General features: G+C 40.9%; 7 protein-coding genes across 11 annotated transcripts; 5 read left to right on the top strand and 2 right to left on the bottom strand.

The window, feature by feature from the left end:
* Positions 1–3,923: 3,923 nt before the first annotated feature.
* gne (glucosamine (UDP-N-acetyl)-2-epimerase/N-acetylmannosamine kinase) lies at positions 3,924–35,804 on the top strand. 3 transcript variants are annotated; one of them, XM_034238579.1, is made up of 14 exons: positions 3,924–4,086; positions 16,814–16,885; positions 18,371–18,519; positions 18,706–18,952; positions 19,246–19,453; positions 19,547–19,699; positions 19,842–20,054; positions 25,475–25,562; positions 26,015–26,225; positions 26,581–26,710; positions 26,819–27,040; positions 33,625–33,807; positions 34,095–34,211; positions 34,363–35,804. In XM_034238579.1, the coding sequence occupies exons 2-14, from the start codon at positions 16,832–16,834 to the stop codon at positions 34,596–34,598; spliced, it is 2,211 nt and encodes a 736-aa protein (XP_034094470.1). In that variant the 5' UTR covers positions 3,924–4,086; positions 16,814–16,831; the 3' UTR covers positions 34,599–35,804. The 3 variants fall into 3 exon arrangements, with proteins under 3 accessions (XP_034094470.1, XP_034094468.1, XP_034094469.1); XM_034238577.1 differs by lacking the exon at positions 3,924–4,086 and adding an exon at positions 10,471–10,632; XM_034238578.1 differs by lacking the exon at positions 3,924–4,086 and adding an exon at positions 16,124–16,709.
* A 2,245-nt stretch (positions 35,805–38,049) lies between these two features.
* Positions 38,050–49,717, top strand: clta (clathrin, light chain A). Of its 3 annotated transcripts, XM_034238571.1 has the most exons (7): positions 38,050–38,301; positions 38,913–38,941; positions 39,502–39,619; positions 43,473–43,584; positions 44,896–44,949; positions 47,077–47,112; positions 48,616–49,717. In XM_034238571.1, exons 1-7 carry the CDS (start codon positions 38,124–38,126, stop codon positions 48,785–48,787), a joined length of 699 nt encoding a protein of 232 aa, XP_034094462.1. In that variant the 5' UTR covers positions 38,050–38,123; the 3' UTR covers positions 48,788–49,717. The 3 variants fall into 3 exon arrangements, with proteins under 3 accessions (XP_034094462.1, XP_034094463.1, XP_034094464.1); XM_034238572.1 differs by lacking the exon at positions 47,077–47,112; XM_034238573.1 differs by lacking the exons at positions 44,896–44,949; positions 47,077–47,112.
* An 18,373-nt stretch (positions 49,718–68,090) lies between these two features.
* Positions 68,091–81,427, top strand: nansa (N-acetylneuraminic acid synthase a). Its single transcript, XM_034238553.1, has 6 exons — positions 68,091–68,347; positions 74,921–75,136; positions 75,220–75,319; positions 75,586–75,740; positions 78,338–78,604; positions 80,561–81,427. The coding sequence occupies exons 1-6, from the start codon at positions 68,216–68,218 to the stop codon at positions 80,768–80,770; spliced, it is 1,080 nt and encodes a 359-aa protein (XP_034094444.1). The 5' UTR covers positions 68,091–68,215; the 3' UTR covers positions 80,771–81,427.
* Positions 81,428–93,131: 11,704 nt separating this feature from the next.
* On the top strand, positions 93,132–103,933 carry slc24a2 (solute carrier family 24 member 2). The gene is made up of 9 exons (XM_034238582.1): positions 93,132–94,052; positions 100,133–100,168; positions 100,353–100,470; positions 100,827–100,910; positions 101,297–101,379; positions 101,467–101,601; positions 102,161–102,250; positions 102,983–103,149; positions 103,258–103,933. Exons 1-9 carry the CDS (start codon positions 93,132–93,134, stop codon positions 103,505–103,507), a joined length of 1,884 nt encoding a protein of 627 aa, XP_034094473.1. The 3' UTR covers positions 103,508–103,933.
* A 3,128-nt stretch (positions 103,934–107,061) lies between these two features.
* Positions 107,062–110,593, top strand: xpa (xeroderma pigmentosum, complementation group A). The gene is made up of 5 exons (XM_034238585.1): positions 107,062–107,468; positions 107,565–107,670; positions 108,255–108,420; positions 110,112–110,229; positions 110,336–110,593. Exons 1-5 carry the CDS (start codon positions 107,186–107,188, stop codon positions 110,488–110,490), a joined length of 828 nt encoding a protein of 275 aa, XP_034094476.1. The 5' UTR covers positions 107,062–107,185; the 3' UTR covers positions 110,491–110,593.
* Positions 110,594–111,713: 1,120 nt separating this feature from the next.
* Positions 111,714–112,546, bottom strand: LOC117561291 (NAD(P)(+)--arginine ADP-ribosyltransferase 2-like). Its single transcript, XM_034238588.1, is given in 3 exon segments — positions 111,714–111,786; positions 111,788–111,841; positions 111,843–112,546. Coding segments are annotated over 3 exon segments (831 nt in total).
* A 782-nt stretch (positions 112,547–113,328) lies between these two features.
* On the bottom strand, positions 113,329–116,645 carry kpna7 (karyopherin alpha 7 (importin alpha 8)). The gene is made up of 12 exons (XM_034238583.1): positions 116,542–116,645; positions 116,344–116,466; positions 116,181–116,266; positions 115,809–115,977; positions 115,546–115,645; positions 115,150–115,232; positions 114,939–115,025; positions 114,627–114,803; positions 114,183–114,416; positions 113,875–114,057; positions 113,643–113,789; positions 113,329–113,470 (listed from the first exon to the last, which is right to left on the bottom strand). Exons 1-12 carry the CDS (start codon positions 116,605–116,607, stop codon positions 113,384–113,386), a joined length of 1,542 nt encoding a protein of 513 aa, XP_034094474.1. The 5' UTR covers positions 116,608–116,645; the 3' UTR covers positions 113,329–113,383.
* Between the last annotated feature and the right edge of the window lie 5,251 nt (positions 116,646–121,896).

Raw genomic sequence — 121,896 nt, 5'->3', positions numbered from 1 at the left:
AAAAACAGTAACTTCATAATTTTGATTGTTTGCTGCTCATTTAATAACTATTAATTTGACTAGTTAATTTGCTCTTGTGCATTGGGAATACTATAGAAGACCATTGTCTCTGTGTTAACTGATTATTTTGTTGAATTTCTCATTAAAAAAGAAAAGAAAAAAACAAGACTGTGTGAAATACAATGTTTCCTTGTATTGGCAAGCTTATTCAGTGAGTCCTTATGGTTTCATCAATAATGCAGCAGAACAGTGTTAGGAAGTGGTGAGTGTGGTGACCAAAGGTGGGGCGGGAGTTGTGCAGTCTGTAGGGGATTGGGCTTTGGACCGAAGGGTCGCCGGTTCACGTCCCCGATCGGACAAAAAAAAGGGAGTGTGGACTGGTACTGGAGAGGGGCCAGTTCACCTCCTGGGCCACTGCCGAAGTGCCCTTGAGCAAGGCACCGTTAGGTGCTGACTTGGACCGGCTAGACTGGCTGCCTCCGCTCTGACCTCTCAACTGCATGTGCATGTGTAACTGTGTGTGTATTTGTATGTGCATGTTCTAAAAAGTGTGTACTGTATGACCTGTATAAAAATGCATGTGTGTGTACGACAGAGTGGAAACTGAATGTCCCCCTCGGGGGATAAATAAAGGTCCATCTTCTTCTTCTTCTTCAAAGAAAGAGTAGGGGGTATTCCATATGAAGGAGGGCACATAAATCTGATGATTTGTGTTTGGATGGGACTTTCGTTATCTGCTACTGTTTGTTTGCTGTTGTCGTTGTGTGCTTTATCCAAGCAGGACAATCCTGTGCTCTCTTATGGCTGTCTTACACACAACTGCAGTGATAAGCTGCTCTCTGCACCACAAACTTAAACAAAAACTACAACTGTGGATTCTACATGAGGCTGCAACAATTAGGTGTGTGTTGCATGTGTAAGAGAGGGAGAGAGGGGGAGTGGAAACAAGAAAAAAAGAGTTGCCTTGTGGGTAATCTGCATCACATGAGCAGTAGGGAGGGGTGATGGGTGCTGTTGCAGTATTTATTTTTACTTAGTAACACTTAGGTATAATAAATGGAGGAAAAACGTTTGTATTTGATTTGATCTTTGACATTTTTAAGATTGTCAAGAACAGTTATGATATTTCCAGAAATGATTTGTTAACACATAAGGACTGATGTTACTTCCAAGCTGATGATTTTGTGTTTAATCATTCTGTAATAGTAATTTGTCAACCTTCACTCCTTGCTTTGCTGTCACTTTATTTTAGATATATATATATATATTTTTTTTTTTAAATACAGCTAATTCAATATCAGAGGACCTTCAGCATATAATGAGATTGACATTCAACACACTCAGGATACAAAAAGTAACATTTTATGTGTAGCTATTGCATTTATTCAAGAAGAAAGAAAAGTCACCAAGACATCCTTAAGATATACAGACTTTAAAAAAGATGTTATTTCCTGAAGGGCAGCCTTGAGTCTGCTTCTGGACAACGTCAAAACCACATTACTTATAGCAACAAGTCCAACAGTGTGAACAAATGAGATCTGTGTACACCATGTAACCCATTTCCAAACCCTCTTTATTATTTGCCCTACTTTTCCTCCTTCCATCATTATTACTGCAGATGGTGTTCCTTATTGAATCGAGATGTATACATATTGGCTAATATGGAACTATGGTAATGGAAGGGGAAGAAAAAGTGCATTTGAGTCTCTGTGCACGTCCTACTGCGACACACACACACACACACACACACACACACACACACACACACACACACACACACACACACACACACACACACACAAATCACTTCTTCACTTTGACTCATCCCCCAGGCCACCCCCCTTACCCCATCTCAACCTCCACACACACACCCAACAATCAATCAGGGCTGCTATCTGCTGCTCCCATCTCTATTTCATTCTTTCTGCCTTTCCATTTGGCTCTTAATCCTCCTAAACTTGTCTCATTCTTTCTTAACTTTTCTTTTTTCCTGGGCGAATCCCACCAATCTCCCTTTCAGAGATTCTCCAAACCACCATGATGCCGTCAGATCTTATGCAACCGCAGCCATGGTTGTGGGGGGAACAGCCCTGCAATGCAGCACAGTTTAAATAGCTGCAGCCGGGGCTGCAACTGAGACAAGATGCTGCCACTTCCACCACGTCTGTGTGGTATACTGCTCTGCACTGGTGCTGCTGTGAAACACACTTTTTGACCATTGATTTGTGAGTGTTTATCTTTGCATGCTGGCTTAATGCCCCAACAGAGAGATGTGTGTTTTAAGTGCTTCTTTGACCCCTTAAGAGTCAATCGGTGTAACCTGGAAGACTTGTTTTTTGACATTCATATCATCATATCATATATACATACATCAGACCATACGGACATGGCTTACAATACAGTAAAAAGAAAAATGGTTAACTCCTCACTTGTGGTTATACATAATGTTCCTTTTTTACTGCCTCAACTATCAGAATATGCAAATCTGTCCTCAACCAATTTGTGTATGAAGTCTATGTCTATATATGCATTTCAGTGTTGCCAGGTGTGCATTGCATGTTGTTGCCAGGTTTCCTGAAAAAGCTGGGTGCGTGTGTCTAGCAGAGAAAAGCTTGCCAAAATAAAGCAAAACCACTTTTGTCCAAGGTTCAAGAACATAAATTAATAACTCAATAACATGGAAGCAGTTACTTCATTTCATATTTTTTAAACTCATAAGAATGTTTTATTTAAAAAAATCTGAATCTGTAACATATCAGAATCAGAAACAGGTTTATTACCAGGTAGGTTGACACGTACGAGGAATTTGACTTGATGTCGTGGTGCATACGTAAAAGTAAAACAAAAATGTAAAACACAGATAGAGAACTAGAAAAATATAAAAAATATAGTAGAACATATAACAGTGTTTACATAGAAATGGAATGGAATAAAAAGGAATCAAATATGGAATAACAATCGGCAGTATTACAAACATCTAAATAAGTATATGGCACAATTGAGTAAATTACATTATTATTATGTGCATCTCAAATATAGCAGGGTATAAATATATAAAATGTAAATACACAAAATAAATACACATACTTTAATATACTTACTTTAGTAACGCTAGGTTACCAAGTATTAGGAACATAAACGTGGCATGTTATTGGTGTTTAGATATGAAGTTCAAAATATATGTTGCATGCATTTTACATATTTCTAAATCAACTTGGGTTTAGCCTCATTACCTCTCAGCAAACCTAGGTTTAGTTTGTATTTCAGAAATAATGTCGACTGGGAGGAATAATTGCTAATTAATCATTTTGTACCCCAGGCACTATCAGTAAATCCAGCCTTGCCTAGCAGCAGAATGTATTGAATGTATATGTTATAATGCTCTAAATTACTTCTTGGCTGGCATAAGGCAGTGATGGAATGTAAATGTGAGTAGGCTCAAGTAAGTAGTACTTGTACTATACTTGAGTATTTCCCTGTGTTGGTACTTTCTTTGTACTTCTACTTCACTTAATTTCAGAGGGAAATGTTGCACTTTTACTGCTTTTCATTTATAAGACACTTGTATTTACTTTTTACATAAATTAAAGATGGGGTAGGTAAGTTTGAGAAACCGGCTCGAGATACACTTTTTGTTATATCCCATGGAATGCTCTTAACATCCCGATAGCAATGAATATCTGAAGTGCTTTGACAAAAACTCCATAAAAAAGCTGTAGTACTGTTTTTAACACAACCTTTCGTATTCCGTATTTTCCAAAAAATATGCTCCATATTGACGAATTACAACGTCAAAAAAAACTCTTATATGTATTTTCTAATGACACATAATATATATATACATACATATATATAATATACGTTTCCATTGGTTTTATTATGAAGGTCCGAACCACACACTTCCGGTTTCATCCTCGCGGTCCGCCCGTATTTGATGATGCTACCCTCCAGTACCTGTTTCCAGATGCTCCGATAAAGTTGGCTAGTAACCGCTGGAAACGATAAGCAGAAGGAAAAGAGAAGACATAAGCATCACGGAGCGGGGTTTCTACATGACATGAAGACAGGGTCCCTGAATAGTTCAAGGTAATTGTCATAATGTGGGAAACCACAGCACTGTGTGAACGGAGGGAGAGGCGTGATAACTTCTGCTAACTGTGAGGTTAGCAGCTAACGTCACTGCTACACCACTTTCAGACAGTATCTGAGGATGTGTTGGACAACGTTCATCAACTGTTGTTGATCCAACACTGCATTGACGTTGATGGTGTCAACAATGGTTTTGTTGTTTGCTGGTCTTGTTTACAGGCTAACGCTGCCTAGCATAAGTTTGTAGCTAAAGTCAGATGCATGGATGTATTGTATAATAAGATGCAGTAACATACGGCAAAGACAAAAAGGCGGAGCGACGTAAAGTTTGCCCCCGTAGGCTACATTCTTTACATGACAAGCAAATTGTTTCGCAATGCATTGTGGCTTTCCACTGGCGACGCGGGACTTAATTAACATTTTAAACTTTATGCGCATTATGGAGAGATTCACCCGGAAACTCTATAGTAATTTGGCAAACGTGTCGTAAAGAAAAAAGGTCAGGAAGTTTGGGGTTTTTCATAGCCGCAGGGACTAAAAATCAGCCCTGGAATCTCACCCAGCCCATCATAGCAATTAGAATATCTTGGAAAAGTTGATTTAATTTAAGTATTTCTATTCAAAAAGTGAATTATTTTAAATATTCATGATTAAAACCCAAATTCAGTTTCTCAGAAAATTAGAATGTTACACAAGACCAATTTAATAAAGGATTTTAAATCCAGAAATGCTGGCCTTCTGAGAAGTATGTTCATATTTCTGCTCTCAGTACTTGGTTGGGCCTCCTTTTGCACGAAATACTGCATCCATACGGCGTGTTGTGGAGGCGATCAGCCTGTGGCACTGCTGAGGTGTGATAGAAGCCCAGGGTGATTCTCTATGGGGTTCAGGTCAGGCGAGTTTGCTGGCCAATGAAGCACACTATTTCCATGGTCATTCAACCAGGTTTTGGTACTTTTGGCAGTTTGGGGCAGGTGCAAAGTCCGGCTGGAAAATGAAATCAGCACCTCCATAAAGCTTTTCAGAAGAAGCAGGCATGAAGTGCTCTAAAATATCCTGGTAGATGGCTGCGTTCCCTTTGGACTTGATAAAACACAGTGCTACAACACCAGCAGATGACATGGCAAATGAAATGCAACATTTACTTTAATCTGACAAGAGGATTTTGGACCACTGAGCAACACACCAGTTCCTCTCCTCCTTAGCCCATAGACCATGGGTCGGCAACAGGCGGCCCGCGGGCCATTGTTGGCCCGCCAGCAATAATATTTGGCCCGTAATTTTGAGAATCAAAAATAAAATATTATTTACATTTTATTTTTTTTACAACATAGGACCGACACATCAGGGTTTCCGTTATCCGCCGATCGATCGGCCGCCGGTCATTATCGGCCGCCGGTCATTATCGGCCGATATTCACTCTTAATAGTTTGATCGGTGCTCTCTATAAAGGCCGATCAGGAGAGCTGGATCTGATCGATATGGACATAAACGCGAGTGAAGTGTAACCGGACCGAGAGAGAGATCAGATCAGCTGCTGAGTCTGATGGAGACACGCACCTGAAGCCCCGCCCACTGTTTAGCGAGCTGCATGAGAAACTGACGGGCTGTCAGGAGAGAGAGGGAGGGAGAGGGGAAAAGAGAGCATCCGTTTCTCCCGTGTTATTATTCAAAGTTAATGTAAACTTTTGAATAATGTACTTCATCTACTACAAGTAGTTTGTTTGAATGTAATAATTATGTTGTTTGTTGTTTGTGGAATCATTTATTGAAAAATGAATCTGAATTTGTTGATCTGTAACGATTATAAACTGAAGCAATATAAAAATGAGCCCCATTAACTGAGTTTTAAACATCAGCATATCCGGTCCTAGTCCGGTGATTACCTGCTAACGGAAACTCTGCTACACAATTCGTATTATTATTGTTGAAACATGACCGGTAAGTTTCAAATTTGTCCTGTAAAATAAATTATGTCCCGACATATCCGCTTACATTCATAATGTCAGCGGAGGGAGGGGAAGCGACGCTGTGGAAGAGCAGAGTGGAGGGAGAGCTGTCATCTTCCCTTTACAAGCTTCAAACATGTATTTATCGGGTGATTTTGGAAATAAAAATGTCATATTCTGAAAGCCAAGACTTTGTTTATTTAAAATCAAACAAAACACCCGATCCCCGAAAAACTATTTTTTTACGCAAATCCACGTTTATTTTGAAATGAGCCGTTGCGACTTTCGACTGATTTCGATAGAGCGGGTCACATATGGCAAATGTGTGGTTGGGGGGAACCAGGTCAATTAAAGTACTTATTTAACTATTAAATACATTGAGTTTGAGTAAAATACTTGGTTACTGATTAATTTAGGTTATAATATATTAAATTGCAAAGCAAAACTGCTGTAATTGATTTATTTTTCAAAACACCTTTGCAGGTGTTTTGAGATAGCTGATTAGAGTCTACAATACTGAACTTTTTTCAATATTCTGAGAGACTGAATTTTTTTTTTTTCTGCTAGCAGTAAGCCGTAATCATCAAAATTAAAACAAATAAACACTTGAAATAATTCACTTTGTGTGAAATTAATCTATATAATATGAGTTTCACTTTTAAATAGAATTACTGAAATTAATAAACTTTTCCACGATATTCAAATGTATTGAGATGTATATTGCTTATTGAGAAATAAAGGCATGCAGATGGTGCAGTCTGTAAGTAACAATTAGTTACTCTTTGTAGGCTTATCTGTATTGGTCGATGCCAGTGTGCAGCTCTGGAAGGACTGATCGTAACTGTAACTGTTGGAGGGCCATTTACTCAGCCAATACAAGTATTATGGTCAAGAGTCTTTTATTAACATTGGTATGATGAATACGTTAGTCCTAGGGCTTTATAGTGCTCATATCAGAGTTCCCGTTAGCCGGTAATTACCGGACTATGACCGGTAAAATATGCTGAAGACCGGCAAATCTAAATCTCTCCGGTCAAAGTGTCCGGTCAAAATAATTTCACCTTAGCGCAATACCGCATCAGTTGCGCAACTTGCGCCACTTATGTGACAGACAAGAATAGTCAATTCTAATGTCTAACACTTAATGTGGAGAAAGAGATGTCCTGTATGGGTTGATTGTGCGTTGATCTGTTGTTAATGCCTCGGGGTTCCGGTGGGCATGTAAACAAATGCATAATGCTGCGCTATAATTTGTGGCCTCACCCGGTTGCATAGCGACGCTTATTGTTTAGGTGTCTTTTAATAAGCAGGTAGTCCTATCATTAGCTAGAACTAGCTAGATCTGATCGATATGGACATAAACGCGAATAAAGTCTAATCTGACGGGAGAGAGAGATCAGCTGCTGCTGACGAGTCGACACGCAGCTCTGCATGATCACCTGCAGCGGTGAGCGGACAAAACACACACTTCAGGTTAGAATATCACACGTAGCTATTTTAATTACCTCTCAAACTACCGTAACTAGTTATAGATATGTTTAGTTTTACTGTTGGGTCACTCATTACTGATCCGCGAGCTGCATGATACTGACGGGCTGTCAGGAGAGAGAGGGAGAGAGCGCTCCGTTTATTATTCCTGTGTTATTTGAAGTTACTGTACACTTTTGAATAGTTAATTAATCTACTATAATTAGTTTGTTTAATATCGAATCATATCAATTAGTTTTAAAGCTCAATAAATAACAAAGAAGACCTTTGACCGGCACTTTTCAAATTTTGTCCGGAAGATTTCAACTTTAACGGACATGTTACCGGCGAAAAAATATTCTAACGGGAACTCTAGCTCATATAACAATCCAAGTGCACATATAACAATCCAAGTGCACATATAACAATCCAAGTGCTCAAACAAAGTTCATGTACTAATGAACAATGTGCATTCAAAGGAGAATAAGTAGTAACACACCTCCATTCATCTTTATATGAGAAAACACTGTATAATGCACACTGGAGCATCACACAAACAGGGACTGTTGCGGAGGGGGGCTGAGATGCATGAATACTGCAAGGTTAAAATCCAAACTGTAAAAATAGTAGATGTTTTAAACTCAAGGCAATCCAACATCTTTTCTTCAGACCTATTCATTGCATATTCACACAACCATTGTCCTAGATCCATAAAAGGCAAATGTGTCTTACCTTTGCTGTTTTCTGATCAAAAGTTGTGTTCAATGCAAGCGGCAAACTCTGGGGCAGAGCCGGGAAGCCCATAAGGAAGTGCCACAAACTGCAGTCCATCTATTGGCCGATAGGGGATGGCTGCAGAAAGGAGCAATTTCCATAGACCCCCATGTTAAAATGCCCAACTTTACAGCAGAAATAAACATGTTTCTACCCCTGGATGCAATAAAAGATATTCTGGATATAGTTAGATTCCACCTTCATGACAATGGATTGGGGAGTGAATTTTTTTATAACGCACCCCTTTGAGTTATATTAGGTCTTAACGTTTTTGCATAAATTAGGGCGTGGTCACCTTGAGTGACAGGTCTCTGCAGTGACTGCTGCTTCTAGCTTTCTGTCCCTCTGCTAGCTCCGTTAGCTCAGTAAGCTCCAGGATGCTACAGAGGCTCAGCTGTGAGGCTGATCTGGGGAATACAACTTGAACTCGGACGTGTTTGTTGTGTTGGTGCCTGGTGGAGTATTCTTCACTTAAATATCGGACTTATCTTATGCCGCCTCGACTCCGCCTCTTTGGCCTTATTTGGATCAGGCTGGAGGAGGCGGGAGTTAGGCTCTGACGTCACTGTCGAGACGGCAGCGGCCGACTCCGCCTACTAAGGGCTTCTCAGCAACTCTGCAGAAACCGTGACGTCGCGGACACAACGTCCATTTATATATACAGTCTATGGTTCAATGGCATTAAAACGCATAATAATGCTGCTGAAGGTTAATCCAATGTCTCTGTGTCGCTTTGAAATTATCACTGATAATCCATCATAACATTTTTGTCAAAAACTGAGTTTTCATATAGAGTTCATTGAGCTGTAACTCAGCTTCCAGTTTTGGGCATGCTGGCTGCGCATCACTCTCTTCACCAATGGTAATGTTTAGATGGATTTAGGAACTTCCCCTCGATTCTATTGGCTTTAACGGTTCAAAACAGGTGTCAATCACCAAAATCGACCGATGATTGATTGATTGATTGATTGAAAAGTTTATTAACAGCTTGTATATTGGGTACAGTACAGTACAGCTCAAAACATACAATTGTTAAGGGGATGCAGACCAGAGAAAGACTTTCGTCTTGTTTACATCAGGGTCCCCCATTTCCAATTCATCATATCATTTAAGACATATTTGACATACAGATGGCTTATTTACAATTTACATTTTAGATTTCGTTCAAATACATCCTAACCAGACATTTAAGACATACCAAGTCTACAGATATACAGTTAGTAACAGAGTCTAAAATGCGAGTATATACATAGATGGGGGGGGGGGGAAGCTGTCCATTGAACGACAGGTTGAGATTTGTACCATTACCGGGGCCAGTTTTGCAATGCTCTCCCCCGAAGGTGCTCTTTAAGAGAGGTTTTGAAGGTAAGTATAGTTTTACTTTCCTTTACAGTTGTGGGAAGAGCGTTCCACCTTGATGTGGCATAATGGGTTCCAGAGATATCGCAAATACACCCAAATTACCTTCTTCTTCCAATCTTGATACAGGGTACTTATTATATGTTATAGTTTAGATTCCTACAGCTTTTTGGCTACTATCCCATCATTCAAGGGTGGTTTTCACTATAAGTAATGTATTTCTTTTGGACGGACACTATGATTTACATTTTTTGTTCAATCTGAATTTACTTTAGAATAAAAAAATCTATATTGATTCTGACTCACAGGTTTAGAATTGCTTTGAGAAAAAAGATTATTAATTTACCCCTTTTTAGAAGTGAAGATATAGTCATTGTTCTGGGAATGTCATTTTCGAGCCTGAGACCTGAAAAACAGGCTCGGGGCTTAAATGGTCAATCATTGAATTCAGGTATCTCATTGAGTCGTGTAAGGCACACCTCCACTTGACTCTGGAGCAGTGGAAATGTGTTCTGTGGAGTGAAGAATCACGCTTCTCTATCTGGCAAGTCTGGGTTTGACAAATGCACATAAACACTCCCCAGAAGAATGGAAGCTGTTATATTATAATATATTTATATATGTATATATATATACGTTTATATATATATATATAAATGTAATATTGTCTTTGAATGGTATGTTGGATATCTGGCAGGATGCCATATGTTCATTCTTCTCTCTATTCAACCAATCACAAGCTTTTCAGCCAGATCTGGAGCAGCCCCTCCCCCAGCTGTATGGCTGTGCCACCCTATCCCTCTCTCCTCCTCTCTTCCTCTTGCTTGCTGGCTCGCATATGCACTCCAATTTATTTCCTCGTGCGTCTGAGCTAAAGGGAGAACAAAAAGATAGAGGGATTTGAAGAGGAGCCGGATGTATTATTAGCTGAGAATTGTCAGAGGCATACCATACTATGGAAAAGCAACTGATTTCTTTTTGCCAAAACCCACATGTAAGTGCTCTCATATTTTCTCTATTAACCTTCCCAGTCTTCCTTCCTGTATCATTGTCCATCCTTACCTCTATATTTTATTTCTGTGTATAATGTCTGTCTTGCTGTCTCTGTTTCTGTGCCATTATTGCCTTTGCTCTCTGCATGCGTCCCTGCCCCCGTACCGTAACATTGGCTGCTGATGCTGTCTTGTGATGCTTGAATAGAAGTCACCGGTGTGCTACATAAGAGTCAGAGTAAAGCATAGTATTTAGTCCCAGAGTTTTTTTTTCACACACCAAGTAAAGGTGCTTTTGTTACATTGAAAACGTCACAGTTATACTGAAATAGCCTGTGTTTAAGGTGGCATTCTTACATTTGCAATTGAAGGTGTGGTAACCTAACAGATCTTAACCTTTTGACCCTTATTTCTGAGGGTTCATGTCTGCTTATTACTGGGATTATTAGCAGAACTAGACAATATTACTTGACAACATAACATTTGCATTCAACCAAGACTATCAAGAAAAGTAATGAGCTCACAGAAGTAAAACTTAAGAGCAGTGTGTTCTTTAAGGCATTAATAGAACATCATCAGAAACACCAGCACTGAATATCTTTTCTAATGACTGACTGGAAGAAGAAAAAAGACTAGGTATATAATATGTATTGTCTATTGTGGTCGGGCTGTAGCTGAGTTAAGTTGTACAATGAGATTTTATGTAAACGAACGTATACTGGTAAATGCTCCTCAACAAAGGACAATGTTTTGTTAGAAAAGGTTTAGAGGGATCCAGAGAGAAGGTTGAACAAAAAAACAAGGACATTTAATATATAGATTGTCCAGTTTTGAAAAGAGAGCTATGTGCACTGCCAGCTCACCTGCAAATCACCAAAACCATACTGGGCTCCACGGTAGCTAATATTTTGTTTTAAGTAATTTTTCAGTTTATGAGCAGCATGCCACTAAAAACCAGGATGTCTGCTTGTGATGTGCCACTGATTGCTTGCTAGCTTTTCTGGGTACATTCTGCGTTTGTTCTCTGGGTCAAATTCAATTTTTACACCATTTCAGTAAGTGATTGAGTGAGTGATTTCACCTGTGCATAATGCAAAACATCGTTAAACTGCCAGTGCAATCATTTTAATTATAACACAGCAAGTAATGCCTACTGTTGGGGAAACATTTTCCAAGGTCCATAACTTTTACCTAGTTTATCAATTCAAACTGTCCTGACTGAGCACACGCACCTGTAACCTTGGCTGCTGTGCTCTCATACATCATTCACACCAACGGTGTTTCAGGGCCGGTTCGGAGCTGGAGCTTGAAAAGCACCGGGTTTTCCTCTTCACACCGCAGCGGAGCAGCCTCTTATCTCCGGAATCCGGTTCGTTTCAAGCACCAAAAAATTGTCCGGCCAGAGCAAAAGCACCACATAAGTCACGCTTACGTCGAGGGGAAGGGGCGGGATCAACTCCTGAACAACAACAAAAAGCCGGCGTTGTATCCAGTTTGTACACAACAATGGAGAAACTTAACAAGCAGCAGTGGTCCACTGAAGAGATCAGCTACCTACTGGGAATCTGGTCTTCCGAAGAGGTACAGAGGAAGCTGGAGCACAATCAGCCATTGTTATTGTTGTCGGTGTCAGCTGTGAGGGGTTTCCGCACGGTTTGACTTTATGAAGCAGGCACGTAAACAGTTACCTCATGACGCAAACGATGACGCAATGACGCAGCACCAGTCGGACTCTGGGCAATGTGAAAAGAGCCGGAGCTAAACCGAAGAACCGGTTCTGAACATGAAAAGCTCTAGCACGGCCTTGAACCAGAGTTGCGTTGGTGTGAATGAGGTATCAGTGTTTTGTCTCCCTGTTCCTGCCTGTTGGCGTCAGCTGATAGAGGTGTTATGGTTAGGGATGCACGATAATTATCGGTCCGATATTAGGAATTATGACGTCATCCCGATAAACCCGATACAAGTATTAATAGCCCCGATAATATACAATATATTTTTTGGGTAAAAAAAAAGAAAAAAATACTGCGGTGTGGGTGGATTGGGATGAGGGGCGCTTGTTTTTCACTCGGCTCCTCCCGTTTTGCCAGTACTGTGGTATTAGTGGTTTAGGAAGAGGGGAGTTCTTCACAAATCCAGCGCTCCCTAACTCATGCCTGGCTGTGACGTAAATGGTGTGCGGCCGTGAAGCCAGGACAGTAAACAAACATGTCGTCGGTGGTATGGGCGTTGGAGCTATGTGCAACTCAAGGCATATGCTCGAACCGGAGCTGCCTGGACGCTGCAATCATGTTACGCACTATCCGTGCTGAGTGTGCTGACTTTTCGTACAATGTCCCACTGTCTGGCTTCCTGCATAAAGTCAAGTGCTCGGCGCAGTTGCGGCGAAATGTCGCTCCTCTGTTTTCATTTAAACAGCTCCTTATATCCGTTAACGCAGCTAGCTAGCACCAGATGCTAACAACAACAATGCACGTAAGGTCTCTCTCTCGCTCGCTCGGGCCACACATACACACACCCTCCCGGTCCTCCCAACAGTCAGTCGGTGCCTGCCGGTGAGCGTGGAAGTGTGGTCTGCCACAAGCGGGCGGCAGGAGCGGGGCTGTCAGCATCAGCTTGTAGATGGTATTTTAAACTCGATACGCTCTGAAACTACGGGGCGGCCAAGGAATTTTTTTCATTTATTATAGGTATCGGTCTTGAGAAGCATGAAGTTATCGGTATCGGTATCGGTTTCAAAAAACCAATATCGTGCATCCCTAGTTATGGTTCTATCTTGTTATGCACAATGTTGATTATTCTCTCTGAACTAGCTAAATACATGCGTCTGGGGTAGAGTTCTTGAGATTTGACGTGGCAACTCTACCGTGAAGTCAGAACCTCTGGCTCTTGGACTTGTGATGTGAATTCTCCGGCCGAAGCTCCTAATAAACCATCAGTGTTTGACATCAAAGCTCCAGCTCACCCTGTGTCTCCTTCCTGAGTCGGTGACTCCCACTGCATTGCTACAGTTTCCCTTTCACCTACTAGTGCAGGGGTGGCCAACCAGTCAGAGGTTAAGAGCCACATGTTTTCTATGTTACTGCAAGGAGCCACATCAAACACACAGTCACTGATACCGCTTGTTTCAGTTTTTTGTTTTCTGGAGACAAGATTTCAACCACGTCACTGATTCATTTTTGTGGCATTGGGATATATTTTTAAAATCCTCTGGAGCAGAGAGAAGAGCTGTGGATTATTGTTATTGATTAATGCATCAGTGTTTCTTAGGGTCAAAAACACTAAACCCACAAATTAAAATGAAAGCGTTTAGTTTATTTAATAAAAGAGCACATGTTCAATGTGAAAAGTGACAGTAGTTATAGATTATTTGCAATTTGATGCTATATATATTTTTAAAAAGTATATATATAACACCTTGAATTTCAGGGGGGGCGCGGGGCTCCGTTGGCGGCTCGCAGTGCCCCTCCAAGACAATGGTAGGGGAAACACTGAATAGTGTTTAATCAACAATAGGTTTCCCCCCCTCAAAGGTGATTGGTTCACTGCATTGCAGGTATTATTGTGATTGGCTGTTGGGCCACATCAAAATGAGACGCGCTGTCATCCTCTCATACTGACACCTGACACCACACATACACACGTAGGGAGAGCCGGGACAAGGGTAACACGGGACCAAAGTAACGGAGCGATTTTATCCGAGCCCAAACAACTTTGACCGGCCAAATTACGTCAGAATGATGGGCATTCAATACTTAACAGACCTACTAAATATCAGGTGTAACTGTCAGTGTTGTCACGATACCAACATTTTGGTTTCGATACCAAGTCAAGAATTGCGATTCCGATTATTTTTCTTAAAAAACGGGAAACAGTCTTAAAATGTAATTATTGTGCTTTATATCACACCAGAATCATAACCATAACACAAACTTTTAAACAATGAGAACAGTAAATACAATAAATGACAAGAATTCGTATTAAATACAATTAATACATTTCTTACAGACAGGCCTCGTGGTGTCCGTAGGCTTGCCCTCACTGTCAGAGATATAGCTAAAATACTTCCAAATGTAGCTTCTGGCATATTTGTTGTCAACAAGCCGAGGCGCAGCGGCAGTTGCACTCCCACTTGCAGCCATGCTTCTCGTTTTCTCACATGCTCTGGCAGCTAGCGCGTGCACGAGAGAGGGGAGGGATTTAAGCGTGCTTGAGAGGGGAGGGTGCAGGCACGGCTGCAGTGCAGGGAGTGGAAGCAGAGCGCTGAACACACACGGCTCTTATTAAAACAGCGCTTTCTCACCGGAGTACTTTTCCCCGTCATTCTTAAAGTACCGATACTAATGAAACGGAGGAATCGTAACGATTTTAACGACAGGGTATCGCGGTATACATTTCAAGTATCGGTACACCGTGCAACACTAGTCAGGAGTCAGTGTCTCTCCCCCAAACTCACACATATACAATTCGATATGAACTGAAGAGCCGCATGAAACTAGGCAAAGAGCCGCATGCGGCTCGAGAGCCGCGGGTTGGCCACCCCTGTACTAGTGCTTTGTGGGGAGTTTGCAGTACATTCTTTTGACGAAGGAAATAATTAAACATGTTTATTTAGGCTCAGAATTACACATATTGTGTTTTGGTGACAGTCACTAAGTGTAAACTAGTGTTTCAAAGAAAATTCCACAGCTCTTTGAGCAATTAATGTACTTCAGCTGACTAGCCAAATGAGTAGTAAGGATCTGTAAAATGAAGTTAGTAGTGTACTTTCTAACCTGAAGGATGTTGGTTTGGTAGCACCACCAAGAGGTAACACAAGAAATACTTTATGTTCAAACATGTACAAGGAGAAGGAGGCATTAGCCAAAGAGCAAGAGTAGTGGTAGTGCTCCAGGGAGAAGCTTTAAACTTGAAAAACACTGGGTTACTGTGTTGTGACCTTTTGAGGTTGACACGGAGTGCTTAACTATGTCATGTTATGTATGGGTGCATTCTTTAACAGCTGCACTCACATGACATATAGGGTCCTTTTTAAACAGAGGCCTTTTTTTATTTACAGAATTCCGATGTTCTTTGCTCTTCTTTGATAAAGGGCTTTATTATATTTAAACATAATTGTTATTCTTTCTTTTTGAGTGCCCTAATTTCTAAATGTCGACAAAATTGAGAGCATCAGGGTTTTGTGGTAATCAACGGATCAAGCACTGGAAAACATGGTGGGATTTAACATTTGTGCCACAGTGGGAACCCTGTATTACATTTTTGTATATATATACTTTATTTGCTTGTTCTGATGTCAATGACCCCTCCATTCCTATTCCCAGAAGTCCAAAGGAGTAAAAAGCAGCTCTGCCAGTGGTTAAATCTAACCTCCGGAGTTGGTCAATTCCAAGCACTCAATCTGCTTTGGAATTTGAGGTCCCTGTGATTCTTCATATTGGCTTGAATGTATTCAGTAACTCTGTATATTTCCTTTAACATGAAGATTGGTTTTGATTAAATTCAAGATTGAGATTTTAAATGCCGAATGGAGAAACTGTCATAATGCATTCTCACAATGTCAGTTTTTTCCAATATCGTGCAGCCCTAGTTCAAACTGTTGACGGCTATGAAAAGAGAAGAAATAACAATATTATTTTGACATGTCATAGTAAGAAAAACACAATTGTAAATAAGTGAAAATAAATCCAACCATTGTATATAATCAGTAAAAACTGTTTTAAAAAAGTGTGCTGAGAAAAAGGTCTATTAAAAGTCTGTGGCTGAAACCAAACTGTCCTTTCAGTTTTGTGTCATATGGGTAACATTATCAGCTAAAATCGTAATCATACCAAAGATTGTTGTAGGTCTACTCAGTGAAACAAGTTGTTAAGATGACGAGGTATTGTAGGCTTCTTGTCGACATAGTCCTGCCCTTTGTGTGTGACCTTCATCTTGACACCCAAAGCACTGTCCCACAGCATGTTTCCCATCTCTAGAAAAAATGTGTCAGCATGTGTTATGTGCGGAAAAAGGGAAACATCTTTAGTGTAGTTTTGTTGTGTTTTCCATGCTACAGCATCTCAATATTCGGAAGGCCCAAGTGAGTATAACCTGTGGGTGGGTTTGTGTTGAAAATAATGGATTTTATTTTGCTTTACAAACTCATTACTGGATCTGACTCCCCCTTTTGTCTTTGTTTTCTAGGAAATATACTATCTGACAATGCAAAGGTGCAGAGAAACGATGGAGAGGAAAAACACAGCAGAAATGAATCAGGTATGGGTTTGTGTCTTTGGCTCCATGTGAAAATGAGAGTTTATTTATAACTAGTGGTGCACGATAATTATCGGCCCCATAATTATCGATCCGATATTAGAAATTATGACGTCATCCCGATAAACCCGATAACAGTATTAATAGCCCCGATAATATACAATATATTTTTTGGGCAAAAAAAAAGAAAAAATACTGCGGTGTGGGTGGATTGGGATGAGGGGCGCTTGTTTTTCACTCGGCTCCTCCCGTTTTGCCAGTACTGTGGTATTAGTGGTTTAGGAAGAGGGGAGTTTTTCACAAATCCAGCGCTCCCTAACTCATGCCTGGCTGTGACGTAAATGGTGTGCGGCCGTGAAGCCAGGACAGTAAACATGTCGTCGGTAGTATGGGACTATTTCAAAGTTTCAGAGTTAGATAGTTCGCTTGCTATTTGTATTAACAAATGCAATGCAGAAGTTCCACGAGGAGGGAAAAAGGCAACGAGCTATAATACTTCCAACCTGATTAGTCACCTGAAACATCGCCATCGCTACGATGGTGTGTTACAAGCGTACGAAGACGCCTGCGCTGCTAAACTAGCAGCGAATCCAAAGCCAGCTGCAAAGGCACCGGGGCTTTTACCTATCGACGAGGCTGTAATAAATACTGTAATACTGTAATAAATATGGTCACTTTGAAGAGTCAAAACTGTTCTTGGCTTTGTTTTGTTCATAGTAGTAATGCTCATGTCATTTGCTCACTACTAGTCTTTTTTTTACCACCAGGTGTGCAAAAACTACAGGTGCATTTAATATATATATATATATATTATTATTATCGGTTATCGGTATCGGTCTTGAGAAGCAGGAAGTTATCGGTATCGGTATCGATTTCAAAAACCCAATATCGTGCATCCCTATTTATAACATTATCCATCACTATACAAAGCCATTATACATACTATTAGAAAAATCTCACTCATCACCGGCTCGCGTTTCAAAACAGGATACATGTATTTATCATCCTTGAGACAACAAGAATGGAAGCAGTCATCACATACAGAGCATATGGTACAACCAGTTCCTGAACAGTGTCCTTCACATACAAGAGAGGGTGTTACACAGTTACAAGATGCAGGAATACCGGTTCAAAGCAGTATACAATGTTTTGTTTAGATTAACTAAGGCCCGGGTCCGAAATGATCATGCTTGTCATATGCCGATCTCCATAGAGGCTGAATCATCATGTTAATCGTTGTCATATACTGTAGCTATCATATGCCTGAAAGAGTGTGTCCTGATGATATCATGTGCACCTCTGTCACTGAAAGAGTACATTTAGTATTTTCCCAACACATAAACATACTAATAATATTCCTACACTTGCAGAACCCAATAGTGAAATAGTTATTTTGTAGTCATTTGTATTTGAATAATTAAACATTTATTGTAGAGGGAGGGGTTTGTTTCTATTCAAAACAACTAATGCCATGTGTGTGTTGTGTAGTGTAAGAGGAAGGTGAGGGTGTGCGTAGCAACATGCAACAGAGCGGACTACTCCAAGCTGGCCCCCATCATGTTTGGGATCAAAAACAACCCTGAGGAGTTTGAACTGGAGGTTGTAGTCCTGGGCTCTCATCTCATCGATGATTACGGGTATGACAAACTGCCACAATGGCTTCCTACTAAATATGTTTACTGTTGACGTCCGGAAGCAGAAAAAGTGTGTATATTCCTTTAATGGAATGCAGTAGCCAACATAACAGTCCATAATATCCCACATGTCTTGTGATTTACTCAGGTATTTCCTTAATTTGTCCTTCCCTATCTCCCGCTCCGCAGAAACACTTTCCGTATGATCGAGCAGGACGACTTTGACATCGGCTCCAAGCTCCACACCATAGTGAGAGGAGAGGATGAGGCAGCCATGGTGGAGAGTGTCGGGCTGGCACTTGTGAAGCTCCCCGATGTGCTACAGAGGCTGAGCCCTGACATCCTGGTCATCCATGGCGACCGCTTTGACGCGCTGGCCCTTGCAACCGCTGCGGCGCTGATGAACATTAGGATACTTCACGTGGAGGGAGGAGAGGTGAGGAGGCAGGGCTTCGAGAAAATAAAAGAGAAGTTTAACTTTAAATAATCTAGTAATGTATATTATTTTTGTTGCACTAGACACAGTCCTTTTATAATTCAGTAATACTCTTTGTTACCTATCTAAAAGTACAGAATACAACCATAGATTCATAGAACTAATTAAATCAATCACTTTTTGCTTTGTTTACAATCTTTTATCCCATGTTTTTATGACATTTGTGTGTGCAAAGCTGTATTAATTGTTCCCAAATGACAAACTACATCTCTGTCTTCCCTTTGTTTGCCTAGGTGAGTGGTACAATTGATGACTCAATCCGTCACGCCATCACTAAACTGGCCCATTACCACGCCTGCTGCACACGCAGGGCAGAGCAGCACCTCATTGCCATGTGTGAGGACCACTCTCGCATCCTGCTGGCTGGCTGCCCTTCCTACGATAAGCTGCTGTCAAATAATCACAGAGACGACTACATGGATATCATCAGGAGCTGGCTCGGTACGTGGGGATACGGTCATGGGAAGGAAATATAATAATTGACATTTAGAGTATGTTTGAATGTCATGTGTGGGGTGTTAATTCATTTTGCAGGGGACAAGGTGCAGGAGTCAGACTACATAGTGGCTCTGCAGCACCCGGTTACCACTGACATCCAGAACTCTATTAAGATCTACGGGCTGATGCTGGACGCCCTGATATCGTTCAACAAAAAGACCCTCATCCTCTTCCCTAACATTGATGCCGGTTAGTTCCACCCACTTGTTATTTTATGTTTTCTTCTATTTGTGACTGTATTATGAAATGATTCAAGCGTGCTTGGATTGGAGATTGTTTCCCTCTTTCAAATGTTATTAAATAAATGACTCGCATCTTTCTGTGTAAACAGGAAGTAAGGAGATGGTGCGTGTGATGCGAAAGAAGGGCATTGAGCAGCACCCTAACTTCAAGGCGGTGAAGCACATTCCCTTCGACCATTTCATCCAGTTGGTGAGCCACGCCGGCTGCATGATCGGGAACAGCAGCTGCGGGGTACGAGAGGCAGGGGCCTTCGGCACGCCGGTCATTAACCTGGGATCAAGGCAAACTGGCAGAGAAACAGGTATGCATAACAAAAAACAAGATCATAGTTAGCTGCTGAAACTGCCATGACTATGGTCCTGATTTGCTCTCTGACAGAGGAAGGTCAAGGTTGCGGTCGAATTGTCAGTTTAGCTTAGGAACCTTCCTAACAGAGGGAAATGACCCAGAAGTACCTCAGTGGCAGCCATGATAAGAGCCGTTCAAATTCTCTAGATGATAGGAAAGGAGGTTTGAAACTTCTTACTTATAACCTCCTTTAGCTTAGGAAACACTGGACCTTCCTTTACGAAAGGAAAGGAGAACATGCTGTCCCACAATACCATGCGGCCGCAACATTTACCGTAACACAACATTCGGCCATTCACGGAAACAACCGATTATGACCGAGAAACACGTATCATGAAAGTTACGGTGCTTATTAAGAAATATGAATGTTACTTTTTTATTGAAATGATCAAATAAAGTCTCAGTCTGAGCTGTGTGTGATTAGATCACTAGTGAAGCATTGCAGAACTGAAAAAAACATTATACATTTAGTTGAAATCCATTTTGAAGCAAAATGTGTTAATAATTATTATAAGTTATTGTTGTTCTGAATAAGATAAAGATAAGATAAGAGATAAAGCTTTATTGTCTCCCTTAGGAGAAATTTGTTTTGGGCATCGAGATAATACACATAAAACATTCAGGTCAATCAGTCATAGATACAGAACAGAGATCACATATCACATGGCAAAGAAACAAACAAGAAACATACAGGTACAGCACTTTCCCTATTGCACATATCCCTATTGCACATACATAATCAAATATTGCACTTTCCCTATTGCATTCATACATAATCAAATATTGCACTTTCCCTATTGCATTCATACATAATCAAATATTGCACTTTTCCCTATTGTATTCATACACAAATCAATATTGCACTTTCCCTATTGCACCTATGCATAGTGTCCGTCAAATTGCACATATCCCTATTGTGTCCATACCTATTTACACATAATGCACTTCCCCTATTTAACCTTCTCGATTGCACAAACTACACTGTAAACATTGCACCTCCCAACAACTCCTAACACAGCATAATCACAATTGTTTCTGACTGTTCAGCAGCTTGATTGACAGCGGAACAAAGGAAAACTTATACCTGTTCAATCTATAGTTTGGTAATCTATACCTTCTGCACTCGCGAGGGCAGCAACTCAAACTCTCTATACAGGATGTGTTTGGGGTCGCATGTGATTTTACGGCCTTGCTTTCTCACCATCTCCTCAAATATCTCCTGAAGAGAGGATGGTGGAAGCATGCCAATTATTTTTCCAGCCCTTTTTATAAAGCTCTGGAGTTGTGATTTAGATTTAACTGACAAGTTACCAAACTATGTTGTGATGCCATAACGAATAATAGACTCAATTGCTGCCCTGTAGAACATTAACATGATGCATGTATCCACTCCATGAACCCTGAGCCTATGTAGAAAATGCAGGCGCTGGCTTATCTTTGAGCATACCTGATCCACCTGATGGGCCCAGCCTAACTGAGCATCAAAATAAATCCCCAAATATTTAAAACGTGAAACCTGCTCAACTCCCTCCCTGTTGATAAGGACGGGGCTGTGATCACCTACTGACTTGGGGTCAAAGATCATTTCCTTTGTTTTTTTAACATTTAACACCAGGTTGTGCGCCTCACACCACTTCACAACCTCTTCAATCTCAAGTTTATAAATAGAAATGTCTGAGTCTCTAGTCAGTAGACTAAGTATGGCTGTGTCATCAGAAAACTTTATAATGTGGTTGTGTGTGTGCTGACTCCTACACTCATTACATTACATTACATTGCATTTAGCTGACGCTTTTATCCAAAGCGACTTACAATAAGTACATTCGACCAGGAAGACACAACCTTGAAGAAAACAGAATCATATAAATACATCAGGTTTCATAGAGCCAAACATTTCAAGTGCTACTCAACTGGCTTTAGATAAGCCAGTCCTTTATTAGTATAAAAGTGCTTTGTTAGCAGTTATTTGTTAGTAATTCTATTGCTCGAAGTGGAGTCGAAAGAGATGAGTTTTCAGTCTGCGCCGGAAGGTGTGTAAGCTATCTGCTGTCCTGATGTCAATGGGGAGCTCATTCCACCATTTTGGAGCCAGGATAGCAAACCCACGTGTTTTGCCGATGGGAACTTGGGTCCCCCTCGCAGCGAGGGTGCAGCGAGTCGTTTGGCTGATGCAGAGCGTAGTGCACGCGCTGGGGTGTACGGTTTAACCATGTCCTGGATGTAGGAAGGGCCAGATCCATTCGCAGCATGGTATGCAAGTACCAGTGTCATTTGTGTAGAGCAGGGGTGCCCAACCTTTTTTGAACCGAGAGCTACTTTTAAAGTTGCCAGTCTGCTGAGATCTACCAGTCCAAATAGAGAGGCGTAGCCATTACTGACAGCCTACTACCAGGTAAATGCACACTTCTACTTGTATAAAACTGACCTTTGTACGATTAATACCTCATAAAATACTGCAGATCCTTTATCTTACCTCGGCTCTTTCTAATCTAAACACATACAAATATTTAACTGAAGTTACACAACAGTGTTGTTGATACAGAGTTGGAGTTTATTAACACGTCACACTACAGTGGGTAATGTATTCAAGAAACATTGAACAGTGCTGCCACATATGACACAGGGAAAAAAGGAAATACTCTGAACCCTTTCTTTGCCATTATATAAAAATAGTGTTGCTACAAAAGTATAAATGAGGCTTACTAATAAGACAACTCAGATCTGAAGCTACACAGGAATCTGCTGCCAAAGTGCAATAAAAAAGACACAATTAATAGAATCAAACCCATTTTTTGTTGCATTTTAGTAGAGTATAAAAATAAATGCCTTTAAAATAGGATGCAAGCAACACTAGTTTCTTAACCTGAATTGATAATACACTATAATCAATTTAAGTTTGCATTCTTATACCATTTTGTACAATAATTATAATGAATGAGTTCAAACAAACTAAAACTTACAGCTGATTAATAACGGTATCTAACTTGAGTTTTTATTATATCAAAAACCTGTTGAAATGCTTCTGTTATTTTTACTGTCCCCCAAAAGCGCGTCGGCAGCGTCTAGGAAAGCTTCTTTCACAACTTCGGCGTCTTTGAAAGACTTCATGTGTTTCTCAAGAACGTGACTGACACGATAAGATGCTATGGTAGCAGCCTTGCTCTTGTTGTTGGGCCTGGTGAAAATGGACTGCTGTGCATTTAGCTGTCCTTTCAGGCCCCTCCCCTTTTGGAGCGTAGGGCAGAATTAGGAGGGAATTCCGTCTCGTAGCGTTTGTGCACTGTTTTGAAATGCCGCTCCAAAATTACCCTTCTTCGATAAAGCCATGCTCGCATTGCAGATGAGACAGATGGACTTTGAATTGGAATAGATACAAAAATAATCATCCTCCCACTCGGAGTGAAAATTATATATTTTGGGCTTTTTTTGCTTCTGCCATAATTGCGGTCTTGTGTGTGTGCGGACTGTCACTCCTGTTGACACGGACAACATCAGCGAAATAGTGCCCACTGCCCAACAGCCACGCCCAGACACATGGGGTCACGCCGGCCAATCACAAAGCTTTGATGCGTTCAAGTGCATTATCCTGGCACAGGAAGATTATGTTATAGGACATTAACAATAAAACAGAATATTGTTGTTCTATTTTTAGACACATCTCACGATCGACTGGGAATCTCCCCGCGATCGACCGGTCGATCGCGATCGACTGGTTGGGCACCCCTGGTGTAGAGTTTGAAGAGAAGAGGAGAGCTAACGCAGCCTTGTGGTGCCCCTGTGCTTATGACCTGTGTGTCAGAGAGGGTCGAGTTTACTTTCACCTGCTGCTGTCTTTCAGTTAGGAAGGAGTGATACCATCTGATTAAAGGTGGGGTAGGTAAGTTTGAGAAACCGGCTCGAGATACACTTTTTGTTATATTCCATGGAATGCTCTTAACATCCCGATAGCAATGAATATCTGAAGTGTTTTGACAAAAAATCCATAAAAAACGTCATCTGTGGAAGCCGTAGTACTGTAAAAAGCACGACCAATCATCTGAGCCGGCCCGGCTAAAATAACTGGATGGCCTACCTGCCTGTCAGACTTCCATCTGTGCACAAACTTATCTCGTGCCCTCATTGGTCATGTGCACGTTCGTGTGTGTTGGAGGAGGGGCTCTGTAAGGAAGTGGCAGATTTTCTCCGGTTGTGTATTTTCAAATTCTAGCGCACTCGAGCTGGTTTCTCCAAAATCACCTACCCCACCTTTAAGTAAGGGTTCACATCCATCTGTTTGAGCTTTTTTAACATAATTTGGGGAAGAATAGTATTAAAAGCTGAGCTAAAGTCCATGAACATTAATCTAGCATAAGCTAAAGGATTTTCCAGGTGTTTTAGAATAAAGTGAGTTGTAGAGGTCAGAGCATCATCTGTACCTCTACCGTCGCTATACGCAAACTGGTAGGGGTCCAAGAGGTGTTGCATAATCCGTTCTAGTGACTTCATAACTATTGAGGTCAAAGCCACTGGTCTGAAGTCGTTGTTGTCATGTGGGCATGTTTTTTTTGCAACTGGTATGATGACAGCTTTCTTCCATATTTGAGGGATGCTTCCCGAGTCAGCAGAGAGCTGGAATAATGGACTCCAGGCAGGGGTGAGCTCATCTGCAAACGTTTTCAGCAGGAGTGCCGAAATACCGTCTGGCCCACTGGCCTTCTTAGTATGCAGTTGTTTGAAAACCCTGGCCATAGCACTATCATCAATTATTATTCTTCTATTGTGTATTGGGTCACAGGTTAAAGAGGTTGACAAGTTATTACATGCATCAATGTTAGAAGCAGAATTAATATCAAAACGTTTGTAGAAGTTCTTGCCGGAGTTCAGATTTGTAATTTCTTTAACAGAGTCCCACAGTTCTTTCCAGTTCTTGGTTGAGAAAGCCTCTCGGACACTCAGACTATGTTGCTCTCAGGCTTCTTTAAGTGTCCCCTTTAGTTCTCTTTGAGCTGATCTCAGTTGTATTGCATCGTTCTTTTGAAAAGCGATATTTCTTCGTCGGATACACTGTTTAATATCCGATGAGATGTAGTCTTTATTGTTTGGATAGATCCTAATGGTCTTTTTTGGCACAACAGTATCGACACAAAAATGAATGTAGTCTGTGATGTCTCAGCGATGGTATCGGTGTCATTGTCCTGGTAGAATACAGGAAGCAGCCACTTAGCTTTTCTTTATGCTCATCAAAATGTAGAAAATGTAGAAAATATAAGAAGGTTGTAGCAGTTGTGGAAGAGAAACATGCTGCTCAAGTATTATCAGTGACCCAAATAAAAGCACTATTGGATCTGCCTCAGCTCTTTACAACTCTGTTGATGACAATTCACTCTCCCATAGGTGAGAATGTTCTTCATGTCAGAGATGCCGACACTCAAGATAAGATCTACCATGCTTTGGAGCTGCAGTTTGGAAAGAGATACCCCTGGTAGGACCAATGTCTATATGTCTGTCTCACTAGGTCTTTGTCTCCTTTTTAACATTTTGCTGGATACTCTAAAGGGCAACTACATCAAACTAACATTTAAAGTTGGAGTAACAACCATTTTTCATCCCACTCCTGTCAGACTGTTTTAATGTATATCTTTTTTTATTTACTTAGCACCGACACAACGATCCAAAAATCACCTGTCTTGCAGATGTTCCTAATTAGCCCACTTTCTCTAACCAACACACAGGGTCAATTTGGGTCATATGAGAGTAAACTGTGCAAACTACGCCATGCTGACAGAAAGAAAGTGTCTACTTCAACATTAATAACTGTGGAATAACCATTTCACTGTGTTTACACTTTTCAGGTCATAAAATGTGACTTTTCTTTTACCGCAGCTGTTATAAGTAGAAAGATATGAACACAGGTGCATTTCTGTTTCCCATCAGCTCCAAGATTTACGGTGATGGCAATGCAGTTCCTCGTATTCTCAAGTTTTTACGGACCATTGACTTAAATGAGCCCCTCCAGAAGACTTTCTGTTTTCCTTCGGTGAAAGAATGCATTTCCCAGGACATCGATCACATCCTGGAGACCCAGAGCGCTCTGGCTGTAGACCTGGGTGGGACCAACCTCAGGGTGGCCATCGTCGGGATGAGGGTAAGCTGCAAGTCAACCTTTAACATAGCATTTTCTACATTTTGATGAGTTTAAATTATTTATCATGATGGTAGGTGTCACTGCTCATGGAGATACTGTATGTGTCTCTCTGGCCTTATGGAGGTCTTTTCAAAATTATGTTAAAAAAACAGTTATGATCCAAAATAAAAACATGAAACCTAAAAAGGTAGAATATGTTGCTACGGTATATAATATTTATACACACTAATTCTTACAGATGCTGGGTCCTTACTGTGATTCAATTTTACCTTATTTTTTCTATCTGCTATAAAGCCTGCTCTTCTTCGTTCATCTTTTTGCATCACAACTCTTTCCCTCCCCCCTCTCTGTTCAGGGTAAGATTGTAAAGAAGTACACTCAGCCCAATCCAAAGACCTTCGAGGCCAGGATGCAGCTCATGTTGAAGATGTGTGCAGATGCCACGCGGGATGCCGTCAGCTTAAACTGTAGAATACTCGGTGTTGGTATGGAAAAAACGCTCACTCACATTCAGAAATGAAAATCTGCTTGGATGCTGACAAAAACATTATAGAACCATCATTAAATTCTCTTATAAACGTTTTACATTTTAGGAGTGTCCACTGGCGGGCGTGTAAACCCACAAGAAGGCGTGGTGCTGCACTCCACAAAGCTGATCCAGGAGTGGTCCTCAGTCGACCTGAGGACACCGCTCTCTGACGCCCTGCACCTGCCTGTGTGGGTGGACAATGACGGCAACTGTGCTGCGTTGGCGGAGAAGAAATTTGGTCACGGAAAGGGTGTGGAGAACTTCGTCACCGTCATCACAGGAACAGGTCAGGATGTTTTCATTTGTTCCAACGTCTGGTGATTCATATCAGTTCATACGGGGTAAGTATAAATAACCATGTTCATTGAAATTATTAGTTATCATTTCATATATATTTTTTAAAATAACAACTGTATTTTGGAAGAAAGGGGCATTATCAGTTTCTAAATGTTCCTGCAGTTGACATCATTTTTTAATTAAATTAAATCATTGTACATTTTCACATTGCATCAAATTGCAAATTCAAAATGTAGCTTTATTTGAATGGTATGCTGTAGAATATGAAAAAGTAGAAATGCAACTAGATATTGTGGCAATATATATTTTTGCTATACTATATGCTTATACTGGACAAAGTAACTAGGTAAACACTGAAATATTCAGAAATATAAAGACATTCAGACAAAGTCATTTAAAAACAGTCATTAAAAAGAAAAGATAATAAAAGAAACATTAAAAGAAAAAATAAATTAACTTTTTGTACATGAAAAGTACATGAATTTCTTTAAGGTTTCTCCGAACATGAGCTGTGTATGCTTGTATGGCACATACAGTACGTCCCGAGCAGCATACACAGAGAAAACCAGCCAGGACAAAGTCCCCAGACACTGATTCCCTGGGGTTACTAGCCCCAAATGTTCATTAACCAAAAACGAAACACAACCGCTCAGTTTCAATTAAAAGCAGCGAAAAGTCTTCAGCCTGGATTTAAAAGTAGTTGCAGCGGAACTGCGGGTTTCTGGGAGTTTGTTCCAGATATTTGGAGCATAATAACTGAACGCTGCTTTACCATGTTTAGTTCTGACTCTGGGGACAGAAAGCTGAAGAAAAAAGCTTTTGAAAACCAGGATGAGTCTGCTAGGAGAGACATACAGATATTATAAGACAAATACAGTTAGACAAGTATAGCTATAAGGAGAAGTTGGAGGCAGCTCTGGCCTCTGGTAATCCCAGAGAAGCATGGCAGGGAATTAAAAACATGACGAATGCTCCACATAAGGGCAGGGGAAAACCGTCTCCTGTCTTGATCAGTGGTGAGGGAAGGGAGACGGCAAATCATTTGAACACCTTCTTCTGCCGGTTTGAGAGTAGCAACAGTATAGAGGCTGACACTGTCATTCCCCTCCATCCTCCCCCCCTCCCCTCTAGTATGACTATTGAGAAGTCAGAAGTAGAGCTGTACCCGAATATTCGTTCGTTGGAGTACTATTCGGGTTTCAATTTCGTTATTCGGATATTCGTTTTGTTTGCTTTTTCCCCGTTTTTTTCTTCCAAATTGAATTTATTGAAATATCCAATATCAACGTAAGAGCTTGTGCCTCTTCGGGGGGTGCTAACACTAAACCATAAACGTTATCGTTTACTTTCTCCGTCTTTATATGTAGATATATTACTTTTCTCCGTTAATGTCCGTCACGTTGTTTCCAATGCAACAACAACTTCCTGTCAACTGCGCTAACTCTCCTTCAAAATAAAAGCATGACCATAAATAGGAAACCAAGCCAAATTACACTTAAGACATATACAACTGAAAGTAACAAACACAATGCGATATCCTTTTCAATTTCAAAGAACACAAATTGGGTTACATTAACAATAACTATAAAACAACAATACTGTAGAATAATAAAAATGAATGCCGTGAATACACCGAAATACACGTGTTGAAGCGGTTCGCTGCTGATTACTACTGTCTTATCCTCTCTTTTGTTTATTTTATATACCAACTCCTGCATTAGCACTTTTCCCAATAGGCACTTTATTAAGTATGCAGATGATACGGCCCTGGTCAGCCTCCTATTTGATGAGGAAGAGGAGCATGGGCCTGTCCTTCACTTCTTTATTAACTGGTGTGAGAAGTCAAACCTGCTTCTAAACACCTCAAAAACAAAAGAGATGGAAATTGATTTTAGAATAGCACAATTGCCCAACCCTACTCTTTTAAATAGCGAGCCCATTCAATGTGATACTGAGTACAAATATCTTGGTGTCGTGCTTGACCACAAGCTCAGATGGGATGTTTGGTCTGAGAAGATAAATGCCAAGTCTCAACAAAGAATGTTTTTTTTTACGTAAATGATTGTCTTTTAATGTCGGCAACAGAATGGTTAAGATGTTTTATCATGCTTTTATTGAAAGTGTGCTCTCCTTCGGTATTATATGCTGGTTCAGCAAAGCCACTGAGGCACAGAAAAAGTCAGTCAGGAGGGCCATAACATTGTCCAGTAAATTGACAGGAATCTCATTTGCTAATATAGAATGCTTATACAAGGACAGAGTTTTAAAATTGGCACACAATATTGTGAGTGACCTGAGGCACCCACTTGCCTCTTATTTTTGAACTGTTGCCATCCGGGCGTAGATATCGTGCCCCTCTGTTAAAAAAGAACAGATCTAGGCTGTCTTTCGTCCAACAAGCCATCAAACTCCTGACTCAATGATGGCTAGGACACACTGTTTACCCAGCTGGTCTGGCCCTGTCCCCCCTATTTCGCAAATGAGGGCCTATAGGCCCCTTGTTATGTCTGCCGATATCTGGTTTTCTTATGTCTGTTTGTTTTAATCTGTGTCTATGTTGTTGTCAGTGACGTATTGTCTTATCTTTTGCCTTTGTGATGTGCTGCAACCCATTTTCCCCTCGGGGTCAAATAAACGAATACTACTAGGACTTGGTGCCAACCCTCTGTATCTCCTTCATCTGCTCATCAAACTCCAGGGGGGTGGGCGAGGGTGAAAGGGTGAGCGGAGAGTAGAGACAGCTGGGGTGTGAAGGAAGAGTATCCTCAAAGGTGTTGACAGGGGGGGGTGAATGGCGTTGGACACTCCTGCATTTGTGTCATAGGTCTCCCATAATCAAAACATTCCTCAGGCGGGTGCAGTGATACTTCTTCAAGGTTTTCTGTGCGATGTGTTGTGTCTTTCTCTTGTTTTGATTGCTCTTGCCGCTTGTCCTTGGCAGAGGGAACATATTGATGATGCAGGCAGTTGAATATGTTAGAGATAAACAATTTCACTCCTGACTTGTTCAGGCAAATTCCATCTGCCTTAAAAAGATGTCTGCGGTCCCAGAAAAAGTTCAAATTGTCAATAAAATGAACAGAATGGTCAGTACAGACAGTGGTATTCAGTGCAAACAATCTGCTGAATCTCTCCACTCCTCCTCTGACTGGTGGTAGAGGGCCACTGATGAACACCTCTGCATTTAGAGAGCTGGCAGTTTCCAACAGACATTTAAAGTCTTCTTTCAGCACTTCTGACTGTTGTTTCACAACATCATTTGTTCCAATGTGTAGTACCACATTCTTCACAGTCGGATGTTCAGCCCCAATATGCAGAATCTTCTCAGCCAAGTCAGAGACCATATCCTTGGGAAAACAGAGTACTTTGGTGTTGTTCTTACTACACAGACCTTTTACATCTCTTACAGCAGAGTCACCCACAATCAGAGTTTCAGGCCCAGTCGTTAGCTTTCCCTCTAGCCTTTTACTTTTGGAGTAGCTATTGGTCCTTACCCTGCTGTGTGAAGAGGACAGGTTATCCAGGTCATCTGAAAGAGATCTCTGGTTCTGGGTCAGCGGAGCGTATCTGTTCTGGATTGGCACACTTAGTGGTTTAGGACAGTGTTTCTCAAACTTTTTCATACCAAGGACCACTTAACCAATAAAAAAACACTCGCGGACCACCTAACTCCACAAATGTCCCAAAACACATCGTTTTTTACAAATCGCCTGAAAATTGTACAAACAAGTGGCAACATGTGTGATGAAGGTGCTTATCTGGGCTATATCATGCAATCGAAAGTAAAACTTAAGCTCGTTCCATTGCGGAGATATTCCCGCGAGACTGCGAAAAACTTAAATAAATGTATTTATTTCAAATGTGAAATGTTACCAATATACTCACGGACCACTAGGGGGCGCTCACGGACCACACTTTGAGAAGCACTGGTTTAGGAGAATTGTTTGTAGTTCTCCGTTTAGCAGCTGTCCACGACTGTTTCCTAGTAGGAACAGGGGTTGAAGAGGCGCTCTTCCTGGGTGATAACAATGCAGGCCAGCCGGCACTGGGCTCTGCCTGTTATTCATTCTCCCAAATCCCATGGAAATTATTTACTCTTAGGTTTTGCACCCAGAGAGTTCCAGGGAGGACTACCACTTGTAGATGTATTGCCCGGTACACAGCCCCCCTGTTCCTTGGAATCCTTGTAGCTGCTAACTAGCTGTAAGTTAGCATGCCCTTTTCCATTCTTTTGCAGCACTGGTAAAGTGGTGTCATTCCAACTTACACTCTAAAAACGAATTCAGGCGACCTTTCACCTCCACTTAATTAAATGCATGGTTGCAAGATAAAAATGTGAGTTAATTGATTTAGATAAACATTTTAAGTTGCAAACATTAATTTATAAGTTGTGTTGACGTAATAATGTTGGTAATTACATCAACTTAATATTGTGTGTAATTTGAACTCTGATTTATGCGTTAATTGACTTCAAACTAAATTCAAGTTGTAGTAAGTAATGCAATTGGCTTGATAACTTAATTGTTCGACACCTTGAGTTAAGGCCTGGACAAGTTCCCACAGTTAAGACAAATAGAAATATGCAAAGGACATTTTAAGGTGAGTGTCATCTTTTGTCATTCAAATACAGTAGATGGCCTTGTTGTTGCACTGTATAGGCAAATTGCTGTGTCCCCATTTCCCATGGTAATATGGCTAATGTGTTTATTTATTATTTGTGGGGCAATTTAAATGTGTTATTTATCTTTTTTCTCAAGATTTAAATTAAGCTCAGCGCAAGTTCTTTCAGGAAGTGTGAAGCTGACCGTTGAGCGGCCCAGACCAAGCAAGGAGGCAGAGGCAGAACGTCCAAAAATATAACCCGACGTGGGCATTTATTAAAATCATGTGCACAAAGTTCACAGCCTCAATCCTGCTGTTCTCCTTGCACACATCCTGCAGCCACAAGGATCTCACACACCTTACCAGCCTCCAAAACAGACAGGGCAACAGACCCTAAATACACCCACTCTAATCAGCACAACAAGACACAGGTGAGGGGGGAGGAGACAACACAGGACACCAGGTGCACACAATCATCAGCCACAGACATCAACTGTACTGTGCAATCACGCTAATAAAGTGCAATATTACCCGGCCTGAAGCCGTCAGTCCATAGTGAAGAAGTTACCTTCGTCACAGGAAGACTGGGTGTATATACATTCACTCCGCAGCTGCATATAATCAGCTCATCACAGGCGTTCTCTTTAACCTATTACATTTCACCTCATTCTCCAGCAGCCAATCAACGTGCTGCAGCCAAACTATAAAATGGTTCTCCTCTCTCCTGCAGTCAGCTGTGATTTCAGGTGTTCATGCACCTTATCATATGGCATGTGTCAATAAATGTTCAAACTAAATGAATTCTCTCCTGATTGAAACATCATGTGTTGAAATAAACAACTGCAGTTCAAAATAAAAAGTGAATTGCCTAATATTTTTGTTGTGGAATCAATTAATTTCTTTCTTTAAAGGCAAAAACATGAAAAAGCTAAGAAAAAAAACTATTGAAAACAATATATTTGGAGCAACTTAATTTATAAATGGTTGTCAACTTAAAAACGTGTGTTCACAATGATGGTAATTAAGTACATACAATTTAAGATTACATTTAAATCACACGGTAAAACAAGTTGGAACAACTTAATCTTTTGAGTAATCAACTTAAAAACTTGTGTTTATGCTACCAATTATTAAGTAAGTGGTAATTAAAAACACCTCTGATTCTAGAGGAAAAGCCTTCTCCCCTAACTCAAATAACTTTGTTGCTTTAAGACAATTTCATTAGAAGTTGTCTTAACTCAATAAACATCGATGCAAACTGTTGCGTTAATTTTCTTTGTTGAGCCAAGGCATTTGTTTTTAGAGTGTAGTCCATTCACTTCCACGTTAACTTCCAACCGTTGCATTTTCATTTCCAACACTGCCATCTTCTGTAGAAGTTTGTGGAAGTCATCTGTAGAGAACGAAGGCATTTTGCTGCTAACTAGCTAAATAGCATGCAGTACCAGGCTTTAGCTGTTGCTAGGCCACGCTACTGTAGGAGTGAGGTCATCGTAAAAATATTGAAATATGGCTGAAACCCTTCATCTATTTACGAAGAATAACTGTCCCAGTGATAGGTTAATGTCCAGGAGCCACTGCTCGAAGTTATCAGAAAAGAAAGATAGGAAAATCAGCATGAAAAAGTAAGCAGAGGCAAGAGCAAGCAGAAAAAGCGTCTGCACTGTAAGAAGCAGGAAGAATGGAATCAATAATTCACCATTTTTGATTAGGGAATTTGCCAACTGTAGCAAAAGAGTTACGGAACATTTGTCCAACATAAAATAGATCTATCAAGGCATGTATTGTTCTTAAGTTGAGTGCCTAAGTCATAATAAACAAGGAACTTGCTACTAAATGTGATGTGACATTATCAAAACTGTGCGCCCGGTACATGAAGCAAATTGTGATCATTAAAGGCGTATTTTAAAATACTGATGAGCTTATTGCATTCTGCTACCAAGGGAGTAAATATATTGTCCGTGTGTGTAGGTATTGGTGGAGGCATCATCCAAAACAACGAGCTGATTCACGGCACTACCTTCTGCGCTGCCGAGCTGGGCCACATCATAGTTTCATTAGAGGGACCAGAGTGTTCCTGTGGCAGTAGAGGATGCATCGAGGCCTACGCGTCGGGCAACGCTCTGCAGAGAGAGGCCAAAAGGCTACATGACGGTGAGTGTTTGTTTTTGTCCATGTATAGCTTTAAGAAATGTGCCGGGACTCCATACTGCCCAGTAGAGTAGCTGAGAAACCTGTTTCCTGTAAACCTGAAAGGACAGCTCACCAATACAAATTGCATGTAGTCATAAATATTAGTTGCTTGAAGGAATTCAAGTCATTTTTTGAATTTGTCTAAGATACATGATGCTGCAATCTAGGATCCGAAGTATTTGTTAAGTTAATAAAATGTAATAAGTTTACATGCATACATATGACCTGTGTGTTGGTGTGTCTCTCAGAGGACCTGCTGAAGGTGGAGGGGCTGAATATAAAGCAAGCGGAGCCGATCACTGCTATCCACCTCATCAATGCAGCCAGACTGGGGAATAACAGCGCTGACGCTGTTCTGAACAAAGGTCAGAGCACAAACCAGCAATATACAGGAATTTCAAATGCTTTACATTGTTGAGTAAACGTAAATCACTCACTTATATATCACATTTAATAAAAGCTGCTATTAAAACAAAAGACAAATCTAATTTCTATCTGTCTTCCTCCCGTCTCCAGCCTCCACAGCTTTAGGCATGGGCATCGTGAACATCCTCCACATAGTGAACCCCACGCTGGTGATTCTATCTGGAGTTTTGGCCTCTTACTACCTTGCCCCGGTGCAGCGCATCATTTCCGAGAGAGCGCTCCAATCTGCCCAGAACATCAAGGTCCTCACATCAGAGCTGGAGGAACCTGCTTTACTTGGAGCAGCTAGCATGGTGTTAGACTATACGACCAGGAGATTACTTTGAAGGATATGGTCCTAATTTACCAAGGATCGCAACCAACAGGAGGACTGCAAAACTGAAAGAAATTCATGAACTGCCTTGATGAAGTTTTGCCTGCAAAAATAGAAATTCTCGAGCCTGTGAAAAAAATAACTTCACAATCAGCCTAGATGTTGGCCAAATCAGTCTTGATACGTCATGTGTTAAGTACATCTATTGCACGAACCAGAAACTCCTTTTGTATCTACATAGGCAAGGTTAAATGAAGGGGCTTTTCTTTTTAGCAATCAAGCATCAGCTTTTTGGTAAACAGCAAAGTCATCTTCAATACAGAATTACCCATTCTGGGAAAGACTTGTACTGTGAAGTGGGTAGATGGAAAAGTCTATCATTATAGAAAGCGTGTATCAGATGTGTCCAAAATATTGCTGAAACATTCTCCTGCAGCTTCCTCTCAATTCTCCTTGATTGCTTGCCATCTCACGTTTTTTATAAATCGGTTGGAGTTTTCACTTTAAATATGATCGGTATTTAAGAGAAGGGTTGTAGTCAAGTTGATGTTACATTTCCATGTTTTATTACATATTATCATTTTGGGGAAATCAAGTATTTAAAGATGGTGGTTGAAGGCTTACAGGTTAAGAAATGGTTAATGAAAAATTGGTTGGAATACTGTAATAAACTGTTAGGTATCAACTGCTATAAAAGCTGCTACAGAATGATATTTCCTGAATCAGGTGAAGTTTTATATACTTTTCATGATCACTGACCTAATGAAGATTTTCACAGATTTTGAAGTTTTCCATGCCTTTTAGAAGATAATATATTTTATTGCAAAAATGTTTGCGTTTGTATGTTATAACATATGTGTTGTGCATTACATGCTGATTTAAATGTATTTGTGATTTTCTTTGAGTTAATGCCCTAACAAAAGTACTATTTAATTTTACATTTTTAAGTAAAGTATCATTTAAAATAATGACAAGACTAGATTTATGATGTATGGGCAATAATAATAATACATTTTATTTATATAGCGCTTTTCCTGGTTCTCAAAGCACTTTGCAAGCAAGTAAAGAAAAATAACAATGAATATGATTATCTGGTGGGCCAGTAAAGCAGTTGATGCTAAAAAACAGTGCTTTACCTTTTAAAAGTTACTTAAACATTGCTCAATGTTCTATCATATGAGGCTCCAGGATATAAACTTAACACAAAAAGTAAGGACATTTGTGTTTGATTATTTCTTTGTTGTAACAATGCTTCTTGGCAATGAATCTTATATCAATCAATCAATCAATGTTTATTTATATAGCCCAATATCACAAATGTTACATTTGTCTCAGTGGACTTCACAGTTTGTACAGAATATCAGTATGACAATACGACACCCTCTGTCCTTAGACCCTCACATCGGACAAGGAAAAATCTCCGGAGAAAACCCACAGTTTAAAGGGGAAAAATGGGAGAAACCTCAGGGAGAGCAACAGAGGAGGGATCCCTCTCCCAGGACGGACAGATGTGCAATAGATGCCGTGTGTAAATTGAAAATATAATACATTTGCAACATAGGTAGTCCAAATGTTTGGAAATGCATGTGTGTATAATAATAAGATGAAACCACGAGGATGTCAACAATCCTGTTGGAGCCATCAGGGAAGTAGTATGATGAGTCAGGCAGGACCGCAGAGACAGGTTCAGCCACAACTTGAAATCCAGGACTCAGGATCCAGGACTCAGGATTATACCGTTGGAAAGCCTGTTAAGTTACCTTTCAAATGGTGCCACATTTATGACAAACAAACATTTGTGGGATGAGCAGCAGAGCCGAGTATGTAGGGTGTGCCCATGACAAATCTGACAAATCTCCTCTGCCAATGCCAACAGCTTTCTTCTGCTGTTGCTTTTAACTTTTGTTTTGAGCTTCTGGTACTCACAGGTGCTCGCTGATTGTCAGTCCCACATCTCAACAGTCTGGGACCAAACTCCATCCTCCAAGATGACAACGCTCACCCCCACAGAGCGAGGATTATCAGAGACTTCCTCCAGAATTTGGGAGAGGATGGAATGGCCTCCCTGCAGTCCTGACCTCAACCCCATTGAACACTTGTGGAATCAGTTTGGGCGTGCTGTCCAGAGTGAACACAATGTTTCAAGGTCCTAACTACGCCCCTGCTGGTGACCAGCATGAGGAGGAGAGGCTGTTGTGGCTGTGTTTGGTTCTTCCACATGCTACTGAGGCTGCTTGTTAAATGAATACATTGTTAATAAAATGTCTTTGTTTCATCAGACTTCAATCATCCAATCCACCAAACGCAACTAAAAAAAAGCTGTTTGGCATTGGCAGAGGAGATTGGTCACATTTTTCATGGGTGCAACCCACATACTCAGCTCTGCTGCTCATCCCACAAATGCATGTTCTCACAAATATGGTACCATTTGAAAGGTAAGGAAACAGGCTTTCCAACGGTATATTTGCCAAGAAGCATTTTAGCAACAAGGAAATCATCTACCAAACACAAATCTCCTTACTTTTTGTGTTAAGTTTATAAACTGACTGAAATAGCCAGTCGCACAAATACTGTAAATTGGTCTTTTTCATAGGAACAGTTGCCAGTGGCCATACAGTCAACTCATGGTGTCCTCACCCATTCTAATCCTACTGAGTGCCAACAGGTGCATTTAAATTGTCCCGACTGCTATTATAGTCAAGTTCCAGGTTTCATGGCCCCTTTGAATTAAGGAACAACCAGATGCATCTTTATGTTCCTTAGTGTAACAGACAACAACACAGGTTTTCTGATTGGAGATAGGCTATACTTTCTAGTTTTTAATTGTGGTAAATTATAGATTAGACATGTTAACAATAAATCCCAGTGTTGGAGTCACGCTGAAATGTTCCTGTTTATAAAAGCAATACATTCTCTTCCACATACCCTGGGTCAGGTGAGTGCCTGCTTGTCACCTGAGCCCTTTGAGACTGTCAGAGTTGTTAATTATTAACATCATGACATTGTGCTACTCAGGCTGAACACGACACATGTTACCAGATCACCATGTGTTATAGCAGTGACAAAGAGAAGACCATCAAATGTTGCAAAAGGTTCTATGGTCTAATAGGACCAAATAATTCAAAAGCACGCTTGGGTCTGCAATAAATCAAGAAGATCAGGGGACTCCGCCGTTCTTTCAGATCAGAGCCTTTTAAATATATATATTTATATTTTAGCAAGACACAATATGACGTTAGATATGGGGGTTTCTCGCTTAATCTCTGACAGCGGATTTTTCTCACAGCACTGACAGCACATAGCAGGTCATGGGACCCGTATGCAGGAGCGTATAACGATGTGATTGGTTCCCTTTTGAAGCAGCTGTAATATGATTGGTGTTCTGTTTAGTCAGTCACTCATTCTGCTTTGTGATTGGTTATATTCCGTTTCCGCTTCTCCTTTTTTTTTTATTGTCGTCCTTCTTCCCGTTGAGGTAATCGGTTCTAGTCAACTGCTACACCTGCTCATTCCGTTATTAATCCTCCCTACTCACAACATGGATGATTTTGACATGCTGAACGCGCCCGCCGCTGGAAACGGAGTGGGCTCGGATGAGGACCCCGCTGCCGCTTTCTTGGCCCAACAGGAGAGCGAAATCGCGGGGATTGAAAACGACGAAGGCTTCAGCATCCTGGATAGCGGAGAGGTGCCCTCCTCGCTGGGAGACTCCAGCGGTGGGTGGCTGCTGTGGTCGAGCAGAGGCAGTTTAATGTTAACAATGTCTGTCTAGTTAGCTTTAACATTAGGGTGTTAGCTATAACTCCCGTTATGTAGTCCTAATTGGACGCTGAAACGGATCCCAGTTTGCTAATGTTAGCTTAGCTATATTAGCTTATTAAGTGTACCTAGCGTTTTCATGAACCTCAACGCTTAAACTCGGAATATATATATATATAATGTTTGTTACGTGCAATTTAAGAATTTCTGAAAATCAAGGAAGTTGTCTGATAAAACCAGTAACTACTGTTATAGGGCGTGTCATTCATTGCTTCATATCCCAATAACCAGTTCACCTTACAGCCTTAAGAGCAAATTGATGGAGCTGGCCGACCTTTGGCCTCCATGACTGCCTTGTTCCAGTAGCAGTTGATCAGAAGTGCTAACCTATAATGAGTATGAGTATAATGTGTGTTTGCAAATCACGAGGATCCAGCTAGAGTCAAGCCAGCTAGCCAAGGTTGTCATTGTAGATTTGTGGTTGTGTTGTTCGGAAATATATTTAATAATGTCTGGATTTGTTGTATGCCGTTCATTTCTTACAACTATTTTACATTATTTTTTGCAGATGGTGCTGTCAACGGAGATCTTCATGGGGTAATACTTTTTTCACAATTTCACAATCAAATTGTAACATTTCCCAAGTCTCCTCTCATAAGGTTTGTTCATGTGTTTTGTGTTTGCATAAGGAGAGTTTGACATCGTATTCATGCTCACCAAGTACACACTACTTTTCCCAAATCAAACATTTCTTTGTGCATCAATTATTATTATTATACAACTAAAATGTATTTAATTTTTTTGTATGCAAGTGGTGAAAAATACTTATTTCCTTTGAGTAATGATAGTTCAGTGCTGACCGCAGAGGTTTAAATATCTGGACGATTCACTCCAACTTCCCTTTCCTGTGCTGTCATTGCAAATTGCTGCCTTTTGCATTGTCAGGACTTCCTTTTGGCACTGACTCTGATAAAACTCAAAGTTGAGCAATGAGCTTTTTTTATTCCCCACAAACTGTAACTTGCAAATTAAAAGCAGGACCAGAACTTCCAGATGATAGGGAAACAAGATGAATCATTTTTCAGATTTCTATATTTGACCTTAGTAAAACATCTTCAAACTGTATCTCTGCATATCATCAACCCCCTTGTTCTCAGGAAAGCAACGGTCCATCCGATGCCTACGCAGCGATCTCCAGTGCTGACCGGCTGCAGGCTGAACCTGAAAGTCTTCGCAAGTGGAGAGAGGAGCAAAGCGAGCGCCTGCAGTTGCTCGGTAAGCATTTACCAGAGTGTTTTTATCAGGGAACAGGATGGTCTACTGCTGTCTACACTGAACAAAATGGGGGGGTAAGATTTACTCTGGAAAATCTAGGTAAAGACGTGCAAGTCAATTTAACAGCGTATATTTCAAGTAGCATTTACTTACAGTTAAGAAGTGTTTGTTACTAAAGGCAATCAAGTCAACTTTACTGTCAAATTTCAGTTTTTGTAAATACATTTTACTTACTATTGCATAGTAGATTTGATTTAAGATTAAATATGCATCTTATTACAAATCTCCAGTAAAAATGTTTGTTTTTTAGGTTGTTTTTACTTGCTATTCTTTACTATTTTATTTCATAAATCTGCAGGTAGGTAATATTTAAATGTAATTTATTCTACCTGTAACATCAAATGCAATTTATATTCAATAAAACAGTTTTACACTAAGACTATACAACATATATATAGTAGACACTTTTAAACAACACATTTATTTTTGTTCTGTTGTCGGCTATAAGCCATGATTAAGCTCCACTTTACAATGATTTTAACAAATACTGCACATCAGTTAAACTTAACAAAGCAGGCACAGAAACACATTGATATACTGTCACTCAGAGGTTGAATAAGTAGCAGACCCTTTACTGAAGTATAAATATTAATACCACACTGTAAGAATACTCTTACAAGTGAAATTCCGGTAATGAAAATGTTACTTAAGTAAAACTATAATTAGCTAAATTCTGTTTGAGTCTTACACGTAAAAGCACCCTATAGTAAAAAATCAAGAACAAGTACCTCAAAATCCCACAACTAGCTTAGTTGCTAAGCTGAAATACTTACGTTAGCTAACGTGCGTTTGATATCAACATTAAGCTGACAAGCTAACAGGCATGTACAGAGTTGATTAAGTACATACATATACTTACATGCAGCGTTTTCGCCAGGGGGGCGTCTTGCCGTCATTTGACGCCCTTATTCAGCTCGGGACGCCCTGAACTTGAGCCGAGGGCGTCCAAAATATTAATAATTCGAGAGAAGATCGAGAGTTTTTATCGCTTGAAATAACGAAAAGGACGAGGACATCCCTCTGTTGGAGGGGCAAAGGAGTAGGGTTGGGTATCGTTCGAATTTCCACGATTCCGGTTCTTAACGGTTCTCAATTCCGATTCTTTGAGGGGCAGGGTAAAAAAATGATACATGCTTCTTCCACCAAAAAAATTACATTTATTCGAGAAACTTTTACACAGGTTAGTTTACAGTAATATTCACATTAATCAGTCTGTTTATATTCACTGCTATGTAACTGTAACCTGAGAACCACTGAAGCTACAACAGTGCAACAGTCCAACTTTTAAAGAACAGTTCTTGTTGAGAAAAACAAGCATATCTGCCTTCTCAGGCATACCTGGAAGACATTTTTGAACATTTTAAAGTAAAATGCTTAAATCTGGTGCACTTGAAGCAGAATTACTAGAGACTAGATCTAGGGGGTACAACTCTAAACACCCATATGAAAAAGATCGGTTTACATTTTAATAATTAAATAAGTATGTGAACATAACCAATAACCTACCATAGCCAATAACAAATACATGTAACGTATTTTATTTTTGTTGTTCATTCATATCTTATTTTATTTATGCATATTTTTGTATCTCTCCAGTTTCAAACGATATGTCTGGTTTACTGTCCTATAGTATACATTGGAATGATTTCAAACCTGTTTTATCCCAATAATTATAAAGGAGTGCCTTGGAAATATGTGTTTACATGAATTGTGATCAAAACGTTTGAGACCCACTGAGATAACTTAGACTAAAGTGAACTATCTAAACACTCAGAGTCCTTGACCTCACTCATTTACCTCGCCTCAGTCTTACTGGAGATGACTCTCCTCCACATCATTGAAGAAACATCTTCTTCTTCCGTTAGAGCAGCTAGCACCAGATGCTAATAACAACAGCTCCCTCCCTTTCTCCCTCGCTCACTCGCACTTTGGCTGTGAGCTGCGGGTGCCAGATAAGCCAACATCCCCCATTTTCATCACTTACAGTGCCCATCGTACAGGGCAAATGAAAAGTGTAACCGGGATGAAAAGGGGATTACATTTACTTAATTATGAATGTTGTTACATCAAGGCCGAAAATTAGGATGAGCACCAACGGTCAAAACGTTTTTTTTTCCTCCCAGAGCTGTCAGCGCAGCGCCGCCACAGATCTGGCGCCCTAGGCGAACATCTATAACGCCAGTGCGACAGGCCGGCCCTGGTCTCAGGTTATGCTGTAGGAAGAGTAGGTACAACGTTACATTTCCCGCCCCGCCGCAGTCATACATTAGGCTACGGAGAGCGGCGGAACTGAAATTCACATTTCTAAATGATGCCGTTGGAATCTAAATGTTGGAACCGGTTCCGAACCGGTTCTCGGTACCCAACCCTACAAAGGAGTCTGGTGGGATTCTTTTCGGAGTATTGAAGATCGTTTCCCCGACATCGGCGGTGCCTGCTACAGGACAAGACAGAACGTGCGCGATTTGGATGCGATGAGCGGTGCTAGTGGAGCACGCGCGTGAGCGGCGAGCACCAGAGCCTCGCAGCGGCGAAACTGAGGCTCCGTGGTAAACTGTGGTAATATGAAGAGCCGTTTGGGAGCCGAAACAGCCGGCGCTTTAAGAGAGCCGAGCCAAATGATCCGGCTCTCTAACGTAACAAGACAGTATCTATAAGGGACGGCTCAAGTCAAAATTCAAGCACCACCCCCCCCTCCACCCCCGCTCTCGGGGTGGACGCCCTCTCAGCCCTGATCTGGCGGAAACACTGCTTAAATGATTCCAAATCCACGAGTATTCACGTTAGACGAGGGTCCATGCTCTCTTCAACTGGAACAGTCTGCTTTTGTTCAAATGTATGTACCGTGCTCCTCTGACCGGGTTCGTCGCCCACCTTTACGCACATTTCTTCATTGCCCAGGTACATTTTTTTTTTTTAGCTTTTCAGTTTGTAGGTCAACCCATTACTTTAGTTAACATTTATTAGGTGCTATCATTTAAATGTACTTATCAAAATGAAGATACAAAATGACTGGCAAATTCAAGTAACACATTAAATAAAAGGGGAGATTTTGAGTAAAAGAAAATGATTAGTAATTTCTTGTAGAATTTTTTAAAGGGGACCTATCATGCGGCGGACCCACAGCACAATCAGAAACGTTGCTATCAGAAACAATGCCCGACTGTTTTGGACGTAATATGGTCGGTGTTAACACTCAGAGCTAACCTGTACTGGAGAGAGCATGTGTGTGAAGAAGCAGGAGATAAAAAGGAATTCACCTTGTGGTATAACCGGCAAGAGAGAAAGCCTTTGAGCTCCATGCTGTTTCAGAAAGAATCCTTGATCTAATAATCCTTGCGTTTCATCACCGCAGCATTTTAGACAGTATCTGCCAGGTCCCGCATGAGCCGGCATAAGCTCCACCCCCTCTTATTTTTTTCATTGAGACACAGGGTCTCATTCTCAAGAGAGGCCTGTTTATACCCAGAATCAGCACTTTTGTAACCGGAAGAGAAATAGAGGGATATGAGGCATGGCTAGAATGGGTGATCGGTTTGGTTTTTTGTCCAAAACAATTCATAGACATGTTTTTTATATTTTTTTTATATAACTGAAACCTATGCTATTGCCTTAAAATAGCATGATAGGTGACCTTTAACATATAATCAAAGTAATCACAATCAAGACATTATGATCTCCAAGCAAAGTGCTAAACATTCAAACCTAGCAGTTTGGGCTGTGTGTAAAATTATAATCATTCTTGACACTCTACTTTTTTATTGACCCTCTCCTCACTGTTTTCCCTCCCCAGATGAAAACTCTATCAAGCAGGAGTCTGAGTGGAAGGAAAAAGCCAAGGTGGAGCTGGAGGAGTGGCACGCCAGGCAGGACGAGCAGCTGGAGAAAACCAAAACCAATAACAGGTACTGTTGAGCAGGGGCTCATCTTACCATGAATAGAAAGTGATATGGGGAATCCGCAAAATATTTTTCATAAAAATGATACTTCCTAAACAAGAGCAGCAATCTTGGATTCCGGCATTAAGACAAACACTAAGGGTTGGCTCAAGAGATGGGTCAACCTTAGCCTAGGGGTTCCAGAAAGACAATGGGCTTTTGTTCCAGTACGCAATGTTTCTAACCTTAGCTAGCCAGAACCCTTTAGGTATCAGCTTGTTTTTTCCTCCTATTCATGGGAAATAATGTGAAGGCAAGCCTTCTTCCTTGGAGGGATGTTGAGATGATGCAGTATATGAGGAAATACAACTTCCATAATGGTGTAGCATTTCGTGAGTTGACCCCACAACAAATTATCTTTACATTGGTCTTACCCCATGTGAGAGAGGGTCCTCGGGGCTGCTTTACACCACTGGGGGAATGGCTTCCTGATATTTTGGTGAAGCACGGTGTTTCAAAAGAAGAATCCAATAACTGTTTTGTGCAAAAGAAAATCATCAGACTATCTTGACGGATTTAGTACCTCATCTTTTTGCAGTTAAATGAATTACGTTTCTGTCTCAGATTCTCCTCTGCTGTAATTTAGCTGGGTTACCCCATTAATAATAAACTGCTGGCAGACATGGCTCCCCACTCATCTATTAACCGTACGTCTGGGGGAAAAGTTTTACTCTTTTTCATATGGACCGTCTTTGTCTAAGAATTAGGACTGCTAACAAAAACATCTTCATTCATCTATTTCTTCTTTTCCAAACTAATCACTTGGTTTACTTTTCAATGTATAGAACATATTTGACCATTTATACAATTTCAGCCAAAATAAAATCCAGAAGTTTTACATATTTTTTAAAATCAGTAATGAGTACATTTGTCCTTTTTCAAAGCAGCTGTAGCTAGTAACTATTTTAGCACATCCTGATGATGACTTGCATAAGCTATACAGTCTTGAGGATTAAGTTAATTGCCTCAGAAGGTGGAATAGTTATAATTTGATAGTATTACTCTCTAACTTCTGGGATTACTTCGATGTTCAGAGCTGACCGTGTTTGGAGGATCACCAGAGATGTATAATTAAAGATTTCAGGTATCGGACACAATCGGCTGCAGGACTCTCTGAGCCTTTGAGACCCTCTGACACTGAGACCTTTATGACATGCCTCAGGTGATATTGTGTGGTAACCGATAATGCTTGTGTTTCCATCCTCTTCTCCCTTTTATCGCTGTCTCTCTTCTCTCCTACCTTCTTGCTGCTCTGTCGTTTGGCGGATGTTTGTCCAGGGTTCTGGATGAAGACTTCTACAAGCAGCCCTTCTCTGAGCTCATTGGTTATGTGTATGTTGCTCCAACTAACATCCTTCCTTTACATCCTTTTTGCTTTTGTCCCCCTCCATTTTCATCGACTCCCAGCATCCTACCACTAAAATCATATCATTAATTAGGCAATTACTTACTTCCCTTTGTGTTGCCTTGGTTTAGTTCCATCTTTTAGTTTTAACTACTTCGAATTGTTACACCTGTCATGTAGCTTTTTTTTCTCTTTCTCATGTGCAGTAATAATTTCCACCCGAAATGTCTGCATGTCATTTGTGAGCAGATGCCTGTCAGATTTCAGTAGAGAAAGACTGCATGCCAATACACGCACTGCTACGCAACTTACTAACATCCATGAACATCAAATGAATTATTTCACAACTGCTTTTAATCCATTAGTCACTTCCATACTGTCTTCCTCCTCCATTTCAGAAAAAAACATTTAGCAAAAACATGAATCTCCAACGATTAAAACATGCTTACATTAATTGTATTTACTCGTAATAGAGAGTGCCTTGTGTTGTACTTAATATCTTTTTTTAATTAAACTTCAATATATTATTCAGTGGGATCCATATAGATTAGTTTGAAGCAATTGTGCGTTTATAATTGGACTTCTTCTACAAGTCAAACTTTTTAAGTCCCCAATTTCCTGTATTCCTAGCCTTAGCTACTCACTTATGTAAAAGCTAGTGCTATGTGCAGAATAGGAAAGTGCCAAACTGCGTTAAGGTCAAGTTGTATGTCTTTCCTTGGACTTTTAGCTAATTTATAGTTTTTTTTTTTATATTCTCCTCTTCCCAAAATACAGGTTTGCTTCCATCATTTCCACTATCTTCAACCTCAAAGTCTCAATAACACCACTAATCAATTCCGGCAACACAACTGCTTCAAACTGACCTGTATTCATGCGTTTGAATGCTAGCTGCTCTGTAGCTGCTGATGTCCGACATGATGAGATGCTAATTTGCCAGACGAGCTATCCAATATGCTGAGCTGTGCAGCCTTTGGTTTTGCTATCAATTCATGTTGGAGTGCACATTGGCCTGCCTTGTGGAGTACGCGTTTCTTTCGCCTATCATTGGTACTATCAGCTTTGATTTCCAATGTAGAGGAGAGACTAACCTGTAGCAGCATAGCAGTCAGTTCATCCTATTTTCTTATCAAATTTGGGATACGGCCACCATGATTGAATGATGAAAGGATTATGTTTTGGTAGAGGTCAAAGTCACTGACTGTAAAACACGTTTTTGTCCATAACTCTAAAGGATAAAATTAGGAAGTTCTGACATTTTTTATACACGATGGTTGTAAACTACAACTAGGCCGGTCGGCATTAGTTAAGAAATGCAAAGCTGAAAGTTAGTTAGTGCATAAAAAATAGGTTAACATTCAATTATTTTTGGTTTATTGTTGTGCCAGGCTTATTTCCTTTATTAAATGTCCACGTATTTAAAACGTAATATCGACGTACACATCCTCAAGTTTTTTTTACTGCCCAGGGTCAAATGCATTTGTCTTGGAAATTTCATTTCAAACCTTTATTCAACCAGATTGGTCCCTTGAGATCATAGATCTCTTTTTCAAGGGAGACCTGCAGAAGTGAAATGAAGAATTTCCTTTGCTTGTTTTCATAGTTAGTAGTGTTTTAATGATCACAAATCAATGCAGTTTTTGCAGCATATTCTGATCTCATCTGTACAGGACACTGAATCCCACCACTTCCTCCTTCTTCATCTTGTTGGTGTGAGACCATGAGAGGGACTCCAGGGGCCTCCTGTATAGGCATACAGTTGGAAAAAATGGTCTTGAATGAATACCAGAGATTGTATGTACAAATATTATATCGAACAGAGCCTTATAAATGAGACCCCAGGCTATAATGTCCTTCGCTGCCTAACTGAGAGAAAAGTTGTGAGGCACAAATGTATTTCATTCTCACCAAAACCAAAGGTTGCACATTTGGTACATTCCAACAATTTTGAAACACAGAAATCACAAAAGAGAGTTGTCGCTTTTGCACGCTTGCTTTTCACATCTGCATTGAACTCATTTTTGCTGTCTTTCATTTCATCCCCTCTCTCTCTCTTCTATATTCTGACTTGTGAAACTGTTTCTCCTTGTTTTCTTTTCCTATGCACCTTAAAGCACACACATTAACCATCCTTGCTACCGCCTAGACCAGTTAAGTAAAAATATGAAACCCCACAACCTTCAAATACTTTATATTTTCTCAGAGGGGATAGATGCAGTCCTGTATGTGTGTGTTAGAAATGTGTATGTTGCACAAATACCCCGTTTGCTTTCCCAGCGGTTAGATCCACTGCCTAGTTAGAGGTTTGTTATAATGTCCCTTCTGTGATGTTGTGGCCCTTTTTAGTCCCCTTTGTGTATTTGTAATTGGTTGTGACGGTGATTGTTCATTGGCTTCTCATCCCCATTTTGCTTTGTGTATTGTGTGTAGTTAGATGTTAGTGCTTGCAGGTTGGGTGGGGGATATACAGAAGTATTACGGCAGTGGAAAATGACAGTTTTTATGGGTTGGTGGTTTGGGATGATTGTTACATTTGTTTAGCCCTAATCTGTGGCTTGCATCTCCAAATGTCTTGTAAAAGTGGCACTGATCCATTTTCAGTTTTTGTCTTTTACTTATTTTTTTCACTCTTGTGTTTTAATTTCAAGCTCTGGAGTTTATAATGGTTTTTATGTTTATTTGAAAGATGGTTAAAAGCATCAAACTTTTACAAAAAGACAGTAATTGATTTGTTCCACAATTAGACACATGCAAAGTAAACGCATTCTTTGCCACACCTCCAAATAACCTGCTTTTGAGGCGCAGTGCATGGCTAAAGCCCAGCAGTGCTTTTAGTTCTTTTGGACTTGGTTAAAAAGTAAATCACTTGCCATTATCGTTCATTCCTAATCAAGGACCAGCATAAAGATGAGCTTACATCCTTATACCTGGGTCTTTCTGAGGAAACAAGTTTATTGTAAATATGAATGCACAAGGCAAGTTAGCGTACAGGTTTGGGAAACTCCACTCCCACAGTTCTTCCAGGAACTGCATTTTTAACCAACCAAAGATACTAATCAGACCTTACAATTACTTTTGGTAAGTTTGTTTTCTTTGGATTTTCCATCAGTGTTTTAAATGTACTTCCCTTAACTGTTGTGTTGAGTTAAAACTAAAACTGGTGATTATACTGTTATGTGTAAGCAGTGTTGAGGGCATGTGACGGGTAATGAAAGTGTTTTAGCTTGTTCCTCTTTGTGTAACAGAAAACAAATAGATGTAAATGTATGTGTTGTGATTGGACTGTCCTGCCCTGAGGTAGACTCTGCTGAACCATCACCGTCTCACTGAGCCATAAAACGAGATTGCTTTTGCTCAATTGATTTTAGGAGTGTTTCTAAAATCTTGATGCGAAACGTACATTTAAACTTTAAAGGTGAAATATCATGAAAAGCACATTTTCAATGCTCACTAACCAACAAACGGTCACCTTTTTTTTTTAAATCCCAAAAATGTAATGCTAGAAGCCTGGGTGAGTTTCCTTCCTGAACTCGTGTGTGTCAGTGATCAGCAGAGGACTTCCTAAGAGCCGTATGTGTACTTTTGGTGTATTCAACTTCTTCCTCCACTGATTGTTTTCTATTCCATCTCCTTTTTCTTCTTCCCTGGTGCAGGGCGGCTGAGGAGGCCATGATTTCAGATCTGGATGAGAATAACCCCGGCACAGAGTGGGAGCGGGTGGCTCGCCTCTGCGACTTCAACCCCAAGTCCAGCAAGCAGGCCAAAGACGTGTCCCGCATGCGCTCCGTCCTCATCTCCCTGAAGCAATCCCCGCTGGTCCGCTAGGCAGCCGATCGACTCGGGACGTCATTCCATATCATCCTCTATTATCACCACACACCCACCAACCCAACGACCACAATCTCTATTCTGAAGAGAAGGTGAACTCAGCATATGTTTGCCATGGACAGCTCTCTTCCCCCCTGGAAGTATAGCCAGTGGTCCTATCTACACCTAGCACATTTTCTCCATGGTTTTACCCGTGTGAACCTCCTCCACAGACCGCGTATTCCTCTTCCTTGTTGTTTCACACACAGAGATTAAAGCCTGTTGGTCTGTGGTCTGATGTAACACTGAGTTGGGACACTAAAAGGGAAGTCTTGATGTTTGGGCCTACAGCTACACTACAACACACTACAATCGGACCCCAAACATTATTAATATCATTCCCATGATGCTGTGCTCTTATCGCTTTACCTGTCATTCTCTTGAATCCCTCTGACCTACCAGGGTTGATTGATGTTCAATGGTTGTATTCATCCCAATGTTTCCCATTCTTATTTTTCTTCATCGTATATTTAAGGACCAAACTCTTAAAACAAAACTCCAAATACAGTGTGTGTACTTTCAACAGTGTGTCGAGCTTGCTTGTGGCATATTTATGTTAGATTTCCAATCTATGCATTTCCTTTTGAAAAGCCTCTCCCTTCCCAAGTCAGGAACTCCACAAAGTCCAGCCATTGATTGATTGGAAAGTTTATTAACAGCTTGTATATTGGGTACAGTACAGCTCAAATAAATACGGTGTGTGTGTCTCTCAAAAGTGGGTATGTATGTACTCTGTGTGTACATATACAGAAGGCAAAATATATACAGTATATAAAACATTTATGTCACTGAAGTTTGACAGTTGTTATAAAGAGAATTAGATATTAGCCAGCTGTTGTTTAACCATCGGGTGCATTGTCCATTTGATTTCAATATCAGTAAAAAGTGGTCATTCTTCAACTGGATGTATTATTGCAACACATCCTCACTCCCAGGTCGGCCTATGTTGACGTTATGTCAAGTCCCATGTCGGCTTTTTCCAACGTCAGGGGGGGGCCCTTAGCGTCCATTTTCAACGCAAGGGGGGGGGGGGGGGGGCCTTAGCGTCCATTTTCAGCTTTCCGGGATGTCCATATGCTCATGGAAGCACGGCATTCGTTTGTGTCGGCTGCCCTTAAAGGCAATGTGAGCGTCCATTCTCATTGGATAACGGAGAATTGTACACCCGGAAGTAAGTATTCCCCTTACTGTCGATTGATTTTACAGTGATATCTGCACTACTCATCGACTAAAAAACACCAGATTATCCTTGTTAATTACACAACATTGATTGGTTTAAATTGTGTGCAATGCTTTTGTATTTTTCCCCTTCGATTCGGAGAAACAAATATGTTTTCGGAGTAAAGGATGGCAGAAGACACTACACTACCCAGAATCTCCAGCTATCGTTTGGACTACACCATGTGCTCTGTTTGACGTCACGTGATCTTCAAATTTCTCCCTGCAGAAAAAAAAAACATGGCCGAACTTCGTTTTATTCTCGATGGAAAATGCCTATTTTAAAGTTAGTTTGGCCATTAAAATGCGTTTTGATGTCATTTGATGCGAGAAATATGAGTTGTTATTTCAGATTATGTGTGCAGTGGATGTACATGATCTTTAGTTTGCTAGTTATTACGAAGATTACTTCAGGAAATTGCGTCCATAACGTTTTCATTGTTACCAAGGTGGTTGCTAAGGACGCTGCTATCGATATTATTTCTGTTATGTTGTGTAACTGTTTAATGGTGTTATCTTTATTGCTACCCCCTTCCCCGTCAATGTATAGTGTTGGTCCACAGCGCAAACATATTAGTTTAACAAAATCCGCATCTAAAGATAGCCTACGTTATTTTCCCCTGTGCAATTCCAGTCTCACATCTCACAGCACATCGTCATTAACAAATAACGGAAACAGACCGAAAACATTTAAAAAAAATACAATAATACTTTATTCCGAGTGTGCTTGCTTTTCTCTTTGGAAGTCATCACATAACGGCATTGTAATACACGGTTCGGCTGCATTAAATATTACATATCTGCCGTAGTTCTGTATTTATAGAGCCCTGATGAGAAGACTTCTAGACAAACATGAGGAACTGAAAACGTGACGTGGATCATAAATATATCAGCCATTAAACAACATCTTACATTTCTTTTCACACAATACGTCTCCTTGCAGTATCAACACTAATTCGGCTGACTTTTATATTTGATCCAATTGGTAGATAGGCTGTATTTACACCATAAAGGTGCACAGCTGGTATAAAGGGACACCTAGTGGTTAAAGCATGTTATTGAATTTCATTGTTTTTATTATTAGATATTAATAGGATCCCTATAAAGTATATTAATTACTCGTTATTCTCTACTAATAGTTAATTAAAGACTGTATATAATGACTATTTTGCACATCCCTTTCAAGATTTTCTAAGGTTTATTGACATATCATATAGGCCTACACAACTATGGTGTAGTTATGCATTGAATGAAAAACTTGGGTCGCAGGTTCCTCAATAGTGCATTACAAGACATCTATCAATATTTGTGCGTACCTCCAGCAATGTTAACTATGTTGAAGCAATTATTTTAACTGATATTATACATAATGTATTATACTCTTATAAGATGTATGTAGATATTTCATCTCCGACCTTGTCAGGTATTGAACAATCAATAAATAAAGAACACAGAATTGTTGAATATAAAACACAGAATTTGTGTGATTATACTAAATGATTTACAAATAAACACCACTGCATATTTAACTGTTACACATGCTGATGTAACGCAAATGTTCCAACTTGAGATCAATAAAGTATATCTTATCTTAAGCTGATCGATGGCTACTGCCATATTTGCAAAATGTGCCTCTGAACCTTAACAAGTGCATGTTTCAGGCTTATCAATTAATGTAATGTAATGTAATGCTATCAATTAACAACAGGGGTCACAAACATAAGACCAGCTGTTAAATAAAGCTCTTCTGACCTTAGCTGGCATGTGTGTATATATATATATTAATGCTGCCCATTATGGGCACAAGCAATTTTCACCCATTTATTAATTATATGTTTTAAATGTGAGTGTTGCCTATCCCCTAAACCTCCAGGGATGTACAGTTTAATACTGGCAACTTCTTATTATGGGAAATACGAAAACGTCTTTTAAAACTACAACTCCCAGTAGAGACGTGCCATAGATACAGAACATGTTGCGAAACAGAATAGCCAGCATTTGTAGTTCTGGGGACGGGGTGGGGGAGGGGGGACGCGGTGGACCCGTTCAAATCCAGTTTTGGACAGTCTGCCGTGATTCCATCCCATTTCAAGTGCTGTTCGAGGCTCGGCGTAACCCTCGGAGCACACTCTCCAATCACAGAGCTTGAGGACTATCACGGGGTTTGTCAAACAGAGCACATGGTGTAGTCCAAACGATAGCTGGGGATTCTGGGTAGTGTAGTGTCTTCTGCCATCCTTTACTCCGAAAAAACATTTGTTTCTCCGAATCGAAGGGGAAAAATACAAAAGCATTGCACACAATTTAAACCAATCAATGTTGTGTAATTAACAAGGATAATCTGGTGTTTTTTAGTCGATGAGTAGTGCAGATATCACTGTAAAATCAATCGACAGTAAGGGGAATACTTACTTCCGGGTGTACAATTCTCCGTTATCCAATGAGAATGGACGCTCACATTGCCTTTAAGGGCAGCCGACACAAACGAATGCGTGCTTCCATGAGCGTCCATAGAAGCATATGGACATCCCGGAAAGCTGAAAATGGACGCTAAGGGCCCCCCTTGCGTTGAAAATGGACGCTAAGGCCCCCCCCCTTGCGTTGGAAAAAGCCGACAGGGGACTTGACATAACGTCAACATAGGCCGACCTGGGAGTGAGGATGTGTTGATTATTGTTATTCTGACGACTTAAATTATAGGTATCACAGTGCTTGTGGATCCTGTAAATATTAAAGTAAACATACTTTGGCCTGTGGGAGTACTTTAATAGATAAATGATTGTACCACAGGGAGTGAACTGAAGCCAACAGGATCATTTACAATAAGTGAGTATGAGGCCCTTTCTCACTTCTCTTATTTTTCATTTCCTCGCTCCTCGGTCTCGGTCTCACCGGAAGTTGATTTGTCTGCGCCATCTTGAGTAGCGTCCCAATGGCCCGGACCGAGGAGCTATAATCGAGGAACCACCAGACCATCCTCCGATGAAATCCTCAGACACTCGCCCCGCCCCCTTACTGTGTATTGCTCACTGATTGGACGATGCAGTGATCTGATGCTTCTTGACATGAGAGCAGTTCCCAGCGGAGTGAAGAAAATACATGAACCTCACGGGAGTCACTCCTCAGTTTATACCGTGTTTTGTTTCAATTAATGTATAATTTAGTTACAAATATGTGATATATCTGAACAACAAAGTGGTCAAAAATAATTTTTCATTTTTTGGAAACATTTTCATGATCGCTTTTTTCGTTTTACATTTTCATTTATTGTCATTTCCATTCAGTCAGTCATTAAATGCTATTTAGAACGTTAATTTGCTACATATCCAAACAAACAAAATGTGCAATCCAATGAATATTAATCTAACTGGGTTTTGATAGATAATCTCTTTTTCTTCTCTCAATTATTTTATTTCTATTGTGCACTCTAATCAATATTAATCCAACTAATGTTCGTTTATACATTTTAAGAATGGCGTTTATCTTTTTTGAGAATGAGTTCTTATTTGATTTTATTTATTTGGGTCTACAACAGATGATACAAATGTTTGTGTCAGTAAATGTGTAGGCGGGGGTGTTTGTGAAAATAACGGGGACAGAGCTGCTGTCAGACGATCAGCTGTGCGGCGTCATCACAAACGGACGTCGCTTCACGTGACGCTCCGGAGGAAAGGACGTCCCATTGCTCTTAAAACTCATTTCCCTGCTTCTCGTGGTTTCCTTGCGTCTCTCCATGCTTCCCTGGTGGGAGGGACTAGACGCAGGGAAACGACGCAAAGAATTAATTTAACCGAAGTGAGAAGGACCCTGAGTTAAGTATGGTATCAGGTTTGTAGCATTAAGATCAAGCAACACTTTGCTACATATGGGCTTCTCGTATTAAGTATCAGATTCAAGCTCTCTTCCTATTCATTTCCAATTCCATCTAAAAATAAATGTTGAATTAATGGCACAGTTAATTTGTTTTTTTCTATATGGAGCCCTTTTGATAGTTACCTTTATATTTGTCATTTCCTAAAACATTTATTTTCCTCATAAACTGTGGATCATTGAGACAGCGTGGTCTCCAGAGGTCTTATTCCTTTTTCCCACTTCCTCAAAATTCCGTGTGTGTAAAAAGACGATCCACAAGCAGAAATGTGAGATCCACGAGCAGAGATTTGAGATCCGCAAGCGCATTTTTGGTCGACAAATACAAAATGGATTCACAAATGCCGGATCGAAAGTTGTAAATGTTAAAGAGATATTCACAGATATTTTTTTTATTTGTGAAAATATTTAGCGTATTTGCAGATCCGTTTTACACTTGCACATTTATTTGTGAGTTTGCAAATCTTTTAAATGCATTTGTGGATGGTGTTTTACATTTACAAATCACATATTTACACACAAATTATTTTTATGTTCACACAAATAATTATGAGACAAGCCTCTTAAGCGCCTGCTGCTTCCCCTCCTCTCTCCTCGGTTCCCCTCCTCAGTCCTCCGCTCGCATCTCCTGTGGGCGGCACCAAGTCTCGAGGATAGGAGTCGAGGATAGGAGTCGAGGAGGGGAAATTTGAGTATTGAGAAACCTCTATGGACGGTAGGTTTTCCTACAAAGTTAACTCAGCCTCCATTGATTTTCATATCAAATTAGCGTGTTAATAAAATAAACTATCATGGCATATACTTGCATATCTAAACAGAATCATGAAAGCCTGTTGGTAGAGTCAGGCACACGAGTCCGTTTGAGTGTGTGCGCCGGTGTCTGAACGCTCACTCACTGCTAGCTATGTAGCTCCAACCCAGTCTCATGGCATTTCGTGTTCACCAACACGATTTTTAATCTATTGATTCGTGTTCACCAACACGATTTCCCCCTTTTTTTTCGTGTTGCACAGCATGATTTTAAAAGCAATGTATTTCTACTGCCTGCAGCACTTCTTTTTCTCCGGTCGGGTCGTGGAAGACCGGAAGCTGCGTGGTTCATAAAAACATGTTCTTACTCAATATCAAGCCACAATTATTGCTTTTATTTTAAATCGTATAATTTCGGACTTTTTTTTCCATCTGTGAGGAAAATAAATGGGGCTCAGAGCCTCAGAATACTGAAATCTGTATTTTTAAATATTTTTTCCTTCTAATTTGTTATTCTTTTCAAAATAACACACTGTTATTTACTCACCAATAACACACAATTATCCTTGCTTTTATTTATTGGTTTAATTCCATAATCTCGGGCTTTTTTGGCGTCCGTCAGGAACTGAATTTCAAAATAAAAATAACCGGAAACAGACGTAGGCATTTCGAGCGATTACCCAAGATCCTCAGCTATGGTTTAAGCTCGTTTATTGGATGTTTTAGCCGCAATGCATGCTGGGATTTGGTGTTTATATGATATGAAATCCGGAAAACATTTAAAAAGAATAAAATAATACTTAATTCCGAGTGTTCCTGCTTTTCTCTTTGAAAGTCATCACATAACGGCATTGTAATACACGGTTCGGCGGCATTACATATTACAGATCTGCCTTAGTTCTTTATTTATAGAGCCCTGATGAGAAGACCTTTGGAAAAACTGGAAGAAATGCAAAAGAGAAAAACGAATTAACCTTTATTTAAACATTAAATAATACTTTAGATTAAGGTCTTCTTTTAAATAAGAAAAACACTTTGGGGGTATCTATCTACAGATAAATATTAAACCTGACAAAGTACTTAACATAATTGCTTTCCTGCAATGTTAACTATGTTGAAGCACTTATTTTAACTGATATTATACATATGAATTATACTCTTATGTATGTAGATAGTATAAGAAATGTGCAGAATATGACAGTTTAATGGTGGAGGTATACACACATATTGATAGATGTCTTGTAATGCACTGTTGAGGAACCTGTGACCTAAGATTTTCATTCATTGCATACACTGTAGTTGTGTATATGATTATGTCAATAAACCTTTGAAAATCTTGAAATCTTGAAAGGGATGTGCAAAATAGACATAATATACAGTCTTTAATTAACTCTTAGTAGAGAATAACGAGTAATGAATATACTTTATTACTCGTTTCCATTCATGTCAATTAAAGATAAATGTTTAGTCTTCTCAAGCACCAACTATCAAATATCTCTCCTGATTGTTGGCACTTGACAATCACCTTACCTGAATTTTACCGTAACTAAAGTCTGATTTAAGGGTTGTTTATATTTCACATCATTAATCAGAATCTGCAAAGTAACTCAAATAAGTGTAGTGGAGTAAAAATACCAGGTTAACCTCTGAATTGTAGTGGAGTAGAATTACAAAGTAACAATGAGCTGCGTGGGTATATATTAATGCTGCGCATTATGGACACAAGCGATTTTCACCCATTTATTAATTATATGTTTTACATTTGATAACACCAATGTGTTTAATACTGGCAACTTATAATTGTGGGAAAAACGAAAACGTTTAGTAGAGATGTCCCATAGAACATTTTGCGAAACACAATAGCCAGCGTGTAGTTCTGGGGGGGCGTTCGATTCCAGTTTTGGATAGTCTGGCGTGGTTTTGTTCCATTTCAAACAGCTGTTTGACGCTCGTTGTAACCTTGGCACACTGCCACTCCAACATCCAATCCCAGAGTTTGAAGATTAATCACGGGGACTGTAGTCCTAAACGATAGCTGGGGATTATGGGTAGTGTAGTGTATTCGGCCATCTTAAACTCAGAAATGTTGACAATCGCAATGATGCTCGAAATGTCCCTTACAGGCCTACGTCTGTTTCCGGTTATTTTTATTTTGAAATTCAGTTCCTGACGGACGCCAAAAAAGCCCGAGATTATGGAATTAAACCATAGACTGTATATATAAATGGACGTAGGGTCCGTGACGTCACCCATAGGATTCTGCAGTTGCCGTGAAGCCCTTAGTAGGCGGAGTCGGCCACTGCGGCCAAATAAGGGCAAAGAGGCGGGACCTGCTGCCACCGAGCTGAAAGTTCCAGAGCTAGCTGAAGCTACCAAGCTAAGCTAACATGCTCCCCATCTGCACGCTGCCGTCGCATTTTACGTTTCTAAGGTAAGGCAATGTCCAAATGTAGATTTGAAAATCACAATTACCAGCTCTGAAGATCTGTTGGCATCCTGCCGACAACGCCAAATTGTAAAGGAAACTTCTGTGTAGCTATGCAGTGGGAGTCACCGACTCAGGAAGGAGACACGGTAGGAGCAGTAGCTTTGATGTCAAAACACTGATGATTTATTGGAGTTTCGGCCGGAGCATTCACATCACAAATCACAGCAGTCCCGGTGAGACTGCACGGGTGGGTTGCCACGTCAATTCTAAAGAACTCTACCTCAGACCCATGTATTTAACTAGTTCTGAGAGCATCATCAAACTGCTGCATAACAAGATAAAATCATAACACCTCTATCAGCTGACGTCAACAGGCAGGAACATAGAATCATAACACCTCTATCAGCTGACGCCAACAGGCAGGAACAGGGAGACAGAACACTGAGAGCACAGCAGCCAAGGTTACAAGGTGCGTGTGCTCAGTCAGGACAGTTTGAACTGATAAACTGGGTCAAATTTATGGGCCTTGGAAAATATGTCCACAACAGTTATCACATCAACTGCTCTGCTTGACGAGCTAGCAGGAATGGAAGCTAACGCTACCAGTGTTCCCACTAAAGGGTCCGTGTGGCAACACAATACGAGAGGTGAATTATGTCCAATAACGTGTCACCACACCAGCCCCCCCAGAATTCATGTGTAAACAAAATCCGTATGGCGGGGAGGAACAATCCGCCTGCCCCCACGAGACCTGCGCACAGGAGTCGGTACAGCGACCTCTGCCCGTGCGGCCCCTGACAGAGGAGGGACCGGAACAACAGGTCCACACTCCCTGACAGGAATCAAAGCCGGGGGTCGGCCCCGTCTCGGCGGCCGAGCCAGCACCACCGGCCGGTCCACGTCCAAGTTAGCAGCCTTCACCCGGTCAACCGAGACGTGCTCAGCCTTACCGCCCATGTCGACCACCAGGTGTTTTTCACCGTGTTCCAAAACCCGGAAAGGTCCATCGTAAGGGGGCTGCAGGGGGCCTCTGTGTGCGTCGTGACGAATGAAGACGTGCCCAGCCGAGCGTAGCTCCGCTGGAACTTGAGACCCTGGCGCACTGTGCTGAGTAGTCGGGACTGGAGCGAAAGCCTCCGCCGTGTCACGCAGAAAAACTCGCTGGGCCGTGGCAGACCAGGGAGCTGATGCATTTGGGAGGAAATCCCCCGGAACTCTCAGTGGCTGACTGTAGACCATCTCTGCTGTAGAACACTGTAGATCTTCCTTAGGTGCGGTCCTCAGGCCCAGCATCACCCAGGGCAGCTTGTCGACCCAGTTACCGTCCGTAAGGCCGGCCTTGAGGGCCGCCTTGAGGGCCGCCTTCATGGAGCGATGAAAGCGCTCGCAGAGGCCGTTAGCCTGAGGGTGGTAAACGGTAGTCCTGTGCAGCTTAACCCCCAAACCGCCTGCCACAGCGTTCCAGAGCTCGGACGTGAACTGAGAGCCCCTGTCTGAAGAAATGTCTGACGGGGTGCCAAAACGACACACCCACGTTGCAATGAAGGCCCGGGCAACGTCTGCGGCTGATGTCGAAACGAGCGGAACCGCCTCCGGCCAACGGGTCGTTCTGTCCACCATGGTGAGGAGGTAGGAAAACCCCTGAGAGGAAGGCAACGGACCAACCAGGTTAATGTTGACGTGATCAAACCTCCTCTCAGGCGCCAGGAAACGCTCCAACGGGGCCTTCGTGTGGCGGTGCACCTTAGCGCGTTGACAAGCCACGCACTCCCTGGCCCAAGTCCTCACGTCCCTTTTCAGTCCTTGCCAAACGAACTTCGCCGCTACCAAACGTACTGAAGGTTTAACGCCGGGGTGTGACAGGCCGTGCACAGCCTCGAACACAGGACGCATCCAGCTGGCAGGGACGACAGGCCGCGCCAGGCCCGTAGAGACGTCACACAGGAGAGTAATGCCCGCGTCGCCGAACACCACGTCCTCCAAGCGCAGCCCCGCGCCCTCCACCTTCAGAGCCTGGAAGCCGGGATCTGTGACCTGGTCCGCCGCCATGCGAGTATAGTCCAGGCCCAACTAGACGGCACCGATGACGACCCTGGAGAGGCAATCAGCAACTAGGTTCGACTTGCCAGCCACATGCTTAATGTCCGTAGGGAACTCCGATATGTAGGACAGCTGCCGCTGCTGAGGTGCCGACCAAGGCTCCGCCACTTTTGACATGGCAAAGGTGAGCGGCTTGTGGTCGACTAACGCCGTAAATTCACGGCCTTCCAGCATGAAACGGAAGTGCCGCACGGCCAAATAAAGTCCGAGGAGCTCCCGGTCAAAGGCGCTGTATTTGCGTTCTCTAGGCGTCAGCTGGCGGCTGAAAAAGGCGAGCGGCTGCCAAGCGCCCTCCATCCACTGCTCGTGCACTGCGCCGACCGCGAAGTCCGACGCGTCCGTGGTGATGGAGATGGGAGCCGTAGATGATGGGTGTGCCAGCAAAGCCGCCTGAGCCAATGCGGTCTTGACCTCAGCAAAAGCGCCGTCCGCCTCTGCTGTCCAGTCGATCTCCTGGACGGGGGTCTTGCCTTTCAACGCTTCATACAGCGGCCGCATGATGTGTGCGGCCCGGGCGATGAAACGGTGGTAGAAAGTCACCATCCCCAGAAACTCACGGAGCGACCGGGCTGTGAGCGGGCGAAGTAAAGCCGCAACAGCCTCCACCTTCGCTGGCAGAGGTGTCGCACCGCCCTTGGTGACGCGGTGCCCCAGGAAATCGATGTCAGACACCCCGAACTGGCACTTTGCAGGATTGATGATTAATCCGTGTTCGTTGAGCCGCGTGAAAAGTGCTCGGAGGTGGGACAGGTGCTCCTGCACTGAAGCGCTGGCGACGAGTATGTCGTCGAGGTAGACAAACACAAACGGCAGGTCCCGCAGCACCGAATCCATCAGGCGCTGGAACGTCATTCTTGAGTCCAAAAGGCATCCGCAGGAACTCAAAAAGTCCAAAAGTCGTTATCACTGCTGTCTTGGGAATGTCCAGGGGGTGCATGGGCACCTGGTGGTATCCACGCACCAGGTCCACCTTGGAAAACACCCCCGTACCGGCCAGATGCGCCGAAAAGTCCTGAATGTGCGGCACCGGATAGCGGTCAGGCGTAGTGGCGTCGTTGAGTCGGCGGTAATCCCCGCACGGGCGGAATCCGCCGTTCGGTTTGGGAACGACGTGCAGGGGGGAAGCCCAAGGACTGTCGGAGCGGCGGACAATGCCCAGGCGCTCCATGGTTGCGAACTCCGCCCTCGCTACAGCCAGCTTAGAAGGGTTCAACCGCCGGGCCCTGGTGTAGACAGGAGGCCCCCCGGTAGTGACGTGGTGTTCCCCGCCATGCTTAGTGGTAAGCGCAGAGAAGGTGGGTAGCGACAGGTCTGGAAACTCGGCCAAGAGTCTGAGAAACGTGTCTGCCCCTGACAGCGAGCCTGACAGCCCGTCGTATGGTGCGCTGCTAAGTGTGCACACGAGGGAGGAAAATGTTAAGGCATCAACCAAACGCCTATTCTTAACGTCGACTAAGAGTCCATGAGCACACAAAAAATCCGCTCCGAGGAGGGGAAAATAAATGTCCGCTGTCACGAAATCACAGCTGAAACGCTGTCCTCCGATGCACAGACACATAGGCCTCACGCCGTACGTGCGAATGGGACCGCCGTTAGCCGTCATCAATCGCGGTCCGTGCCCCCCACGGGCGACGTCTTCACTCGACGCTAGAACTACGCTCCGTTGAGCGCCCGTGTCACACAGAAACAGGCTCCCCGAAACGCTGTCGCTGACGAAGAGGAGCCTGCACATGCCGCCGACGCTCAGAGCCACTACTGAGCGCCGGCCCCTCCGTTTCCCGGGGGTTTGTAGCTGCACGGAGCGATGCATCTCTTCGCCCTTGTCCCGAAACGTGCGTGGTAAACGCACTCTCCGGCGTCTCCACGCCGGCTCGCCACAGCCGTGTCCGGCCTCCGCCACGCTTTCTTGACTGCAGGTGGGCCGCTGAGCGTCGCGGCTAACGTATCTGCACCGGGCTGTTGTGTAGCCAGGAAAAAACGATCCGCTTCCTCAGCCAAAGCACGGGGCTCCATGACAGGCGTGTTGGCCAGCGCCGTCTGTACCCGGGGAGGCAAGTGACGCAGGAAAATCTCCGTGAATAAAATCCGGGGATCTTCCCCCCCTAGCAGATTTAGCATTTTCTCCATTAGCTGGGATGGCTTGCTGTCCCCTAAGCCTTGAATGTCAAGTATCTGGCGGGCCCTCTCCTTAGCAGATAAGCTAAATATCTTAAGGAGAAGGGCCTTAATCGCCTCATATTTGTCATGATGTGGGGGGCTGCGATGAATCCCACCAACCTGGACGACGCAGAGCTGCCCAGCGCTGCTACCACATGGTAGTATTTCAGGTCCCCGTCACGGACCTGTCGGCAGGCGAAGTGCGCCTCCACATGTGCGAACCATGCCTCCGCGGCGTGCTCCCAGAATTCCGGCAGCTTTACGAACACATCGCGTTCAGCCATGCTCGTTAATTTCCCGGAAACTTTCTCGGAAAAGTCAAGGTCACCAGTGTAGTGCCAGGAAAAGGGAGTCGGAGGCGGTGTATTAAGAACAGAGTTCCAATCTTTATTAGCCATTAATAACAGAGAGGTTATCACATCAACTGCTCTGCTTGACGAGCTAGCAGGAATGGAAGCTAACGCTACTGGTGTTCCCACTAAAGGGTCCGTGTGGCAACACAATACGAGAGGTGAATTATGTCCAATAACGTGTCACCACAATAGCCAATTTAAATTAACCTTAGATGCATACAGTTCTACCTACATAATAAAATATCTCTAAGTTACAAGGATGTAACCTTATTTTATCAACCTCAAACATAAGCCGTTTGTTCAACAGTATTATCCCACTTAACACTTGTCTATTTCGTTTTAACCTTTATATATAGGCCTACAGTCTAGTATTTTAACTTGGAGGCTACGATTACAATCGTTAGCACCGATGTAGCTACCACTAGCTTACATGCTAACCCAAGCCTTACCATTCATTACGTAGCTGATTAAAATCATTAACACATAAATAAAGCACTCGAATTTCACTTACCGCAAAACCGCATTCATGCACCGTCTGTTTTAACCGCAGAGCGAGTCACAATAGTCCGATATATAAGCATGAAGAACAAACAACCACGGCCGGCTACAAGTTGTGTTTCCTGGATGAGCTGAGCAGGCAGAGTCCCTGTAGCTAGCTTCACGGAGCAGCTAGCAGAGAGACAAGAAGCTAACAGCGGCAGACACTTGACAGAGCCGTCACTCAATGTGACCACGCCCTAATTTATGCACAAACTTTAAGACCTAATATAAATAAAAGGGTCGCGTTAGAAAACAATTCACTCACAGATCCATAATCATGAAGGTGGAATCTAACTATATCGATAATAAAAATGTATGGAGCCAGGGGTAGAAACATGTTTTTTTCTGCTGTAAAGTTGGGCATTTTAACATGGGGGTCTATGGAAATTGCTCCTTTCTGCAGCCATCGCCTATCGGCCAATATATGAACTGCAGTGTGTGGCACTTCCGTATTGGCTTCCCGGCTCTACCCCACAGTTTGCCGCTTTAAACCAATAAATAAAAGCAAGGATAATTGTGTGTTATTGGTGAGTAAATAACAGTGTGTTATTTTGAAAAGAATAACAAATTAGAAGGAAAAAAAGATTTAAAAAATACAGATTTCAGTATCCTGAGGCCCCATTTATTTTCCTCACAGACGGCAACAAAAGTCAGAAATTATACGATTTAAAATAAAAGCAATAATTGTGGCTTGATATTGAGTAAGAACATGTTTTTGTGAACCACACAGCTTCCGGTCTTCCACGACCCGACCGGAGAAAAATAAGTGCTGCAGGTGTCAGCATAGATATATATAAACACTAGATGGCTCATGGGAGATTTTCCAGTGTAGCTAACCGGCCGCCATCTTGCTACAGTCAACAGCTACTCTGGTACGCGTTATGGTAGCTGTTGTAAGGTGAGTGACCTGCACAAAAATACTCTTAAATCGCTGAAATCTTGACTGATTTACAAACGGTTTTGTTTATTATAAACGTTATTAGCATGGCTATGATACAGGATGCTTGGACATGTTGAAATTGCAGCTTTTCTTTGTGTATGTGGTTGTATTTATTAGCTGGCTAATAACAAGAGGCTGTGAGTGAGACCTAGTATTACAAAGTTGACCCAGCAACTTTACACCAGTGGGAGAGGCAGAACTGCTCTTTCTTTTCAACATAACTTAAGTTACACATGATTTCTTCCAAGTGGTTTGGCTTGTTAAAAACATCTTGCATTATGATACAGGAATTTGCTGGCTTTGTGTTTACAGAAGTACCTGACTTTTGTGCAGCCTACGGATGCTCCAATCGCCGCTGTCTGCAAACAAGAACCTGTGGGATCACCACATATGTTTATGTTTGCTCAGTCTAATAAACCCATAACATGGTTGTGAAAGAATACCAAAGCTGAGGCTGGACGATGATTGATTGTTGGTGTGCCATGTGTCACCGTGTGTCTTATTGGTTTTGTGTTATACTGTATTTTATTGTGTGCAGCTGGTCCTTATCTCCAAGACACATTTAAAACAAATAACCTTGAACCTTGAAGCCCCATCTCTACCCACCTGCTCCTGCTTCCTACATCCCCTCCACACCACACCAAGTTGTTCTTCTTAATAATAATAATACATTTATGTTGGGGGGCCGCCTTTCATAACACCCAAGGACACCTTACAGGGGCATAGGGGCAATATAGGGAACAATTTAAACAGTGGATTTTGTGATGTATCAGCCGGGGCGAGACAAGACCAACCACAAATGGACTACAGAAGGACACAAAAGGACACATGGTACAGTTTATATTATTCGTGGTCTTTTTTCAATAACATATTTCAAAGGTTCTGGATTTGTTTACAAATCTAGAAACTAAATACAAAACTAGGATGATATGAAGATCTCATGTCAAAAATAATTGTGATAAATTAGACAGAACTGGCCTGTCTGAGCACATTTTATGTTGGTTTGGTTCTTCTGATAAAGATGTGAATATCTAAATAATATACCAACATATGCTATTATCATTAGTTGTGTCCCTGTTCTTCAAGCTAAGGCATTGCTAAATTAACAACTCTTGGCTTACAGAGTGGTAACATGAGACCGATTTTTATATATAAAATATAAATGTATTTTAATTTTATAATTTATTTATAATTTATTTTAAATATTAACAATATAATAAAATAAATGGAAATATATACACCGGCAAATATTTAATATAAATACCTTGTGTGTATGTGTATAGCTATTGCTTTATCTGATTAATGTTATTTTCATATGAAAGTCCATGATTATAAGTATGCAGTATCATAACTACATCTTTGATGTTTATAAAAAACAAAACCGTTTAAAAATTGGTTGAAAATTGAGCAAGCTGTGGTTATTTAAATAGTAAACCATAATGTTATGAATGAGAGAACTGCCTGTAGCAAGATGGCGGCCAAGTGGCAACGTCGGTCTCCATTGGCCAGCAGCGCGGGTGAGTCATCTAGTGTTTATATATATATCTATGGTCAGTGTCAGTACCAGTGTCAGTACCAGATATGTTCGGGCTACCAGATATGTTCGGGTGTATTTCCGTCGCATCCGTCATCCGTCATGTTCGTCATATTTTACGGCAACTCAAGAGGGCCATCACGGTCAAATTCCGAACATTTAAACATAGCCGACACTTCATTCTTTACTTTGTCCGTTATTATATGTAGAAGATTATACTTTTTCTCCGTCATGTTGTTTCCTTAGCAACAACTTCAAACAGGCATAGCCTACACTTCATTCTTTACTTTGTCCGTTATTATATGTAGAAGATATTCATTTTTTCTCCGTCATGTTGTTTCCATAGCAACAACTTCAAACAATAACAACTAACCGCTAGCCGCAAAGCTAGCTTTACAGCCACTGCTCCGTTTTCGGAGACTTTGCACACGTTTTTCACAAACATTTTCACACGTTAGGAGTACTTCCACTAGCTTCGTCTTGATCTCTAGATGTGATTTGATGTGTCGTGTGTCCCCCAACTCCTCTCCAAAGTTCAGATATTTAATAAAATACTCAGGGGAGTTTCCTGAATTTTCATGCCCAAAGCCAAGCACTAAGCCCTGGGTAAATTAAGAGGCTGATCTCGGGCACTTTTGTCCACTTTCCCTGGTGGTCGAAACTCAAGCCAGACATCCCTGGAATCGTCTCAGAGAGTAGATGATCAGTGGGGCCTTGTTTTTACTGAATGATGTGTTTTTTTATGATGAATTCAAATATGAGCTTATTTTTAGGATTTTCGGAGACTTTGCACACGTTTTCACAAACATTTTCACGCTAGGAGTATGTGACTACTTCCATTCGCTTCGCCTTGATCTGTAGATGTGATTTGATGTGTCGTGTGTCTCCCAACTCCTCTCCAAAGTTCAGATACTATATAAAAATACTAAAAGGTAAATAAAACATTAAACATAATGACAAAATAACAACCTGAAATATATGTATTCTATCTACACATTTCGTAATTATCTAATCTAGTGGCCTTATGAAAGTGTTGGCTAAATTAACGCAGAATATATATATTTTTTAATTGTAAATAATTAGAAACATTATTTATGTGCACAAGTACATGGGACCCCACCATAGCACCCCACACATAACAAGCTGTCCCGAGTTCCTCCGGCTGCAGTTCCGCAGACGGCCGGTGTGTGGCAGCAGAGCGCTGGGAGCAGAGGGAGGTGAGTATATGACGGATGTGACGGAAGACGGATGCGACAGAAATACACCCGAACATATCTGGTACTGACACAGGCACGAAACACATTACCAGTAGAAATACATTGCTTTTAAAATCGTGCTGTGCAACACGAAAAAAAGGGGGAAATCGTGTTGGTGAACACGAATCAATAGATTAAAAATCGTTTTGGTGAACATGAAATGCCATGAGACTGGGTTGGTAGCTCACTGTGAGGCTACTTAGCTTGCATTAGGCTTGTTTGAGACGCGTTGCGGCTCGCCTCGAAAGTAGACGAGAATAGCCGATCGCAGCCGGGGGAGGTCTCAAAAAGCTCGCCTGAAGTCGGACAGCTCGGAGTCCATGCTCGGAGTCGGCTTCGTCTTCTTCTTCTTCTCTCGGTTTTTTGGCGGATTGCAAACAACTTTAAGGTGCATACCGCCACCTCCGGAGTCGGCTTGACTCGGTTTGCATTTATAAAGAATGCACACATGTCGTTGAATCGTTAATGTCAGATATGTACTAAGTAAATACATTTGTTCCTGCTCAAGATTAGATTCAACTTTATTGTTATTGCACATATTACAGGTACTGAGACAACGAAATGCAGTTTAGCTTCTAACCAGGTGCAACAAGCAGTAAAGTGAAAAGTAATGTACACAATCTACAGAATAACATATAGAATGAATTGAATGATGATAAATATTGTGGAACAATGATGAAAAATGTGAATGGAAGTGGCGACGTAAAACTGACACAAAACAACAACAACATTTTGCCAGCCAATTGGAGAGTTTCATCACCAGCACGTGGTAAAAACCACCAATGAGCGCTCAGCTCGAGATACCAGCGAGCCGTTTCCCATCAAGCATTTCGCTTCCGCAGCCCGTGGAGAGCAACTGCGCCAACTCGCCTCGCCTCGCTCTCAAGGCTGCGGGCGTCTTTGTCCCGCGAAATTTCAAAGTCTCATGTGGGCGGGCCTCCAGAGCAAGTCGGACAAAATGACTAACCATCATGCAACGCACTAGCAAGACGTTGATCGCAACTGCGCAGGTCTGCGCAGGTCTTGCTTGTCTCAAACAAGCCTATTGTTATGGATCTAAAGGTAGCAAAAGCTAACTTTCATAGCACAACTTTACTTCTCACTTAACACAATAAAGAAACAGACCGTAGCCTATAGTACAGCACAAACAACACAAATGATCAATACTTACATATATTTTCACTTGTAATAATTGAAATGCTGGTTCTTCTGGAGGTGTTGTTGCTGCCTGAACTGTACAATCACTGGAGGACTGGGCTGTCACTCAAAAACTGATTAGCCAATGGAGAGGCACCCCTGAAAGTCCCACCCACCTGGGAGGTTTGTGTCAGAATCTCAAACAAAAAGTGAAGGAGCGCAAATGAGAAGAGCTGCAGCGAGAGCAAAAGTCTGATCATTGACAAAGAAGAAACAAGAACTTCAAACAAAAAGATATGTTAAAACAAAGAAAAATACTTATAGTTTACATGATTACACAAATGATTTGTTTGCAACTTATAGTTGTATTTTTGAAATGTATTTTATTTTGCTTGACTCAGTTTTTTTCCCTTTAAACTCATAGTTTTGCTTTATTCTCAGAAAGTGTTGCTTTATCTTTATGATACAAAACTAATCCCATAGCTTTGCCGCGCACAGAGAAAAGTGTCATGTATTTTACGTCATGTGATCGGCTCTCCCGATCGGCATTTATAGAGAGCACCGATCAATCGGCAGCTGTGAATATCGGCTGATATCGATCGGAGCATCCCTAATTATTATTAGTATACTGACAGGTATCAGATCTTGCTGTGTAAAATAATCTTCCTGTTAGGTGTCGCTTCTGATGTCTGTGTGGTCTACAGTGAATTAAGCGAATTTGTTCATGACAGCCACAGTTGATCAGAATAAAAGGTTCCCATACAATTCCATATTTGAGGCAACAGTCTAAGGTTGATCGTTTTTGTAGCTTTAAAGTGTTTATTCATTTAGCAATTGCCCATAGGCTGAAATGGCATACAAGGTTTTCTAAATGACTTCATTTTCTTTCTCCTTCAACTCCTTTTTAAATATATGCATAAATGAACGCTTTTACTTTGAAAGATAATCCGGCTGCTCCACAATGCGGAAATCCTCCCACATCCGGGTGGTGCAGCGCTTTAATAGCTCCGGTCCCAGGCAGCAACCGCCTAACTCTCATCCTGCTCTCCACTAGACTACTACGCTACTTTCACTTGTTTAGTTTTTACCTCTTTGTGGTCAAAATGCCTTTAAAGTTCGAGCTGTGTCCCGGTAGAATGATCGGAGGAAGTAACCCTTGCTTCATCATTGCTGAGATTGGACAAAACCACCAGGGAGACATTGAGATCGCCAAGAAAATGATAAAAATGGCAAAGGTATGACTATTGAAATGTGTCACTAAATTCTGAACATGCATACTTTATTCAGGTGTTATTATCGTATTGATTGATTGATTGAAAAGTTTATTAACAGCTTGTATATTGGGTACAGTACAGTACAGCTCAAAACATACAATTGTTAAGGGGATGCAGACCAGAGAAAGACTTTCGTCTTGTTTACATCAGGGTCCCCCATTTCCAATTCATCATATCATTTAAGACATATAAGCAGGGGTGCACATAACTTTTTTGCCCTGGTTCTAAAAGGAGCACCTGGAGATGTTGCTTGGTGCTCATCCTTAAAATGAAATAAACCGTAACTTTTGAGGGGGTCTTGACTTTATTTGCCAGACACACAGCACTGAACACACATGCAGAGGTGAACACAAAACACACATGCAGAGGTGAACACAAGACAACATTAGCACGACCAGTAATCCTACAAGCTGTCATCACTACCCTCCTGACTGTTCTCCTCACTGTCTTCCTCTCAGACATGGTAGCTGATGATGTAGGCCTACTTCTTTCTCTCTGGTTGAGTCTGCGATTAGCTGCTTGCATCCACAAGTCAACAGCTGGTTTTGGGTCGAAAGTCTCTGTTGTCATCTTAGACAAGTGGATGTAATCAAATAAGTATGTGAACATAACCAATAACCTACCATAGCCAATAACAACTTAATGTAACTTATTTTATTTGTGTTGTTCATTCATATCTTATTTTACCTTAACATTTATTTATTTATGCTTTTTTTTTTATCTCTCCAGTTTTAAAGGATATTTTTGGTTTACTGTCCTATAGTATACATTGGAATGATTTCAAACCTGTTTATCCCAATAATTATAAAGGAGTGCCTTGAAAATATGTGTTTACATAAATTGTGATCAAAACGTTTGAGACCCACTGAGACAACTTAGACTAAAGTGAACTATCTAAACACTCAGAGTCCTTTACCTCACTGAGCTGTAGTATCAGCCTCTCAGTCTGACTGGAGATGACTCTCCCTCCACATTATTGTAGAAACATCTTCTTCTTATATCCGTTAGAGCAGCTAGCACCAGATTCTAATAACAACAGCGCCGGAACCGGTGCACCCTCCCTCGCTCCCACACTCACTCGCATTTTGGATGTGAGCTGCGGGCACCAGATAAGCCAACATCCCCCATTTTCATCACTTACAGCGCCCATCGTACAGGGCAAATGAAACGTGTAACCGGGGTGAAAAGGGTGTTACATTTACTTAATTATGAATATTGTTACATCAAGGCCGAAAATTAGGATGAGCCCCAACAGTCAAAAAAGTTGTTTTCCCTCCCAGAACTGCCAGCGCAGCGCCTCCACAGATCTGGCGCCCGAGGCGAACATCTATAGCGCCAGTGCTACGGGCCGGCCCTGAGTTCATATGCAACTCGCAAATATCTTTCTCTCTCTCCTCTCTCCTCTCTCTCTTTTCTCTTCTCTCTTCTCTCTCTCCCTCTTCCTCTCGCTCTCTCTCTCTCTCTCCTCTCATCTCTCTCTCTCTCTCCTCTCTCTCTCTCTCTCTCTCTCTCTCTCTCTCTCTCGTCTCTCTCTCTCTCTCTCTCTCTCTCTCAATGTTGGTGCGCAAATGCGCCTTTTTTCAAATGACCCGGTGCTCTTTTTTTGGCGGAGGTGCGCATGCGCACCTGCGCACCAGTTATGTGCAGCCCTGCATATAAGACATATTTGACATACAGATGGCTTATTTACAATTTACATACAGGTGGTTTTTTACATACAGATTGCTTATTTACAATTTTCATTTTAGATTTCGTTCTAATACATCCTACCCGGACATTTAAGACATACCAAGTCTACAGATATACAGTTAGTAACAGAGTCTAAAATGCGAGTATATACATAGATGGGGGGGGAAGCTGTCCATTGTACACAGGTTGAGATTTGTACCATTACCGGGGCCAGTTTTGCAATGCTCTCCCCCGAAGGTGCTCTTTAAGAGAGGTTTTGAAGGTAAGTATAGTTTTACTTTCCTTTACAGTTGTGGGAAGAGCGTTCCACCTTGATGTGGCATAATTGCGAAACGTGTATTCCCCCTTTTTTGTGCCAAATCTGGGTTTCACATGATTTGTGGAGCTCCCTCTGGTGTTATGATTATGGTATTCCTTGACCTTTGGGAAGAATTTTGACATGTACATGGGTACCATAGAGGTGTAGTGGATCTTGTAGACCAGGCCCATTGCAAGTAGCTGTACTCTGTCGTCTACTCTAAGCCATCCTAGGTTGTCAAAGTGGGCAGAGGTGAGGTGGGTTCTAGATGAAAGGTCAAGCAGTAGTCTGACCAGTTTATTTTGCGATGTTTGAAGTTTTATTTTTAGCGCCTTGGACGTGCTATGGTACCATGACGTGCAAGCATAGTCATAGTACCCTTGAATGAGTGCTCCTGCCAGAGTTTTCAGGGTGTTTTTGTTTACCAGAGAAGAGATCCGGTATAGGAATCGAGTTCTTTGATTGACTTTTTTTATTACATTGGATGCCATTTTGTCACAGGAGAGGTTTGCCTCAAGAATAGATCCTAGGTATGTAATTTCCTTCTTACTTGTGACAATAATGTCACCCACTGCAACTGAGAAGTCGTCGGATTTGCTGAGATTATGTTTCGAACCGAAGAGAATGGACTCTATTTTACCCTGGTGTAATGATAATTTATTATCGGCGAGCCAGGTGCAGATTCTGCCGAGCTCGGAGCTGAGGGTTTTTTTCAACCTGCAATCTGCTCCTGTCAGAGACCGGCAGGGCTGAGTCGTCCGCGAACAGGAACAAGTTGCAGTCACATGCTGATGACATGTCGTTTGCATAAATTAGGAACAGTAACGGACCTAATATGCTTCCTTGTGGAACACCACAGCTCACTGGGAGGGGGGGGACAGAGTACCGTTTACCTCCACCATCTGTTCTCTCCCCTCCAGGTAGGATTGCATCCAGCTCACCGATAGTTTATCAAAACCAATTGCTTTTAGCTTGTCAATCAGAATGGGGTGATTGACAGTGTCGAAAGCCTTTTGTAGGTCCAGCATCACCATGCCGCAGTACTTGCCCTCGTCCACCTCTTGTTTGATGTGGTCGCTCAAATAAAGAAGGCATGTGTCAGTGGAGTGGGATGTTCTAAAGCCAGATTGAAATTCATAGATTAGTTTCTTTTCCGCGAGGTACTTTTCGACCTGTTCATATACTATTTTTTCCATAACTTTTGAGATGGAGGTAAGTATAGAAACAGGGCGGTAGTTGCCTGGGTCCAATTTACTTCCCTTTTTGTGCAGGGGGGTTACTCTTGCAATTTTGAAGTCTTTGGGTACTTTTCCCTGTTTTATGGAGAGGTTAATTATGTGAGCTATGACTGGTGAGATGGCGGTTGCTGTGTCTCTGAGGAATTTGGAGGGGATATTGTCGTGGCCAGTGGCCTTGTTAGGTTGGAGGGCGCTCAGTTTAATGAGTACCTCTGCTGTTGTTACCCTTGCTAGACTGAAATCATCTTTGCGTACCCCTAGGTTTTTGTAGTAGGTCATGATGTGATCTACTTCAAAAAGCCCTGAGTGGGAGGGTAATTTATTTACAAGAGTTGTGGCTATGTTTGTGAAAATTTTTTTCAAGTACTTGGCCACATCCAGTTTGTCTGTGATGAGCCTGTTATCTGTCTTTATGTTTAAGTTCGAAAATCTCGTTTTAAGTTTTTTACTGCAGCCAAGCTGGTTATTGAGTAATTTCCAAAGTTCACGGGGTTTATTTTTGTTTTCCTCAGTTTTGACATTGATGAAACTCTTTTTGGCAGTTTTGATCATGGAGCTTACGTCATTTCTTAGTCTGTTTCTTTCAATTTTTAGTTCAGTCACGTAGGCCTGGAGTTCACTGCTCGTGCTTTTGGAAAGCATTGACTGACTTTTATGAAACTCAGAGCATTTTTTGTCTCTGGTTTTCATGACGGTCAGTATGCCGGAGTGCATCCACGGCTCAGCGCGATTTAAAAAAAAATCCTGAACAGCCAGGAAACACGCATTTACCAACAGCACTTAGGATGCTAAGCTTTTGGTCGTCACGACTTCCTGGTCTGAATTTTTACTTTGAATTGAATATTTACTTAGTCAGTAGGCCTACGTGTATTAAGATTGTAAAACTTGTATTAATAGTTCATATGAAATGTAGCAATTGATGGACTAGTGTACAAGTATCTCCAAAAGGGTGTTTGTAGAAAGACATAGTGTAATTGTAGAATGTTGAAATGACAGGTTTGTCAATGGGGTTTGGCTTGACTTTTTATTGGCTGTCACTTTAAGGAGTCATGGTAGAAGCCGTCATTTATTCATTATTTCCTTAAAATAACTACGTATTTTTCAGCGAAGTGCAGTCAGGGGAGGCAGAGCCTCACCTGTCATACTCCAATGTAACGGAAAAACAACTAAAGAAAAACTAAATAGTAATAATAATAAAATGTCTCCACTGATCTGTGTTGTAAATGTGATTTATGTATGATTCCAATCGCTTTTTATAGTCAAAATCAGCTAATTTGCCGAGCTCCGCTACAACTACGGGTAGCGATGAGAAGTGAGGCAAGGACGAGCTCTGCCTCTCGTAAGCCCACAGTAACTGGCTGGAGCGCGGGCACTAATTTAACGCGGGCACTTATTTTGTGAGCGCGCTCAAGCCAGTTACTGTGGGGTAAGGTGAGGCACAGATGAGATCTGCCTCACTTCAGAATGCGTCACCCCACAGAAACTGGCTGAAAAACGGGCCCTAAGCGCATGCCTGTTACCATCTCACTGTAGGTCACCAATGTAATGTTTGTAGATCCCTTTATTACATTTATCCTCGCCATCCATAGTCTCTAAATAACTTATTTCACGTACAGTGGCGGCCGGCCCATAGGGGCGCTAGTGGCGCCGCCCCACCTCTTCCCACATGAAAAATAAAATAAAAATTATTTTTTATTTTAGGTAAATAGGTATTATATAATTGGTATCAGTAAAATGTATAATCTACAATAAAATATCGTTTAAAATTGTGTTACGATGTCTAAAGTTACTGATAAGTCACATGTTTCCTGCCTGGCCTTGCCCGTGTATCATACCCTCTCTCGTCGTCTGGGCGCTAAGAGAGGAGCCCTCAACAAGTGCAGCAGCAGCCACTAGCAGCTGACTATGCAGCCAAAACATCATTTCAGCCAATCAGCATCGTCAAATCTGATGGTCACAGGGCGCCTACATCAGCGCCCGGTGCAGTCTGTGAGTTGTTTGGACTCGTGTCCAAGGAGACAAAACAGGAAGCTGTCATTCACTCTGGAAGCTATCATTAGCAGCTAATGAAAACTCCGTTTTTGACATAAAAATGTAATTATGGATTATCAATACTTTTTTCAAAATGACAGACACATTGGATTAACCTATGGATTAACCTTCAACCGCGTTTTTCTCGTTTTTGATCAGAATAACAGCAAAAGATGAGCATATCTCCGTGTTTTGCTACCTAAAGCTACGTTGTGTGATGTCTGTATTTGCTTCCCCTGTCGCGAGTTCTGATCGCTCAGTGATGACACTTATAGTTCTAGATAGAATCTGTTTGTGCATATCCGATAAGTATATCGATTGATTTATACCTAGAGTGTGTTAGCTTTTTTTTCGCTCAGGGCTCATTTAGACGCTTCTTGTGAGACTTGTGTTTTGTTTCGGTAAACATGGTTCATATCATCAGTTAGCTGAGTTTCTTCCTGTTAAATGAGCAGGACACATGAATAGTTTATTACATTTTAAGAAGCCCTGAGACACAGTTTCGTGAGAAAAAAACCGGGGGGAAAAAACCCCTTAACAGGTTAAATGGGAATTAAATCATTTTAAGTAATTTTGAGTGTTCCCAAAGCCCCGGTGTTCTGCAGTTTGTGTGGGCCTACTGTAATGTTGCACAGTTTATGCTGTAGAAACTATAGATAAGGAGGACTTTTACAAAAAAGTAATAGAGATTGTTGTCCAGAAGGATAGCATGGACTTCATCTTCAAGTCAAGGTAAGACCACAATTGTAATGAAAATGGGATCTTACTAAGAAAGAACAATCCAATATTTAGATTTCGGGTATCCTTTTGTTGAACGGTCTGTTTAAAATGAATCGAAGCATCAGACTAAAAAAGCTTTTGAAAATAACCGAATATTTCGATTAAGTTCAAAATATAATATTTGTAAATCTGACTCTGAAAGAGTCAGTGCCTCACCAGCCATGAACCTCACCGCACGTCACTGGTATTTGTACACCACTGACAGAGGAAATAGAGACACGGTTGTGAGTTATTGTGTTGAGTTCATAAGCTTTTCTTTATTTCTTGCAAATTTTTTTATTAAGAAACAGTTCCTTTTCAACTCTAGGAAACCTATTTGTTCATTATTAATATATTGGGATTTGTATTCAACTTTGATGTAAATTGGAATACTATGCTTTATTTTAGAAAGACACATTACCATCATTTTTGCATGTTTGTCTCGTTGTTACACCAGCAATTGATTAAATAATGAATTACAAGTGTATTAATTGAACACGATTGTATCAACCTTCACAGGACTGTGGTGCTGATTGTGCCAAATTCCAGAAGAGTGAATTGGAGCACAAATTCAACAAGCGAGCCTTGGAGCGCCTTTACACTTCCAAAAACTCCTGGGGAAGAACTTATGGGGATCACAAGCGCCACCTGGAGTTCAGCCACGAGCAGTACAGGGAGCTGCAGAAGTATGCAGAGGAGGTGGGGATCTTTTTCACCGCCTCAGGGATGGACGAGGTAAGAAAGACAGTTTTGATGAAGCCTTTAAGACATTTTAATCAGGTTTAAGTTTAATAATGACTTTTATTTTCTGTCTTTAGATGGCAGTGGAATTCCTCGATGAGATCAATGTGCCTTTCTTTAAAGTAGGCTCTGGAGACACCAACAACTTCCCCTATCTGAAGACGACTGCCGAGAAAGGTGAGACTGGACCTTTATATCTGGGGAAATTAATACATGTGAGATGTATTTAATGGTGAATAAAATTGTACTATTACATATAACCCAGATCTAAAATGATTAGATAAACTGAACATTTGTGCACATGCCTATCTTTGTAGAAATTAGTTAAAACTGGGATTAAAGTGAAACAAGCTTGAGTTCTGAACTACAGGGATTCCTGAAGGCATTTAGCCTTCTGCCCATGTTAGCTAAGATTTTTACCAAGCTTATTTTGTCTGTGTCAGGACGGCCCATGTTAGTGTCCAGTGGGATGCAGAGCATGGAGACGATGCGTCGGGTCTACCAAACAGTGAAGGAGCACAACCCTAACTTTGCCATCCTGCAGTGCACCAGCGCCTACCCTCTGGAGGCTGAAGATGTCAACCTCAGAGTTCTAGCGGTGAGAAGAATTGATTTTTACTATTAATAGTATTCATTTTATGAAACGGTTGGCACAACACATTATTAAATATATTTAAATCAGATCAGATTATATTACTGCATTAAAGGTCCCATGTCTTGGCCATTTCTACTGATCATAATTCCATTGTTGAGGTCTACTAAAATAGATTTATACTGTGCAATTTTCCTAACTCACATTGGTTTCTCATACAGCATCTCTGTATAGTATGTGTATTCACTCTCTGTCCTAAATGGCTGGTTGGAGCTCCTGCCCCCCCCCCCCCCCTCCCTGTGAGCCCAGTGTGCTCCGATTGGTCAGCTCGGCCACTCTGTTCTGATAAGTCAACCACCAGAGAGGCTTTTTTTCGGCTCTGAGCGGAACATCAGTCTTACAATGGCGTCGGTCCAGCCATGTTATACGCTAACTAACCGAACTGTACCTACAACTATTGTTATTTAGGTGCACTTGTGGAAACTGCGCCATGATGCCTACCGAAGTGGAAAACATCTGTTGCAAAGAAATTAGAAAGGTAGCCTAGCTGACAGTTACAACATTATGTAGCCAGCTAGCTGAAAACACCAACAGTAGCACAGAATACCCCAATACATACCCCACACCCTGCAGAACCTCCATAACATGTACAGATTCGATTATAGACCTTTGAGGCGTAGAACGGAAGAAGAGTAAGTTATTTTTACCTGTAATAAACTACTACTGTGTTTGATGAAAAATCAAATCATGGTTTGCTATATATGAATGATATGTTATAGGAGAAAATAATTCAGGGAAGAAAGGCGACTAAGTATTTCCATCAAACTTTATTTTTAGAAATGTACAAAATGAACATGTGTAGATATACATATATACACTGTATATCATCCATTCCTCCCTAATAGAGTGGCAAAGTCCCTCCCTTTCCGGTGGACCCCCATGGGACCTTATTTCGGAAAAATTATGTATTGAAGTCAATGGAGAGAAAGATTATCTTTCGATCCCATTTGAATTGTGCCATGAATTACACATATGATGTTTGTCAATTGAAAAGATAATTTTGCAAGTAGATTGGAAGTAGATTGGCGTGACTTCGCCACTCTATAGCCATTTTCAGCATCTTGCCTATCGCAGCTTTGTAAGCTGCTGCCGGTGTCAGTACCATATGTGTTCGCCCTACCATATGTGTTCGGCGTCCGTCGCTTACCAATGACGTCACGCATTTAAACAGTCGTGGTAGATACCTTGTTTGTTTTAAACGTCATAAGGTGAGGGACCTGAAAGGACAGCTAAATGCACAGCAGTCCATTTTCACCAGGCCCAACAACAAGAGCAAGGCTGCTACCATAGCATCTTATCGTGTCAGTCACCTTCTTGCGAAACACATGAAATCTTTCAAAGACGGCGAAGTTGTGAAAGAAGCATTCCTGGAGGCTGCCAAAGCGCTTTTTGGGGATAGTAAAAATAACAGTAGCATTTCAACAGGTTTTTGATATAATAAAAACTCAAGTTAGATACCGTTATTAATCAGCTGTAAGTTTTAGTTTGTTTGAACTTATTCATTATAATTATTGTACACAATGGTATAAGAATACAAACATTAAGATCTGTTCTGTTTAAATTGATTATAGTGTATTATCAATTCAGGTTAAGAAACTAGTGTTGCTTGCATCCTATTTCAAAGGCATTTCTTTTTATACTCTACTAAAATGCAACAAAAAAAGGGTTTGATGTCTTTTTTATTGCATTTTGGCAGCAGATTCCTGTGTAGCTTCAGATCTGAGTTGTCTTATTAGTAAGCCTAATTTATACTTTTGTAGCAACACTATTTTTATATAATGGCAAAGAAAGGGTTCAGAGTCTTTTCTTTTTTTCCTGTGTCATATGTGGCAGCACTGTTCAATGCTTCTTGAAAACATTACCCACTGTAGTATGTGACGTGTGAATAAACTCCAACTCTGTATCAACAACACTGTTGTGTAACTTCAGTTAAATACTTGTATGTGTGTAGATTAGAAAGAGGTAAGATAAAGGATCTGCAGTATTTTATGAAGTATTCATCGTACAAAGGTCAGTTTGTAGAAGTGTGTATGTACCTGGCAGTAGGCTGTCAGTAATGGCTACACCTCTCTATTTGGACTGGTAGATCTCGGCAGACTGGCAACTTTAAAAGTAGCTCTCGGTTCAAAAAAGGTTGGGCACCCCTGCCCTACAGGGTGTACTTTGAGGGTTTTTGACTCTGCAGACCGTTTACATGCATAAAAACCTTCATAACACACAAGGGGATGGGTAATAACCGGAAAAGCATGACATGGGACCTTTAAGAACTACTTTAAAAATGATTTATTTTCCCAAAAGATAGATTCCTCAAGATCTCTCTCATATCTGTATGTATATTTGGTTTTTGTATTGACAAAATGGGTATAAAGTGTTGATTATTGATCTTGAGTTGATGGTAAGCAGATGTTTTTACTTTTCTTGTCACTGTCATGCTATTTGTACAACATTGTTTCCAGTATTAATGGTAAGCTAAGCTAACAATTTTTGTTAACCAAAATCAAAGATCAAAGATTTATGAGTGACATTTGTATCATTCACCACAGGAATACCAGAAGGAATTTCCAGATATTCCCATTGGGTATTCTGGCCACGAGTCTGGGATCAGTATTACACTTGCGGCCGTAGCTATGGGGGCAAAGGTCGTCGAGCGACATGTTACTTTGGATAAGACGTGGAAAGGAAGTGACCACGAAGCCTCGCTGGTGCCCAGTGAGCTGACCGAGCTGGTGCGCTCCATCCGACTGGTGGAGAGGGCCATGGGGACCGGCATCAAGACTATGTTACCCTGTGAGAAGCCGTGCCACGACAAGGTGAGTAATCATCAAGAAAAGCACGCAAAATACACATTAAGGTGTTTATTTTACTAACTTTGTCTATTTGCAACCATAGATTTCACTTAAATTAGCCAAAGCAGATATCTCAACTTCAATAGCACTAAGGCTGGAGCCACACGAGGACGATAACGCAAACGGACCAAAATCGATATCAAAAAAGTCTTCCGTCCACACGCAATAGGCACCAGAAACTTGTCCGTTCACACGAGACCGCTCGAAAGCGCTGGAGACGCTGTAGTACATATGCCGGGCCTGTAAGTGGCGCTGTACTCCTGCCACAAAAGCAGCGAAGAAGACTTCCCGCGCATGGTTGCCATGGTTTCCCTTCTGTTTATTCTCCGCTGTGGACGCTCTGGCTCTTTTTCTCCCTCCCAGAGGCAAGCGTTTGCTCCTGCTGTAAATCTCTCCGGTAGTCCACCAGCAGATGAAAAACACCCACCTCTCCCAAGGGACGAGGGGACCGTGCGGCAGAGTTTCAGTTAGATTTTTTTTCGCCGGTCACTATTTTCTTTAAAGTTTAAATCTTCCGGACAAAATTAGAAAAGTGCCGGTCAGAGGTCTTCTTTGTTATTTATTGAGCTTTAAAACAAATTGATAACGACTCTATTTAATAATATAAGAATAAAAAACCGAGCTTCTATTTTCATCCCCCTCTTCTGACAGCCCAGCAGCTGATCTCTGAGCAGGAGAGGTGGGGCTATTGCTTCAACGTTATCAGGAAATGATCGTATAGGCGTAAACACGGAGCCGTTTGCCCCCCCAGAGCATTTCGTTCACAGATCTACCCACCTTGGGACCCCTTATCGTTATCGATTTATGTGTTTCTATGTCTGCCTCGTGTGGCCGAACCGTCTATCTGATAGAGAACTGAAGCAGATATGACCGTTATCGTCCTTGTGTGACTGAGGCCTAATATACACCAAACTTAACAGTGTCAGTGTATTTCAATCCTCATGGTTTTTTAAAGACAGTTGTCTTCATATACTGTTTAAAGCAGGGGTGTCAAACTCAAGGCCCGGGGGCCAAATCCGGCCCGCGACTTCATTTTATGTGGCCCCACAAGAGCTTGCAAAGAATATAATATGTTTATTATACGGTTACATGCTACTTTACAGAAGCACGTTGCCCATAAACTACATGTCCCACAATGCATCTCAAATTTGCCTTTTTTCTCAATTTTCCTTTTTTTCTTCAAAATATGCTTTTTTTTCTTAGAATTTGACTTTTTCTCAAAATGTTACTTTTTTTTCAAAATGTCACTTCTTTTTTTTAGTTTTTCCAAAATGTGGCTTTTCTTTTTAAATAATTTTGTGACATGCACACTGAAGAGACTTGCAATTATTTGCCCTAGACTTCTGCTTTCAGACGTATCTGAAAATAATCCAATGCAGAGGCAATCATGTAATATAATAAATTATGTTATATATATAAAATATTTATATATGTATTTTTATATAGTCTTAAAATTACAACTGGCCCTTTGAGTAAAACCATAACGCTGATGTGGCCCGCGATGAAATTGAGTTTGACACCCCTGGTTTAAAGCCTGATTTATGTAACATAATTTATTCCAGAAAAAACTGTGAAAATTGAAGTATTTTCGGATTTATGGAGTAATAAAAAGACATATCCCAAATGTCCTCCGTTTAAAAAAAAACAAACATCTTATATGTCGACAAAATGAAACGGGCTATTTTCGCCTGGCTATATTACATTTTTAGATTTGTGCTCTGGAAATGTATGCAAATTGGTAAATTCTTGAAAAAATAATTCCTCATTTGGATATTTAAAAAGAACATATCAGAAAACTTAATTTGGTAAAAATAGGTGAGAGGTGTCTCCCTGTAGAAAAACATTGGAGATGTTACTTTTCCTATTTTTCCTTCAACCTTGGCCATGATAACAATAAGAGTGTTGTTCCTTGTCTTCCAGCTTGGTAAGTCTGTGGTGGCGAAGGTAAAGATCCCCAGGGGAACTGTCCTGACTCTGGACATGTTGACGGTGAAAGTGGCCGAGCCTATGGGCGTCGCCGCCGAGGACATCTTCCAGCTGGTCGGTAAGACCGTGACAGAGGACATGGAGGAGGACGACAGCGTCTTGCCAGAGGTGGTGGAGGGTTACTGCAAGAAGAGGAAGTGCTGAGGATGGAAGATTTTGAAGTGGGTTGAAAATGGCAATATAATCAATTTTATCTGGGGCTAATTCAAAAGGAGCTTGTGCAATGGTCAATTAGCTTATTGCTGCTGAGGTTCCTGACATGAAAGTGATGGACGATCAGTAACTACCTACAGTTTTAAAGCTTTTACATTTATTAAAAGCTGCCTTTATATAATATACTATCTTTCTGGCGCAACAGGCTGTTATTTTACAAATGTTGCACTATAGTTTTAGCCCTCACTGAAGAGATCAAATTAAGATTGAACACATGAAGCTCCCCATTTCACAACAGTATGAACAAAGACCCAGTTTGCCAAACATTAGGTGTATTTTTCTCGTAACAACTCAGTCATTTTAATTGTGTGATGTCAAGCAAAGTTTGTATTTGTACTCATTCTTTAAAGTAAGACTACTGGAGCCAGACACTAAACAAAACCAAAAGAAGAAATATGTACACATCCGGGATACGGCTGAATTTCTTCTCTCAATATGAACCTTCTTTTGCTTCTTCAGTCTTTATGCTGACACCAACAACGCCTCTAATCACAGTTGCAAGATGTAGGATGTTTGCACTTTACTTGACAAAATCTGAGATCTATGATGTGCAGAAAATAAATAAATGTTGCCAGAACTTCCACCTTTTCCACTTTGGTTGTCTTTCAAATGTTGCTTTGATGCTCAGATCAGCTCTGTGCGTTCCACATTCATGGTGTACTCTCTTTGACATGATGGGTTTGTTTTTATAGATGTGAAGTAATTATCTGGAAATTGGCATAGCATGCTATAATTTGTGTATTGTGCAAAGTGTCTTAAAATCTAGAACAGGGACTGCAGATGGAAATTAGCCTCTATGGCTAATCCGGCACATTTAAATGATGGACTCCGGTGCTCATGTTGATTAATGTGCATTGTCCCTCCTTAAATAAATAAATACAAATGTATTTGCATTTAATAGATCAGAGGATCTGTTAAAGTACACACAAAATGATGTCCTGAGATACATCGGCATTCAAAAATATTCTCAAGATAATAATGTACAATTGCAAGAAGCAATTTTTTTTTTTTAAGGGTGCACAACAACATCTGGTTCTAGTCTTGCAGTGTTCTCTCAGAGTATCTGACAAATTAAGGTCTGTTCCTATTTGTTAAATCACCCCTGATAAGAAATGTAATTGCGGTAACATCATTGTGGTCAACAACACTGAAATGGTCACAATAAACATTAAACAAGGTAGAAATAAAGCAATTATTAACTATAAGCCATATTTGAATCTTTCAAAGTCTATAAAACTATAAGTTCTGTTTCAGCAGAGGCACCCCAATAAAATAATAGAGTCCTGTAATCTGATGTTCTGGATGTGGATCAGTCGAGTGAGTCTGACGCTGTTTTAGTGTAAACACCATCTGCAGATGTAGGAGCCTGTTTGTTATTGCAGGTGTTAATGTTAAATATACTAAACTTTGTATTAAACCAAACACAAATTGAACAATGCTGGAATCTAGCATCTTCTCTTAGGAGCTAGATGCTTTACTTACAAACAAACAGCCTCTCGGTTTACGAACTTAGTTGGTAAGATTGACACTGAAGTATTGAGTTGAAGCTTGAACAGAATCACAAAATACTGGATGGTAACCTACTGCTATGTGTTTTATATCTCTAGCACCAAGTTAACATTTTAATATGTCATGCAAGACAAACTTGCGAGTTGTACCACAAATTAGCTAATGTTCTCCTTGAACCTCCAGATGGAGCTGTTGGATTTACCAAAGCAACATGTTCAACCCGTCTGTTACAGAATCCAAGTTTTGTTAGTCCATTTGGGTTGGATAAGTGAGATAAGTGTTTTAAGGAACTGTCATTCTGTCAATTAATGTCCAAATATAACAAGAATAGCTCCACATCTTTTCACAAACAATGACAGTTTAGCAACAAGTCACTGAACTAATGTCTGCTGGACTGCGAGTCATCCTGCTCTCTGTATGTAAGGATCAGAGGATGTCTCCAAGATTATGAGAAATTGTCTCTCAAGCCTTTCAAGGTTGTATGGTCTGCATGGGTGGATTATGATGATCATCACCACAGATTAACCATAGATCTTAAAACTTCAACAACTGAGAGACATCAGCCCGCCAAACTTTTACCTCGAGCTGCTGGTGGAGGAACCCTTCCTCCATCTTAACTACAAAATGTTTCAGCCTTAAGAGGAAACAGGTGTGATCCCCCTCACTGAGCTTCAGTTGGGTGCTCAACCTAGAACACAAACAACCAAAACAGCAAAGTGTTTATGTCAGCTGTGCTCTCTTTGTACCAAATTTGATTGAGAATCTAATGTATCCACTTCTGCGTGCATAGAAGTTAAAGTCTTAAAGTGAAACTTATTTCCTATTGTCAAATGTATTGTATTTCAAAGAAAGCAGCAAGGAGGGTTTTTCAAATATTCAGCAATACCAATGAAAGTAGTTTCAACAATTAATGAAGGTTACCACTCATATCTTTAACGTTTTTGTTCCCTTTTGTGGCAACTATGGCGATGAGCTGTAACTGCAAGTGTTGCGAACGTGACTTTTCCTGAGATCTCGCTCATTTGGCAGTAGATCGTCACTTAGAGACATTAAATACATATTTCAGAGATTAATACTTTAAAACAAATATAAACATTCCTATAATATCCATGTCAGGACTCACAGGTTTAATGATGAGAGTAAGCTTGGCATACTTTTTTTTTCTCGGATGTTTTCTTGGTACGACTTTACAATAAGACCAGTGGCGTTTCTAGGTGTACAAAACTGGGGGGGCAGAAAGAGGTCGGGGGAGAGAGAGAGAGAGAGAGGGGGGGGGACAGAGAGAGGGAGGAGAGAGAGAGGGGGGGCAGAGAGAGGGGGGGGAGGAGAGAGAGAGGGGGAGTGTCAAATTACATACTGAAGACCACAGGAGCAACACTGTGAGCGCATACATTTACGTACACAGCGTGGGGATGTCATAGTAATGCACCTTCATACATTGAGTAAAGGTCACCATCACAAAGTAATTCTTAACAATAACAACAACCGTAATGCTTTAGCATTAAAACACCATAGACTGTAAATATAAGGAAAACACAGACACTCATCATCGAGGTCACAATATCAATCGATCCAGCAGAGGCAAAACACAGAAGATCAACAAATATATGACATAAATGAACTTACCAAAGCTGAAGGCTCACTTGAAAAGAAAAGCGGCACGGCGGTCCTTCCTCTGACAGAATGTGTCTATCACTTTGGGGATGAAGTCCTGTAGTTGCTGGATCAACTGGCTTTCAATTGAAAGCATGGCCAATGCGTTAAGTCGCGGCTGTCCCATGGTGTTGCGAGTGAAAGTCTTTATCCTTTTGAGGGTGGAAAAGTTCCTCTCTGACTCGGATGTCGTCATCGGAGTTGTCACTATTATTTTGACCAAAATAACAGTCTCAGCAAACGTTTCCTCCAAGTTGTTCTCGTGAATGGATTTCAACAGAGACAGGGCAGTGTTTCCAGTGTGAAGCTCACTGTGGCGGTAGAGCGTGGTCAGCTCAGACTTCAACTTCTCCTTGTTTCCCAACGCAGGCCAGTTTCACGGCGCAGTCAAGCTCAGGTGTAGGAAATGACAGGACATGCTGTGGGAAGAATGAGCTGTCAACAAGCTTTGCAGCGATCAAATGGTCACTCTGTGAGAACCTCTGTTCCACCTGTGAGATGACTGTGTCACAAGCCTCCTTCATCACCGGCGCTGTGCTGCTGACTCGTCGGCCTGGCTCGTCTGTTCCATCATGAGCAGTGGCGGCCAATGCATCAGTTTTCTGCCTCATTTTCTGAACATTTTCCTTGAAACGGCAGAGCGCGCTGTTGATCCCAGGTGCATCGATACTTCGTTTTTGCAGAGTGTTGTATAGAACATCCACTTCTGGCATAAGCAACGAAAACAACTCCAGGAGCTGCATAAATGCTCGGTCCCGCAGTTTCTTTGACAGGCCGTATGCCTCACTTATGGTGACCGCATCCCATCCTGGTTGTGAGCGTATATGCTTCATACACTGAAGTAGTGCATCTCGGGTCTCCCAAACCGCGTTCACAGTTCTGCTTTTAAAGTTCCATCTCACAGCCGGTGGCCGTGGGATGCGTCTCTGTGTTGCCTCTGCAAGAGCTGCAACACGTTTTGGAGCACCGGAGAAAAAAGTGGAAAAAGCAGTTAGATCTGCAAAAAAACACCTTCAGGATGCTCATCCTTGCTGAACACAGTTGCTGCAGGGTCAGGTTCAGTTGGTGGGCGTAGCAGTGAACAAACTGAGCGTTTGGGTACGTCTCCTTCATCACCGTCTGTACCCCGCGCACGTTACCGCTCATGACGGCCGCCCCGTCATAGGTCTGAGCGATTAGCTTTTCTTTCAGCTTCAGGGGTTCCAGAACAGCCTTGATGCTGTTAGAGAGACCTACACCAGTTTTGTCCTTTACTTCCACAAACTCAAAAAAACGCTCTGTAACTGTGAGGTCAGGCATAATGTATCGCAGCACAATCACCATTTGCGATTTACAGGAGACATCGGTTGTCTCGTCGGCCTGAACGGCAACAAATGATGTGTTGTCCACTTGCTTGGCTATTTCCTCCCTGTACACATCATACATGCAGTCCAAGAGTTCATTCTGTATGGTGCTTGATGTCCCTTTGAAAACAAGCTGAGCTTCGTAGTGCCGTTGAAGCCTGGAATCGCCCTCACACATTGTCTCGAAAATTGACCTGAATATCCCTGGATTCAGAGAGTCCGCCGACTCGTTGTGGCCCCGCAGTGCTGTCTCACATTTCCCACACAGTTTAATACAGGTGATGATCCGACCAAGCACGTACCTGTTTTCTTCCACCTTCCTATTATGAGAATCAATGCCGCGTCTGTAGGCGCTGTCAATTTGAGCTGCAACATTCACCCTTCCAAGTAATCCCAATTTTACGGCATTTTCCAAATGACTGTTGCTGCTCTCATGCTTCATTGTCCTCTCCGAAAGATGCTTTAAGTCCTTGTAACCTGTCCTCGACCAAGTACCTTGATCTTCACCAAAAAGCAGGCAAGGAAAGCAAAAGAGGGAATTCTTCTGGATGCTCGCCGTTAGCCATTTCTTTTTAGCAAACCACTCGTTAAACCCACGTTTAACTTTGCCCGCAGTCTGGACCATTTGGAAATCCGGTGGATGGTGGGCACCGAGGCGCTTTACCTCCAGTTTCTCTCCGAGACTAAGTGTCTCAAATGTGTGCTCCAGTAAATGGTCAACTTCATTCATTTTCTTTCAGTTTTTTACTTCTTTTAATCGCTGGTGATGTTAGCTATATGCTGCTCTCTCGTCTCCTCTTCAAACTACACGTGACGTTTCGCAGCACTGCACACGTGAGTACTTACAGCCAATCAATTCTGAATTATGTGAGATGACGTATGGTGGGGATGGGAGCACTATGCCCCTACGGTCATTATTTGTTTGCCACACACATTAAATAGAAAAATACTCTGAGCATGCGCAGTGTAGTTTTTACAATCACCGTTCACTTAGACTGTGAGAGGGAGGGGCAGGATCGGGTTTTGTCCCACATGGCTCTAAACAGCTCAAAACGGCACTCTAGACACTAATTAGAAGAACACAGACTAAAACAGAAATGTATAGACGAATCAGATTATTAAACATGACCTTAAAATATATTTTATATGTTTTTTTATTTATTTTTTAGTATTTTTTTGTAATCATTATTTGTAATACTTTCTTCTGACACTAGGTGGGGCTGTGCCCCACCTGCCCCTAATGACCCGCCGCCACTGAATAAGACTAAAGGATTCATACAAATTAGGTTATTAATTAGGTTGTAAACACTTTATTAATCATTAAGAACCATTTATAACATAACACACAAGGGGACGGGTAATAACCGGAAAAGCATGTCATGGGACATTTAATAAAACTTAAACAAATTATAAATGGTAGTAACTCATTAATACATGGGAATGTGTTTTACACTTTACTTATTAATTAGGTTGTGGACACTTTATAAATCATTAATAAGCTGTTATAAGACATGTGATAAACAGGGCAACTGTGACCGGTTGCTTGCCAAATAGTGAGCCCACATGTATCTGTACTGCTAAGCCTTATATTGGCTACTTAGCTTACTTCTTCTTCTTTATCAGCCAGCATCCTTGGTATCTGGTGTTTTTCTATTGTTATGTGGATGCTAAAACACTGTCTGCAATAAGATCCAAAAAAGCATTAAACTGTTCAAAACACTTACCTCGGTTTTTTGTGATAGTAAGCTCAGCCGCAAAAAAACAAAGTCATAAAAGCGTGTACATTTTCAAATGGATTAGAGTCCAGTTCTGTTTCGTGAGTAATAAGTGTTACAGTGAACACGCATTCACAATAACAGCGCTCTCATCCATCTTAATGGAGCAAGGCCCTGATTAATGTTATTAATTACACCTGTTTACTGCAAGTACATGTCAAAATGGCTGCTGTGAAAAGGGCCTTCAAAAGATGGCGTACGCCAGTTTCTAAGCAATGTTTGCGATATATAAAAAACAAACTTGGTGGGAAATTGTGCGGTCCTCCACGCAAAAAAAACGGGAGAGACGAGAAACTGCGACACCGTTGGCAGAAGGAAGAATGGAGAGAAATATGTGAAATATATATTACCTCTCATGTACCATATATGAAGAATGAATTTGCAAACATTGATTGAAGCCAATCTTAAAATGATTAAACAAACGCCTGTTTGAGACTCCTCAGTGCACACAAAAACGTAACTTTGAGCAATAAATAAATACGGATATGTTCTTGAAAACCACCTCGAATATGTTGTGTTAATGCTATGAAATGTATTCTCATAAATGATGCGGTAAGCAGAAGGACAGAATTACGTCTAAACTGAGGCGGTTTTGTATTTCTATAGGTTGTAGATAAGAGCATGGTTTTATATACTATCATGTTTAATCGTGTTTTATGCCGTTAGCTAAGACTTGATAAGTCGCTCATAAAACACAGGAGGTATGGAAACTAAGAACACCATATATTTGGTAGATTTGGCAGCTAATATTACACAACATTTGTTTTATGTAATTGAAGTGGTGGATAGAGTTGCTGCAGGGGGGTTGAGACACAGGCTGCAGTGGAGAGCTGCGCACAGCTGATTGACAGCTGGAACACAAACCACCAAATAACAAAAATAAACATTAATTGACTCCACTCCTCAGGGATCTCCCGGACCTCCTTTCTTACAGTTTCTCATCATGGGGAGGTCTCCTGTCCCCGGCACAAACACACTGACACACTGCCTGAGGAAGCTTATGTGTATTTTGTCATTAACTTCTTTCGGACCACTTATTTATTTATTTTGGTGACGATCCGACCTTCATGCTGCTACCCCTGGTTCAAACTGCATCCACCAAACAATGTGATGTGTCTCCACCTTCCCAAAATAACCATCATAACTGCGGATACGCAGTGTTTTATAAATCGGAAAATGTCTGTGCGTATTTATTTGCTTTGTCCTACTTAAGCAACCTTCGCACATGAATCCTACGCAAGGCTTTATAAATGAGGCCCCTGCGCGTATCTTGACTTTTTTTTTGGCTTGGCCTTTCCTCTCTCTGTTAGCATGTTGTTATGCAGCCATGTGTCAGTCTGAGACTGTTGTCAGGCAATAAAGAAGTTCACGCTAGCTAAATTAGCTATGTTTGCTTTGTGTGCTTCTATGTAAAATGGAAAAAGCTACCAAAATTATGAAAAATGTAATGTTAAATATGCCACCCTTATCTCTGTAAACTGCATGCTGGACAGTAGTTAATGTCCAGTTAATGTAGTTAATGCTACCAACATTAACTACAGCAGGAGTGATAAGCATAAATTAGATACATTATTGTTGTTCGTTTCTATTCATAGACTCATTATATAGATCTTACCGATTACCTGGGCCCTCCCCGCTCACAGACTCTCTCGAGCTCATATATAATTTAGCAGCTATTTCAGGCACAAGCTTTAGCCAGTAAGCTGCTGTTGATCCCATCTTCACAGAGGAACATGAATATCTTTCACTTTTTGCCGCCGGTCCCACCAATGAAAATGGCTTAAAAAATGAGTCACTAAAGAAATCGAATAACAGATTGGAAATTGATGTCTAATGCAAAATCTGGATTTCAACTATACCTGTCTAGCCAATCGTGCGAATGTTTGTGTTTTGTAGTATCTAGAATACATCTTTTGTACTCCAGCTTGCTAAATGTTCCCCCCTATCAGATCCTTTTTTTTTGTAAGAGAATCATGAACTTAACCTGAAACAGATTTCAAAGAGTTCCTCTGCATGCAAAGGGACTTATTTTTCTACAGGCAATGTACCTTAACCCGAAGGAGGGTTAGGTTAGCTTGGTTGGTTATGTAATCAGTTTAGCCTTGTCAGGAATTTACCTAGCCCTTAATATAGCAGCTACAGCCGAATACAGAAGGTCAAACACCTCTGTACCAAACCAAGTGTCGCTTAGGCCGTGGCATTGCCTCGTTATGTTACAGTGTACAAATATAAAGACAGTACCTCTTTAGTGAGAATACCAAATCAAAGTAACTTTTGCACAGTTTGGATTTTCTCTTCTGTCATTTATATTTATCTTTGTAAGATAGTCCCAGAGAGTCCAGACACCAATGTACCCTCCTGTTATCAGAAAGAAAACAAACCTACTGTAAGCGTTTTGCATGTGAGGGAAAGTTAGCGGCCCTCCCCATTAAGTATGCTCCTGTTTAATTAGGTAAGAAGATAAGAACAGTAGGAGGTGAGAACTGATAGGTAGGTCTGGTTGGATTACAGCCCAGCAGCGTTCGTTGGTTTACATGGCCACTCTCCCCTTTGCTACTTGTCTTTTCTGTATTATGAATGCTTATTTTTTTTTAAAAATAAGTAGGGCTACGGTGAGGGTGTTTATCAGTAGGCTTAAGTGATGGATTTCAAACTAAAATAATACGCCAGTGAAGTTCAATTCTTTGTCTCATTCGACTTTTATAAAAGTACGTCGTATACGTACATACTTATAGCACATATCCTCTCTCCCTCTCTTCTCGCTCTCTCACGTACGTACGCAAGCACCACATGCACGCACTCACTCACACACACACACACACACACACACACACACACACACACACACACACACACACACACACACACACACACACACACACACACACACACACACACACACATACGCTCTCCACCTGTAGATGTGGGGTTTATGTTGGGAACAGCTACATAACAGAATAAGTCACTTCATTTGGACTCACCTTCTGGTGGATTCTGAAGCTTACAGTTCTCTTGTGTAAAGCCTGACCTGACTTGAAGTGCACACACACACACACACACACACACACACACACACACACACACACACACACACACACACACACACACACACACACACACACACACACACACACACACACACTCAATTTTTTTTCAAGTTTTTTACAATACTTGATCTTATGTGTCATTTAAAAAATTGCATTATATTGTCTAGTGATTATTTAAATAAATCCTTATGAATATATCTGAGTGTTTTTTACTATGATTATACAGTGTTATAAACATATTTTTAATACATTATAAGCATTGGCGTCAAAGAAAGTGTTATAATTATTGTTTTAGTATTAGTCATAATCATTATTTTATGAGTTACTTGTACACATGAGTCAATTGATACCTTAGCAGGTGTTTCATCCAAAGCCCATTACGGACCTGCAGGAAATTATGAAAGAAAGTATGGCGATTGACTTCTATTTATTTTGAGAAAAAATGCACGATGATTCAAATAATTGGACGTAAGACATTTCCTGTAAAAAAATTATATTTGTAAATACAAATACAAATGTAAAGGTGGGGTAGGTAATTTTGGAGAAACCAGCTTGAGTGCGCTAGAATTTTAAAATACACAGCCGGAAAAAATCTGCCACTTCCTTCCAGAGCCCCTCCTCCAACACACACGAACGCGCACATGACCAATGAGGGCACGAGATAAGTTTGTGCCCCGATGGAAGGCTGACAGGCAGGTAGGCCATCCAGTTACTTTAGCCGGGCCGGCTAAAATGATTGGTCGTGCTTTTTACAGTACTACAACGTTTTTTATGGATTTTTTGTCAAAGCACTTCAGATATTCATTGCTATCGGGATGTTAAGAGCATTCCATGGAATATAACAAAAAGTTTATCTCGAGCCGGTTTCTCAAATGTACCTACCCCACCTTTAAATAATGAGAGAAAATCTGTGCAGCTACCAATAAATGTAAGCACAAAAACAGAACATGGACGTGCATTTAAAAATGTCTTTTGTCCTCTTTCTTTCAACCGTTTGACACTATGTTTGAAAATGTATCAGCTCTAGTCAATTCAAATATCATGCAGCATCCCCTCTGAAATGTACAGTAGTGTGTTAGTATGTCACAAAGTAATTGGGATAATTTTCAAGTACTTTGTGCACAGCACTATTATCCTATAGGACTGCAGGCTTCAGCCCAATCTAGCTATTAACTCGCTGTGTAATACCCATTCACTTGGGTGTGGGGATGGGAGGAAATTATACCTGACGCTGGGGGGAGGGGGGAAAGGACTGATAGATGGCGCCTATATCCTCGTTCTGGGAAAGGAGAGGGAGAAGTCAAGGAGGGGAGAGGTGGATGAGGTGATAACCTGAAGAAGGACAGGAGAGAGGCAGTATCAGAGGGGGGAGGAACATTGTGAGGGGGAGGAGCCCTTGGTCCCTTGGCTTTTGATCTGGCATCTTGGAGCCCCACCTGGGCTGAGGGAGAGAATCTCACAGAGGATTTAGTGTTGGGACCTTCAGACTGAACTCTGAGCTCTCGGGACTTTTCTCTTCTGGGATTCAATTCATGGGAATATTCCCTCACAGTCTCCGAGACTTGGCTACCTGCTGGAGTCCTTCCTGCTGCCTGAAGATTTCCAAGTGAGGTATGAGAAAAATGTGTGTTTGTGTGCTCTTTGTGTGTTGCTGTATTATGACTTTGCTCTAATGATGGCATGCTGTATTATGTCCCTATGGAGTCAAAATGTACCCTTAAATGCTGCTTTAAAGGCAACATTTGAAAAGGCTTACTAGATGTTTTACCTTGGTGAATTGGTGTTTTATAGCATAATAACAATGGGCATTGTTTAGGATGTGTTATATAGTTTCATCATTGGGATTTGTCTAAGTGCAATTGTGCGAGCATTTCATTTATTTGTGTCTCTCATATTCCCTTATCATTTAGTTGGTGTCTACTTTTTGACTTTGTGCAACAGCATCAGTGTGCAGGTCCTGAGGCTAATCTAAGTATATCTTCTCAGGGATTAAATAGCTTTCTAATGAGCTTTCACTAATGTCCAAGCTTCTCTTAAAGGAGAGATCTCACTGCTGGTTCTCAAGAAGGCCACAGCACTTTAACAGAATTGCTGCTAATAATAATAATGATACTATCAACTGTTATAATACATTCACTTCAAACTGTAAATTCAGTAAGTAGAATTTTAGCTTTTAAAAAGGGTATATTTCTTTAATTCATTCAATTCAAGAGTACATTTATAACTGCCTAACAACAATAACGACCAGAAATGATTAGGAGCCTTACCATACATTAAATGAAATTAAAATCCTCGAATGACAGCAGCAGACACAAATATAGACCTCACATTTCACGCAAGCCCAGTGGCATTATATCGAGTTGTCTATAAAATAGGCATTTCAAATATAATTTTAAAAGGTTTATTTTTACTGAAGCAAATTTTTTGTTGTAGCAATCCATGGGAGGGCTCCCTTGAACTACTTTATACACGTTAGTTCAACATAACGCACACCATCTTATGAATCATATGTTTTGCATGTGAAACTTTTATCAATAAAGTAATTAGTCAGCCACATTTGTGGTGTCAAAAAAGTACAATACAATATCTCCCATATAACGGACAGCAGCATCAAACATAATGTGTATATTATGCAATGTAATGTAATAATGTTTTTGATTTTACACACAGTTTTTTCTTATTATTTGACTGTGCCCCCTTGCGATGTATATTGTATTGATGTAATACGATGTATTTTTTGCTCTGATTTGCAGCGCGTAATATGAGGAAGCCTTTTAATGGGCTGGATCCTGGAATCAGACTTCAGGGCTTCCATTGTGTTTAGACCAGGAAGCAGCATGCGAACAAATCGGTGAGTGTCGAGGCCTGTCAAACTCCCGCCCTCGGAGCAACCAGCTACACCAACCCAGCTTTGGGGGGGATTCCATACACTTCCTGCTTTGCCGGATAACCTGCGCCAAACACCATGGAATTCCTGCTTCCCATGAGAAGTCGAGACAAGATGGCTTCCCCTGGCTACGAGCCTCTTCTGGACCCTCCCAGCAGCTGCACCAGGCACCAATACCATTGTGTCAAAAGAAAGCTGCGCCCCGGACGGATTCTTGGCTTCATCATCAGTATGGTGGCGGTCTGCACATTCTGTTCATGGAGTGCCTTGTCGCTGGTCACAACGGTGGCAAACGAGCTAGAATCGTCCGCTGAAGGCTCGGCAGAGGCGGCAGGGCCCCAAAGAACTCTTCTTCAGTACCACAACCACACAGCCAAGCCAGAAGACACGCCGGTTGCCATGCGGTCATCTACAGAAGATATGAATCACGGGGACTATCCAACGGATTACTTCAGCGTGGAGGACAGACGTCAGGGCTATGTGGCTTTTCATATGTTTGGCATGTTGTACATGTTTATAGCATTAGCCATTGTCTGTGATGAGTTCTTTGTTCCAGCGCTCACTGTCATCACAGAAAAGCTGCAGATATCCGATGATGTTGCAGGAGCCACCTTCATGGCGGCAGGTGGCTCAGCTCCAGAGCTCTTCACTTCTGTCATAGGAGTCTTTGTTTCCCACAGTAACGTGGGTATCGGTACCATTGTGGGCTCTGCCGTCTTTAATATCCTGTTTGTGATCGGGATGTGCGCCGTGTTTTCCAGAGAGGTGCTGCACCTCACCTGGTGGCCTCTGTTTAGAGACGTCTCGTTCTATATCATCGGCCTGCTCATGCTCATCTGTTTCTTTTTGGATAATCAAATCACAGTGGGGGAAAGTATCAGTCTGCTGATGTGCTACAGCTGCTATGTGACATTCATGAAGTTCAATGCCAAAATAGAACTTGTCATCAAGACTTTACTGGGCAACAACCAGGTGGATGAGCTTGAGACTGCACCAAAGGTGAGCCTTAATCCATCCATCCCTCCCTCCCTCCATCCATCCCTCCATCCATCCATCCATCCATCCATCCATCCATCCATCCATCCATCCATCCATCCATCCATCCATCCATCCATCCATCCATCCATCCATCCATCCATCTTCCCCTATTCTTAGTGTTGGATACCCCTACATCTACTGGAGGAAATCTGCATCTTTCAAGTGTTTCTTTAAGTCGACAGGGTTATATGTTTGGGAAGAAACCTTACTGTTTTTCTGTCAGTTTCTCTTTACTGAAATCTGGGCATCTTTTCAATACCTGGGGAAAAATAGGTCAACCAGTCATGGCTGCTGACACTGGGAATAGACGTGCTCCTGTTGTGGGAAGCAAATAGGGTGTCAAACAGACTACCCCTCTGTAAGGATTTAAAGATTTCTATTAACCTGCCACCTGTGCATCTTGGACAGTTCCAGATGCAGAACCAGAATTCAGAATCTTGGTGCTGACTAATTCTAGGAACAGGCCTCGTCTACTGTCACTACTTATATTAATAATTATAATAATTACTAATGTAACAGTCTGTTAAATGTTCTGACTTTAACTGGGTTTTGATCCAGTTTTCAGTCTTATTCCCATCAACCATCAAGTGAAGATGGCCACTCTTCCTCTGAGTCTTCTGTCACAATCTTCACAGACACATTTCGATGCCATTGAACATTAAAAAGCATGCAAAGGAAAGCAGGTTTTTATTCACGTACGTTATAATTTTACACATGGAAAAAACAATGCAAAATAGCCAAAAATCACACTCATACATATTTTCGTTTTTAAATTCACTTCCAGGATTGATTCATTTCAAGTTATGGTTTTGTGTGCATCTTTTTAAGTCCAAGATTCAATCACACACATTGTTAGATTACATATTTTCATAATACCCTATATATTCAAGACAGTTAATAAAATAGACCGACATTTGAGAGAGGGTTGAGATTAAACTCAAAGCACATTCTGTATGGAGAGGGAACAGCCTAATTAGTCCAGAAATCCTTGTAGCATCTCTTAAACCTCATCAGCGAGCTCCCTCCTTCAGCTCCCCTTGACTTTGTCCTGACATTAGAGTGAAGTGGTCTCTTTAGTCTTTAAGAAGGTCGTTGCTGTTGTTTGTCCCCTATTTCAGCTCATTAAACATCATTATGTTTTTGAAGAGCACCAGTGATTATGTATCCAAACATGGGTTACTCATGGATCTTATAACAGCTGCAGTCCACCACAGTTTTACAATAGGCAGCAAGAATTAGCCATGAGAAAATATTTGAATTAATTAACAATGTCATAGTGTTTCTTTCTCTGAAAGGCTGACTAATTCTTACAGGAAGTTGATCTAATGACAACACACTTACACAAACATCGATCACAGTGCAATCACTTAATCAATCACTTGATGTGAACAAGGAGAACATGATGGGAAAGTGTGTTTTGGGAATAGCTTGGAGTGCACTTTGGGCTGTTTGTTCCTGATTCAAGAAAGAGTGGGGAAATGATGATACAAAATGGTTCAACTCACAGATAAACTGAAGAGGTTTTTTGTTTTTCACATTTGTCTCTCCGTGTTTTCCTGTCTGTGCGTGCAGTTGGAGGCAGATGTGTTGCTCTCTGATGTTGTTATCACATACGGCTCTCAGGTGACAAAATTACTAAAAACTGCAGTAGGCTGTTCTTAGAGCAGCTTGCCCTTAGCGTAGACGGACATCACCCATCACCAGTTCTTCGGGGGCGTATACAGCGAGTGCACATTATCTGGCTTTTGTTGGTCCCGAAACATTATCAACAGATTATTATGTATTTCAGATAGTGTGAAGTGAAATGTTGAAAGAAACAAATTCTACGACACTGGATGAAAACACTTCTTAGAAGGGGACAACTATTTTAATGGTAGGGATCCAGGCCAGGAGAAGTTCAAGCTTTCAGGGAAAGATGAGCTTATGATCACCAGGACGCAAGATGGTCCAATCTAATTGAAATCTCCTCCCCTTAAATGCTTAGGTCACTGTCAACAAAAAAAATGATGCCCCAGAAGCATGACTTTTTTTATATCAAGCAGTCACTTATATATAATATGAATATTTGGCTTCTGTAGTCTTTTTTCTATAATAGATTGGTAATAGCTAATTTAGCACCTCTCCCCCTGGCTTTCAGTAGTATCTGTACTGTGAAATATATTTATCCAGTTTTCTATTTGATGATTTTCTTTAAACGTGAGCATAGTATTTTTGGGTGCTCGTCAGTTTTGTTAAAGGTCTGTTTGATATGTGTGCCCTTCTGGGAATCAGCTGTACTTCAGGCCACCTCACTTCAAGCCAAGAACAGCTTTTCTCATTCTACCGTCCGGCCCTCATGTGTTGGTAGCTGCTTAATAATCCCCCAAGGTTAATGCCTTTTAATCCCATTAGAGCCGCTAATAATAGTCAAATGCTCCCAGGGGGAGCAAGAATCAGCAGATCACTGAGAGCAAAACGACTGCCGGCTCTCTCCTGAGCCTGCGGTAGTGCTCATAACTGTAGTCTGGTTTTCAGTTTAAGCAAAGTTATAGATGTATTGTTTTATTTTCAAAAAACATAGAGTGTGTCTGAGTAGACAGAGAGAGAAAATGTCCGAGGGTTTTTCTTGGTGATGGCACTAAAGAGGACAATCCCCTCTGATCCCCTTATTAACATGCTTACCTGCGGTGACGACAGCAAACATACAGCCCAGAACATTGAGTCTCTGCATCTACAACTTCATAATCAATAAAACGTAACATTTACTTGCATAATAATCTGTCCAAAGAAGGATGCTGTAATTATCAATAGTTATTACTTCTCATGTTATAAGTGTAGCTTTATTGCTGCCCATAAGTGAAGGTTTTTTAATATTCATTGCTTAAAATTTAGATTGTTTTATCAGATGGATTTTCAAACTTTTACATAAAAATGCTTCTATAAATGATGAGTTGTTCTGTTGAGCCAGGCAATTAATGCTTACTTATTCAAGTATAATTTCTCCCTAATTTATGTTTTAAAAATAGTTTTTATATTTAACAAACAAAATGGTTGGTATTTGCTGGCTGATGAGAAATGTTAAACAGCGTGGTGACCTGTGAAGGTTAGTGCGGGACTTCACACGCAGGCTTGAAAAGTACCAGTCTAAAAGTAGTGATTAATCCTGGCTAAATCCCACAGCTCGGACAGTCAGGTGTACACTGGAGGTGGAGGGGTGGTGGTGTTGAGAGAGGGAAAGAGAGCAAGTCAGGAAGGAAAATGTGAATTTGAGTAGTGATCTGATTGTGCCTCAGTCTTTCCAGGGAGGACTATTAGGATTAAAGTGAAGTTTGGTGTAAATCTCTAGGATTTCCGACTCTTTCGGTGTCTGGACTTGAGATAAGACCACTGAACTGAAATAGCAGCTCAGTCAAAGGTTACAAATCAGCTAAGCTTGAGGCTTTCATGTTCTTCTTCTTCTCCTTAACAGATCATCTTTAGTTCTCAAAAGCAATACTTTATGACTTGAACAATCCCTGTTCTGCATGCAGTAACTCTTTACTTGCTCAGATTCATAGATTGAACTACTTAAAAACGATATGCTTAAGTAGTCATTAACATAGTTTAGATGACTATCATGCAAAATGACCCAAAAGAGAAGGTTTTAATGAATTATTTAAATGGGTAATATTGTAATGAAGCCTCATAATCTACAACTGGTATAAAGTGTACATATGTGCAAAATATAAATGCTAGCTGGAGCAAAACATTATAATTATCTATAACTGATAGGTAAATGACTACATGCAGCTTCATAATCAATGCAATTTGTCAATACGAGCAATGTATTTGCAAAATATGTTTTAGCAGTCTTGCAGGAACTATACTGTTTAGTGTATTGTTATCTACTGTTCAGGTCTGGCGAGTTTACTAGCTGCAGGCTGGTTATACCATAGGTAGGCCTACACAGTATTTGACTTTATTCTTGCAACCTGCTACAAGAACCTACAATTTTTTAGGTGATTAATCGTGGCTGTATCCTGTAGGAAACATGCGGGGAAGTGTTATGTCGCACAACACATCCACAGCGGAGTGACTTAGGGTAAAGGTGGCAAAGATCAGCAGCTTCTCAAAATAGGACACAGTATGTCATGCAGTATAAAAACATGTTACAAAAGACAGAACCAAACTAAATCCAGTTTCAATGTCAGTAGGTTCTGCAGAAGATTATAAGGAGCCCTTTGAGCACTAACCAACCACAACTAATGCCATGCTGGCCTCAGCAATCACATGGATATTATAAGTGTCTCCAACTTCTTCCTTTAAATGACTTATTTACTGTTCAATATGTTTCTATTCATTTTATTAATAAAGAAAACCAACTCCTTCATCTTTGTGAAAACAAACCAGGTTTACTTTAAGGTTGATTAAGAAATGTTCTCATGTGTTTTAGTTGGTTTTGTGTAAAAGGTGAATCCTACAGTATGTGCATAGAGTGTTTAACGAAAATCATGAACAGCAGCCAAATCTGGATTGGACAAACATGTAACACATTATAGAAGTGAAACTATAAGAAAACTATCTTTTGCCTTGCGTTAGCTGCCGTAACAGCAGCAGGTGTCTTGTCAGATGCAAGCTAAAGGGATTATCTGCTCAAACTCTGTGGCCTCCATCATGTAAACGCGTCAACAACGAAACCCTCCACCTCCCTCCGTGTGTCGTTGGTCATTGTTTGTGTTTGTGCTTTTGAAAGAGTCAGGTCAGCTACATCTTAAGGTATTGGCTGTCTTTATGTGACATGTATCCTTATGATGGGAATTGGGCAGTGTATCAATAGACAGGGAGCAGTGACATCTGCTGTGTGATGTAATTATTTGTGTAAGCTAACTCTGTATCAAGTTTAGCACTACATAAGTGCAAATATAAGGCACACAAGGATAAATAACCCCAGAATAAATAGTGCAGTTTTGGTTATTTGAAAAATATCTGGCACTGTAAATATCCACACAAACCTGTCCTATTGGAATAAGAACAAAGACATTACTTTTCTTGATTATGTCCAGTAATTACATAAATACAAAATATATTTCTTGAAAATAACCTCTGATCATCAGTCAAATAAAAAATGGTCTGGACTCAATGGTAAAATAATCAAAATAGAAGTATGAGTTGAGCCATTGATTACGTGTTACAGTGTACTCCTGCCCCTCTCTCACGGAGCAAACATTCATATTTGATTCATGCCCTTCTTAACATACAATAAAAGCTTCTTTACTGGGCGTGTCTTTAGAACAACATGATATATTTGTCCAGGGCAGAATGTCAATCTGGTGAAAGACACTTGCATGGTGAATGGTTGTAAGGTGACAGAGAACAGCTTGTGCAAACATCCTTATTGAACTGTTCAAACAAAGATTACAATAACCTTTCATTACAAGATATCTACCCACACAGTCTTAAGTTCCCATCTGTTTTTTTAATATTTCCAAATCCCTGATTCCCAAACCAGACCCTCCCCATGCTGACACCTCTGTGCTCTCACACAACACCACCACAGACTCCTGTCCCAGCCAGTGGACTCTGTATGTGTGTTTCTTCACTGTACGTGGTGACACCACTGTGCTGTATATGTCCTCTGAAGAAATGGCTGGGTTGAAATTATCGAAGTCATCCTGTGTGTGTGTGTGTGTGTTCACATGTGTGTGTGCTTGTGTAGAATCCTAGTTTTTGTGTCCGAAAAAGACCCCATACCTTTTGCACTGTTTCTGTAAGTAAGAGATCCTTTAGAGTTACTGTTATGATACTGTTCCTAAAAAGGAGTTTATGTGTGTTTCCGTTGTTCCATCACTGTTTACTGAACATCTGACAAGTGATCAGGATGTAAGGTGTTGAAGACATTCAGTTTCAAGTTAGCTTAACACATCTGTGTTTATTCTGGTTCATGCACTGCCACTATTGTATTTTTTACATCTATCCCTATGCTATGATATTTTCTGCTGACCCTAAAGTATTGGACACCCCTCCCCGCTTGTTTGTGACAAAACCTATACTGTATATTGTTTTCTTTCTGTGTGTCTTTAAAGGTGAATGAACCTGTCAATGATGAGAACAAGCTGACGGTGAGTTTGTGTTTAAACTTCTCTGTGTAATGTCTGGTTCGGGTCATATTATGTAAATGTTATTAATGTGTCGTAATCAGTCATGACACATTTTATAGTAAAGCGGTTTCTAGACATATTTTACAGTCATTCACAGAATATATATTCATCGTTTCTCTCTGTATTTATTTTGGTATTTGTACAGGCCAAACCGAGGCTGCAGAGGGAGGGAAGCTGTGCTTCTTTACACAACTCACTGATGAGGAACAGTATCTTTCAGCTCATGATACACACACTCGACCCTCTCAGTGACGAAGGTAAGGGTAAGACTTAAAAAAGCACGACACACACACACATACTGAAATGCAATATGATCTCTCTCAAAAACAAAAAAAATGTCAGAGGATGCGCTACAATTGAATTGACATTGTATTCATAAATAAACAGCTGTAGTGAAGATTATGATTAAGACAAGGTTCGGTTGAAGGGAATATACTGTCTATGGAATGTCTTCATTTGTCTAACCACTTTTCACTTTTCTCTTTGCCTCTTTCCTATTCAAAATAGTCCCAGCTGTGGAAATACACCCACCATTTCACAAAGCATGTATTAACAAAAATAAATTTTAAATGTTCAGCAGAGCAAGCTGGACTGACTGAGTCTCCTTCCATTGAATTAGGGCGTTTCAAAGAGAAAGCATCAATCCTTCACAAAATGGCCAAGCAGAAGTGTAAAGAAGATGCTGTCACTGCTAACGGTGTAGGTGAGTAACAGCGACGTATGAATCTGTGTTCCTCAGACTGAATGAATGGACACTGAGCAGTGAGAGGACTGTTCTTACAGCAACATTTCCTCTTGCACTTTTTATTTTGGTACACATTTTCGATATATTTAATCAGTGTGGTAGTTTACTGCCAAATATGCCCGAATATAATAATAGATAGCTTTGACTGAAAATGTATCATTTTATCATCAAAAGTTATATCTTTGTCCGTTATTTGCTCATGTATTCATGTTTTAACAGAAAGTTGTGGATTATTTTATGCAATATAAATGGTCAAATACCGTCAATAGAAACCACATGTACTCCCAATGAATTATCTGATACTTAAGCTCTGTTGTTTTTTCTCTTCCTTTTCTTTCCTCCAGCCGATAAAAACATCCCAAACAGTTCAAACGTTGCAGTGGAAGTCACACCGCCCAGTAACGGTGTTGCAGGAGGAGAAGAAGACGTATGGCTGAATGTTATATTGAAATATGATTACATATTTAAATAACTATAAACACAGTTGATGTGAAGTAACAAACTCCTTCTTCAGGATGATGACGATAATGACGATGAACAGCCTCTGAGCCTGGCCTGGCCCGACACCAACAGGAAACGTATCACCTACCTGGTTATCCTGCCCATCATCCTGCCACTGTGGCTCACACTGCCCGACGTCAGGAGAGAGGTGACACCACACACACATGAGCACACACATAAACAATGAAAATCATGTTTATGTGTGTACACGTATGTAAGAGCAACTCATGATGCAATCATTTATTTTAAATCTCACATCCACACGACATACTTGCATAACGTTAATTTAGATACAGAACTGTTCCACTGCTGTGTTGACAATTTCGTTTAATTTTGAAGCATGAGAAAATGTAAAAACACTAATCTAGTAGGAATGTACGATTACAAATGTTTGACAATGACAAAATGCCAATATTTTCCAAGTCATTTTGGCCAAATGCAAATGGCAAAACCAATATACACAAACAAAGAAAACCACTTTAATTTAGGTTACATATATTCATGACCTGCTCAATAAATATGAGAGCCACAGCAGGTTCCAGTAATGCTTTTTTGTTGTCGTTTTTCTTTACCTCTTGGGCTATACATTTGCATCCAAATGCTTTATTATGACCTTATATTAAGTGTGAAGTATATCGAGGGGGGGGGGGGGTAATTGTTGAGTGTGCGGTAGATAAACTGAACTTTTTTTTTTCTTGTTGTCTCAGGCCTCGGCCAGATTCTTCCCTGTCACTTTCATCGGTGCCATTTCTTGGATTGCTTTCTTCTCCTACCTGATGGTGTGGTGGGCTCACCAGGTACGTTCTCTCTATTTGTCTCTCATACAACAACTCTCTCCTTTTCCTGAGGCCTTTCTTATGAGTCAGTGCAGCATTCAGGGTGTTGAATGTGTGACCACGGCAGCTAATCCCAGCTAATCCGCCTTGATCCACAGCCAGATCAACCTGTACTGCTCTATTTTAACAGCGCAGATGCAAAGACGGGCCTGAAGCATGAGGTCATGTTGTATGCAAGGTCACTGAGGAGACGCACGTGCCATTTCTGTGCCAATAAATGCGGTCGGCATTAATGTTAAATATCTGTTGGATAGAATAATGAATATCACAAGTCAGTTTATTTATTATGAGGTTACATTTATTTAAATGTATCACAAAACAGTAATGTTTAAGACTCCATGATGATGCCCTTATTTATGATATAAATACAGTTGTCATGAACGGGAAAATAAGCTCCAGAACACAAAATATGTTTTTTTAAACAAGCTGCTTACATCTGAATTTCTGCTGCAAAGTTGGGCATTTTAACATAGTGGTGCGTGGAAACTGACACCCTTTTGGAGCCAGCCTCAAGTGCCCATTTTATAACTTCAGTTTTTAGCACATCCAAGTTCAATCTTCAACCCCGGAGGTAACCGCCTAGTCTGACATTTTTCAGAAAAAAACAGCAACACGGTAACAAGAATCTTTGGACCAACATGAAAATGATGCAGTTTTTGTAACTGTGCAGCTGCAACTTGTTCTTCCTTTCAGGTTGGAGAAACGTTCTGGATTACGGAGGAGATAATGGGACTGACTATACTAGCAGCCGGCACTTCAATCCCGGACCTGATCACCAGTGTGATTGTGGCGCGAAAAGGCCTTGGTGACATGGCTGTGTCCAGCTCTGTCGGCTCCAACATCTTTGATATCACTGTGGGGTGAGTCCAGAAAACAACAAGAAAAACATACAGAGTAATAGTCCAAAGTCATATCTGTTTTTAACATGTTCCTCTCCTAACTTAATAAACTCCCTTATCTCCCTCTAGTCTGCCATTCCCCTGGCTCATCTACCACATCATCAACGACTTCAAACCGATCCAGGTCAGCAGCAACGGACTGTTCTGCGCCATCGTCCTACTCTTTCTCATGCTCCTCTTTGTCACCATCTCCATCGCGGCTTGCAAATGGAAAATGAGCAAGTTTCTGGGCTTTCTCATGTTCCTGCTGTACATTGTGTTCCTGGTCCTCAGCGTCATGCTGGAGGACAAAATCATTACCTGCCCCATCACCGTCTGAGAGAAGCCACTTCCACCTAACGCCAGAGAGCTGAAATTAAGAGCGAAGGGGTTCAAGTTTACTATAGGAGAGGAAGGACGCACAGACACAAACTGTTTATCTGTCTCACATAAATAATAGAAGACACACTCACACATCCAAACACACGCAAGTTAGGCAGGGGTACTGACTGAAATCAAGGCTGCATATTCACACCGGTGCAGCAATGGCGTACAGAACGAGCCTGTACGTCATTGACACACTTTATGCCACCCAGTATGAGTGACTCGTCTCTGTTTGTTCCATGTGACTTCATTCAGTTTCCATTTTCTGGTTGAACCTGACAAACAAGTTATGTGAACGCCATCTGGGACGGGAATTTCCATACGATCACCAGAGATTGTTTTTGGGGTTTTCTTCAAATAGAGGACCATGTTGCAGTATAAAAACTACCCTCGCTACTCATGCAACCAGCCAAGCAATGCAGATGAACTGTTCATGTGGGAGATTTTTAGAAACTCTTTTGTTTTGGTTTGGTTTCGATGGGGAGCAAAGCTCTGGAGAGATCCGGTTTGTCATGAGCAAAATTAAGAAGAAAGGGCCGGGGCAACTCATAAGTGTGATAGCTGCTTAGAAATGTTAACCTTTAGATTTTAACTGTGTTCATTTCCCCTCCAGTATGACTTTGCAATGTGATTGACAGAGATATACCCCGGGTTTATAACATGAGTCTGTTTAAACACAGTATATTTGAGATGATATATTGAAAAACACAGTATATTCAAATGTTTGGCATAAATGCTTACATTACTTCCCAATCATGAACATCTATAATAGGTCCAAATAGATAGCATGGATCCATTAAGCTCAACACAGCCCAACTATTTTATTTGGGTTTTTTCACATAATATCTTCTGTTCTGTTTGCCTTTACATGCATCACTTTAGAGAGATGACTTCAGTATCCTGACTAAAACAGGAGGACTTTCCTCATGGAAATGTACCAGGTCTGGTGTTACATTTACCAGTAGATGATGCAGTGTGGACAATAAGCGTTTGACTAAAGTTTAGTGTTCCTCATTTAATTTGACTTGATGAACGCAAAGTTTTTTTTCCTGTTCTTCTAATTATGTATTTGTAAAAATGCGTGTTCAATATCACCAGGTATCACTGGATGTGTCCTGTATTGGTTTGATGTAAAACAACACTTGTAACATATTGCGCTGCTATGTTCACATAGCATGAACATTATGTCTTCAGTGTGTGGCATAGAGGCTGAAATATTTTTCTTTTATCCAACTATTATAAGAAACATCAAGTAGGCATATCTTATGTAAAATAAAACATGTTGCAAAGATTCAGGCTATTTTGTTTTCATCTACTCCCTCTTTATTAGATTTAAGGTGAGCAAACAGCAAATGCTTTGGTGATATGTTGACATCTAGGCATCTTTATATTAAAATGGGTGTTTCCCTCAACCTCTAATAAATTAAACCACTAATCGAAATGCACATTTACTGAAGAGGTTGCAAAAAAGATTAAACAATTCAAGAATATCAGAATGAAAACATTTCTGTAATTCAAAGAATCGGATCCCATTACCTCTTTTCTCTTTGTTTTTTTAAATGTAGGTGGATTTTTTCAAGAGGTTTTCTTTTTCTTTATTTTTAACATACAAGGGAACATTCTCACTGACCCGAGGCTGTATTATTACTGACCAATTTAAGGCCTCATTGTCAAACAAATGTGCTATCAACGTTGCCCAAATCAGTTGAACTAATTGCCCTCCTAAAAGCATCAAATTACATCATTGTTTTTCTAATGTTGTCTGCTTTCTTTGTCTCATATGTGAATGTAGGCAATATTTTACTCTCCCAGCTATGTTCAACATGACCCATGAGTCTTGGAGTTGATAGTCAATACTGTAGTCATCTCTGAATAACATCCTCCTCTGCTTTTTATTTCTCATAGCAATGTTAAAAGTGTCAGGTGTTAACAGTACAACCTCTTATCAACGCAAACATTTAATTATATTTATTTTCAGATTCCTCCAACAAATTATTTCATTTTTAAATGAATGGATCCCAAGGGTTAACACTAAAATGTTGTGTCACAGTGTTAGCCGAAATACATTTTGTATTTGTATGTTTATTTTGACTATTTCTTTTTCAATTGAAAATGAAATTCTCAATCAAATTTCCTCAAAACATTCCCTATACCTTGCAAAGTAAAACATTTGTGTTTTTTTGTTTGTTTATGTGTATAAAGGATGTGTAAACTGTAATTTAAGACTGTATATATATGCTTCTGTGTTTAACCATAGTTGACAAATAGTTTAACCTCAACACAACTTATATTATCACACTCAACACTTAGTATCTCCCTTGCTTTGATGGATCATGTGAATGTGAGAAATGAATGTATGAATGAATGCATTAAGAAATTATTTATCCTTGACCCGTTTGAATACCATGACAAATGGTAAAATGCTTTTGTATTTCCGTGTACTATATGCAAGTATGGAAAACATTCATGTACTACTTGAATTGTGTATTATAAGCCTACTGTAAACAACACATGTATCATTCAACTCTGTATAAAGTGTTAAATAATCAAATAAATCAAACCTCAAATTTTCTTTGTTGGCATTTAGAGTTCATGGGAATTTTGGGATAGGTTAATGCTACACCTTTATGAGTTGGTTTTAAACGTCAGAATTTATATATAATTTAAAGTATCCTCAAAGATCTTGATATACTGCTTTTATTATTATATTATTGCTTTAATACAGAAATCCAATATAATCAATGCTTAGGTCATTAAACATTTTAAATCGAACACACTACTTTAAAAGTCAGGTCACTTGTAAGTTTACCTTAAGCTCCCTCACCACACGGCACAGATTTGCAATGTCATCATCAGGATCTGCTTTACTTTGACACAATTAAGCCTCTCACAGCAGCAAGCGTGGCCCTCAGCCATGATCACCGTGATGCAACAGGGATTCACTGAACACCTGTGGACGACAAATACAGGACTCACTCACCTCTGCTTTCTAGTGTCACAGGAAGGAAGAAGAAGAACATGATGAATCCATTAGAGGCTTAGCAGCTGCACTAGCTTTAGTCAGCTCTATTACACAAAATAAACGCTGTGGATATTGTCCCAAATCACTTACATTGAAAATGCACGTATGCATTATAGTGCATGAGTTGCATCACGGAATGAAAATGTATATACTGTTTAAAGAAGTAATGAAGGTTTTTTTGTGGCTCTGTGGACAACTGCTATAACTGAAAACGTTTTGAATACAGCCATTAGCATCTGAATACAAATATTTAAGATGAACAAAAAAAGGTATACTCACCCTTTAATTAAAAAAAAGAACTGTTTTTATGAGCCATTAATCCCCCAGTCAAAGTGACAGGCACAGCGTAAATGATCAAGAAAGTCTACAACTATTAGAACATTTTAAAGTTGGAATTTGAATTTCCTGTAGGCCTACATATATTCAGAAATCTCTAGTCTTTTTAATTCCTGAACAGCAGGTGGCGGTAATGCCCTTAAAACTTTCTAAATTTAAAAGAAGAAGATACAACCGGAAGCATGCAACTTTAAAAACAGACTAACGCTGAATTGAATGTAACAAAACACGCCGTTTGTACATCTCTAAATGATGATCGCTGTTTGAGAGAGCAACATGGATCCGTCAGAGTCGGAGGGAGTGTGTGCACTGGGGCCCTCCTCTCCACACACTCCCAAACCCGAACTCTCTGCAGCGATGCGGGCTAAGATCGAGAGGAACCGACAGCAGGCGTTGATGCTCCGGCAAGCCCGACTAGGGAGCCGCTCTTTGTCCGCCGTGGAGGGAGCAACGTCGGCCAAAGTCTCCAAGACCATCGACTCTGGAGCCGGCTTCTTCATCGAGGAGGAGGGTTACGGAGAGGAAGAGCAGAGGGTCAGGAAGGTTGTGCATCAGCTAGGTGAGTGTGATTGTGTGTTGTTCGTTGACTTTAGTGGGTACATGCATGCTTATAAGTTATTACTCACATGTGTATTAAGAGTTGTTTTGTTTTCAGCTCCAGTAATAGAGCCAGACTACCTGCTGTGCGATGACTGTCTAAAACCCTTTATGGACTCATACCTCAGCAACAGCTTTGACCTGTCTGTCTGTGACAAGTGCAGGTACACACACACACACACACACACACACACACACACACACACACACACACACACACACACACACACACACACACACACACACACACACACACACACACACACACACACCGCACTGATATTAGGTTATGTGTTAGGATAAGGATAGAAAACCCGCAGAATTCCCGAGAATGTTCAAATAAAATAACTTTAAAAAACCTATAATCACATAAAATAGAGGTGTCTCCTTCTTGTCCAGTGTAGCACTACAATTTAAAAGTCATTTAGAGTGATTACAACACATAATATAGAAGCTATTGAAAAAAGAGGTGTTACAGTACTTCATTGATTTGCAGTCGTGACGTGTAAATGACTGAAATCAATTGAAACGTTTACAAATAAAAACAGTTGGATTTGTGATGTGACCATCGCCTGACTGTCAATAGTCTGTGAAATGTTGTCAAGGTACCCCGATACTCATCATTACTCAGCTTTTTATTTTTGTCTTGGGTTTATTTCTAGTTTTTCTTCAGATTGTAACTTTTATTTAAACTCACCTGACTGAATCAGATCACAGGTATTAACAGTGGATTCCTTTTTGCCCTCAGAGACAACGAGGAGAAGCATAAGCTGATCTCCAGAACTGAGGCGAAGAAGCAGTACCTGCTGAAGGACTGTGACCTCGACCAGAGAGAGCCTCCGCTCAGGTTCACCCTGAAGAAAAACCCTCACAACCCAACCTGGGGAGACATGAAGCTGTACCTCAAAGTACAGGTACTTGCTGGAATGTGTGTGTGTGTGTGTGTGTGTGTGTGTGTTGTGTGTGTGTGTGTGTGTGTGTGTGTGTGTGTGTGTGTGTGTGTGTGTGTGTGTGTGTGTGTGTGTGTGTGTGTGTGTGTGTGTGTGTGTGTGTGTGTGTGTGTGTGTGTGTGTGTGTGTGTGTGTGGTGTGTGGTGTGTGTGTGTGTGTGTGTGTGTGTGTGTGTGTGTTTTGGTGGGCAAATGTGTAAATTTTCTATCAATATCAATGTTCTGATCATTTTAATGATATCATTTTTTTTTTCTGTGACCGAAGCCTGAAGAATCCAGGGTTTTCCTTCTTAAGTGCTCTAAATAAGTAAATACGTCTACACAACAAGTTGGAAAATAAAAACTATACTACATTATACATACGTTAACATTTTTTATTGCAAATATTGCATTACAACTATGATCAAAATCACGTCAGGAACCGTATAATTTAAGAATAATATATCAATTAAATTTGTCTTGGTAAAGTCAGTGGAAATGTGGGAACTGCCCAACATTTTCCAAAAGAAGAAAAAAGATGTTTAGACCAATATATAAATAACAAGATATTATCAAGCTGTGATGAAAAAGTAGTGCTGAAAGGATCTAATAGTCATCACATAATTAATTAACACTTTTGAAAGTATTTTTAGTTGAATTTGTTGTGTCAGCTTTACTCTTTTTATATTGCATGACTTTTCAATAAATCTGAATATTGAATCTTGGGCTATGAAACATTTATTTAGCAGGAAAATAATATATATATATATATATATATATATAGAACTAAATAGACTTATACTTATAGATAGACTGATCAATAATACTATGGATGCTCCGATCGATCGGTCACCGATCGAGATCGGCCGATACTCACTCTCTACCGATCGATCGGTGCTCTCTAAACATGCCGATCGCGAGAGCCGATCGCATGACGTAAAATACATGACACTTTTCTCTGTGTGCAGCAAAACAAGCTCGCCAAAATGGCTTCATCGGTCTGGCATTATTTTAAGGTGTCTGAAAAAGACAGTAAAATAGCGGTATGCAACGTGTGTGAAGCAGAAATCCTGCAGCTCCGCCCGCCGGACCGGTAAGCGGAGTGAAACACACAAGAGTTAGACCTAACACACTTAGCTATTTTATCTACCTCTGGAACAAGCTAAACTAGTCATTATAAATATATTTATTCTTCACTGTCGGGTCACTCATTACTGGATCAGTGAGCTGTATGAGATACTGACAGGCTGTCAGGAGAGAGAGAGAGGGAGAGAGGAAAAGAGAGCGCTTACGCTAATTTCTCCCGTGTTATTATCCAAAGTGAATGTAAACTTGAATAATGTACATCATTTGAATGTAATAATTAAGTTGATTGTTGTTTGTAGAAGCTCCAGTGAATGAGCCCCATTAACTGAGTTTAAACATCACTTTAAATGGAAGATTTAAAGTGATGTTTAAATCTTCCATTTAGGCCCCGCCCACTCGATCGGAACGGCGATCGGCCCCGAAATTGGCGATCGGAGCATCCCTAAATAATACAGTTAATCATTAGTTGCATCTCTAAATCAAAGCCACAAACATTTTGGTCACATGACAAATAATGCCTTATTGTTATGTATGTTTTCCTGAGTCTCTATAATATATATGAACTACAGTTCGTATATTTCTGTTTCCCAGGTGGAGAAGAGATGTATGGAGGTGTGGGGCTCGGAGGAAGCCTTGGAGGAAGCTAAAGAGACTAGAGAAGAGAACAAAGAGGTGCAGAAACAAAAACGCTTCAACAAGAAAGTCAAAGGTCGGTTTCCTGTATGAGTCAGTGACTGTGGACACATAAAGATTTTGATGTGTGAGCATCAACTCGATAATATGGATGTTTAATGTTCATGTGTGATGTGTGTCAGAGCTGCGCCGGGCGGTGAGGAGCAGCATGTGGACCAAAGACACCAGCGTCCACCAACATCAGTACGGACCGGAGGAGGTAGTGGATGAGGAGGAGGACCTCTACAAGAAAACCTGCACCACCTGCGGACAGGAACTCAGCTACGAGAAAATGTAGACGCTCAAACACACATACACACTGATTGTTACGGGTATTATTTATTATTAATAAAACACACAAGGAGCCACAGTCATTCTCTTGTGTGACACTAACAGGTCAATGTCAGCAATGGTTTATTTTCTGACTGTTATGGCTGTATCATACAGCCGTAACACTGACCTTGCCTTGAACAATTGTATATTTTTAGCAAATTGCCTTTCTGGTTCACACTTCACAGCCTATTGCAACACTTCCTGTTTCTCTTGTGGAATATGGAGATTTAATAATATTTGTAAAATATCCATAAAGAAAAAGTAAATCTGTTTATAGTTCTGTTTCATACCGGTGTTGAGAGATGTATCCATAGATCTCTTCATTTTGCTCTCAAAGTGCACCAGATTGATGCTTTTAACTTCAATATTTAAAAATAAATCTTCACGGGGGAGCTTGCCCCCGGACCCCCCTATGTGAGGTCCACACACCACCTATAAAAATATCACTTTACCCCTGCTTACACCTATATGCCTCGAGCCTTCATTGTAACTGTCACACTATGTATGTGCGTGGGGAGTGTTGCAGTAGAGAATTCCACTGTAGCGACCGGTACATTAATGGGAAACCCTAAATGTTTGCGCACCCTCTATGAAACGTCAAGCTACCCCACAGCACCCCCAAAATAAATCTCTGGCGCCACTGAGCCTGACTATTTGTGTTGGGGGGGCCAGACTTGTTTTTTTCTCCAAAGGGGGGGCCTGACAGAAAAAGTTTGAGAACCACTGCCTTAAGGAGTTCTGTATGTTAGTTTTGATTTGGCTTTATGTGAATTCCATTCATCAACATTTATGAATAATTATTTGTACTGAGACTTCTTTTTTATTTCTTGTTTTTCTTCAATCAGTCGGGGACAGGTTTGCGCTTCTATTTTTTGCTTAACATGACACCATGTCCCTGTTTATAAAATGATCTTCGGATTGAGTTTGTAAGATCTCACTGAGAACACTGGCTTCTCCCACAATGTCAAATACAAACAAAAGACAATAAAAACAGTAAAATAAAATGTAGGACTTTTAAGGAAAAGTCTTCAGCACAAATATATAGTTATAATACAAATATATAATAAATACAAAAAAGAAAGACATTGTTTCAATAAACTCAAGATTGTGAAGCAAAATAGAAATGTGGCTGCTGATCTGGTGACAGTAGTTAAACTTCATTATTAAACAAAGTGTTAATGCTAACTTCTAAAAAGGCTCCACAGCCTGGCAGTTGAGATTGCTGTAAAGTCCGGCCGTCTCCAGCTTGTAGACAACATCAGTGTAAATGGTTCTGTCCTGAAGTGTCCACAGATACAATATTGAACATTTCATACTTCATCCTTGTTTGAATCAAACTCTGAATAGGACTTGAGGTAGGCACTGAAACATGTGTGTATCTCAAAGCAGCTCCTCTGTCCAAACTGTCTCAGGTCCTTGCTGAGAGAGCTGGAGGCAAATGAACCGAAGCGCATAATTTGTCCAGGTTCTCCACTGTAGAGCAGTTTGCTCCTCCTGTAGGTGGTGAAGCAGCTTCTTTGGTTGAGTTTTAGCAGCCGGATGGCATCAGACAGCAGGAAGTGGAGGCAGTGGAATTCAAACGAGGTCCCGTAGGAAGCCTCCCCTCTGCGGACTGCTCGGTTCAACTCCCCATACGACCCACCCACGTGTAGGCACAGAGCCCGGAAGTGATTCAAAGACAGCGGATCATAGTTGTCTTTATTCCTCATGGCTTTAACAGCACAACGGTTTGTGTACATGGAGTGCAGACCTTCCCTGTGCTCCGAGGGAATGTAGTGATGTTTTACTTTGATCAGCATCTTGTGGGAGCAACCGTAATACATGTCGTCCACAGAGTCCAGAGACAAGCTGAGGGGGATTCTGATGACAGACAGACCAGAGGCAACATGTGAGGCATTTGTGGTCTTCTGCATGGCAGCCTGATTGGAGGTATTCTGAACATTTACAGGAGCTTCAGACTCTGAAGAGGAGTCCGTTGTAGCCTCCTGTGAGGATGATGTCGCAACACTCCTTTTGGACATCAGAGCTTTTCAAAAGCGTCTATTGCCCCTTTCACACCAATGCGTTTTCAGGGCCGGCTCGGAGCTAGAGCCTGAAAAGTACCGGTGTTTCCTCTTCACACCGCAGCGGCGGATTCACCCATGCAGATAGTTCTGGTTTCACTTGTCAGTGTGTCAATGTGGCATTTAGAAAAGTCATTTTTAAATGCTTTGATCACAATACATTGTTCGCCTCTGTATTGAAATTTGATTTAACAATCTTTAATTATATGTGCATGTCAACACACTTTCAGGCCATTGAGAACATGTGCTTAATTCATTAAAATGTAAGTTTCCACATTTTAAAAGTCAGTTTTGACTGTGGTAAAATCAAACACTTGGTAATGTTAACATTTATTATAAAATAAAATAAAAATCTACCTCTGTTTTTACCCAATTAGCTATGAGTGAGCATAGGCCATTCCTTTTTTACTTGCAAGTGGAAAGGTTTTGTGAAGTTAACTGAAACCTGACTTCTGGTAAAAGAAGAAAAAAAGTCCCTTTTACTGCTTGCTTAACTCTTTAGCTTCACAAGTCATAGCTCATGAAATGTTTATCAGCAATGATGATTCCTCTGTAATATATTGAATGCCCTTAAATACTTTAAAACTATTTTTAATCAGCTACAATAAAGTCAGTTTAACAGATCATTTTATCCATAAAAGTGGCCATTACTTTGCCCTGGATCAATTAATAGCCCTTTACAAACAGGTTTCAAAAGCATTCCCAATGCAACCTTCATCAAAGCAAATATACTTCACCAATTAATATACAACCTTTATTTATTCAACATGAATTCAAACGCATACAATAGTACGTTTAAAATTCAAAATTTCTCTTGACATCAGAAGTCTTGAATACAAATGCTTCTTCTGTACTCTCGACTTTGACTCCCACGACATCACCCTAGGAGAGATAAAGTCACATTTAGAAAATGCCTTCAGACATATAAGCTTAATTCAAAGACTTTCAATGAGGTTCACAAATTAACATAGAATACAAGAACACTTTGAGAATGTTCATTCACTAATCCTCATCTCAAATAATGTAGGAAATATTGAAATCATGGGCTACTTACATCACCAAAGTACTTCTCTATGAGGGTATGAGCAGCCTGGTACACCAACTCATTGTCATGGTTCTGCAGCATCTCAATACGGTCAAGTCCTCCAAGCTCTTCAACCAAAAGGCTCAGTTTCTCAGTCTCCCCGAGCTTCTCTGCTGCCTGAAAAGACAATGCAAGGTAACCAAAACCATCCAACTGTCCAACTGAAGTTTAAAATTATTAGAAGTTAAAGTTTCACACTCACCATGAAGATGTTGTTGATGGCCTCCAGTATGACCAGGATGACTTTAGCATCTTTGACCTGCAACAGGTTGATGATTGCTTCCAGGGCCCCACTCTGCACCAAATGGACCACCTGCTCCACAGTGCCCCCACTGGTGAAGTTTGTCACTGCCCACACTGCCTCCCTTTGAGTTTTAAAGTCTCCCTAAGAAAAACAATTAGTCCCCGTTTACATTACAAGACCATAAAGAATGACTAATGTCAAGTAATACTACAGTGCACACTGATGTCTAGACTGGAAAAGGATCAGAAGGTCACGCTTGATCTTACATTTCTGAGCTGTTCCACCAGGGGAGGGAGCAGGCCACATGTGATCAGCTGTTGGATTTGCCTACATGGTCCTGCAGCAATGTTGGATAACGCCCACACTGCCTCCTTCTGAACACTGGGCTTCTGGTGCTTCATCAGTACAGGTATGACTTTTAGAACTTCGGCATCGACGGCCACCTGGGTCTGCAGGTCCGAGCCACTCACTATGTTCCCTATTGAGCGGAGAGCCGGGGTCTGAAGGGCAGACAAGAAACTGATTGACTGAACCATAGTTAGTGACAGGGCAGGTAATAAGATTCTGGTTTGACCAAAAGCTTTACTTTAACGTTTGAGGTGCTACTTGTGTTGCATGATCAGAAAGAGACTTGTCTCACATTGATGGTGCAGCAACAGATCTTATTCCAGTTTTAAAATTGAGTTGAATAGTGAGTTTGAGAACACTACCATGACACTGATCTCCTTGTGGCTCATGAGCTCCACCAGCCGAGGGACGATGCCAGTTCTCACAACAATATCAATGCGGTCATTGTCGCCGTCTGAGAGGTAAGAGATTGCCCAGCATGCATCAGACAAGATGTCCTTATCACTGAGATGGAGCAACTGAATCAAAGACGGAAGCATCTGAAGGGGCAACAGTTACAGCACATTAGTCATCTCGCTAGTAATCTGGACCCATTTTGACCGGGTGTTGATCTTCTGAGCCGAGCTTCGATAAATCTGCAAGGCTGTTAATAAATTATCCAGCATTTTACTCACTTGCAGGATTGCAGACAAGGGTGGGAACGGGTTCTTATTCCGACACAGGTTGGATAATGTCCATGTCAGGTTACGCAAGTAGCCAACCTGGAGTAATCAAAACATTTAGACAAACACTGCAGCAGTTCTGCCCTTATGAAGTTGTCACTCAAGTATAATGGAAAAAAGGAAATACATGTCAAGTGAATAATCTGAGCCTGTTTTTACTTACTGGTGTGTCTGGGCTGATTCGTGCCAGTAAGGCTGGGACGACATTGCACTCAATCAGGATGTCTCGATAAGCTGCACCGTCACCTGTAGAGAAGTTACATTTGTGATGGAGTTTCAGTTTACCACCACAATTACATTGAAAAACTAAGCCTTTCAACAGTGAAGAGATAGAACTCCATTACATTGAAAAACTAAGCCTTTGGACAGTGCAGAGACAGACCCCCATTACAAGACATGAGCCTGAATCCCCTTCACAGCTATATGAATCATTGTCCAAAACCACTTTCATTTGTTTTTTCAAAACCTTTACCATTTACTCTAAACATGTATCAGTTGTTTTAATTCAATGTCAAACTCAGAAATATTAGCTATATAAAACATTAATTTTGCATTTAACCTGCAATGTTTCCAAGAGCCCAGACAGCCTGTTCACTGATGTGCAACATGGGTGAAGCCAGCAAGGCGATGAAGGATGGTACAGCTCCATGTTCCACCACCTGAGACACAAAAAGTTATGTTGCACTTTCAATCCACTTATATTATGAAATACATCCGGTCTGTTTTAAACAGGATGTTATCAAGGATCCTGATAACCTGTTCCAGTTAAATGGCACTGTTAACAACATTAGTTTAGCATTCCTATTTCAACACTGTTCACACCTGTTGAGTATGCCAAGATGTCCCAGAGGCGATGTTTGTAAGGGCCCAAGCTGCTTCAAACTGCAGATTGGGCTCATCATCCATACTCAGGAAGGACACAAAGCGCGCCAGCAGCCCTGCATCTATGATCTCCTTCAGAGGGGGGTTACGCTCTTGAGACAGCAGCTTCCTGAGAAGGATGGAGGAAATATATACGTCTTACCAGGCATATGTTTAAAGAATAAATTTGAAATTTTCCAAAATTATATTTAATTGACATTTTAGCCAGTGGTTTTTTTTTGGGTCAGAAATGCTCATCAAATATGTATAGAATACTATTGTGTCGTGCGACAGATCACTGGTTACAACACACATTTAGAAGTGATCCCTCACCTGGCGGCCTGGCACCCTCGAGTTTGGGACTCCCTGCAGTTGGAGTTCACGTCTTTAATGATATCCTCAATGACTAACGAGGCCACCTATAAATGACAGAAACACCGTTAGAAGCTCCGCTAATTTTAACAAACTTGTAGGGTTTTCTGTGTAGCCTACTGACCATCTCGTTGGAGATGTAATCAGAAGAGAGGTCCACCGAGATGTTTCTTCTCTTCAGGAAGTTTTCATCTTTATTAGCTTTGCGCAGCTCCACGCACGCAGAAATCCGTTTCTCTCGAAGTTTCTGCCAAGAGACCGAGATGCAGTGTTGATAAAAAGATTAACACGCACGTCAGTGAACAAAATAACATTAACTTACTGCTGGATCCTTCCCCTTGTTTTTGAATTTGGAGATTCGCGCGTCATCAACGTTCTTGGTAGGCATAGTGGCTGTTTTACGCAGGGCGAAACCGTGCTTGCTACTTGACTAAAGGTGCAACTTAATGAAAGCTTCCGCAGGGAGGTTTTATAGGACATATCCGCCTCAGGTGTAGCTAATTAGCTGTGATTGATGCACGTGCAGCTGTGCGCGTTTCAATCACAGCTGCTGCACGTTCAGTTCCCTCCAGCAATAGGTGAACCAATCTATTTATTTATAAAATGTGATTTAGAAGAATAATAGTTTTAATTTGTTTCTTTTGATTACTCATAGGCTAGTAATGGTCATATATAGCCTACCATGACATTTGGTCCATTTTTTAAAGACTTCAAGACGTTTATGTTTCTAATGTCTCTTTTTTAAACTGGTTGCATGTTCTAAAACAAAAGTAGCTATTTTTATGATCAGTTTACTACAGGGTAAAAAACTAAAACGATCTTTCTGTTGACTTGTTCAGCACTTACATGTTTGACATATAATTTAAATATACTAAATCAAAATCTAACGAATAAAGTGAAATAGTCAATAAGTAACAGTATGCCTGCCTGGCAAGTTTACAGTGTAAACGTTATATTAAAAATAACGGACCAACAAGTCATGGCCAGTTTTAGACAATAGATGGCAGCATAACACAAATTAAATCTGGCCTGTGTGTGAAACTTGATATATTGATACATTTATTTAAGTTCAATGTAGTTTAGCCACATCAATGCAAAACAAAGGTCGGGCAAATAAAGGAAAAGGGTATATCTAATTAATAAAAGAGAAGAAAGCCTCTGAGGGGGAAAGCGAGTTAGAGAAAAAGTGTGACAGAATTGAGTCTTCCTCTGTAAAACCAGGAAGGTCTGAACAATGGCAGCTTAAGTGGAGGTTTCCCCCTCGCCAAGTTATAATCACTTCCTCTTGAGAACACATGCACACAAGGGTCATATGGCTGTGAGTGTTTGTGCAGGTTTAAACACACTTTCTTTCTGCAACCTCACCACCACCCTGAGTTGGGCTTAACCGTCATCAAGGATGTTTCCTCAAATGCAGCACTGTAAACCTTCTTTCTCACACCTTCCTGTATCACACACATAGACACAAGCTTATGTTGCATTGATGAGGATACCTTCCCTTTGAACTCTCCAAACTGAACTTTTAAAAGGAAATACATCTGGACTTCTTATAGGGTTAATAGGGAAAAAAGAGCTTTTTACACTGCAGTGTTAGGTTCATAACAATTTCACATTTGGCAACGTTTGTGCCACTAGCTGTTCACACTAAGGGCGCTGAAAAAAGAAATATGTGTCATTCTTTTTACTTTTGGATAGATAATATTGGATTGTAACAACATACTGTATCCAGATTGATGGATCTTTAAACCCCAAAAAGTCAGATGGGATGAAAGATGAATAAAGATATTGAATGTTAATAGTGGTGTGGGACAGTAACACAAGATGTTGACTATGTAACTGTTTGATTGTTTGTGATGCATTAATGCGGCTTTAACAAACCACAATTCTTCCAACTCATTTGTTTTATTGATTATTAATTTTAGGGTTTTCATAGGCTAGTAAAGGGGAGAGAGGAATGGACTTTAATCTAAAGAGCTTTGTTGAAATACACCTGCTCATAGTGCCTTGCTCAAGCCAATTTGATGTGTATTGGTTAGCGGATAGTGTTTAGTGCATTTAAAGTGATAGGCATCATTCACCTCACAGCATGAAAATGAAATCATTAAAGGTGGGGTATGTAATTTATTTCAGAAACATTTTTTGTTATATTCCATGGAATGCTCTTGAAGGTGGGGTAGGTAATTTTGGAAAATACACAGCCGGAAAAAATCTGCCACTTCCTTACAGAGCCCCTCCTCCAACACACACGAACGCGCACATGACCAATGAGGGCACGAGATAAGTTTGTGCACAGATGGAAGGCTGACAGGCAGGTAGGCCATCCAGTTATTTTAGCCGGGCCGGCTAAAATGATTGGTCGTGCTTTTTACAGTACTACAGCTTCCACAGATGACATTTTTTATGGATTTTTTGTCAAAGCACTTCAGATATTCATTGCTATCGGGATGTTAAGAGCATTCCATGGAATATAACAAAAAGTGTATCTCGAGCCGGTTTCTCAAACTTACCTACCCCACCTTTACAATCCCGATAGCAATGAATATATTAAATGCGTTGACAATAAATACATAAAAAAATGTCATCTGTGGAAGCCGTGGCGCTGTAAAAAGCACGACCAATCATTTTAGCCGGCCCGGCTAAAGTAACTGGATGGCCTACCTGCCTGTCAGCCTTCCATCTGTGCACAAACTTATCTCGTGCCCTCATTGGTCATGTGCGCGTTCGTGTGTGTTGGAGGAGGGGCTCTGTAAGGAAGTCTGAAGGAAGTGGCAGATTTTTTCCGGTTGTGTACTTTCAAATTCTAGCGCACTCGAGCTGGTTTCTCCAAAATTACATACCCCACCTTTGAGAAAAAGTAAAAATATACTTCCCGTTTTCTCGACACAGAGAGATGATTTCATTTGTTCTCATGCTCTCTATTATTGTCATTACTGTAGAGGTCAGACTGCCAGTCAGAGGGCGAATGTGAAACTTTGCCAGAAGGGTTAAAATATGACATTTATGCTTCAGTCCATGGTGAAGGCGGGAATCACCTCCGGAAGACTCCACTCTTTTTTATCTTACAATGTTTTCTTCAAAATATAACAATTGTAGATATCATTTGTGAGTTGAAGAAACATTAAATGCAGTCACGGGTTCTATCATTCATTATTGGTGGATGATAAATAATGCATAATAAGCGTTTATCATTCGTGTTCTTGTCATGAACCTTTGCAGTGATTGTTCTTGCAACACTGTAGAATATATGTTGTACTTAAAGTGTGTGTTCAAGCCGAAAATGGCTCTTCATCAGCTAAAGAGGATAATTATTGCCAAACATGCAAAAGCAACAGCCAAGAACCACAGCTTCAAGTCAGAGCTCGCACACACTACTAGGCATTTGCTACTTTGTGTTTTCCATTTGTAGTTAATGGCTGTATTAATGATAAACAATCTGGTTCAGAGCAACAGAACCCATTTATAAAAAGCCACTTTATTAACATTTTCCACATACTTTCTAACCTTGACTTACTAAATTCTGATGACAACTTATTTGAAAGTGGGAAAACCTTAGGATATGAGTTTTGAAATGATTAATGACACAGATTTTGCACAACCTGGCATTCTAAAAGCTGCTTCTCTACAAAGTTATACATAAAAAGCACAACAATTAGCACTTCATTTAGTCAAACAGCGTACTCCCAATGTGTCGGTTGTAAAATGTGGATTCACATCACCGGTGTTCCTCCACCTCTCTCTATCCCTGTGCTGCCTTTTCCTTTCTTTCCTTCATCTCTTCATTCGTCTCTTTTGACTTCTCTCCCTCCCATCCTCCCAGGTTCCCAGATCAACTTGAGGTGTCTATGGGAAATCATTAGTATAGATTGTTCTGCAGTGCTGCGTCAATACACACACACACACACACACGCACACACACACACACACACACACACACACACACACACACACACACACACACACACACACACACACACACACACACACACACACACACACACACACACACACACACACACACAGAAGGGTGTGCATAGTATACCCTCTCTGCATCTGATCGTGGAGGGATGTTTCAACCCTCCTTGCTGTTTAAAGTGTAACACTGAGGACAAATCCTTGGCAAGAGATGGGTAATTGTGTGTTTCAGTATGTGTGTGTGTGTGTATATGTGTGTGTGTTTGTGTTAGTGTGTTAATATCATTATGGTATGAAGAACTTGGACACATGCAAAAGAGATTGCAAAAAATGATGACAAACACTCATGCGGTGTTGCAAAGACAAAGGTTTGCTTTGTCTGTTCAGTGTTCACGTATGTCAGCGGTTCTCAGATATCAAAGCAGAGGAGGAAAAAAAGAACCATAACAGGATGTGAGGAGAGAGATATATTTAAATATGTGTTTGTGCACATGAAATGTATCAAAGATGGAGGGAATTTCCATTGAGAAAAGGAAGAATTTGACACTGATATCAGACATATTTTAAATTCCCAGACACACGTATATGAATGCTCATCATAAGTGCTACATGCTGTCATGCCTCAGGCATGGCTAATTGTCATTGCATTATTTCAATATCTCTAATCCCCCTCTTTTCTCTCTGCCTGTCTCTTTCTCTTTCTTCTTAGCCTGACTGGCGTTTAGTTCAACCCTATTAATATTTCATGCCGCCACTCCAACGACTGCCTATCAATAACCGAGACACACCTCAGGTCCAATCCATCATACTCACAGCTGACCAGGCTGCACAATGTGTGTGTGTATGTGTATGTTTGTGTTTGTGTTTGTGTGTTAATAGATGATTTGTTTCTGCTGACAAAGCCCGAGTTGTTGGTCTGTATGAACAGGAATTAGGCTCAACAGCTGAGAAATCGAAATAAGCCATTTATCATTTCCCACAGACACATGCGTTCACACAGTCACATGTGCACACAAACACAGACATAGATGTGTAATGGCACACAGTGTTGAAAGATCGATACAAATTTGATTTGATCGTGAGTCAAAAAAAATTCAGAAGACATAGAAGCAGATACAAAGTTGAATTGAATTAAGATCATACAATTCCTTATGAAGCAAGGAGAAAGAAGACGTACAAACACTTTGTCCAGGTTCTACAGAAGTGTGTCATATAATGACCAGATTGTTGGTCATTTGTTGTTATTTGCTGTAAACACAAAGAACGATATCACTTAACAAAAATAATTGTGCCTCTTTTCAGCAAGCATTCTAGTGAATTATAAACAATGTAATTGTATGCATGAAGAGTTCAATAATTATAAACATTGGAGTATTTATACGATAGTTACGGCTGTAACTACGGTTCTATGAGTCCCGGATGACCGCCAGAGGCGGTGCTTTAGCACTGGATATGTCCATCGCGCGCATGCGCAGCTCGAGTACCAACAACAACAAAGTCACCTGTGACCCACGTGACACCGGCTATATCTGCCGGTGTCGTCAGAGGATCTGTTCCCAGAATCTTCTCACGAGCACACAATAATTCTGAGTGACAGGATACTCTGGCGGTCATCCTGGACTCATAGAACCGTAGTTACAGACGTAACTATCGTTCTAATTAGTCCCTGACCGAAGGAGGCGGTGCTTTATTACTGGATGATTTATATCAACAATGTCATGAAGAATCCAAGCACTTACTTACCTAGCTGGAAGCAGCGGAGCTC

Source organism: Gymnodraco acuticeps, unplaced genomic scaffold, assembly GCF_902827175.1.
Source record: "Gymnodraco acuticeps unplaced genomic scaffold, fGymAcu1.1, whole genome shotgun sequence".
Taxonomy (NCBI): domain Eukaryota; kingdom Metazoa; phylum Chordata; class Actinopteri; order Perciformes; family Bathydraconidae; genus Gymnodraco; species Gymnodraco acuticeps.
This window is presented reverse-complemented; position numbering and strand designations above follow the sequence as displayed.

What these genes read in the sequence shown, in the direction of transcription:
- slc24a2 (XM_034238582.1), top strand. Translation starts at nt 93,132, where the DNA reads ATGGAATTCCTGCTTCCCATGAGAAGTCGAGACAAGATGGCTTCCCCT. An exon ending in AGCTTGAGACTGCACCAAAG is followed by an intron (nt 94,053 to 100,132) that starts GTGAGCCTTAAT and finishes GTGTCTTTAAAG; the next exon opens with GTGAATGAACCTGTCAATGA. An exon ending in TTGCAGGAGGAGAAGAAGAC is followed by an intron (nt 101,380 to 101,466) that starts GTATGGCTGAAT and finishes CTCCTTCTTCAG; the next exon opens with GATGATGACGATAATGACGA.
- clta (XM_034238571.1), top strand. Translation starts at nt 38,124, where the DNA reads ATGGATGATTTTGACATGCTGAACGCGCCCGCCGCTGGAAACGGAGTG. An exon ending in AAAACCAAAACCAATAACAG is followed by an intron (nt 43,585 to 44,895) that starts GTACTGTTGAGC and finishes ATGTTTGTCCAG; the next exon opens with GGTTCTGGATGAAGACTTCT. An exon ending in TCTGAGCTCATTGGTTATGT is followed by an intron (nt 44,950 to 47,076) that starts GTATGTTGCTCC and finishes TGCACCTTAAAG; the next exon opens with CACACACATTAACCATCCTT.
- nansa (XM_034238553.1), top strand. Translation starts at nt 68,216, where the DNA reads ATGCCTTTAAAGTTCGAGCTGTGTCCCGGTAGAATGATCGGAGGAAGT. An exon ending in GAAGACGACTGCCGAGAAAG is followed by an intron (nt 75,320 to 75,585) that starts GTGAGACTGGAC and finishes TGTCTGTGTCAG; the next exon opens with GACGGCCCATGTTAGTGTCC. An exon ending in TCAACCTCAGAGTTCTAGCG is followed by an intron (nt 75,741 to 78,337) that starts GTGAGAAGAATT and finishes CATTCACCACAG; the next exon opens with GAATACCAGAAGGAATTTCC.
- gne (XM_034238577.1), top strand. Translation starts at nt 10,594, where the DNA reads ATGGAAAAGCAACTGATTTCTTTTTGCCAAAACCCACAT. An exon ending in TGGCCATCGTCGGGATGAGG is followed by an intron (nt 26,226 to 26,580) that starts GTAAGCTGCAAG and finishes CTCTCTGTTCAG; the next exon opens with GGTAAGATTGTAAAGAAGTA. An exon ending in CTGTAGAATACTCGGTGTTG is followed by an intron (nt 26,711 to 26,818) that starts GTATGGAAAAAA and finishes TTTACATTTTAG; the next exon opens with GAGTGTCCACTGGCGGGCGT.
- kpna7 (XM_034238583.1), bottom strand. Translation starts at nt 116,607, where the DNA reads ATGCCTACCAAGAACGTTGATGACGCGCGAATCTCCAAATTCAAAAAC. An exon ending in ACAAGGGGAAGGATCCAGCA is followed by an intron (nt 116,467 to 116,541) that starts GTAAGTTAATGT and finishes GTCTCTTGGCAG; the next exon opens with AAACTTCGAGAGAAACGGAT. An exon ending in CCTTGTCTGCAATCCTGCAA is followed by an intron (nt 114,804 to 114,938) that starts GTGAGTAAAATG and finishes TTGCCCCTTCAG; the next exon opens with ATGCTTCCGTCTTTGATTCA.
- xpa (XM_034238585.1), top strand. Translation starts at nt 107,186, where the DNA reads ATGGATCCGTCAGAGTCGGAGGGAGTGTGTGCACTGGGGCCCTCCTCT. An exon ending in AGCTGTACCTCAAAGTACAG is followed by an intron (nt 108,421 to 110,111) that starts GTACTTGCTGGA and finishes TCTGTTTCCCAG; the next exon opens with GTGGAGAAGAGATGTATGGA. An exon ending in CTTCAACAAGAAAGTCAAAG is followed by an intron (nt 110,230 to 110,335) that starts GTCGGTTTCCTG and finishes GATGTGTGTCAG; the next exon opens with AGCTGCGCCGGGCGGTGAGG.